The sequence below is a fragment of the Megalops cyprinoides genome, chromosome 25 (genome assembly GCF_013368585.1).
Source record: "Megalops cyprinoides isolate fMegCyp1 chromosome 25, fMegCyp1.pri, whole genome shotgun sequence".
In the NCBI taxonomy this organism is placed as follows: Eukaryota; Metazoa; Chordata; class Actinopteri; order Elopiformes; family Megalopidae; genus Megalops; species Megalops cyprinoides.
In genome coordinates this window covers 8772851-8902070 of record NC_050607.1, presented here as the reverse complement: position 1 = coordinate 8902070, position 129220 = coordinate 8772851, and the positions used below count along the sequence as shown (strand labels likewise).

General features: G+C 45.6%; 2 protein-coding genes across 2 annotated transcripts; both read right to left on the bottom strand.

The window, feature by feature from the left end:
* Positions 1-8598: 8598 nt before the first annotated feature.
* On the bottom strand, positions 8599-18473 carry LOC118771994 (zinc finger protein AEBP2-like). The gene is made up of 8 exons (XM_036520209.1): positions 17784-18473; positions 15913-16123; positions 14732-14839; positions 14094-14280; positions 12411-12535; positions 10994-11061; positions 10716-10829; positions 8599-8776 (listed from the first exon to the last, which is right to left on the bottom strand). The coding sequence occupies exons 1-8, from the start codon at positions 18293-18295 to the stop codon at positions 8764-8766; spliced, it is 1338 nt and encodes a 445-aa protein (XP_036376102.1). The 5' UTR covers positions 18296-18473; the 3' UTR covers positions 8599-8763.
* Positions 18474-20534: 2061 nt separating this feature from the next.
* On the bottom strand, positions 20535-87286 carry LOC118771680 (pleckstrin homology domain-containing family A member 5-like). Its single transcript, XM_036519687.1, has 30 exons — positions 87195-87286; positions 87006-87082; positions 85933-85990; positions 51112-51195; positions 44561-44681; positions 44225-44329; positions 42299-42371; positions 40454-40554; positions 38736-38851; positions 37344-38462; positions 36221-36707; positions 34492-34575; positions 34246-34365; positions 32536-32589; positions 30888-30968; positions 29509-29571; positions 28058-28138; positions 27621-27770; positions 27367-27468; positions 27069-27180; positions 26699-26724; positions 26134-26283; positions 25244-25364; positions 24504-24619; positions 24238-24378; positions 23195-24076; positions 22991-23076; positions 22712-22824; positions 22070-22189; positions 20535-21039 (listed from the first exon to the last, which is right to left on the bottom strand). Exons 1-29 carry the CDS (start codon positions 87284-87286, stop codon positions 22080-22082), a joined length of 5025 nt encoding a protein of 1674 aa, XP_036375580.1. The 3' UTR covers positions 20535-21039; positions 22070-22079.
* Between the last annotated feature and the right edge of the window lie 41934 nt (positions 87287-129220).

Below are 129220 nucleotides of genomic sequence, written 5' to 3'. Positions count from 1 at the left end.
TTTACACTTTTTTTCAGTTAGCAGATACTCTTACCCAGAGTACATGTACCAGATGTGAGTACATTTAACATTACATTTGCATTGTTGACATCCAGCAGACGCTCTTATCCAGAGCAGCTGCCCAAAACCAGCCACAAAGCACATCCAACAAAATGACACAATGGAACATTACACAAACAGGGACACCACCAGCTCACACAGGACCAAGTGCCAGTGCCGAACACAGGGCCGAGACCACAAGTGTGCGGCTGGCCTAAGGTACAAGTGCAAAACAACACACCTGACCAAGCTGGCCACCTTAATTCTGCTGGAATAGAGGTAAACCGTAGTCATGGAGGTCACAACCCTGGTTTTTTATGGAAATGCAATCACAAGTGCATTTGATCCTGCGTGGCAGTGTTGATGCATTGTTGTTGTTAATAAATAATAATAATAAAAAAAAATTATAATAATAATAATAATAATAATAATAATAATAATAATAATATACAGTAGTAGCATTCCGCTCTGTGTGGGATTTGGAATTTTGTCCTCCCCTGAGCTCCTTGTGACTGATCTGCCCTCTCAAGTGTCCCAGCAGCCTCCTGCCCCCACAAGACGCAGCAACCATCTATGGGGACACTGGTGGAGACTCATGGGAGGGGAACACGTGTCCCAGTCAGGACTAGATAAATGATATTCCAGAATGTCAGCATATGGTCACTGTGTTATCACATGAGCTTGTCTTACTACAGACCTGCATCAGGCTCTCCCGCTGCAAACACATACCACACGCTAATACTTGGTCCTGTAGTGTACACTCATCCTCTATACAATTTGTCTATGTATAAGGTCCTATGGGAACCAAGCATAAGCGATACACCATACATGTCCTGATGTTCTATCTTCCCACCTTTAGCACAAATTACTGCCCGTTTTCTTTGCAAAGCCGTAGGATCCCGTTAAAGACGCAGCCAGCGCCTGCTGCGAAACAGCAGGACATGCAGACACACGTAGTTACAGTACAGCGGTTACAGGAGGAGGGGTGCGCTGACATGATGAGCGGATGTGTCGGTTATTTCAAACGTAGTGATTCACCAGCGCTGACAGGCACGCTGCGCAGTGCAGTCGACAGCTCCACAGAGAAAAGCAAAACAAAATTTAAAAAAAAAAAAGGTTCTGTGTCTGTACAGACCCAGCGGATCTCACCAAGGATTTACAAAACTGGTGTGGGGCTGTTTCCCACTGTACTCCCATGTTTTTTCTGGATACGCTCTGCTAGCAAAACTGTTTTAGTTCACCTTTATTATAATTCATCCAGCATGCAGAAACTTATCGTCAAAGGGATATTATACCTGAGGCCTAAATGCCATGCTCAGACAAAAAAAAGCATCCTTATCCTTAGTCATTCCAATATATTTAGACTTTTGCTCATTTACTGTTTAATATGTGTATGGCTGTTTCAGATTTGTTTGAAATTGCAGTGATATACAAATGAAATGTTTATGCCACACTTCTCCTGGATCACTCGTCTGCCTGTCGAGGCTGAGCTTTGATAGGTCGTGAAAGGCAGGATGCGATCCAGGTGCGAAGAGCCAGCTGGATCTCATACCGGTGACACCGCTGCCTGTTCGGAATCCCCAAATATCTGCCGAAAGCCGCTCTCAGAGCTGACATTAACGTCTGTTTAAAAAAATGTGCGCTTTAACTCCAATTACCCGAGTTATCAGGCAAAAGCCAGCCAGAGGATACGCCATCAGCGACTCATATCAATACAGCCAGCCCAGATCAAATGTCCAGCCTGGCTTAGTCTGCTGAAGGCCATTTGCAAGTTAGAGGGGCTGCTTGGAAGGTTTGCCTTCCTTTAGCATAAATGTAAGGGGAACTAAGCCCGTTTTGTAAAGATGTGGAAAATAACACAAAGCTGACAGGAAGTGAATGCAGTCCAAATTCCTCCAGGCTCGTGGCTACTTCATTAGCTGTCAAAAAAGGAGGTCGGGCCTCTCTTTTTTTTCTCTCTAAATGTAATGCTTCACAAGTCAACTTGTCTGCCCGGCACCATGCAAGCGTACAACATAAATAAAGGTCCAAAAAGAAGTTTTCACCAGAGTTTCCTCGAGTCAGAGGGAAGCAATTTAGGGGGAAAAGGTCCTCCCAGGAAACCCTCACTTGGCTCAGAACAAAACAGAAGGCTTATCCCCAAAGCGTTCCTCATACTCTCACTCACACCCATCTTACAAAGAAACATAATAAAGTAATGGGTTTTTGCTGCAAGCTGAGCTTTATATATTAGATTAGAAGGATACATATGAAATGAGGTACATGTGAGCTATATTTACATGCATATATACATACATACATGCAGGCCAATTTGTCCATTGTAATAATGGCGAGCTGGCAGACATCCCATTTTATTGTTTGGAAAATTGAAAACATATTTACCTGATTACTAGAAATAATGTTGAGATTATGATTTGTTTGATTATTATAAATAAATGATCAGATATTTATCTGATTATTCAGAATGATGAGTTGTTGGCATGAGTTTCAAAGATGTCTTTTCAGATGCTTTCTCTGGTGCCACCATCTAGGCCTGTATGGTTGACGGTCATGCTATGCAAAGTTATGCATAGACTGACTGATCTGTATGCCACGTGGATGAGCTGGCAGAGCGGGCACGGTGAATGAGATGAGCTCTCCGGATGAGTTACAGATTTGACGCCCTCTCCCTGGGGCGATCACACCGCTCCTGTGTGGCACGGCATAGGGCAGATAGCTGCAGCACGTGATTAACAAGAGCGGAGCTCAAATGTGCACGCAGCCCTTGATGTAAGGAGCACAAAGTCATCCTCTTGCACTTCAAAGCCAGGAGGAGGACGTCAGGGAGCACTGAGTGAGGCAGGCAAACGTCCAAATAAGGAACTGGTGGGTGGAGGTGACCTGGAGCTCTGTTCAGACAACATAGACTGGGGAGAGGGTGGGAGTGGGGGTGGGGGTGGGGGGTTTGGCTAGCATGAGGAACACAAAGTGCAGTTATCGGCAGATTACTGATGAAAAATGAAAAATGAAAGATTTTTTTTTTTTTGTGAACTATCTGGTGAGTCCGTGAAGACCACATCTGAGGCAGATTTAAATGCCGCTGCTGCCAGCAAAGGAGTCGGAATGTTTTGGAAACATCGGCATGGAACACCGCGACAAGCTTCCAAAGAACCGCCGCAATCCACCAAGCGAGAGCACAGCGATTCCAAAGCCGCAGCCAATGCAAATTCATGCTTACATCACAACGGTGACAACGGAGAAGGCTCAGCCGAAGACACGAAAAACAAAACTGACGGGAGCCTGCAACTCATTAGTCAGCTTTGTTTTGGTACCCAGCGCTAGAGTTCAGAAAACAGCGAAAGGAGAGAGGCATGAGTTATTTGGTTGCTGCTGCTCAAAGGAGTCTACAAAGAGGGGCACAGAGAAGCCCTGTCTCTTTGGAGTGTGCTAAAATATTCAGCTCTCCCTCGGTGTGCGCCGCTCCAGGCTCCGGCCCTCTCTGTGGGCTTCCCTCCTGGTTCATCTCCCTTCTGCTGCCTTTCTGGAGATCTGTACGCTGAAGGTCAGACAGAATATCTGAGTCTGGAGGTTTATGAATGCTGCATCAGATGATAAAAGGTCTTTTTCATGTCCCCCCCCTCCTCAACGAAACCCTCTTTTGGAATCTCTGATTGCTCATTGCGCTCGTCTCACCGTGACAACCTCTGCAGTTGCTCGGGAGCACTGAAGCAACACGAATGCAATCCTCTGATACACCCATACATCACCAATGGCTATTTATTACACTACAAGCCCCATAATGCAGCAGAGTGAAGCAGGCACCAACTGGAGGATAGATGGGGCTTCACTGATGTCATCTGAGTGGTTCATAGGCAGCTGGTGAGTCACGGTGAGCCTTAGATGAGGAAAACCTGCTGATAAACCCACTTTGACATGTTCTACCACTTTGGGCTCAAGGTGATTGATTGTAAAGACTTATGACAAGATTTATGAAACAGAAGCTTCTTACTCTTCTCCTGTCTGTATTGATATGGAAAGCCCGTGTAATGAAAGCAATATTCAGATCCAAAAGAGATCTCCTCATTTTGAAATGGGAACACCCAGTTTACACTGGAGAAACTCAGTCTCGGATGAAACTGGTTTCTGTCAAACTCAGGAAAACAGCCTCTGGTCTTTCACTTTTACTTAAAGCCTCTTAGCAGAAGACTACCTATTTCACCCCCCCGCCCAAAGATTTACTTGAGGTTCAAATTAAATGTTTGAATTTCTGGCCATTAACTATGCAATACCTGTGCATCAGGTGAATATGTGATGCCTGAACACATTTGTTTAAAATAAATAATTCTTACTTCCCATTGTTCTCGCCTGAGTTGGAAATCCACGTCAACAGATGAGTGTGACACACCTTCTCTTCAGGACTTAAATGCATTTTTTATTCATTCAGAATCATAATCAGAATCACACTGTAAGTCCCACTATTTCAGTGTGGTATAAAATGTTTCTTACGGTTCTGCCCATGATCCTAATCTAAACCAGGTCAGAGGTGCTTTTTCAATCCCGTAATGCTTATGCTTATCACCAAGTTTCTCTGAATCTGTATGACACCAGCTGCCAAGCCAGTCTTGCAGAACGCAGACTGCAGTGGCTTCAGACTGGACTGAGGTCACATCAAACTGGACAGTAACTGCTTCAGAATCTGATTCCGACTGTAATTCCACTCTCAGTGCATCACACTGGGACCTGCAGGTGGTCATCTGGAAGTTGGAGGTGGGTTCAGCCCTGCAGACTAGTCATGAAATAGCATCTTTTCATACGGAACCTTAGTAAAAACTAATTGAATGCTCCTGAAAGCAACTACAACATTGTGGTTCAAAACTTATGTTATCAGTGAATGCAAGAGTGTGGAGAGCAGCTGTAGGTGAAGCCTTCATTCTGAGTTCCGTGTTTTTCCGTTGTTGCACAGCTTGCAAAAATATGTTACATTAGTAAAATTCCATAAACAAGCACACGGATTTTTAAAGTCAATTAGATTGAGAACAATAACTTGAACTTAAACGACTCTTGAGTGGGGAAAAACTGCACCAGTTGGCCCAAACGTGATGTTAATAGACAAATGCTTCGCTCTGACAGCAGTGATTAATCAACAAACCAAAAGACACTAAAAACTAAGTGCAGTAGCTCACGTCACCCTGCCTAGCACCGTCTGGGACGTAGTCATCATTTAGAATCAACATAATACAACACCATAAACAGCTTTGATAAGTAAATATCACAAACAATCGTAAAAGGGAAGATGCGGCGTGCTTCAATGCTCATCACCCTCAAACAAAGGAGAAATAGGCAGAAAGCACAAACACTTATCAACTTCCCCCGACCAGCATTATATTGACATGAATTCCGCAATCAGGCGAAGTGGCATGGTAAAAATGAACTTATATGTACACTCACGTCTTCATCGTTGTGTAGAGCAGCAGAGATAATTACTGCGCAAGTTCATCTACGTAAGGCGCACCTGTCTCGTGCAAACAGCACAGGTGAAGGAATCACCGCTGGGGTCTGACAATTCAATCAATTTTTATGTATTTGCGTTTGCTACCAAGTGGGGAAATACCGAAAATTACACATGCACATAAATACACGTTAATACGGATACATACAGTGTATTTGTAAATATTAATTGTATTGTAACAATGGTTGGATTGTATAAATGTATATGCTAAATTAATTAGATTAAGTAGATGACTGAGGTTAATGACTGACTAATTAATTAAATGACTGAGGTTTCCTCGACCTCAGTCATCTAACATTTAGGTAATTTTATTGCCATTACAGATCTTTAATTGCCAGCGAGTAAGATCACCATAATTTATGTAGTTATTGGTACCACTTGTGTACAATATCCAAACGTTCATAACTGGCATCATCGATGACTAGGCTACTCCTAAGATTTGGCACGCATGACGCCACAGTCATTGACTTAACATAAAGATTTAGGTACACCGCGGTACACCGCGTAATTTCTCCATTTCTTGACCACATCTTGCGACATTACATTACATTATTGGCATTTAGCAGACGCTCCAGAGCGACTTACATTGGTTAGAGTTTTTTTTTTTTGCCGCATGCCGCAGAGTGAGGAAGTTGCTGGGAATATGGACGTCTGGCAACTGGGTTTTGGGAAAAAACAAACACAAAAAAAATTACCGGAAGGTCATGTGTTTGGTAACTGGTGCTGTTGATCATTCCCGGTTGTAATCCCCAGCAATGCTGTTGTAGTTTGAGCAGGGGATTTAACCTGGCCAGCTTCCTTAAAACACCCAGTTGTGTACACTGTCAACGTATGAAACATAAATTATGTAAATTAATCTCGGCTGTCTGCTGAGGGCAGTCTGCCAAGCAAATAAATAATTTAATGTAACAGCTGCTATATAGTACAGCAGTGTGCAGAAGCTACTGTTTTCTCTATCAACATAAAGCTGTTTGACACATTGGGTTAAAACTGGTCAGCTTGCAATCAGTTTTATTTTCATATTTTGTTAAAATGTTCCCAGTGCATTGTTAGTTATGGAACATACGTGGGTGTGGAATATAAAAATAAATGCAGGCCTCAATAAGAGTCGTAAAAATATCAGCAATATGTGAATTTAATAAAACAGCCTGGTTTGAGAGCACAGACAGTTTGACATTAACTCCAGTGCAAACTCCATCCAGTTTAGACTGAAAAGAGGTCGAATCTCCCTTTCTTTCTCTCCTTTTCCAAGAAAGGGTGCTTGTGACGTTAATGTGATGCCATGTTATCTCCATTACAAAATGGCCCATTTGGGTCAATGTTTTCCGTTTAAAGGAAGTAACTGCATCCCTCCGGCATGTGTTAAGATACATGGTCAGTCCCTGCATGCGCATGCTCTGATGAAGCATGGTCGTTAACAGTGACCAGGTGCTGTGTAGATTAGATAATATTAGTTGTGCGTTTGTGATAATGAAGGAATATACAAGACCAGTCAAAAGTCTGGACACAACTTTTATTCTTTTACTATTTTCAACATTTTATACTAATAGTAAAAAATTAAAAGCAAAACTATGAAATAACAAAAATGGAATCATGCAGCGACCAGAAAACCAAAACTATCAAAAAATCAAAACTAGATTGTTCAAAGCAGCCAAAAATATTTTTTAAAAGTACTTTTAGAAAGAAATTCATACATAGACAAATATAAAGTGAAGCTGATGCCTAAGAAACAAATTTCAAGAACTTAAGCACAAGTCTTTAGATCAAAACATCTTTGATTAGGAAAACCATTATCTTAATCAGACGTGTGCAAACTTTTGAATGGTACTGTACAGTGAGTGACTGGCAGTACCCAAGAAGCAGGTGAAAATGAACCCAGAGGCAGAGGCAGATACAGGGAGACGTGTCCCACCTCTTACTACCTGGTCTAGATGAACTCACTCAGTGTCTCTCCAGAGATGCAAACTGCCAAGACACTGCAAAGCCACACACGATGTTTTATCTGTTTGTTTTAAAGAGAGACATGCTAAATTCAGCCACATCCAAGCGTGCCCTTGAAAAGAGGGGTGCAGACCAGGCCCGGTCAAACTCAGTTAGACGGAGCCAGCGTGGGCCCGCTTCTGCTCGTTCAAAAAAAAAATCGAAACGTTTCCGTCACAATTAGCACTGGAAAACGAGGGGGAGCTACTGACCTTAATTAAACTCTTTGACAGAGAGACAAGCTGGAACCTGCGGAGCAGCGCACCCACGTTTTAAACTCCAATGACGTCTGAAGTGCATTTCATTAGCATTTTTACTGCTATAATGAACTCTGCCTTAAAATAGCAGGTGGAAATTGTGAGGGAGATTTGTTCAAAATAAGCATTTTAAACTCACACACACACACGCACACACACGCACACACACTCCACCCCTGAAATCTAAAAGGTACATCACAGAGACACATACACAGGAAGACACGTTCATATGGAGTACACTGTTTATTAATATTATTAATATTGTTATTGATATTACTATGCTTTAACACGGTAAGCACTGCTAGGGGTCCAGGGTTGAGAAGGAAATACTGTCCTTCACTGTGTCACCTCTGCACAGTGAGAGAGGATACGTAATCCCAGCACCATCACGACCAGCGCTACACGCCACACACCAGCAATGGTCAAGTAAACAACTACTGGAGCTTAACGGTATCTGCCTTTGTGTCTAGCCTATCGACCACTATGCAGATAGGAATAAAAAGGCATTAACGACCGTCCTCCAGAACCTTCCCTCGCACCTTATTTACAATTACATTTCATATTTCTATAAAAAGGGAAGAAAAAAATCTACAGTACAGTTACAGGATATAAAAATATATTACAAATCTGCAGAAATATTTACAAGCAACTATACCTCTATAAATGCTTCAAGGCTTCTACAAAGATCAGTGTTACACAGTTGTGTAAAGGGTATACTATTAACAAGTCCATCTAGGAGTAGTTACGTAGTAATGTAAAAAAAAAAAAAACAAAAACAATAATTCAATCTTCAACGCGTCTTCTTCAAGTTCAGCACTTGATTGTATGCGTTTTAGGAGCCATTGAGAAAAAAAGATGTCAGCTGCATACTTTGGTGCAATCAAGATTTTTTTAAAAGACAGAAAGAACATCTCTCTGGTCCGGAAAGTTCCAGCCGGGTGCTCGTCTCTCCGCGCGTGGAACCACAGCAGTCCTCCACGTGGGCGCTTCAGGGGGGGCCTAAAAAAACATCCTAAAAGCAGAGGGTGGCGTCAGCGCCTTGACTCAGACGAGCACGGCTTTCAAACGCAAGCACACGTGACCGGCTGTGCCTGCAGCTGAACTGAGACCGCAGGGAGAACACGGAGGTCACGTCGGGGAGAACTGAAGATGCCGCTTCTCCTTTTGTGAACTCGTCCCGGGACAGCAACGTCGGGACAGCTCTTCCCGCACTAAGGCGCTGAGCTCAGTTCAGTTGCAGACACAGGAACACAAACAGCACATGTGGACTTTACTGTACCTAAAACTCTGGGGATAGTCACACAGCACAATGTAGTTTCCATACAGACAGGTGCCATTACCTAGAGATTCGCAGCTCACATTTTAAATATGCTCCATTTATACTTTCATATAAATATAAATATATATTATATTTACAGAGTAAAGTGTACTTCAGTTCTGACACTAAACCAGGGCCCCACCTGCAGTTGAACCATGTCTTTGGGCTGTCAGTCTCACTGCACTCCCCATCTCCTGCATCCACATCAACAACCATCGCCTGAACACAGCCGTCAATAGGAGGGCAAACCAAAAAAGGCCGCTGGGTCCTTTCAACCATGGACAGGAGTGGATTGCATTGGGTGGCCTGAACTGCTGCCTTTGCCACAGACATAACCAGCACAGATCGAAACTCAACCAGGGAGAACACACTGTCCTTGATTTGGACTTTATGGACCTGGCTGTGGGGGCGGGCCCAACACTGTGCAGCTCTGGGTGGAGGCGGGGTTATGGTTTTGAGGAGAATTCTGGGGTGTCGCTCCTCTCACAGGGACAGGACACCACCCAGCAAAATCCAGTGGGCTTGAGTTTTCCTTGACATTTATTGGCTGGGTGTTGAAATGAAACCACGTTGTGACTCAGAAACACAACAAAGACCATGGAGGTGAAGTGACATGGGGAAGCAGTATGATTAGGACAATGTCCCCTGTCTTGCCCTATTTTGGGGGATGTGGGAGAGGGTGACGCCAGCCTCGGTGGGAGGCAGCTTGAATTGGGGGGTTTCTGGGAACATAAACTCATCCCAGCCAGGTGGTAAAGGAACTGACCAGAAGGTTGCAGGTTCTAACCCAGAGCAAGGCCTTTGAGTTCCCTTTCAGTACTGTTTCAGTAACACCCAGCTGTATCAACAGCTTGTAAAAATGTAAACTATGCAAGTTGCTCCTGGAAAAGGCAGTCGGTTAAACAAATAATGTACAGCTATGTAATGTATGGAATTTTCCCTCATACACACAGTCACATGTGAAGAGTTCACAAAAGGACAAGGGCATGGGTAAATGCACACTCGAACTTCATTACATGCTCCAATCAGCTTTCAAAACTAACTACAAATGAAAGGAAAAAAATAGACAAAAAATATAGTATATATTGTTTTTCACCAAAATACTCAACACAACATTACAACCCCAACATGAGAGATTATTTTCTGGTAATGTTTCAGACTTCTGTCGCCACCTGGTGGGGGAAAAGGGCTACTACCCATCAAAAACACACAAAGTGAAGGACTTCAAATTATGTGACATGTTAGCTACATCCTGCATGGGTACCAGGACTTAAAGCCTGACTTTCATGTCGAGTACAAGAAAGGAAACCTTGGCTTCTCTTCCTGTCTCAATTCACTCTGTTCCCACCAGCCCAACCAAACAGGTTCTTACAGCTGAAACCAAGCAGCCATATGTGTATATGTGCCACTGACCCTCACTCACACAGTGCACTTGCTTTACCAATAGATGGTGACAAGGGGCTGCACCAAAGAAGTCGCTGAACAGTGCCTGTTCTTGCAGTGACCCCTCCGTCCATCTGACTGGCAACTCCATTGCACAAGTGTGTCACTCACGTAGGTGTGTCACTCAGTCACGTGGTATTGGGGTGTTGGGGTCAGTGTGTGTGTGTGTGTGTGTGTGTGTGTCACTCACCGGTAGATGTTGGGGTTGAGAAGCACAGCAGTGTCCTGTGGTAGCTGGGACAGGTGCACCACCTTTGTCTTCAGCTGCGGCCGGTCTGTCTCGTTCACCCACACATCTGGCAATCTGGAGATCAACACAGACACACAATGCCAGTGGTCAGAGAACCACATCTTAGCCTATCAGTTCAGGGGGAATTTTTTTTGATTAACAAGAAGCAAACACTCAACACTCCTGACATCTGGGAGTGGGCGGAGGTGGATGTTTCATCAGTAAGAGGAATGACTCACATGTCCTCTGGAGTCCAGTGCAGGAGGACTTTCACTTTCCCAGAATCCTCCTTTCGCCTTGCTATTACCTAGATGGAAAAACAACAAGGATTCTGTTTAGACCAAGGTGGTGTGTCAATTTGTCAATTTGTAAAACATACACACACAAAACACACATGCTGATTAGGCTGTCAGTGTTTCAGGTAGAAGAGCTGATCCTAACTCTTTGAGTGGTGCATCAGGTGAAGGAGCTGATCGTAAGTGAGTGGTGTTTTGGGTGGAGGACCTGATTGTAAGTAGGGGCAGCAGTGTGGTGCAGTAGTATGAAGCAGGGCATGTAACCGAAAGGCTGCAAGTCTGATTCCCCGCTGGGACGTGGTGTTGTACCCTTGAGCAAGATACTTGACCCGCAGCTGCCTCAGTAAATATCCAGCTGTATTAATGGATAACATAGAAAAATTGTAACCTACGAAACCTATGCAAGTCCCCTAAATGACAGTGATTCAAATGAGCGGTGAATGGTGTTTGGTGTGGAGGAGCTGATGGTAAGTGGGCTGCGTTTCAGGTGGAGGAGCTGATTGTAAGTGAGCTGTGTTTCAGGTGGAGGAGCTGATTGTAAGTGAGCTGTGTTTGGGGATGGAGGTGTTTTGGGTCTGCCTGTAGAGCTACAGCTGTGTTCATTCACAGCTGAGTGTGGGGAGTGACGGCAGGTACAGCACACCTGAAGGCTGCTCTTTAAACTTCTGTGATTAAAGGACCGTGTTGGGGGTTCTAAGTAAGTACTAAGAAAATAAAATGAGTCATTTCATAAACGAATTCAGTGTCAATACAGACTGCGGCACCGATGGGCCTGTTAGAGATGCAGCGAGGGAGCTGCACAGGCACAGATAATTACTGATGTGGGAAAAGGGGAGCGTTAAAATAAGCCAGTGTGGCCTACATCAGCTAGAGTCATTTTCCACGCTATTTCCCAGTCTTAAGGTCCCTCCAGGCCTGGGCTAATGCAGCACTCATTCAGAAAAAAAGCCATTTCCCAGAATGCTCTGCTCCAGCTGCACCCCTGTGGAAGGGGTTTTCTGGGCCATGTGTGGATCTGGGGAGGGGATCTAAATGCTGCGGAGTCTAAATCTGTTACTGCACTAAGTGAGGAGAAGTTAGAAAAATCAAACGTTTGCATGACCTAATTTATTACACAAATTACCAAATGCTAATGTTAATTTAAGACCTTGACATCCGACTATCCAAAATTCAGATTCAATTTATGAATGAAACCACAGTCTGTTTACTTGAATGGAGCTGCACTAAATATATTCACAAAGACACCCAGCTCCCTGGCTGCAAACTTCTACTGCCATCTGCTGACTGAACACAATACCATCAGAACAGCAACATTTAAAAGTGAAAACGGGCACTTCGGTGTCCCCCAGGTCAAACTTACGGTGCTGTGGAAGACCACGCTGTGACCGTTGCCCTGGCTGTCGATGTGTGTGGCCAGGTTCAGGCAGATGGCTCTGTGGCGGATAGCATCCATGGTCTGAGCATCGAAGAAGTCGTGTGGACGAGCTAGAGAAACAGAGAGAGAAAGTGAGCGAGAGCAAGTACGAGAATGAAGAACAGAGAGGTCTGTCCTCAATAATTATATCAGAGCTTAGGTCATTTTGAAGACTCTATTTAGTCAATAAGAGTGTGAAATGAACTGAGAGCAAGGTGTTTTGTTGGATGCCCCTTTGATGGTGGATTATAAACATTTTTCCTCATTTTTAAGAGAATATTTACAGCACACAGCTGATGCTGCTGGTGTGGATTTCATTGTAGTACAATCTAGCCGTGACCAACCTGCTATAAAGCTTTCTGTCTGCAATTATTTCAAATGTTTCAGTTGTGCTGCCACTTTAACTAAACATTTATCATGTGCTGAAAACCTTTATATAGCTTTCATCCAAATCTTTCAAGAAAAAGATCTATTTTCCCCCCCTCACTGAATCTGGGAGACCCACACAACAAAAACATAATAAATCATTTCAATCTGAGGAGAGAAGGGCCTTTGTAGCTGTCCCCCCCAGCTTTTACAAAGCAACGTCAGGTAACCAGCTGTCTGTCTTCTGCCCCAGCATCCCCTGCAGCCACAATTCATCACACACCAAAATACTGCCCCCTCCCTGAGTACACTCCCTGATTGTACCAAACCCTCCTGTCTGAGGATGCTGGAAACCTTTTTCAGGACAAATGGCCCTGACACCAGGCCTCATTAGAGCTCCAGGCTTATAGGTGGGATGGTCCACTACGCGTTCACTGAACACACTGATGAGCTTCCTCTGAAAACGAGAGTGTGGCCCCATATAACAAACGCTGCTTTCAATTCCAGGCGCATGAGCCCGGGTGCATCATCCATTCAGCTTTAAAATGGGCCTGAGAGGCAGGCCATTAAATCACTGCCGTCACTGCGCTGAAAGCCTGAACGCTGCCTGCAGGGAGCAACCTGAGAGGCATTCATACAAAATACACACACACAAACACACGCGGGCACGCGAACGCATTCACACATGCATGCACACAAACGCACGCAAACGCTTTCACACATGCACATACACACTCACTCACACAAACACACGTGAGCGCATTCACACACGCACATACACATGCACACACACAAACGCACCCACAGACTCGCGCACGCACACAAACCACCCATGCTCACTCACACACACATGCATACGTACAAACTACACACAGACACACACGCACTCACATACCTTACAGATACACACAGACACACACAAAGGCATACATACACACATGCACGCACACACACGCAGCCACACTGATAGCATGGAATAATCTGTGATGCACAGACAGATACACATGTAGAGTGTATGGGATAATTATGTCCAGTCATTTGATGTACAGATGATGTGTACAGTACAGTGGATATTTGAGGCATCCACAGTACAGTGGATATTTGTGGCCTGCAGAGTACTGAAGTGGATAGTTGGGGTGTGCAGCATGCAGTGGATATTTGGGGCCTGCAGAGTACTGAAGTGGATAGTTGGGGTGTGCAGCATGCAGTGGATATTTGGGGCATGCCCAGTAGTAAAGTGAACATTTGGGGTGAAGTACATACGTAAAGACCTCCTGCGTTTGTTCTTGAGCTTCCTCCTCTTGTTGAGGCCAGCCTTAGAGGGAGACTCCTCCTTCACTTTGGGCTGATTGGACGGCTTGGAGGAGTTCTGCTGGCTGAAGTGGGTGGGCACGTGGCGCGCTAGCCCCCCCTGGGACGCAAAGGTGGCATTGCAGCCACCCACAACACACTGCCACAAAGACAGACAGTTCAAGGTTCTAACTTCTTACATACAGCTTCAACAAAAAAAGTCAACAAACTCAAGAAAAAACTGACATATTCACATTCTAGGAACACAGACAAGCCCAGACAACTTCACAGTCCTGGAAGCATGTTGTGAAGTCAGAATCATGGTACAAATACAGACCTTCTTTGTAAAAAAAGTAATAAATAAATAAATAAATAAAAATTACTTGTGTTTGTCATGAGATTATTCCTACACATAAGACGGAACACATCTGAATAGACAGCTGTGGTTTTGAGCTTTGGTCACATTCTTTGGGCTCCCGACTGAATCTCACTAACAGGGTCCACTTGACCGCCTGTTGCGGTCACACTGCTCTAACACCGTCTGGTTCTGTAGCATGAGGTTAACCACAGGCGTGGCCGCACATAAACTCGGCAGCCGTGCTGTGTCCCACCTTAAAGGGTTTGTCCCCGCTGTGTGACAGCATGTGTCTCTGCAGCCAGCTCTGACTGGTGGAGGGAGTGTTGTACACCTTACAGCCCTTCCAGAGGCACACAAACACCTGCAACACACATAAACAACACATCTGCCGCTGTTACACGCTGCAACCATGACAGCACTTTAACATCAGAGCGGCTCTGACGCTACAGCAAAAGTGCAAGAATCCACCCCTTGGTTCGCAAGAGCATTATTACATCATTAAAATATTAATGTACAGCCTGAAGAACCTTTCCAGTGTGGTCATATCACCTCCCCTGGTCAAAGGAATTATAGTACAAATAATAATTATTATTATATTACCACCCCTGGGTTAATGTGGAACACTTACATTATATTATAGTGTTCAATGGGAAGACACAGCTGCCCCTTCTTAACATAAGTTAACAGCAATAACAAAGTCTATTGCCTTGAAAACCAAACCACTAAAAGCCCCCTCTCCACACACACACACACACACACACACACACACACACACACACAGGGAGAGAACATTAATTTTAGGAAATAATGATATGAATTCAAGCTGTTTCTAATCTGCTCTGAGGTCGTTATTATAGAGTGGCTGACTCCCAGCTGCTGTGAATTTAGAACAGGAAGTCTGGATTATGGTCCACACGTCCGCCTGCAGCCAGGACCCGTGTCAGGGGACCCGGCGCTCTCTCCGCAGAGAGGAAATAAAACGCAGGATTGATTTCATTAGGAGAGCAATCTTACAAATGAGTCATTTGTACAACATGTGATTTAATGTGACAAATAACAAATAGCAGCTGATTACTACTGTTCACAGTCTGTTCGGAGGGAATGGTGTATACACAAATGCTAAACACAATTACGTAAATGGACACAGGCACAAACACATGTGCACGCACGTAATCAGGACTGGATTTGCGTGATACAGCTACATGCAGGGAAGCTGCAGTCAGTGGTAATTAGTGTGCTGTACCAACATCTGTACCGCTGGTCCTTTCACTGTTCCAGATTTACACAGGGTCCCTAAGAGATGCGCACCAGAGCAGGACACAAAGGAAATGAAATGAAAGATAAAAATGAGAAAGCTGGAGTGAAGGGACAAGCTGAAGACAAAGGGGATGGAGTACAGGGGATAGAGAAATGGGGCGAAAAGCAGGCACTGACCCCTCCGCGCTGGCCGTCCACGTGCAGGCCCCGGATGTGCTCGGCCAGGTCGGGGCTGGAGTCAAAGTGGGCGTGGCACTGGTCCCAGCAGCAGGTGTAGCCCAGGCTCTTGGTGGAGGAGGGCGTGGTGCTGCCCTGGCCGTTCATCATGGCGGGGGTGGAGCGGCCGCTCGACGCTGTGCTCTCCATGTCCATCAGGGTGCTGCTGATGCTGCAGAGAATCAAAAGGGAGTCAGAGCAGAGTCACAGAGGAGCACCGCAGGGATGCAGAGGAGTTGGTGCAGAGTCACATCAGGGTGCAGCAAGATGGAGGAGGAATCGCAGGAGTCAATGCAGAGTCACAGCCGCAGGGTTCGACACAAACAATGGTGTAGTGCCCCCATATCCCTTGTCTAGCACCACTATGTGGTCATCTACAACAGTCTTAAAGGAATCTAGCAGAACAACCTAATACAATACTGTCTGGTATTGGCTAAATGATTTCATTACACAATCACTCAAGGCCAAAATGCATTTCAGTGGTTGATGTTGACCGTCCACAATCTACAATCTAGTTCTAGTTCAGTTCTAACTAGTCATCATAACTAGTCATTTTGAATAGATATCAGAACACCTCTTATGAAGTGCACCTGGCTTCCACAAAGATGAAGAAACAGAGTGATAAAACTGTTTATTACCAAGATCCAGATCCAGATAAATTCACAACATCTGGCAGAACAACTGCAGAACAGATCTCCCCTCTAAAATTAGATCTGCTCTTGAGAATGTGAACTGTTTCAGATGGACATCTGAATTGTGTAACTTCTATCCGACGCAACGCATGTCCTTACATGGAGAATGATGAAAGTGCAGACACACCTCACCAAACCCTCTTCCTAAACCTCAGCTCTGACCACTGCCTTCCTCAAAAACACCCTTCACTTATGCCTTCCCTAGTGTGGACAAACTAAATAAATGCGATTGACAAATGGGCCCTCGGTCCTGTACCCACAAACTCCACCTTATTTTCTTTTCAGCCAAACAATATGGTGACTGTTACTGTAATGGCATATCAATGCAATCTCCCGACCCTGTGCCCTGCACCACAAAACTGTAGCACAAATCCACTCTTCCTACTAAAACGAGTTTTCCGTCTACGACTTTGAACACGTCGTAAACGGTTGACATCAGGCTGAAGCCTTGTAATGACGGACGGGAAATTACATAGTAAAACAGCTCAATTTGAATAGCTCGGTCGGTTGAGTTTTATTACCATAGCTACATTCTGAAGTCCACTGATGGTGCACATCGGTCTTGCCACCATAAAGGTGCAGGGTTGCTTCCACGGTGAGACTGCTGTTACCCACAAGATATAAGGCTAGGTAGCCTAATTTGATTCTGTAAATACCCAGGTGTATGAATGGATACCATCCAAAAAGTAAGATACGGGTGGACACGTAATCAAGAACAGTAGGAACTAACGAAATGGTAGCTGGCTCTGAACTTCTGCGGTTAACAGTTGATGAAGTTGGTTCGTTTAAATCATCAATGATGTTAAGAGTTGCGGAGGACTGCTAAATTAGTGGTTTATGTGTCGATGCCAAAAGAGCCCCCCCACCGCCCCCGTCGGGAGCTCTCACGGGGTCAGGTGATGTTGGAACTCGCATTTGTTATGCTAAACCGCTGCTGCCGAAACCCATACAAACAAAGCGCCCGAGCCCCCAGCTGTGATTTGGATGGTAGGGGCCGAGTTGTTTGAGGGACGGGGTTCCCCACAATGTCTATCGATCGTAACTATAAGCTTACGCATAGGAAGGTTTATAAATAGCAAGCGACAACTTAGTGCTTTCGCCCCGAGCTAGCCAGCTGCCATGTTTGCGATCGCCTCTGACCTGTCCTCCGAGTCCATGCGGCTGAGCGGCTCCCCGTCCGAGGATGACATCTCCACACTGACTCGTCCCATGACCGCGTCGCTTCTCCCACCGCAGTTCTTCTCCGTGGCATGATTGCCTTTGTCCGGCTTTATGCACTCGCCGGACGAGGTCTCCATTTCTTCGCGCTTCGGCTCTTTGTCCGTCCCGTCTCCGGCGTCGCTGCAGCTCGCAGGGCTCCGCTGCTCCGGGCTCTCCTCGATCCCGCAGCACATCTCATCTTCCTCATCATCGTCCCCTGTTGCTGCTGCCGCTTCGGCGACCGGGGCTACAACGGGAGGCTTTGAGTCCCCTTCCTCTCCGTCTTCTTCGCCCTTCACTTCCATTTTCATCGCCTCGCTGTCAACCGGGTCCCGATCCGGCGTTTGCGGGTCCGGCGTTTTCTCACCGGCCTCTCCTGATAACAATGCCTCGCTTTGAGCGCTTCGTGATGGGCTATCTTGGTCGGCACTCTCGGTTGTAGCAGCAGCCATTTTTTTATTAAGCGTCTCGTCCCCCACGAAGTTCTGCCGAAGCGATTCTTTCACGCAGAGTGGATTGTTTTTTTCTTCGAACGCAATGTGCACTGCTCTCCGATTGGACAGGCTAGCCCACGTGATAATGATAAACCAATCATTGACCAGTGCACGTTTTCCTACGAAGAGAAATGAAACACGCCTACACAGACACCACGATGAGACTCCTCGAGGTTGCACAGGGACGTCAGGGGAGGGAGGGGGGAAAACTATGACGTCGTTTTTCCTCGTCGTGAAAGGTTACACACGTGTGAAACAGTTCACGCGTGGGAGATACCGTACATTGTAGTGCTCATGCTGTTTCTTGAAATCAGTTATGCGTAAAAATAGATAAATGAAAGTATAATCTCTTCTACTAATATAAAGGTTATTAAAGATCTATTCCCAGTACGGTTTGTTTGTGGGAGCTAGTGTGATTCCCCTTCAGCAACAGCCAACTGGGTATTTATTTTCACTCATACGGCACTTTTTCACTTAGTTTTCATTAGTTTCAGTGACCACCAGACCTGTATTGTTATGCACATCATGAGGAAAGTAGCACAAACCTCAGTTTGTTGTCCAAGGTGAAAGAAAGCACTCTGAGATCAGGGTCTGCATTCTACCCAAATAAAACATGACCTTGGTTTGTTCCAAGCTCTTAGCAAACACCAGAAGGAAGGTCAGGCAGACAGAAATTCGTACCCAACTGACCCAATATGTAGCAGCTTGCAACACTGTTGTGTGGAAGTAACGCTGGCAACAGACCATCAAATGTCCATACATGAATTCAATAAGGCAATATGCTAAATGATAATCATTATTTACCAACCCTTTAGAATTCTGACCTACATCCTTGTTATTATTGCTAAGATTTGTATTAATATTAATTGTCATTTTGTAATCACTTTATTTTCAAGGGAATTCTTCATTGCTTGTAGAACTACTAATTGTAGGACTACAACTTCCAGGCTATTAAAGCTCACTTCATTCGAATTTGACTCGACCACTAGGGGGTGGCATAACTCCTTCTGGAAGGGAGATTGATTGATGAGCTTGATAAACTTACCATTTTCACTTGCTTGAAGACAGCCTGTGCTGTAACTGTTTGCTGACTACAGCCTACTCAATAAAATATTCCATACTGTTACTGCATTTGGAACAAACAGAAGGTTTTCAGTATTTTGTTTGTATTCAATGGGAATCATCACCTCTTTTCACCTCTTTCTCATCACATCAGTCACAGAAGGCTTTGAACCTGCCATCCACAAGCTATAATATGGTAAAAACATATTTTTATAATGATGGTGGTGGTGGTGGTGGTGGGGTGGGGGGGGGCAAGGAGGAAGATAAGTCACTAGAGTTGCCGGAATACAAGAGTCTGCTAGGTGAATAAACAGTGTAATGTTTGTGGAAATCTTTGACCAATACCTGTGTGTGAGTGACAGTCAAAAAACACCTAATTTCGTCCTAATTTCTTTCTCTCTGTGTGACTCTGGTGCCTCTGGGTAAAAAAAAACTAGCATCACAGAGTAATACAAACACAGAATAAAAACATCCACGTTTATTTAACATGTTATAAAACATGAGATAAGAGCATTTGCATGTTAGCAATAGAGAGCATCTTACACATCTATCAGCTCTGCTCATTGAATGCTGTACAGTATGTACACCTTTACACTTTGTACACAAAAACTAAGTCCTGGATTAAGGACACCTGCTTATTGCTTTATTATTTTACATGTGCTGTTTTATTTTTTTCCAGGTTCAAGACTCCAAAGCAACCAGGAACAGAGCCTACCCTCTCAAAACTCTTCTACTTTTAAAACACCCCAGCAATAGAAAACAAACCAAAGAAGCAGATTCAAAGGCAGGAATAGTCACGTTTCAACAGTGAAGATAAATACACCCCAAAATTTTACAAATCTGTCCATCTCCACCAATGAAGCAGCACCTTATTGAATTAGAAATCAATTCTACACACACATACACATTCACACACAGCAATATATACATTTCCAGTCACACCGACACACTATAACTCTTAATTCAGTTTGTACACTGAATTACTTATATAAGAGCAGGGTAACATAAAATATATAATAAACCAAATTAATTTTAAAAACCTACACTAGATTAAATTAAAATGAGTATCGAGAGTAATAAAATCACACAGAATGGTTATATTCTCAAATAATTAAACTAAAATTGGTATCGCTTATGTTTCTGTGTGTGTGAGAGAGAGTGAGAGAGAGAGATAGAGAGAGAGACAGAGAGAGAATATGTGAATGTGGGTGCCTAAGTGACTGGTGTGAGGAAGACTCTCCACAGGGGTCAAAGGTCACTGTGGTTGATGCGCACCTGCATGTTTTTAATGAAAACTCTTCTTTAAGCTATAATCTAACTCAGAGATTATTACATTAACAATATAACAATATAATCATACTAATACTAGCATGAAGAATAGATCATGTCCTCTTGTGTTTTTTTTTTCTCAGAGGGTGAGTTCACAGTTTTTGTCACAAGCATGGACCAGGTCATGTGACCACATGACCATCTGCGCAGTTCCATGTGCACAAACTGTGGCAGAGCTTTCTGTTCTCCATCCTGCTGATCTGCGCAGCGAGCCATCCTTTCGCATCATGTCTCCAGCCTGGCCTCTCTCAGCTGTCAGTCTGCACTGCCACCTGCTGGCAGGGTGGGGAGGGGCTGAGTGAGCTGCAGTTCTGGGACAAAGCAGACAGCAGGTTTGACCTTAGAGCTGGACCCCTGCAATGAGACTATCCGAAGCTCAGAGCGGGTGAAGAAAATGCACCGCGCAATGGGAACCAATGAAAGCTCCTCGCTCTCGCTCTAGCAAAACACACTGATTCAAATAGAAGTCAAGTACCAAAATGTCTGATATACCATGTCTGAGCCAAAAACAGTCCACAGTTTGTATAAAAATCCATTCCACAATGATTTGCAAAGTAAATACTATATATGTGTAAAATAAGATCTCCAGATGAATTATATGCAATTACTGTCAATCAGGTTTGGGTCTGAATCCAATTATTTTCAGCATATGACATCTTTCTCTCCTTCCATACAGAAAACCCGTATGCATCTTGAATGCCAGTGTTACCAAATGAACAGCCATGTTTGTGTATGTGTGTGTTATGTGTGAGTGCTTCACCACTTTAATTTCCGGTGTCTGTCTGAGATGAGCCACAGCTCAGGGTAGCATGTGACGCAGCAAAGAAGCCACTAACTGTCCTGAAGTTTTCCGCCGACTGATATGCTAATGGAGTGTTTTTAATGGAAACCGCCGGTCAGAGTTGGCAGCGAACTCCTGCTGGGAAGGTAATTGGTTGCGTTTTGGTGTCTCCGGGGGTTTTAAACTCTCCCTCTTAAAACGCAGGCCGCCACTGACTGCTTTGCTCTAGCGTGCCATTTCCACCACAGAGCTGCCACCCCACTCTGTGAGCCGCAGTCCCTCTGTGCATAAGTGAACTAAGTGCCTGCTTAGGGCCCCCGTGGCCACCAGAGGGCCCACAAGGGTAAAACATGCCAGGCTGACATTGGTATGATGTAAGCAGCACAGCTACAATTAATAAAATTGATAATGGGTGTGTTAAGATTTACAGTAGGTGTGCGAATGATCAAGCATTGACAATAGTCAATAGTATTGGCAGCGCCGAGTCGGTGGGGGGCCCCCAAATCAAATTCTGCTTAGGGCCCCATAAAGGCTTGGGCCGGCCCTGGGACAGCTCTTACCCTATGTCCTCTACACACACATGAAGTGGGAGCCTTCCACCAGCTGGGGGGGTGAGGGCGCAGAAGGGGGGGTCGGGGGCAGAGGTGGAGATGGTAGGCTTGTCACTGTAGACGAAAGAACTAACAAACAGAAACAGACACAGAACAAATATCAAACAATGACCGTGACACATAAGTCTGGCGGCGGGGCTTCAGGACCAAAGCTGAACCGCATTGGCCAAGCAGGTAAGAAGGTGAGGTCAGTCATCACAATTACAAGCATTTTCTGTGTTTGGGGATCTTTTGAAGAAACTGGGAGGTGCAGGTTTGAAAAAGAGATCACTGTGTCACAGAGATTACACAGGGTTTAAACAGGAATTGCCCACAGTACACATAGATGATGAGATTTTGTTGGATAAAAAAGAGCGGATGTGAAAACCCATGCAGCTAAAGCAATTTCTACCTCTTCCATAATGCATTCACAGAATGAGGTTTTACAGGGTTGAGGATGACTGGATTACACCCGCTAATATTTAAACTACTGGAGCATTTTTCAGAACTAATAAACACTAAAACATACAAATTCCTGAAAACAGGACACTAAAATGCTGTAAATTGCAACTGATTGTACATTTCTCCATCCCTCCCCTGTCTCTCTCTCACCCATCTCAGGCTCCAGCTCATAGGAGATGCTGATCATCTTCTGCTCTTTTTCTGTGACCTCCTCCTCTTCCTCACCCCTGGCGGTAAAGTCCACTGCCGGTACCACATTCTGTCTGCTGGGACACATCACAGGGAAGTTACACACACACACACACACACACACACACACACACACACACACACACAAACAGACACGTATACACAAACAGACACGTTTACACGGAAACACACACCTTGTACATACATGGAAACACATGCTCACACTAAAAGAGAGGGTACCTGTTTTTGGTCATGAGACCTTTGATTCCATCAGCCTCCTCCTGTCTGTCCCACTCATCCTGAGGCTTTGACTCTCCACATGGCTCCTGAGACAGAGGAGGAGGGAGGGAGGGGGATGGGTAAAAAAGCTTTTAGAAGTGTTGCACTAAACACCTGTCAAACACACTATAAATAAACAGGCTGAAAAATACAGTGAGGTCATACATTTCCTTTGGTGCTGAGGCATTCTCGGTTCAGCTGCACCATCTCCTTCATCGGGGCGATTTCCTCCACCTGTGCCTTCTCCAACTCTTCTTCCTTCAGCTCCTTCTCCGTCACCGGTGCAATCTCCTCTGCCTGGGTCTCCTCCTCCTCTACCTCCTTCTCCTTCACCAGCTCCAACTTCTGCTCCTCCTCCTTCTTCTGCCCCTCTTCTTTTTCCTTCACCAGCTCCATGTCCTGCTCCCCTTCTTTCTCCTTCAAGAGCTCCCCATCCTTCTCCTCCTCCTTCTTCTTCAACAACTCTACCTCCTGCTCCTCTTCCTTCTCCAGTTGCACCCCCTGTTCCTCCTCCTTCTCTTTCACCAGCTCCACCTTCTGCTCCTCTTCCGCTTTCTCCAGCTGTACTCCCTGTTCTTCCTCCTTCTCCTTCACTAGTCCCACCTCTTGTTTCTCCTTCTCCTCCTTCTCCAGATGCACTCCCTGTTCTTTCTCCTTCTCCTTCTCCTTTGCCAGCTCCACCTCTTTCTCCTCTTCCACCTCCTGCTCCTCGTCCTCCTTCACCAGCTGTACCTCTTGATCCTCCTTCTGATCCTTCTCCCCTACCTCATCCTGCTCATTTCCCTTCTGATCCTCCTTGTTGTCCTTCACCTTCTCCTGCTCCTTCACCTCTAGCTCCTGCTCCTCCTTGCTGACCTTCACCTTCTCCTGCTCCACCTCCTGGTCCTGCTTCTCCTTTAACTCCACCAGCTCCCCCTCCTTCTCCCTCACTTCATGCCCCTTTACTTCCTCCTCCTTCACCTTTGGCTTCTCCTTCACCTCCTGGTCATGTAGTGATGTCTCCAGCTCCTGAATGTTGATGGAGATTCCCTCACTCCTCTTTCGGCTCTGCAATAAACCCCCACATCGTCCACAGTGAAACCAGAGAGACATCACAGACCCACGCAGGCTTAACTAGTGACAGTTTCATTTTCTTTCATTTCATGTCAGTTACACAACATGCAGGTCCAAAGAGGCCTGCTACTCCACACTGCCCCCTGGTGGCGTACCTGCAGAGTGCGGTAGGGGCAGCGCGAGGGCGGAGTCTTCCTCTCTCTCAGAGGGCCCTGCCTGTGTCTGCGGATCCTCTCCAGCTGCTCCTCCACAGTCATCCTGCGCCGTGCCACATCTGCGACACACAGCTGCTCCACCTGCAGGGGGCGCACAGGAGCATGAGAACACACACATACACATACACCAAGAGACATGAACAAACGATCATTAACAAGAAAGATGTCAAGCAGCGATGACATCACGGTCGTGAGACAAACCTTACCATTTGTGGGTCGGGCTTCTTGCTCTTCCTAAGTGTAACGTAGGAGGCGATGGTCGAGGACTCGGGAACAGGTGACCTGGTTCTCGGGGACACAACCCCGACAGGATAGGACCCACCTGAGCACAAACAAGGCAGTGGCATGGAGCTACAGTTATGGAACTGTGCTAAGAACCAGAAAGCTGCAGACAATAACAGCCATACAGAGTCACAGTTCAGATGATAGGAGTTACACAGGTATTGTAACCCAGAGCAAGGTGTTCAGCCTGACTTCCGCTAGTGTGTTTATAAAAATATTGAGAATCTTGTTTCAGCAGCTTATTCCATTTTATGCCCCACATTGAAACATTTATTTATTTGTTGTTTCAGTGCTGCACTCCCTGAGACTACAAATGCAACAGAAATAAATATGCTTGGCCCAGGAACTGATGTTCTAAGGGATGCCACTATAAAATAATTGGGAGGAGGCATACAAGTTTTTACTTAAATCACACCGCCGAGGTAGGACACCTTCCTACAAGAAATGGAGGGCGTGTCCCAGCCTAAATTACCCCCTAGTCTGAGGCAGAAAGTATGTTGATGTACATGTGTGTTACAGGACAATAAACAATCCACCTCCTTAGGTGCTGAGTGCCATCGGGGAGGCAGTGGGTACCATTTTAGTCTCTGAAGCTCAGATTCTGGAGTCTGCGCAGACAGTATCGCATTGAATAACAGACCATGGTGCCTCTGTGTGGACGCACCTTTGGTGCTGGACGCCTCTTTCTCTGTCATGGTCTCGGCCTTGTCCTCCCCACCGCTCTCCTCCACCTCCCTCACTGTGGTCAGCTCTGGCTCACTCTTACACAGCCGGTAGTCTGCGCCCTGTGGAAGGAGAGCAGAGCTCAGCAGATATACACAGACAGACACACACAAAAACACACACACACACACACACACACACAGACACACACACACACAGATACACATACACACACACACACACACACACACACACACACACACACACACAAACAAACACAAACACAAACACAAACACACACACACACAGATACACACACACACACACACAGATACACATACACACACACACACACAGATACACATACACACACACACACTTGCAGATATACACACACTATGATGACATAAATAGTGGTGCAATTGTACATTTTAATTCAAGTTCATTCAACAATGGTAAATGAGAATAGAGTGAAATTAGTTGTAGCAAATGGAGAATGCATGTGCACAACTGAAATACTGTGTCATGAAAAATGACTAGAATCAAAATATGTCCTGCAACAGAACCAAGTCAAGATGAAGATGACAACAGGTCCAAATTTTGAGGGGGGGGGGGGGGGTGCAGGCAGAAAGGGGGAAAAAACTGATCTTCACAGTGATGATGAGTAACGCAAGGTGAAAGAAAATTAATCAGGAGTTATCACTGATCCTCACAGTGATGGTTTTTAATGCAAGCTGAAAGAAAAAAAATGATGACCAAACACTGATCCCCACAGTGACAATGAGGAAAGCAGGCAGAAAGAAAAATAAACGATGACTGATCACTGAGCCCCACAGTGACAATGAGACACTGTATCCACAACGGGTCAGGGGTCAAGGGTCAGCAGCTTACGCTGTGCGCTGCGTTCCTCTGGCCGGGCTTCCGATCCTCCGGCCGGTGGGGGGGAACGCGGCCCGTGGGCAGGGGGGGCACCACAGGCGGAAACTCCATGATGTCATAATGCTGCGGGAGGGGGGGCCGAGGGGGCGCTACCAAGTCCTCCTACAGATCACAGCGGGGAAGGGTAACGCCCCTGCAGGGCGGCACTATGCACAAACCCCCGACCCACGCTGGCACTCAGGCACAGATTATTACAGCACCCAAAACGGAAACATTCCCCAAACAAGGGTCGAACCTATCAGCAATCGGCGCAGAGAGCCACATCCTGAATGACTTTCAAAAAAAGGTTTTGGACAGCACTGTCTTCCATGCAGGGGGCAGCAGGGGGAAGACATAGGCTGTCAGAGCGTAGAGTCAGAGCTACTTCTGTTACACACATGTTCCCGTGTGTGTGTGTGTGTGTGTGTATGTGTATGTGTGTGTGTGTGTGTGTGTAAGCATGTGTAAGAATGTTCATGACCTCCATTAAACAAAAAACACTTAAATACTTGTATCAGTCCCAGCTGGGCTCACCTACCTCGCTCTTGTATTTAGTGGATAAACCTGCAGATGAGAAAGATAAAGAAACAGAGAAATATGAAACCAGCAGGGACTGTAAGCACTCAAGCAGACAGTTTAACGTATTCCATCTCCACTCCACACAGTTACAGCTTCTTATCTTGCTTACTAGAGAACAGCAATTAAACATCAGTCATACCTGAAAGAAGGTTTCGAACAGTATCAATTATGCATATCATTTCGTCATATACAAATAATCAACGGCATCAAAAGACAACTTGCCCGTGCTCAATGCTTTTCTGGTGTGTGTGTGTGTGTGTGTGTATTTACTAATGTGTAAGAGACTGCCTCTCACATTCCTCCCGCCAGCAGGAGGCGCTGTGACTCACCAGCATTGTCAGTGCTTCTCTGGGGTCTGTTCTTGCTCAGGGCCTCTGTCACATCCTGTATCCTCCACAGCTCCTTCTGGATGCGCACATGCAGCTGGCTGGGTGGCTCCGTCTGCGCAGTGATGCGCATATACACATGCAACATTAGCTGTGTAGCCGCTAATTAGGCAGCCTTTTCCAGGGACACATTACACGGTTAAATTGTACAGCCTAGAATGTGTATACATGCACATGTGGCACTACAAATTTATTATAAACGAAGGGGAAGGCCCTTTGTGGGCTCCCAGACAGAGCTTACCTGAGGCGCCCCCAGGGCTTCCAGCTGCTCCAGCAGATTATTCCTGACCTGAGTGACATCACTCTCCAGCCGGTCATATTCCCTCCACGACCTCTCTAAGGCCTGCAAAGAGAGGGAAGGACATCTGTGCTGGTGCAACTGGAAAGATATTTGGGTGAGAGCTGTGTCTATCTTTGTATGTATGTGTGCGTTAATGCATGTGTGTGTGTGTGTGTGTGTCTATGTGTGTGTGCGTGCGTGTGTGATGTACTCACGGCGGTGACGCGGGTCAGCTCTCTGCACGTGCTCAGTAGGCCGCTCTGGAGCAGGTCTCTCTGCTGCACCACGCTCTGCATGGCTGCGGGGTCGCTGGCGCTCGACTCGATCTCCTGACTGGCAGACAGCAGGGCCGTCTCCAGGGTGTGCTGTGGAGGGGCCCAATAAGACAGTCAAACAGACAGTACAGCAACTATAACAACACTACCAACTGAACTGCACAGCTCAGCACAGCTCAGCTTTTACACCAACATTACCGCTCCCACGCCAACACAATAAAACTAGCAGCATGGCTCCAACACCAATAGCAAAGGCTCTACACCTAGAGCACACCTTCTCTACCAAGACAACCACATCTGAAGCATAATTATAAATGAAAGCTACTGCTAAAGCTGGATTAGACACACTGATAATCTTCTGAGGCTGGATTGGATACCTTCTCTCTGTGGAGTTGCTGCAGCTTTTCCTCCTGTGTCCGCACGACTTTGTCCTGCTCACACAATCTGCTCAGCTTTGCCTAAAAACAACACAGTCACAGGTCAGAGGTTAGGTGACTGTATGGTGATGATGTCACAGTGCTCATTTTTTCAAACGTCAAGAATGTCCTTCTATCTTGTCCTTGAGAAAACCAAGATTTAGGCAGTGAGTGCCTGATGCATTTCTTTTCAGGGCAGTTTGCTATGGATATGAAGACAAAAACTTGCACATACATGTTATAAGCCCCACTATCTTTCCAGCAGCCATTAGGAGTGACTGAAGAATAGAATAAAATAGAATAAAATAAAATAGAATAGAATACAATAGAATAGAATGATCTTTATTGTCATTATAAACAACAGGTTATTATATCCCCAATGATGTGGAGAGGTAAGCAGGGTTTTCTTTAGTAAGTAAGCACTTTTCTTTAGCACTACATTTCCATGCAAATCTTTTCAGGTCTTTGAACATGCTGATCAAAGATTGGAAATTCACCTGCGGAAGGACGAGAGGGCGTGGGTTATACCCTTTAACACCTATGGCTGCTTTCTGACATTGACCTCTACCCTACAACTATCTTTTAATATGTAGTTTACTGGAGTTTGTACATTGGAATGCACTTTTCTAGAAAGAAAGAATTAGTAGCTGAAAATGGGCTCTGAAATGGTTTAAGAGAAACCATTTAAATGAATGAGACATTCATACGACCAAGTCATCAGGCCTTCCAATGCTAATTTGTAAACGCTCACAAAATTCCAACGAGTCTAAGTGTAATGTTCTCACAGAATGACCCGGGGTGACTTTTAAAAGATCTATCTTCTTTTCCTCTTAGGGTTGGATTTAAAACTTAAACCGATATGGTGACCGTGTCTCATATATTGTTTTTTTCTTGAACTTCTCCAATTATTCTAAACAGTCCTACCGCTGCTCAATTTAGAAGCAATTTGGCAGTAAGCGATGACTGGAGCCGCTTTAATCCTGGGGTGCTTTAGCAAAGCTTTATCTAGTTTGTTCCACTCAGTTTGGCGAAACTCTTCATCAAGGATCTGACAGGTTTTCTGCTGAGCCTGTCAAGGTCAATCCAGCACCTAAATTACATCTATGTCAAAGACCTGAACTCTGCTGAGGCTGAGGATGATACAGATTCTTCATTTAAAATCAGACATCAGGGAAATATACACATATATGCCCTTTGATTCTGTTGTACACTGTTTATTCATAAAAGACACGTGCATGGTTGTTGAACCAGGTAGGATAAATGGTCCACTGAAGTCAGATAAAATAAAATACGAGAGTTAAGGTGAGTTAATTTCAGAATTAAACTACAAAGTTTGTACGGCGAACCTAAATGCTGTCAACCTTTAACAGAAAAAGAAATGGTGCTATTTGCTTCCACTTGAGCATACTTACGTCAATGTCGAGCTCATCTGGCCGGTAGATGTAGGAATTGTCCCTGTAGTCCTCCGGGGGCGTCTACAAAAACGAGCAGCAGTTAGAAGGACACGGAAACCATGAACACACCCTGAAACTTCAGTAAATACAGTCATGAGATCTAATGCAGCTCCACAGTTACTTTCAGGTGCTTCTACCCATCACTGTAGACAAGGTCCAGTGTTTCCCAGCAAAGGATCATGGGTGTTTTGTCCGTTTGGGTACAGGACTTTAAGCCAGCTGTCTTTGCTCTGTTCACACATACTTAATGCCCATGTCGCCTCATCCCTTAGGACACAGCAGAAAAGCTGCTTCACATTATCTCTTTGCTTGGTAGATGCCCATATAGCAGGGAATAAATTTTCCATGTTGTCCATTTACACAGCTGAATATTCGGGATAAATACAACAGCAGCAGGCTTCCGGATACAAGTAATTCATTTGCCCCTCTGTCCCACTGCTGCTCACTTCTCCCCACTGCTGGGCAAGTTGAGAAGCTAAAGCTGTTACTACCCACTACCTTGCCCCTTCTGAAATATGGCTCTGTGTTAATCATTAAACTCCTCCTCTTAAAGCATTTCTCAGCCTCATAAAGGACTCGTAACTCACATGGTCAGTGTAATGTTTAGATGTCCCGAGTATAACACCCCCCTTGAGTTGAATCAGTTTTAAACTGCATTTGATTCCACGCTCAGAGAAGATTTATGTGCATGCATACTGGTTGATCCCAATATGCAGACACAGGCATGCACTGCATTTTACTTTACACAGCCCGGCTGGAGGAGCATGTTTAAAGCATTCAACAGTGAGCATGCAGCCCAAGTCCAGGGGGCAGGTGTGCCATGAGAAGCACAGAACACAAAGATGGCCGACATTCAGACACACTTCTGTTGGCTCCCTGGGAGTAGCTGGTGAGGGACCTGGGGGGGTGGGGGGGTGGGGGTTAGGGTAGCAACACTTTTACACCCATGGTGACAAAAGTGGCGAACAGGACGGAATTTGGATGACAGCAGTGTATAACACACCCCTCCTCGTTTAGACTGTAGATGTTCGCCATCTCACTTCCTGCGTAAGGAGGTCTCAGAAAGCAAAAAAAGCAGACCAGTACAAGTGACTCAGGCCTAGCAGCGTAGCAAACACCACAAGCCATGCCCACATCACTTCAAACCAAATACCGGCTACACCAAAAATTAAGCTATAGATGAGATGTATTCCAAAAGAAACACTGATAAAATATAAAGAGGACATTGGATTGAACTCAAGGTTGTCAAAAGGGTGTGGGGTGGTTGGGGGGGGGGGGGGGTGGCAGCTTTTACACTTGATGACATATAGGAAGCCGTTGATTGGCCAGGACCTTACTTGCTGGTACAGTTGAGGCCTTGGAGCCAAGTTCTCAATCAATGTGTGACTCATGATGATTATAGGGTCATTCTCTTTCATCTATTTCAGATAGGAAGGAGCACACACACACAAACACACACACACACACACACACACACACACACACACGCACACGCAATCATCAGAGAACAGCTAGTGAAGAGTGTCTTCATTAATCTGTGAATCACTCTCTCCATTTCACTCTCTCTGTAATAATTTAAATGTGATTTACTGCCCTGGAAAATTGTACTGTTTCACCAGACACTGATAAATCATGAAAAACACACATTCAAAAGCAGAAAAGAGAATAACAATGAACAATTGAGTGACAATAACCATAAAAAACAATAATATTCATAATACCAATAATAATTCAAAGAGGAAAAGCTTTCTCAGACTCATGGTAAAAGAGAGAGCACTTTACAGCAACACATGCCTCAAAGAATCAGGATCCGCTTTGCAATAACATATAGCGACAAACTCACTTCATCCAATTAGCACTAACACATATAGTGACAAACTTGCACATAAAACAGAGAAAAAAATCCAGCCTGTGTGTAATCATTTTCTCTAAACCAAAGAGATGCCAGATATTATTCTGCACCCAAAAGACAGATTTTTCACTCCTAAAATAAGGACATTCACAACTAAGGGCAAGTGTGTACCAAGTGCTTTCTGACAACACAATTACTGACAACTCGATCACTCAATGCAAACATAAGAAAAACTAAACATTTTTTGATGCTTAGACAAATTTCATTGAATAGAAAGAGCTACATATTTATGTAAGTTTATTGGTAAAAACCAATACATAAATCAACACAGTGCTGCCATGTTATAACTCATTATAAAAAGCTATAATGTGGTTGTTCAGATGCATTCCTGGCCTATTCTGTGACATATGTAAATAGGCTGTACTTTTAAGCTCACTTATAAAGGAGAATGAGGCGCATTACTTATTGTGATATACTTCTGTTGTGGTAGAACAGGGAAGCACTGTAGTAAGAGTTTCAGATATTAGAGGGAAGACCATAACGACTGTGGTGAGGAGGGGGTTTAATGTCACAGGGAAAATTCTGTTTGCACAGTCCAGTTCAGTCCAGTTTTAGAGGGCTCTCTCCAAGACATGAAAAACTGTAACTTTAAAAAAGCCTATACAAACTATGGGTCATACAAACATGGCCTGAAGCAGAGCCCGTTTACGGCTCTGACACAAGCACAGACAGGGCAAACAGAGAGGACACAGACACATAGAAAAGATACAGGGCACAGACGCAGGACAAAGATACAGGGCACAGACGCAGGACAAAGATACAGGGCACAGACGCAGGACAAAGATACAGGGCACAGTCACAGGACAAAGATACAGGGCACAGACGCAGGACAAAGATACAGGGCACAGTCACAGGACAAAGATACAGGGCACAGTCACAAGCACAGACAGAGGGCAAACATATAGGGCAAAGATACAGTCCAAAGAGATAAGACACAGGCACAGGGCAAAGAGACAGGACACAGACTGAAAGCACAGATATGGGGCAAAGATACAGTGAAAAGAGACAGCAGAAAGACACAGGCACAGAGAGAAGGCAAAGACAGAGGACAGAAAGACAGCGGTTTGGCCTACCTGGCTGTCCAGGTACATGAGGTTCCTTTGGAGGTGATGCAAAAGAATCTCATTCTAGTGTTTGCAGCAGAGGCAGTGAGAAAGAAAGTCAGAGAGACACACACACACAGACAAATTTTGGAAAAAGCAGTGTTTCACCTGGACACCCTATTATCCTGAGATCAGTTTGATACATACAGTGCACAACTCCAGAGTGATGGCATATCACTGTCACATGTGTTGAATTATGTGACAGATGTATCTCATGAAATGTATAATCCAACACATGACATGTGACAAAATATTTCATAAATGACATGAAGCCACCCAAGCAACACTCCCCGGTCTAGAGGAATCACACAGAATGACTCAGTGATGTGACTACCATGGGAAGTGTATTTGTCAGACACCACTACAAGTTAGGGATCATTGTGAAAAAAAAAAACAAAACATTAACCACTCCCAAAAAGGCAAAAAAAAGATTTCAAGTAAAATCCAAAGTAAAAGTCTTTCATAAGCAGAGTAAGGACACACTTGCATTTCTGAGTGATCATGACAGAATGCCATGTCCTTGAAGAAGCCCTCTTTTTGCACACAGACATGACCTATGTAAATCTAAGCAGCTGTTTCCTTGACGACGTAACCAGCATGCTGTGAGTTGTAACCATTAACCCTTCATCATGTGGATATCAGCCTGAAGACTAACAGTCCGTTTCATTTCAAATATGATGTCAACATCTGCCCTTCACATACGATTCACATCAATCCACTCACAAACTATCCTGTCTATTTATTTAACCCTTAGCCAGAAACATCAACAGAAAACATATTTTTCTTTTATGGTCACAAGCTGGGGAAACAAGGCTGGTAGGGAACTGCAGGGGAAATTTTGACAGCCTGTTGTTGACCAACAGTTTGACCAGGACAGCAGTAACACCCTCAATAACTGCCATATCTTTCGTGATCGAGATCAAGAAATATTGAAAGATAGCAGCTTTTCACTTTTGTTTCTGTGCTTGAGATTCTGCCAACAGTTAGCGATGTCTTTATAATACAGGGCATATTCAGAGGCTGGCCACTGCTTTTCCCAAGCTGAAAGAACGCAGCACAACAAAACCACACCATCTCAGGCTTGCTGGCTACATTTCATAATTCAGATTATACTACTAACTTCAAACGTAGGATGCTGTCCGAGTTCACATGCGATAAATTTCACCGTAATGGCCACAGTAATTAACCTACTACCTAAGGGTTTATAACAAGTATTTATAGCAAGTACTAGTACTGTGTAATTGGAATGCTAATATTTTCTGTGTATCTGCTTAGAAAATAAAACTGGAATGAGCTACAAGGAAAGGAAAAGCACACCACAGAACAAGTACAGTGACAAACCAAGGCCAGGATGGCTGTCGCAAGGCTACATCACTAACGGGCTTCACTGATTTCCGGTCCATGCCCACATTACACACACACACGCACGCATACACGCACGCACACACACACACACACACACACACACACGCACACACACACACACACACACACACACACACACACACGCAAATCTCTTTTAATGTGGAGATGCTTAATGGATGACTTTAATATAAAGATGCTTAGCAAGTGACTGATGAACACAGAGATGCTTGACGGGTGGAAGGGGTGAATGCGGAGATGCTTAATGAGAAGGCTGTTGTGCAGATGGTGCAGGGCACAGGATGACCTGCGGCTGACCTTTGGGTTGGAGGCATCGAGATTAAGCTGCAGGAGCTGTGCTAGCGTGTGTTCCCGCACGCTGTTGAGCTCGGCCTGCTGCCGGCGCAGTTTGATCAGCAGCAGGGTCAGCTCCTCTGGCTGCGGGCGTGCAAACAGCATGATTAGGCTAGGCCACGCCTCCCGAACCCTACCACTCCACCCACGGGTCTCCGTGTTCAGGCGTCTGGCTTTATTTCCACTGCGGGTCTCAGCTCTGACACTCACCGTCTTGCCCTGCAGGTACTGCGGAGTGATGGTCTGAACAGCCATCCCAGCGGTCAAGGTCCTGCGGTCAGGCGGGTAGGCATACTGCAGGGCAGACAGGGGAGAGAGTGCGGTCACGGTCAAGGGCAGAGTCAAATAAAGGAGAGTGGACCAAACACACATCAGCCATCTACCACGATCTGTAATTAATCCAATGCTGCACAGCACTCCAAACAAAACACTACATTCTGCCTACAGCCCAACAACAGACTGTAACCCACCACTACCCCAACACCACCAGCCAAAACACAATACTCTATCTTTAACCCAACAACAGAGCAAAAGAATCCACAACCCCAACACCACCAGCCAAAATGCGATTCTCTGCCTTTAACACAACAACAGAGCAAAACCCACTGCTACCCCAATATTAAAAGCCAAAACTTCACATCTTGCCTGTAGCCAAGAGCCACATACTGGAGCCACACACTTCCTATCACAGGAAAGCATGTCTTCAGCCAAAACTGTGCATTGCTCAAAAATTCAAACTGCTACTGCACTGTGGAAAAAAACTACACTGTATTCTAGCTCCATGTAGACACTCACACACCAGGGGTTGAGGTTAATTGCATTTCAATTCAGTTAATAGACTAAGTTAATTGAAAATTGGCCATCGTTTTCTGTGATGATACATCAATTAACAAGACTGAATTTCAACTAATTTCCTGAAGTGTCTGAACTGAAATGGAACTGACCCTAACTGTGTATCCAATCATTGCATTCTGCAGCCAGGAAATTCCACATTTTGCTGTATATGAACGACCACATTCTGCCACATCATATATAATTGGCTACACTTCCCTAAACAGTTTTGGGAAATCAAGTGTTCTGACTGACCGATTGGTTAATTTGAACGTCGTTCACAGCAGAGGAGAGCCGAGCTAATTAAACACGGAGCCCTCGTGGCGAAAACCAGCTGTAAAGCCTTTCGTTCCAGGACTGCTTCCAAAAGCGCGAAGTCGGAGCACCCACGCCTGCCTCTGCCAAACACAACATTCTTCCGCAGTAGCCTTACGCAGCCGGCCCCAGGTTTGCTTTTCATTTCCTGTCTCTGAGAATGTGTGAGCTTTCAGCCCTGGCAGCAGCGCGGGCAACACAAAGGCACCAGTGTGATTGAAACGGACAGCACATTCACACAGTCCTGAAACAGAGGAAAACCCCAGGCTGCTGGTACAACGCAGACACTAAAGAGGTCCAGTTCATATACAGTGCCAGTCAAAAGACTGGACATGCCTACTTGTAGAAGGGTTTTTCTTCATGTTTACTATTTTCCACATTTTAGAATAATAGTACATAGACATCAAAATGAACCCATTGTGATAAAACACTAAAGGAATTATGCAGTGATCAAAAAAGTGTTAAACAAATGAAAACTTATAAAATGTTCTATTTTATATTTTACATTCTTCAAAACAGACAAAAATATTCTTTTTTAAATTAAAATGTTTTTTTTTTTGGAAAGAAATTCATACAGAGGCAAATACATATAGTGAATTTGATGCCTAATAAACACATGTCAAGCATTTAAGAATAAGTTTTTAGATCAAAATGTCTTTGAATGGATATTTCCCATCTTCTTAATCAGGTGTGTCCAAACTTTTGACTGGTACTGCATGTGAGTCTTTTGGAGCTGCACTTCCAGGCAGGTGTGGACTGTTTAATAGGTATTTAAGGGAAACTAGGGTCTCACCTTGGTCAGGTGCATTCTGTGGCGGCGGTCCAGGGTCATGCCCCCCTGGAAGTGGTGTGAGGTGAGCGTGGGGGGGAAGTCCGTGGAGTAGGGCCGCAGGGTGGAGTAGCCCTGGTAGTGGGCCAGGGAGCCGTGGGAGGGCGAGGGGGGTATGGAGGGGGTGGCGTAGTCAGAGAGGTTGCTCATGGTTTTGGCGGTGGGGAGGGTGCTGTAGGCACCCCTGGGGAGCCCCTGCTTGGTGTAGGCCTGTCTCTGCTGCCACTCGTACAGCTGCCACATGGTTTCGTCTCGCATGGAGCGCCGCTTCTCCGCCGCCGACGGGGGCGGCCCCAGCACCCGGTCGTACAGTGACGGGGCGAGGCTGCAGATGCTGTCCGGGCGCATCACCCTGTTCCGGGGCAGCGTGCGGTAACCCTCGGGGTAGCGGGGTACCACCTGCGCCCGCTGACTGGGCATCTTCCTGGGCAGAGTAAGGTAGGAGGCAATACTGGAAACAGAGAGGAGCACAACAGCCAATGGGAACCGAGCTTACAGCAGGGCACGTCCAATTACAAACGAAAAAGTCATGGTAATCATTCCCAGCTTTCAGCTGGGGGGAAAACAGCACTTTTCACTTTTTTTTTTGAAAAACTCATTTTTGAAAAGACATGAGGCTTTCCCTTGTGTTACTTCAGTGAATGAAAAGCAAAATAAGGGGAGGAAAAACTACTTCATCCAAAATGGCTGCCTGCTTCTCCCACAGATTTACATGGCAGGAGGCCTTAGCCACCCTGCGGAGCTGTGCAGGAGCCGGAGCAGGGGGATGAATAACTCTCGCAGCACGCCGGCACTTGGCGAGGTGCCGCTTTCCTCCTGACGTTTTCCAGACCGGTTCTGTCAGCGAGAGATGCCTGTAATAGAACCCCACGCAATTCCCTGGAGCGATCTAACAGGCCAGCCAAGCTCTCACCCCGATCTCTTACGCACTCTACACACAGCAAGGGCTTATTAACGTGTGTTGGTGTGTTTCTGATAATGAGCAAGAACTGCACAAAAAAAGCCTCAATCTGTCATATCTGTAATTGCTGCCAGAACATCCCCCCCACCCCCCCCCACCATCACCACCAGGAAATGCTCTTCTCACCTCCTGGTGTCGTCCTCTTGGCTTTTTCCTCTCTGGATTCTCACCCACTGCTCCAGCTGCTGCATAGAGCTGGTTCTCTGAAGGGTCCTTTCGGCCTCTTTGGGAGGGGCCTGGGCCTGGGCTGGGTCTCTCTGGGGTTGGGTGTAGGTGGAGTCTCTCTGGGGTTGGGCATGGGTGGGGTCTCTCTGGGGTTGGGTGTAGGCGGAGTCTCTCTGGGGTTGGACATATGTAGGGTCTCTCTGGGGTTGGGTGTGGGCAGAGTCTATCTGAGTGTGGGCGGAGTCTCTCTGGGGTTGGGTATAAATAGGGGCAGGGTGGGGCGGGGCACACCCCACCTCCACCAGGCTGCAGTTCCCTGACCCATTCACTTGTTCGGCCTTGCACTGGATGTCCTGCAGGGGGGCGGAGTTGTTGGACTGGCACGACGATGATGTCACAGCTTCTACAATGGCTGCCGCCTGGTCCGGCTGCAGCTTGGCACTGTGCATCTTGGTCAGGGCCATCTCCACGCTGTCCTTCCCAAAGCTATACCTCTCTCCCTCCCTCTGCTTCCTCTCCTGAATGCAGCGGATCCCTGCTTCACAGTTCCGCTCATTATTCTGCACTTCGGGCCGAGTCAAAGTCTGCTGGCTCACCACATTATTCACTTCCTGTGGGACGACAGGCTTCACTTCCTTTGGGATGTGATGCTTCACTTCCTGTGGGACATGGTGCTTCATTTCCTGTGGGACATGGTGCTTCACTTCCTGTGGGACATGGAGCTTCACTTCCTGTGGGATGTGATGCTTCACTTCCTGTGGGACATGGAGCTTCACTTCCTGTGGGATGTGATGCTTCACTTCCTGTGGGATGAGGTGCTTTACTTCCTGTGGGGAGAGGTGTTTCACTTCCTGTGGGATGAGATGCTTCACTTCCTGTGAGACATGGAGCTTCACTTCCTGTGAGATGTGATGCTTCACTTCCTGTGGGATGAGATGCTTCACTTCCTGTGGGGAAAGGTGCTTCACTTCCTGTGGGATGAGGTGCTTCACTTCCTGTGGGGAGAGGTGCTTCACTTCCTGTGGGATGAGATGCTTCACTTCCTGTGGGGAGAGGTGCTCAACATTCAGCCTCTCGTGTCTGTAAAAAGAAAGAGGAAAAGTGAGAATAAGGGGGGTGGTCCATGGGAAAGAAGAGGAGGCAAATAAATGTCAAATACAAGGCATGACTGCTTAACAAATAAATAACTGTAATGACCAGTGCTAAAACGGTAAGGTTTTACAAAAGACTGAAATTTTTTCCTTCATTAGTAAAGTCTCACAAAAGAAGCAAAGACTGGGACTACCACTATATTAAGTATGTTTACTGTATTCCAAAGAGCTGTGTCCTTCTAACATCATATACTGTGTCTACCTCCTGATTGGCTCCATGTGCACCAGGGCCGCATCCGTCATCACCTTCATCCAGGACTCCATGTCTTTGACCGAGTCAGTACAGAAGTAGTAGGTGCGCATGTTCGGGTGCGTCGCCTGCTTAGAGAAGGACAGGACCAGTGGAAGTGGAGCGAGCTGAAACACAGAGAGAGAAAGAGATGGGGGTGTCAGGCATCATCTGTAACTAATAACACTTCTACACTCATAACATATTGGTTAAAGACAGCCGGGTGATTTACTGACTTCTGTGGGTATAATGCATTCAAGAGACATACCCAGTCTGGACTGGATGCAGATTCGGAGCAGGTGTTGAATAATGTGACAAATATCTCTGTGCTGTTTCTCAAAGTGCTGTGAAGCATTTAATGCACTGCATGCAAAGCTTAGGGCAAATCAAACACATTTCTGGTGCACTCTACCATGAATATAACACTGACAGATGGGGGTAGTAGTGAACTGGGCTCTGATCAGAGCAGTAGAGGTTTTAGTTCTGGGAGTGTCCTGCCACTACACCTGAGAGAACTGTACTAACTTACATTTAGAGAGAGGTAGTTACGTGATTGCGTAAACATTCAGAAGAACAACCAGACAATATGGAAAAGGGAAGTTATGTAAGTGACCCTGTAGGATCAAGGGAATTTGTTACATAAATGAATAATTTAACTACTGTCACAAGCGAGCAAAAGGCTTTTGAGCTGAACGGCTGGTGACTTTGAGCTGCGGTCAAGAACGCTTTTTGGAGGCAGTGTGTGAGAAATGAGACCAACATTTGCTCACTGAGGGAATGTCAAAAAAAAAAAAAAAAATTAGCAATCAGGAAAAAAAATATCCGGAGACAACAGTGAACACACCATTCTGGGCTTGGATGGGCGTGGCCAGGGAGGTACAGGCATGACTAACGGTTTGCACACATGCACAGCCCACGCCTGGTAATGCGAGATGAATGCATGAACGCTGTGAAATGTCACTTGATGTGTGAAGAACACAGCTGGTGCACACGCCGGGCCCGGCCTTGGACCCGGGGCAACGCTACGCTGTACGCTGTTCATGCACATCTGCAGACGCGACTCATGAGCGTGCTAAATCTGAGCGCAATCAGGCGACACCAAAGAGACTCAAACGCGAAAAAAGCAAGAAAAACAAGACAGGACAGACAAATCCGGGAAACAACAGAAGTAAGCCATTTCAGTTTGAAAGTCTGAAGGCACAAGTGTGCATGTGTGTGTGTCTGTGTGAGTGCACAAGTGTGTGTATGTGCATGTGCGTGAGCATGCGTGTGTGCATGTGCGCACTTGTTTGCCTGTGTGTGTGTGTGTGCATGCATGCACATGATGGCGTTACAAAACGATTATGAAACAAATACTGTGGATAAATCCATGCAGTGTTGCTGGACTTACCATGAGGTGGCAGCGCTGATCCCTGTTTACATGGTGATTATTCAGCCTCGCAACATAAATCAGGACATGCCGGAGAGAGAGGAATGAGTTTAGACTGTATCCTTTTTCCCTGAGTCCGTAAACAAATGTGAGACAGAACTTTGTCTCATTGTCTGGTTTAGATTAGTTTTAACACTAATTGAAGGCACAAGACCGACTTGAGTGAGGACCTTAAACAGGTCCAACTGCTCAAGTCTGCACATAAAAAATGAACAAAAAGACTGCATAGTGGTGAGACTATTACAAAGGGGTAAGCACTGACCTTAAATGCATACTTTTTGCTGATATGGTCATCCACTGAAAGCATGGAAATATGAAAGCTGGGTAGGAGAATACTTCCCAGAATTCCTTCTTCTTTTTCATCTGCAGAGATAAGTAATTAGCCAATCAGCACACACCTATCTATGTGCTAACTGACAGGAAGCAGTCAAGAATGGAGACTCTTTTTTTCTTTCCCTCCACCTTCAAGATGCTCTTATCCAGAGTAATATACACAGTTTTTTTTTACATGTTATCCATTTATACAGCTGAATATTTACTGAGTTATTCCACTCAAGCACCTTGCCAGAGGATACAACAGCAGTGCCCCACCTGAGAATCAAATTGGCAAATGTTTTCTGGATTAAAACTAATTTGTGAACAGTCTGAATTTTGGTCCGTGCAATGTTATTACGCTGTACCATTTTCAGTTTGAATTTTTAAGCAGACAAAGTAGCAGATATGTTCATTTTTCCTTTTACAGCATGTTTTGTGCCTGTTTAGACAGGAATATATATATATATATATATATATATATGTATGTACATAATATTGTATTATATATGCACATAAAAATAAAGATGGAAGGCACTACATATATTCAGATTAATTCAGTTGTGCTTTATCGGCAGGGCAAACCAAAGCAGTGTTGGCCAAAGCAGTACAATATGAAGTTTAAAGCTAAGTAAAAGCTAAGTTTAGAGCTAAGTAACTGACCAGGTAATACAAATTAAAACATAAATAGATGAATCCACACATATGTATGGATAAGATAAGAAATGCTTATATCTTCCCCTTTTCCCCAATGGTCACATTTCACCAGTCTTCCAACAATGGACCCCACACGGTGGACAGCAAGGCAAGGACTGAAGGCAACATCAAGAAGACCACATCAAATGCGACATCAACCACACAGCGCTAGCGTGACTCCGCGCCAGGTTCCCCAAGGCCTCGTATGGAAGTACAGCAGGAATCCTGCTCTATCTGACAGTGTGCTACACACAGTGATCTAACAGGGCCTGGGAGACAGGGCAGAAACAGACGCTGTCCTCTGCCGTGTTCAGATTTACACAGGAAATACTTTAATCTCCGCATTTGATACAAGCCATCTGTGCCCTCTCTGTTCACTCGGTGCGAAAACAAACACCCCCAAAAATCGGCTCCCCGTCTGCCCTCTCTCTGGGGAAGCACACGGCTGGCAAATCTCTCTCTTTCTCTCTTCTTCAGCGTTGAATCAGTCTTAAATAAGTACCAGCAGAAACCACAGCCCTGGAGATGCCCATACTGTTGTTCTCACTGCATGCTGAGTGCAGAGGGAGACTCCTCCTAACCCCAGGTCTCACACACATTCTTTTGGCTTCCAACAGAATGCAGAGACACCAAAATGGAGGACGAAGCTGCATGCACGTCCCCTAAATAACTTTTATTTCAGCCCATAGTTCCAGCTAATGAGTACAGCAGTAGTAAAAGTAAAATAGTGATTGAGATGGAGGTAGAGAACTACAGTCATGGGTATAGCAGTAACTGACATATAGCTACAGTAGTAGAAGTATAGGTTCAGTGATAACTGAGATGGAGGTACAGTAGCAAAGTACAGCACCAGTAGAAGTATAGCTACAGTAGAAGAGATGTAGGTATAGTAGTAACTAAGATGGAGGTGCAGTACTTCAGTCATGGGTATAGTAGTAACAGAGGTGTAGCTGCAGTAGTAGAGATGTAGCTACAGTTGTAATTGAGATGGAGGTACACTAGCTATAGCAGTAATGAATGCATAGTAGAAAGGGCAGAGTTAGAGGGGATAAAAGCTCTCCCCGGGTTTATATTTAGACACAGGGGAAGATGGACTTACCTCTGTAGTAGAACAGGCACATATCAGACAGCACAAACCACCTCTTCTTCCAGAGCTTCATCCCTGTGCTGTCCTGAGAGAGGAGAGACAGCATCACTCAACAGCCACAGACTCACAAGCTCAAGCCCAACCAATCGTGATGTCTAATCTAATTCATTTAACATTTCAGAGAAAAGGCCCTCTATCTTTTGACGGACACAAATGAGCGTGCTTCATCTGTGAATGACAGAGAAACTCTTTTGTTTCATGATAGTTTGAACAATTTTATCCAGCCTCCTCTCTTCTCTTTCCACTGTCACGTGCCCATCTTTTAATGTCCTCTTCACTCAAAATCAGCCAATTTGCCTTCACTCTGGAGCTGGTGAATAGCAGGATATCTCACAGGAGAGTAATCCACACATGATTACAAGAAGCAGATCTGGGTAAGCACGCTTGAGCACAGTTTTCCCTTTCAGTGCAGGCTTCTCCTGCTCGGCTGAGACAGAAACTGCCCTCTCATGTCTGTCTGCCGTGTCAAACGATGTTGCTGTCGGCATGACAGCACAAACAGAGGTGAGGGAGAGGCCTGGCACTGCCGGCTTTCAGTTCCTCTCGGGGGAAAAGATAAGCGCTTCTCCCGGGTGGCTTCATCCTGAAGACAGACTTTGCGAGGAGGTCTCTTTGACTGAAAGGGACGACCGCAGCCGTAATCAAGGGCAAAGCATGGAACACATGGCCTTCGGGCTGCAAGACCCTGAAGGCCCCACCCGTGCCTCAAAGTCACACTGTACTGAACTCCTCCCACTTCCAAGAAAGGGGGCGTGTCCCCCAACCTCACTGTCACTGCTAGAAGGGATGACATTATTCACTATCCATTTATCTACATTAATACACAGTGCCTTACAAGGTCATCACACACAGCACAGTCAACACAACAAGAAAGGATCAGTGCTGAACAGCCAGTAAGGAAGTATCGCCCTGGAAAACAGTGCTAAATGACCTTCAGATATTAATGATTGATTGAGCACAGACACAGCATCTAGCATGTATCCTTAACTGGCAGCATAGGACACATAGGCAACATAGCTGCATCACCTTGACGTGCACGTGGAGACTAACTGATCCATAAGATGCACGTGACATGCGCATGTGTCGCCTGTCCTTTCCTGTACGGTACATCGAGCTCCCACCTCCATTCACTGTAACAGAATCTGTCTCTCCCATCAAATATCTGCCTGTGCCCTTTAAAATGAACCGAGAGTTGTTCTATGCCAAAAAAAAAAAAAAAAAAAAAACAACTCTACGAGAAAATGCTGGGCTGGAAATACACTACCGCGCATTTAATGGTGAGCTTTGCAGGGGCTGATGACGTGGTGTGTGCTTGGTGCATCTGACTTTGCCTTAAATGAAGAAAATGAAGATGTAGCCTTCACATTATCTCAGCAAGCAGAGCTGGCCTACGCTGCGATTAGGTGTATAAACATGCCTTGCTAGCTGATGTGGATTTATACCCTTCTTTTAAGGTGATTTGAACGAAGCCACATTTTGACTGATTTTTAAAACCGTGCAGAATTTATCTCTAAACAGCACAGCTGTCAGCTGCCATAGAGAAGAGTTACAGCTGGCCATGTTGACTGGTCTAATTAAAACTGCAGGAAAGATGTTCTCTCGGTACATTTAAAGGCAAATCACACAGAATTCATGGTCCTTAAAAAAAAAGTTAATACATATTATTAAAGCATGCAGAATCCATTCATAAATCCTGTGACTCAGAATTTTGTCCCTGGTATCGTAAAGAAAACCGATCCCATTTATGGAAATGCAGTTATTACTCAAAGTGAACTGCACCAGACGAAATGAGAAATGAATATTTCAGGAGTCTGCCACTGGTAGCCACACCTTCAAACCTCTCCCCGTTAACCTCTTTTGTGCCTCTGTTGCATTTACCTGCTTGTACAGCCAGCCGCTCCTGACAACCGGGGCGGTGGGGCATCTCTTTATAGAGTTGGACCTCTTTCCAAAGTTGTGGACTTTTCTGGAGGGTCTCGAGGGCTGTAAATTAAAAATGAATGAGCTGAGAATAAAACAACAAATAAAACTGAAACTCACATCATTACTAGAGACTTGGTTGGTGGGGTACTACTCAGCATCATCCTTCACGCATAGCCAGCTATATCACACTCTGAATAACAAGTTGAAGCTAGCGTATGTGACAAACAGCACTATAAAAGAATCTAAAAAACTGTCCCGCTTGCTTTTGACTGGCGCCTGGGCGATACTCACCCTGCCCGCAGAGCTGCTTGTGTGGGCGGAGTAGTCAGAGCCACCGGTGTAGGTTGAGGCCTCGGTCATCATGCTCAGAGGCCGCTCCTTTTTCTCACTGGCTGGAGCTTTGGGAACTGACCTGGGGAGGAGACGTGATGAGGGATAAACACCTATGGCAATGGAAAAGACTAAAACTGGCACTACACATACAAATGCATCTCTAACTGTAAGGTGTTTTATTTCAACTATATCATTATTGCGCTGCACCGTGATGAAATTTACTTATATGCCTTATTTCTACTTATACTACTGTCTTACTTATTTTATTTATTATATAAAGTTGAGTTGGCTCTGAGGCTAAGAATTTCATTACTGGTAATGATGTTGCATTGTTATCAAGTATATGACAATAAACTTGAAACATGAACTTGAAAACTTGTAACCGTAAGGTATTCCGTGGCAACTGTAGAATATTCCACAGTAACTGACTAAGTGTTCCGTCTCAACTGTGTGATGTTCCATTAGAACATCCCTCATTCCTCTGAGTTACATTCTTGTTTGAATTGTTAATAAGAAATGCGATCTGAGAAGCACTCTGTGGCAGTTACGAGTTTGTTACGAGCACTGTACTAAATAAAATTGGATTTATTCTAAATCTGAAGCTGGCCCTCACTTCAATTAAGCAAATCAATGAGCGACAGAGAGGCACATGCATTTGAGGAATGACTACTTTCTGAGGCAATTACTGGCTCTGCACCCTTGCTGATATACTTCACCACATCTAACTGCTTTCAATCCTCTGCCAAGGATTTAATTTGGCTGATAAATTGAACTGCGTGCAAGTTTATGCCCAAAGTCAAGAGGCAGGATGAAAAAGGTCTCAAACAATAAAACAAAGTTTTTTTTTTCTATGTGAAGTATTTTAAAACCCTCTTTTCTTTTCCTATGACAAAAACAGCAATAAAAAGTCTGATGTGGTTTTCTTCTTCTTGCCTCCAAATGATGACAACTAAGATATAATTCTTCACTTTCTGTATCCCAAGTGACACTATGGCCAAGAATCTCACTCTTCACAGGTGTAGAGGTTTGGACCCCTGCTACCATCCCAGTCCCCCTTCCTCCTCTGCCCCTCGCCCCACCCACCCCTCCCCTACACCCAGATAGATCTTACAGCTCCTGCTTCACTGATGTCATAGGACTGGTATGACAAAGGGGTTAACATTAAAACCACAGGTGTCAAGTGACAGTGCAAGGCTCAGGTCAGAGGTTACCCACAGCTAATATTAATTAGCTGTGGGTAATATAGTTAATATAGTCCGCCATTATCACGCAGGAAACCCACAAACGGAAATGCAGTAGAGAGGAACGCAGTAGACCGGCCCAATCCTCATTTTTTGGGAGCAAGATAAGGACAAACAAAGCAAATGAACTTTCTTTAAGCACCTGCTGCGGCTTTAGTTTCCTTTACCGCCTGGGTGAGGCCATTAGTGGTGGTGTGGCTTAACGAGCTGCCGTGTGACTTTCCAAGTCCTACAGCACTGTTCAAATCAAGTGTTTATGAGGGCTTACAACGTCCATTCATCACAGTGAATTCAGCTGGATTTGGAGAACCTCCCACCACCTGTCTCTGGCATAAAGGAAACACATTGAGGCTTTCAGACCGCACACAGCACCACTTCAAGTGCAATAACAGAGCGCTCCATGAAGCTGGTCTAATTTCCAAACTAATTTCCTCATCACGGGCTTTTGAGAGTGCAGGCTAATTCTGCCCTCTTGTACATATCCACCAGCAAAGTCACTGCCATGAAGAGGATGACTCACACCTTCTTCCTCTTCTGAAAAAATGACTCTCTTTTCACCCTGCAATTAAACCTCTCCACAGACACAGAGTTCCCGATGTAGCGTCGTTCTGTCTGTTTCCGATGCAGGGTCCTTCTGTCTTGCCTTCAGGCATCACAGCGTAAGCAGCCTGATCCATGTCCATATCTGTATGTTGTATTCTTTCTGTACGCTAGCAATAGCAGGTAAGGAAAGTGCAAAATGAGTTGCCATGGACAAATGGAAACCACAGGTACCCTGCACAGGAAGCAGACTGTGGTCATGTGATCACAGATAGGCCTTTTACCAAAGAAGAAGCTCTCAAGAAATTCTGAGAGATCACTGGTGGTTCACTGGTGAGAGGCACACTCAGAGGTCGCACCCTATCTCAAACAGTCACACAAAACACTCGGAGAAGCCTCAGCGAAACCGCTTTAAAGAGAGCCATGGGTGTAGTTACTGGTGACAGCGGTGGTTAATTTTTATCAGTTGCTCCCACACAAGATGAACATTAGGAGATGGAAACATTACATGTCAAACGAAAATCTAACTGAGACAACTACCAGACAAAGACGAGACGTGCATAAATCTCATGAGCAACAAGAGGAAGGACATCAGGCCTGGGGTCAGGGTCAAAGCTGAGTGAATGAAATGAAGCAGCAGACCAACCAGGAAAATGAAGGAACACTACTGTAAAAAAGAAAAAAAAAATGCTGCTGAGTAACAGAATGCAGCCACTCCATCCAGGTGATAAATTACCTGTTTAACACAGGGTGAAAGTGTTTTCCACAATTCAAGCTAAAAACAGAGGGGAAATGTAGCATGAGCTGACTGCACATTCAAATAAAGCTGGCTGCAAATCATTCACGAAGAAATAAAATAAAACCGGAATGTAACAGCATCAAAAATGATCACAATACCAAACATAATAATGACAATTTCAATGACGCATGTTTTCCACTGAGCAGTTTATATGACCATAAAAATTATGTTCCCAGCGAAACACTGTTCCTCCTGCCAGTTTCAGCTCACTCAGTCATGTAGTTAACCAAGAGCCATTTTAGCGTGCCAGTCAGGCAGGCAGCAAGTCAGTCAGTCAGCCGGTCAGGCAGTGAGTCAGTCAGTCAGCCGGTCAGGCAGTGAGTCAAGCAGTTAATCTGCTTAAAGAGCTTACAGTCACTGAATGTCTGCTTTTCCAGGTTTTCGTTTTTAGCATCATTCATGGAAACAGAGTTCTGGCTTACTGAGGGACATTCCTGTTGGATTTCCCGTGTGAGTATTCCTGTGAAGTCACATGATGAACACCCCCCCTCCAACCTTCACCTCATTTTATGGGTTTCCTCAGGAGAGGCTTTGGATGTGCAGTAGTGAGATAGTGTTCTCTCTGAACAAACCCAGACACAGGCAGCTGTGCTTAAAAGAGCTGCTGACCAGTCACCTTCCAGCCCCTTCCTTTCTCCAGTCATGAATGGACAGCTCATCTAAGGCTGATATATACCTATATACCCATATACCTAAGTACTGCGTGACTCAGACGTACACAGAGGCAGTTACAGCACGTAGGCTACTCCCCTGAGAGAAATCTCACTCACTGCAAGAGCAGACTATACCGGGTTCTCGAAACTAATCACTTCATCTTCAGTCACCTCCAAGCCTGATTGTAGTGAAACTGTACTCTTCAGGCAACCCGTTACCACGCACTAACAGGACACTGTCACAGCTGCAATGTTGAAAGTGTCTGTAACAAATGGGCAATAAGATGAAAACACATGAAAATACAGAGAGGGACCCTTTTCATCTCAGAGTTTGGGCTGCTGCAGAGAGAGGCCTGAAAACCACAGTCAAAGGAAAAAAAAAGCCACAGGATAAATTACTATGAGCTCAGAGGGGAACGCTGACAAACATCTGCTCTTCGGTCTCCATGTTCCCGACACATCCATGAAAGCAATTTTCTTCCCCATAAAATGAGTGAGATCGCTAAGCTGTGTGAACTGGCCTGTGAGTGGAGAGAACTGAGTAAGGCTTTAGGGGTGTCATTTTTTTTTTGGAGGGGAGGGGGGGGGGGTTCAGGGGGAGAGACGGCACGGAGAACAGGGGCATTAGCCCCACAGAAAGGACAGCAAGCAGGGAACGAGCCAACACCACGGGCGGAGTAACCTCGTTACGGAGAGAGGGTGCACAGACACTGCCCCATAAATCCAAATCACCCTGCCCCCCCCCCCCTCCAGCCCTCCAGAGTATGAGCTGAGCCACTTCTCTCATTCCCCTCTCCCCCCGCTCCTCCCCAGAGTTTACCCACGTTAGAACAAGAACAGCGGGACACGGCCCCGTTTTACGGCCTCCATTTGTTTATGTTCTACACACGGCGGCAATCAACAAATCTTTTCTCCTCTAATCTCCTGCTCTCGAGCAGCGGGTCAGGATTCTGCCCAGAACGTGACAGAACCGGCACGTCTGTTGCCAGGAAAGGAGGGAGTCGAGCGGAGGGGGCGCTTTTCAAAGGCTGTAATTGAAGACATAAAATTGCTTTTGTGCTCCACAAAGAAAGTCATAGGGGATAAAAATGTCTCCTACACGTATCTGCAGTGAAATGAGGGGCCGCGCTTTATTGCAGACGGCGAAAGGAATGAAAATTTGTGCGCAGACTTCTCCGACGGAAGCCAGGAAAATTGCTTTACAGTCAACTGTGCGGGTCACTTGTGAAATTCAATTCCTTCAAATTGTGTTTCTTAAATGTAATTATCTGAGAAAACCTTTCCGAATGTCTAGATGGAACAGTGCAGCACAGCTTCCCACACAAACGGAGAAAGAATGAGAGACTTCTGATGGAAGGCAAATAAAAGACGCAGCATGCATCTGTTAAGTTTAGTTTTAAGTGTTTTTTTAAGTTTATTTTTGTTTCCAAGGTTACAGGGCAGTATTTAAGAACATTCCACATGACATCTAAATAAATTCTATATCCAAATGACCTGCTTTTATAGATGAAAGGTGAGCCCTGGTCCTTTTCCACTTTTTGATTAGTAACACAGAGGCAACCCCATCCACCTCCACATGAGTGACAGGTCATGTAATTCTCATTCTGTGCTACAGGTGCAACCTTCTCAGACAGGAAGACGACCGGCTCACAGGCAATATTGGATTCTGATGGAGAGAGAATGGATTTCACTAGATAGAGGACGGGTTTTTATTGGCTCCAAACTGCTTATGAGCTGCAACGCGTAAGGACACATATCTAATGCGCGATCAAATCAGATATTAGTTATTCCGCTTGCCATATGAACACGGCAGGACTGTCCATGCATCCGCTCTTGTGTTGAGTCCTGACCTCCGCTCACCTTACAGACAGCTGGGCGAGGAAGTGGCATGAGGAGCGTTTGAGGACACGTGAGTGTGTGGCGGTCAGAACATAGCATGAAGATCTCCGACAAATACACAAATCCCCCCAGCTTTACTGAGACTTAGCGTTCTCTTCCCTCTCCCCATTTACTCCCACATAGCCCCCAGACCCAGGAGCCAGGGAGGATAGCAGAACATTTCAATGCTCAAAAACAAAAGCCGCGACCCTCAGTTTGCAGTGGATTGCGCAACATTCGTGGAAAACGCCTGAGAAGTTGTCACACATCAGTGTTTATTAAACCGCCCGTGTGTTCCTTCCATCTCAATTCCCATGCCCTCCGAGCAGCTTTAAGGGCTTAATGGTGCTGCCGTATTTACTGATCCACAGCGCTTATCCAGAGGCTGCAGAAAAACACACCTGGAAGCACTGGGAACAGTGATGACGCAATGTACACAGCAAAACCACCACAGCTGCTGCAACAGTAGCACGTAGCATATTGAGTTTGTTGGAGTGAAGCAAGAACAGGAACTATTCAGGGACACAAGTGATTGTGATAACTCTATTGGATCCATATAGTGGTAAAACAAAGGCACTGTCATTACTCCAGGGGAGCCGCCCAGTCACTGAGTGAGAGAATATACAATTTCCCTGTTTTTTTTGAGAACAGTTGGGATTAGCATTCCCAGCTCGGATATCTTCTGAAGAAGGATCATTTAAATCGTTTCTCTGGTTGCTCTCTCTATGTCCCAAAGTGCTTTACATAATATGTGGTGCCAGGATAATCTTCCCCCAACATAAAAACCACATAAAAAAATCCTCTAACACAATTCCTTGTAACACCATTTTGTGGCTATGGATCTCTGGGTTCCTCCAGACTTATCGTATACTCTTGTGTCAGTATGCTAGGCAGGCTGGACAATGCCAAACCTGTACAGCCTGAAAGGCTGTGGGTGTTAGAATTACCTTTCAGTCAGGCACTAATTTACAGCTGTAACATCTTGTGAAGTCACTTCCTGTCCAAATAAAGATGTGACCTCAACAACTAAGAGCCAAGGAAAGGAACCGCCCCTCAGGACTGGAGCGACACAACCCTGTTTTACCACACAGAAGGAATCTTAAAAAGCACATCATGCACTAGGTGATGCAACATGGTATAACACATTCACAGCATTTCAAACAGTCAGTAAACAAGGGTGCTTGTCTGAAATACACTCCATTGCTGGAACTGCTGTGATCACCTGTAACCATCACAATACATCTTTTCCATTCTAAACACGGATTTATGCCCTTAGCCGAGCTGTTAGTCAAAGACGTTCCACATTACGGCTGAACAGCAACACCACAGCCCACCACGCTCTGCATGCAGAATGAAGTGACCTGCTGTTTGATAAGGATGAAGAACAAAGTGCCTTACTGTTCGCTGAGGATGAAGATGCAGTTGTCCTGTGACGGTGAACCTGAGACAGGGTGCTTACAGGTCACCTTTCTCTCATTGTGACTGGAGAGAGAGAGAGAGACAGAGAGAGAGAGGGAGAGAGAGAGAGAGAGAGGGAGAGAGAGGGAGAGAGAGAGAAAGAGAGAGAGAGAGGGAGAGAGGGAGAGAGAGAGGGAGAGAGGGAGAGAAAGAGGGGGGGGAGAGAAACATCAATTTCTTAAACCAGTGCAATTTCACACCATTGCATAGCATTGTTTCTACGCTTAATAGATGTCCCGATCCAAAGACAGCTTTCAGAGCTTAAATTTGACGTCTTATTTATACAGCAGACTATTTATTTGAAGTACATCATGATAAGCTGATCCCAATGGCATTGCTCCGCTTGGGATTCAAACCAACAACCGTCATGTTACAACTCCAGTTCCCACTGCTCCAGCCACTGCCCCACCCTACCGTCCCACTACAGCGATTAAGACACACCACATGCAAGAACACAAGACAGGAAAAGTGAAAGCCAAGCTTCGTGGTACTGACGCACGACACCGCTCCAGGGTACTGCCGCTGTTCGGGGGCTTTGTTCGGTCTTCCGAGGATCCCGACCTCTGCGGGAAGTAAATGTCTAGGGGCTCAAATACAGGACTGCCCAAGTCTCCTTTACTGTTCAGCTCCCGCAGGAGCAAAACTGACAAGACCAGACCCAGCGCTGGCAAAGCAGAAGAGTTAGAGGACAGGCAGTGAGAGCTCAAGAAGCACAGCGTACTGTAAGAGAGAGAGAAACTGCGACTACAACAGAGCTGCCACAGACAGAAGCAAAGCCCGCCTTGACAAAGAGCAGAGACTCTTCAGCCTCACTGCCACACACCTTGGGTAGAGGCTGGTGCTGAACCTCAGCATGGCTATCTTCTAGCTCTGCGTCTGCACAAAGCAAAGTAAATCCAAACGAAGGCTTTATCCTGCTCCTTTCATCTTCTGCCTGTGCTGTGCTCGAGTTCAGCAACCGAAGCCCCCTCAGCTGCAAGCCACGGTCACGCCCCGATCAATGCAGGGGCAAACGCCCCACCCCGCCCCTCCCGAGACCACCCAATTAGGGCCATCTTCATGCAACTCCGCGGTCTATAAATACAGTTACAGTCCCAGCGCACACGCCCCACTCAGGGTGTGGACAGCTTTCTCTTTAGAGGAGCTCTGTCACCACCTTAACTTCTACATCTCAGTATCAGATTGCCACAATAAGCTGCATTATACCCTCCTTGTTTATTACATCAAGGGATATTAGATTAATAATCACATGATTATCATCATAATATGATTCTCCATGCTCAGGAAGAAAAAATGCACACTCAGTTTTCACGAGTAACTGTTATTTACTCAACTACACTCAAACACTGAGATTGACATTTAAATTCAAGTAAGCTGTTCTTCTGCCAAAAACTAAAATGGAAAGTGTGAGGCTGTCTCATGCGCACACGCACACACACACACACACACACACACACACACACACACACGCGCACACACACACACACACACACACACACACACACACACACACACATTCACACACACATTCACACACACACACACACACGCACACACGCACACACACACACACACACACACACACACGCACACACGCACACACACACACACACACACACACACACACACACATTCACACACACACACACACACACACACACACACACACACACGCACACACACACACACACACACACACACACGCACACACGCACACACACACACACACACACACACACACACACACATTCACACACACACACACACACACACACACACACACACACACACACACACACACACACTCCCTGAACGCTCCTTGGAGTAGTAGATCTTAGATAAGCTTATGACAATCACAGACTGTAGTACTGCAACCCAGACTGCAGGGGTCCCTGGTGAGTACAGAGGGCATTAATGTGCTAAGCACTCTCATTTCCACCCAGTGAACACAATGCTATGACAACAGTATATTATCCCCCCGTTTAAAGCAACAGCTAATACTTATATTAAGCTCCTGACCTTTCCCCAATCCATCAGGCATGCAAGCATCCCTTGCAATAAATCAATGCTAACCGTTTCACTGCTCTCAGGAGCCTCCCAGAACGCATCTGAAAATAACATGCGCGAAGGAGGGGAAAACGGCATTCCTGCGCAGCTGGTGAAAACACAGACGCTCCCTGTGAAAGCGGGGCTCTGTCGTCTGCCGGGAGAGGAGCAATGGATCACTTCATTAATGTGGGACGTGCATAGTCATGTGGTATCAGGGGCGCGTGCACCATATAGGCGCGCAGAAACATGAAGGCATTTCCGCCGGACTGCACAATAGAACCGTGAATAAACATATGCAAAGGAGGGCTGATGTGACAAAGAGCCATCCGCAGCAAGTAGCTGTGATGTGCATGAGATGTCTGTGAGCAGCAAGTCTTGAAAGAGACCAAAATGCGTGTCACTCCGGCTGAGTGTTATACGCTGTGCGGACACATAGCATGCACAGCTTGTGGCCAGCCCGAGGCACGCATGCACTGCTCGTGATAGCCCATGAAAATGTAAACCTCTAAACGCTAACACTTAGCAGATGTGCTGATGGGCACAGACGCACAGAAGCTGTTTCTGTGGAGAGGCTTTCTAAAGGGGCTCCTTTAAAGAGCAGCAGGGGATTGATGCACTGGAACACGAACAACTGGATCCATGTGTGACGTGACAGATCAGGTGATCCCGCTCTATAACATCACAAATCAGACAATCTGTCTGTGACATCACTAATAAGCCGAACCATTTGTGATGTCATAAACAATGGTACCCGTTCCTCAGAGCCCTGAATGAAGGGAGATGTAGGCAGGGGGTGTGTCACATGCAGAGGGCTGTAACATTACTTCGCTCACTGTTAAAACTCACCACAGCTGCAGGGCTTACACCGAGTGGATGCACCATACCGTAAACACACTCCTGAACAGAGCAATGCTTTTGCTTTTTCAAGCAGAGCGGACCAAGCCACGTGAGATCGTCCAAGTTCACAGCAGACCCTCTTGAGCTCTTTTCTGGAGAATGACAAGCACTTCACAGTTATCCAACTTGAACTCCAGCTTGAAATCAAGATGTGAAAACAACCCCCCATGGAAAGTGTCGAGTTGCACATACCAAGCAACTAATAAGTCAATGACCCTTAAACGGCTGGGTTGGACACATCCAACAAAGCACTTTCCCTGGATTTTATTAGCTGCCCTGCAAATGAGCCCCCCTGGGGCCCTCCTCCGTAAGAAGACAAGGGGATGAACGCACGAAGCTGTCACAGGTGATTAGTGTGGCGAGTGCAGTAGTAATTAAAATTTCTTGGCACAGGAAATCAGAGCAGCAGTCAGTGAATCCATGAGTGTTCCAGTTCTGGGTGCCCCCCCCCCCCCCCCACACCCACACCACACTGATGTGATAAAAAAAATTAATTTGGGAAAAACAGCCCACACTCCATCAGTTTCACCCTCAACACGTGTACCTCACAGTCACCACCGTTGGCAACACTGGCTCCGTCTCTCTTGGTAACGGTCAGGTTTCACTCCTACAGCATTCCTTTTTTCATTTATTTCCTTTACCGCTGAGGAAATGCTTCGCATATCTGACACCGGGAACGCAACAATCACAGAGACGCCCACTGTTCCTGCGCGTCCGTACCCGTCAGCACCTTCATCGTCTTTAGCTGGGTTATGAGTTTGTCGCTACAGCTACATTTATGATCATCCCTACATACAAGATTGAGACAGAGCTGCCATTACATTAAGAACTGGGCCACACACACACACAGCAGATTTATGATCCTGAGCTACTTGCCGTCTCTGGATTTGTTTATGAATTCTGCTTGGCCATGGATTTACTTGTTTATGATTAAGACAGCGAAGACAAAAAGAAGTAAAACTCTGTGGCAGGTGGTGAAGGAGAACAGTGGCGTTGACCTGGTTTTTCGTGAAAAGCGCTGAACACAGAACGCCCACAAGGCCTGTTCTCCCCTCTCTGATTGGAGCACACGCTGACAGCGGACCAAAGGACATAGCCAACCACCCTAATTAGCAGTAAACACAATTCATCCAGGGGGTTACTGCAGGGAGAGAGAGAGAGGGGGGGGGAGTGCTGACCAGACCTAGGGAAAAGAAAAATAAAGAGGGGAAAGGACAGAGGAAGAGAGAAGAGAGAGAAGGAGAGGAGGAGAGGAGGGAGGCAAGAGGAGTGAGGAGTACGAAAGAGGGCAGGAGGGAAAGAAGAGGTGAGAAGACGATATGGAGCCTTTGCGTCCTCTCTCACATGCCAGAAGATTTTGATTTCAAAGAGGCGCTGCATTCCCCCTTAGCATCTCCCTAAATAAACACCTCCCTTAATGCTTAAATTCAATTGCCAATCATTTTCACTTATTTCCTTTCAATGGCTTTTATTTGTAATAATACAGCCTTCCCTCAGAGATGCAGGGTGACTCATAATCTAATGAATGAATCAAGCCTCTTTTCACACTGAAACACCCACAAGAGAATCAAATAACACACTGCTGAGTGTGTATATTCACTCATTCACACACACAGGCCTGTCAAGCTCCCTTGGATAAAACATTGCTCATCCTACAAACTAATACATGCTGTTATTATTAATTGAAATCTGGCAGTCAAAAAAACTATGGGTGTGCTGCTCTACATGGTACAGATTCAGGAATTTAACGAGCACTTGATTGGGATATGAGGGCTCCTTTACATATGTTCAGTTTGGAAAGCAAAGCTGCTGTGCTGGCTACTGGAATGTGGTGTTAACAAAATTACAACTAGGATGCGAAGCAAAGATGGAATCTTAGAGGTGAGACACACAGGTTACAAAGCAGCTGTGAGAAATGTAGCTGTACACCTTGTGAAATGCGCGCGTGTCTGTGTCTCTGTGCAGTGCTTCAAGGTCACACACAACAAGTGATGGAGTGCTGCTGAGCGGAGCCAATATGAGCACTGCCTCACAGAACCGAGGGAGCGCGGAAACGGCATTGTCTCCTGGGCGTCCGGGCCAGACGGGCCGGCTCAGGTCATTTTTAACCTCACGGCACACGCTGTCCTTTCTGACCACAGATGCTGCTCTGTGCACTGCTGCTGCTGAGCCCGCTCTCTCCACAGTCAGAGATACAAGAGCAGGGGGAGAGGTTACTGCAGGCATCAGAGCATCCAGCTGTCCACAGAGCGAGTCGCAGTGGAAAAGCACTCCACGCACTGGATTCTGTCCCGGGAAGAAATCCCTGCTGCGCTCCTGCCTTCACAGGGGGATCGCAGCTGCAGCAAATCACATGGTCTGTGTGACATCCAATCATCTGAGTCCCATCGCCCTGGAAATGTATTTCCACGACAATAGAAGAGCAGTGGAATGCAGTGCCTATCCTCACCCAGCACTGTCCATTCCCGCTCAGCGTCTCAGGAGTCGGGCCAAAGGTCCCGCAGTCTCTCTGCTTTCTTCGACAGGTCCAGCTCAGTTGACGTGGCCTAACTCAGACCTACACGTGCCTTTCCAGAATGTTTTCTGTACAGGCTGCCCCAGAACACCACTAAATGCTCTGGAACACTTGTGAACATTCCAGAATGCTACTGAACATTCCAGAATGCTACTGAACACAGTATTCTGTCTTTGTCCAACCTATACTGCCCTCATACCCTCGCAGTTAAAAAAAAAAAAAAAAAACACGGAGCAATTATTTCTCTGCACTACTGGGCTTGAGGAAAGCTGAAGTACATTGTTAAGGAGGTTCTGTGCTGGTTAGTGGACCTCATCTACAGGAGGGGAAAAAACTCTTCAAAAAACAGAGAGAAAAACAGAAATGTCATTCAGACCACCCTCTTAAAAGGCATCAGAGCTGGAGAAAAAAAATGTTTCTGCACATAAAGAGCTAACTGTAGTTTAAGGAACACACACACACACACACACACACACACACACTACCCGTGCTCATAGTCCAAGCTCCAGTCTGAAAACAAGAAATCATTTGAACATTAAAAGATGTCCAACTAAACACAGCCACAGCACTTCCCATTACCGTCACTCACATCCAACGGTCTGCCTGTCAACATGACATAAGAGTCTGTGGAATGGAAACCATATGGCCGCGTTTTAAAATCTCAATTAAAACTGTAGTTTCCGAACAGGAGATGTGCAAACACAAAAAGAGGGCCAACACATAAAACCTTCATTTGCCTTGTCACTCTCCACCAAATCACTGAGCAGCATGGCTTGTGTTAAAGCATGGACTTTGTGATGTGACATAACTGGACAGTTCCATATGTGAAACGAGCTATGTCTTCAGTGTGACAGGAATGAGGACTGTCGTATGTAACATGAGGAAACACTGAGAGCGATATTAACAGACAGTTCTGTATGCTAGGCTATATGAGGGCATCGGCATGGCCACGCAGAACATGACGTAAAGACTCATCTACCCAGCAGGGTGACCCCGCTCAGGCAAACCTAAAATATGACCCCTGTCTGTCCCACACCAGTAAAAACTGGCTTACTGCACAGTCATCCGCTCCAGGGGTAGATCCAATTACAGATGCTAAATTTCCCTCCTCTTCGAAAACCAACCAAGCAAAATAAATCATGATAAAAAACAGGCGCCACGCAGCTCCGGGGCCACAATATCCAGAAAGTTCCGTAATAATCAAAAAAGTACCTCAGACGCGCGGTCAGGGCTGGCCTGAGTCCTGCAGAGATGACCTCACAGTGCCGTTCGGCTGCGGACAGAGGCGGCGAGCGTTGAGCACTGCTGAGGCGCTCAGACTCTCCCCCCTCCTTAGCAGCAGAAGGAGCCCAGACCTCCACTCTGAGGGAGGGATGCCAGCCCCCCAAATCCCCGGCGCTCAATCCGCCCGCAGGAATGAGCGGGTCTGGTTCCTGTTGCTCTCAGATTCTGTGGGTCCAGCCCAGACCACAGAGCTCCAGTACCGAGCCAAGCCCACAGTCTCCTCACAGCAGAACCCTGTCTCATTTACAGACTCAGTATTTAGTCTTTCACATATTATTCACATGCAGCATTCAACCAGGTGACCACCAATCAATTACAGGCAACAGAATTCAAATGCTTGTTAATTAATGAAATATGTTCTCTCTCACATCTATATTCATGAGGGGAAACCTAAGAACACAGCGCAAATCTGCAAAGCAGATCTCATTGCAGTGAGTCATTATTCACACAGAACTGGATATTCAATCAGTGCTTTTGGTGAAAAAAAATGAAAAATGAAAAATGATACAATAATACCATATCTTCCCAAATCCAACAAAACCTGCACTGCTAATACTTCATTACTAAGCATATGTTGCTAACTCAGCTGCACAAACTATTGGATTCAGGATCACCTGTATACACCACAAATGGCTTGATTGAGATAAACCAACATCTAATTTTTAATCTGCATCCAAATTTGCAGAACAAATCAGACTGAATCTGAAACTTCCAGAGAAGCACACAGTAAACACATACTGTCTCCTAATGAAAAGCTACTGAAAATCTCAAGCACTTTGTGCTAGCCAGGCCAGATTTGACATTTTAGGCTAAGAATATATGGAGCATTGCACTGAGCCAGGTACTGGTACTGGAACAGCAACACCAGGTCAATCATACTCTGAATTATATGGCACAGACTGCCCTGATGTTCTCCAGGTAATACAGAAACACATTCACATAGAAACCCTTAGGCCAGATTTAGAATTATCAAAATAAAACAAAATAATAAAGAACAGATATGGAAATGATTAAATCACATCATGCCAACTCACTAGGCTATACTATTACCCGGAGTGAATTACACTCCTTATATTTTTACATTACACCCACTTGTACGGTTACACATTCACTAAAGTCAAGCTCAGGGGCACAGTCCCAGTGCCACACACAGGATTCAAACCAGCAACTGCCCAAGTGCATGGCCCGTTTCCCAAACTATTACAGCATGCACTCCTGCAAAGACCTAATAGGTAAATGTGTTTAAATAACTGCAAGGAGGAAGAGGAGGGCATGTATCCCCTGCAGCTGAGACGAAGCCTGCAGTCGGTCCGGCAGTATTTTGGTGGGGTGAGGATGAGAGTCCAGCACTGCTCTAAAAGCATCTAACATCTTCCCAAAGATAGCAGGGGAAACAACAGGTTTTCAATGAAAAACATCTCACACTGAAGAGCTTTGTTTTGAAAAGACACGATGGCAAGGAAGGATAAGTGCACGTCAGAGAGAAGCCAGCAGTACAACTTTATGTGTGGTTGCAAAGCAGCAGCTCTCTAGGGAGATGGCTGTATGACCAAACAGCGATGTGGACGCCAGACTGCTCGCTTTATGTTAAAAAAAAAAAACGTGCACGTTCCTACAACAAAAATAAACTTTGTATTTCATTTTCAATTTTGCGGAGTTAATAGAAGAGCTCGGCAAATACACAGATATTGCGATGTTAAATGCTTGCTATAACAAGCAGTAGCCACAACCATCTCCACGGACACTGAATAGGGAATGTACTACCCATACGCAACTATACGCAGTAAGTCTTAACATATCTGCTTTTCTCTGACACGCCCACCCGCGCGCCTATAGAGTATGAGATGGAATTTCGATAAAACATTCTAATAGCAACCACGAGCAAGACAATCGCTTAAAACGATTTTTAAAAAATATATAGGCTTTCAGAGAGAATAATGTAGGATGAGTCATACGAAGCAAGGACCAGAAGACCATCCCTCCATTGCGAAGAACCAAAGATGCAAAATATACCAATCCATAGCTTGTCACGTCACAATATAAGTGCTTGGAATGTGAAAGCCAAACCAAATTTTAAGTTTCTACTATATTTTCATGAGATCACTCACAGAAGATTATAACAAATATTTATACTAAGTAAATAACAATCAGTAAAGACAAGCGAAAAAACTGCACATTTACTTACGATGGAAAGCTTCCACGATCAAGGAGGGTAAAATGCCCTACAGAAAACAAGTAGCTAACGGGAAAATTTTAACTCGTTATCCAGATGCAAAACATCAGTCGCGAACAGCGCTCTGCAGAGTTCACGGATGGTCGCTCGCTCCTTTGAAGCCGTTCCGCCACAGAGCGCGCTCCGATGGAAGAGCTGGAGACAGGAAATAAAAAAATTCCAGCTGCCAGTCTCCCTCCGTGTGCGTGAAAACGCACGAGGGAAAAAAACACCCGAAACGTGAGCCCCACAGCGTGATGTCACGCTCCGGCTCCGTGGACAGGTTTCTCCACTCTCTGCTCGCCAGCAAAGACACTACGAGGGAGAGAAAATGGAAATATGAGACAATAACTGTTAGGACAAAGATCCGAGCGCATTCGCACGCGTTTTTCCACCGAAGTCTGTGAAAACAGCGCAAACACCGTAATCGGTGCGCTCGCCTGTCAAACTGCTGTAGCTGACGGTCAAGACAGGCGGCCAACCGAAACGCAGGTGAACGGTGACCTTCACTCAAAAAGGTTTGGGGGAAAGAATAATAACGCAATGCCCGGACAGCCACAAACTGCTGTAAAAAATTTGGTCTTTTTTTCTTTCTTTCCCTGTTTTTTGTTCTCCTTTTGGGCCAAGAGTATGACATGTAAACCAGCACTGGTGATTCACACTACACAAATTCTGCCTTGATGAAAAAAAGAAAGGTCAGCACAATGCACTGAAAATACAACAAGAAAAGGTTTACTCCACACATTGTAATCTAACAGAACATTTTCTGTTGCCCCCAAAACAAAAAAAAAACATGTTTTTCATCTTATTATCAGTATTTGCAAAGTATTATGGGATAACCAAGGTCAAAAGTCCAAAGACAAACCACCTCAGTGCTGAACATACAAACATGGCTATTTAGAGAAGGTTAAGTCTCTCAAAGTTTGTCCTGGCTCTCAGGCACCACAGTATATTGGTTTTAGTTACACTTCAGGTCATCACACTTACACTGAACTTTTAATCCAATACCAATCCAGATTCGACAACTATGTGTCACAAGTATACCGTGAACTTACAACAAATATGTGGTATGGTGAATGAAATATGAAGAACCATTGGAAACAATAAAAACAGTACTGCAAATTATGCCAGAATGAGAACTGGGACTTCCCCTTTCAAACCCCAAGTGACAGAAGCTTCCTATAGGCAGGATGCAAATGAGGTCCTTGAATTTTGAAGCCACAGATAGCAGAGGAATAAAGGTTTCTCACAGCTCAAAGTCCACACTCCACACTGACCCTGCTGCCTGGAGTCAATGCCAAAGGATGGCTTCTCAAACTGCCATGCTTCAGAAGCCATTATCCCAACTATATCAACGAATAGGTCCTTATGATACACATTAGTTTATGATACACATGAACAGTCAGTTTATGAAATGATCAATGCATAAACCATCAAAAATGTAAAGAATGAAAAGTTTTGTGCTGTGATCTGAAAGCTGTTCTAACATAAGACAGAACTCATTGCAATGGGCTGTCAGACATAATGCAGTCTCTAGCTACAAAATATCACCATATATCACCTCTATGATGTGGTTTACCTTCATAGCTGTATATTTACACCACTAATTCCACAAGAAAATGGAACAATATTTCTTTTATATTAGAAAACAGTACTCAAATCTATAAAAACAACAGAAGCACATGTTGCACAAAACCTTCCATGCGCTTCTCAGTTACACAATATAGATCAATTTTGTGAAGAATGCATTAAGACAACCCTACAGACATTACTGCCTTTCAGTGCCTGAAGTTTAGAGCAGACAGCTATTCAGATCCGCTGGGGGAAATAATCGCAGACACATTACTGCAGATTTATGGAGATTTAAAAACTCATAAAACCAAGGAGGTAAACATGATACTTAAGGGCTGTAACTGTGAAATGCTGGTGGAATCCATGACGAAGGGGGTGTGGTCAGTCTGATGTTTCGTGCCTGGAAACCTTTCCAGGGTAGGATAGAGTAACCCTGCAGACACTGCTGCCCTCCAGGGACAGGGTAGAGTAGCCCTGCAGACACTGTGGTGCAACAGATAACAGAATTGAGGCTTGATTTATGGAGAGCAAGTGGAAGTCTGGATACCAGAAATGCTGATATGCTTTCCGGCCAAGAATTCCGGGGACATGCACACGACACATACAGGACCCCGTGTTGTCAGGGTAACAGGTGAGCATGCCTCCCTGTGTCACCACGACAACAGCAGGGCAGGACAGTGTTGTCAAGAGAGCAACATGCCAGGAACAGGAATGCGCCGCCATCTTTCAGCTCAGTCGACGATCAGAGATAAAGCCCCACGGAGGCAGGCACGACTTCACACGTTCATCTCACCCTGAAACTGCAAATGAAGGGCAGGTTCGCGTCTTCGGCGCACACCGCAGGTGAGAGCGAGAACGAGAGCCGAGAGGGGTGGAGCTCAGCTGTCGGTGTTTCTGCACACTTTCACACGTCTGCCTGCTGCTCCGATCCCTTTGCCATCAGCACATATTCTAGCTGCCCAATCTCAGGGCAAATCAAAGAAAAAACACTGCATACTCTTGGAAGCCCAAGAGCTGACTTTTCACCAAGAATAAATATTCACTTATGTGCTTTCAGTGCCAGTACACTTTGTACTTAAATCTGATATCTGTCACTCTTCTCTGATTGCCTGGGCTTGGTGGTAGGTGGGTGTGGTTGAGGGCATGGCTTTGTAAAAAAAAGTGACCTGTAATGGGAACAGGAAAGGGAATAGGAACTCTGATTGGTTGATGGTTCATGGTTTGTGTTCATGTTTCTGACAGTGGAAGGATGGAGAAGATGTATAAAGAGTCCTCTGTAGCACTGAAGATTGCACTAATGAGAGTGGATGGGTGGATACCAAACATCTCACTTTACTCGGGTCAGTATTACCTGATAAAGAAGTCAGGTAAGCGGGTTGGGAGAGGGTTAAGTTTTGCATTAATCAGTGCAAGAGGCTGGCAGGGAAACCAAGCAGCTAATTCAAACTGTGATTAATCTACTGACCCACAGATAAAAACCAGACCAATATTAATAACACTGAAAATTACACAGGAGGTGAGTCATCTCCTGTGCTGTTGGACTGTGGTGCTTTTATTCTGACAGATTCAGCTTCGTCTAGCACTGTTTCTGTGCTGTCTGCCCTATTCTGCTGAAGCCCTTCACCGATGCAGGTAATTCACCACCGTCAGTCACATACACACACAGTGGAAAATAAAACACAAAGGACCTATACGTGTTCATTTTTGCTGAGATTGTGAAATTGTTTTGCTGCAGTTTTTACTTGTTTAATCAGGCAGGCTTTTTTTCCTGATTCAGGAATATGCCAAGATAAGCAAGATTTCCAGTAATTCCAGCGCACCTCAGCGCTAGTGACCTGCTCTGCGAGGTTACTCTGACATCTGTAATAGAGGCATGGATGGGATTAATTTGTGATGCAAACTGTCATTTAGCTACATGGTAGAAATGTTTGCAACCCCAATTAGGGACAACATGAGAAACCAACTACAGACAGGTCAAATTCACCCTAAAGGAATGCAATAAAAAAACAGTGTCAGTGAAAGCAACTGCAAGTAAGGGGGGTCAAAATGCCAGAAAATACACTCAAGGATTACTGTACTTTGAGTGTATTTTCAAAAGCACAGTCTGTACACAGAGTGCGTGCAAGAGAAGAAATGTTCCCAGACGGCTACAGAGTGGCTATAACAAGCCAGTGAGTGCTGAGTGCATGTTAGCATCCTCCCCTAGAGGCTCGCTGTGCTCCTGAGGATCCTTGGCCTACCTGGGAGAGTAAATACAGCCGCTAAAATCTGCTCCTCACAGCACCGGGTCACCATCTGCTCCGGGATTTGCCAGAATTAGCCTGTACTTGAACGCTTCAAAAAAATCAACACAAAAAAAAGGATCCAAAATGTGCAAGCTGGGAAAAGATTCCTGACGCTCGTATTTCTCTCTAAAAAGCAGAATTTGATCCATCCACCACGTGCTTTATGATTCAGTAACAGAGATCCCAGGTTCTAAAGTTTACAAGGTGGCTATTACAAATTAGTTGGGATGGCAATAAAATCTGCAACACATAGTGCCTGACTTTTTTTGCCTTCTGTTTATGGGTACGCAATGAACACTGAGAGCACTGTAACTCACAGCAGTATGGGAAAACTAAAATATTGGCCTGCACAAATGAAGGCTGGCAGTACTGCTGTTCTGTATGTTTCCGACTCACTGATAGGCGAAAGGACACAGAATTCCCTGCACAACTCAGCGGAATTCCAGAATGAACTTTCAACTGAATTCCAACGGACATCACAACAGACACAGCAGCGAAGATGGGGGGCCCTGTTCACCCTTCTTTTGTTAGCTGAGAAAGCATCAGTGACACAGAGGGGGTGTAGGAAAAGGGGGCTTCCCTTCAAAACCACAGGATCTATATCAATCTCCATGGACAACCACTGTGCCCACCGGATCGACCCACTTCAGCCTAAGGGTGTTTCGTCCATCCGCCCACTCAGGTTCCTAACCAATGAGAGACTCCGGTGCTACAGGCCGTCAGGAAAGCCAGTAGTATATGGGTAAGTATCATGAAGCCCTGTTGAGCATAATTACACACAAGGCCTGATTATGCGTGTCTGTGCTAATTAGCAACTGCAAATCAATAGTCTATGTCTGGAATGTGTTTATTGCTCCAGTAGACACACTCTCTGGTAGTTCCAGGGTGGGGCAGGGTTAATTTAACAAACTGTATGTTTGAGTCAGACTCCAGGTAAAGACTCCAACCAGCCGTGCTAAAGTCACAACAAACGTCAAAGAACTGAGAGCAAAACTGACTCCAGATCAGTGATTCTCACTTCAGCTCAGCTCTTTTCACCAAACAACAGGGATTAGAGTTGAATAGCATTAGAAGAAAAGCTGTGTGAGAACAAAAGCTTTCCACAGACATGCTCTGAGTGTTTGATATGGATGGTCAAGCTTGTGACAGTGTAAATTCCAGCGTTTGCAAGTCAAAGCATCAGATACCAATGGCAGAGCATTCTTGCATAAGTCAGAGCTCTCCCACCACCCCTCAGATCTCATTCACACTACTGGGGAGAGATCTGCATTGTGACATCATGTTTAATCCCCTCCAATCAAATCATCCAAGCTCTGTCAGCTCTGTCTATGGCAGGGCTTCCAGTCTGGTGGGCAATTTAAAAAAAAAAACAGTTGCATTCCATTTTGGTCAATGGCATTTTCCACTCCCACTTCAACAAGTGATCACTGTTATGTGATTGTCCATATTGGTTTGATTTCTGTCACTTCAACTGGCAATTGCAACCCAACAACTCATTCACCTGACTTACAATGGACCTGTTCCAAAATTGCCTGTAGCTATATAATTAGAACATCGGAACATAAAATTATTGCAACAATAAGAACAGGTCGATCAAATGAAATTGCTAAACTCTGGTTTTGTAGTACCTGCCATGCATTAAAATCAATAACATGAGTCAGCGCAATAAATACAGCAACCAAACTCTGCAAAAACTTTGGAAGAGACATGATGTGACAATCACAGCTGGCATAAATGCACTGCCACGGGCAAAACTTGGGAGTGTGTGAGACACAAGGGAATAACCGTGAAAACAGGATGACATAGCTCTGCTGTCGAGCTGAAGTAGTCTAGCAATCTAACCCTGGAATCCAGTCGTAAGTCCAGTTGTAAGTCGCTTTGGATAAAAGCGTCTGCTAAATAAATAAATGTAAATCCAGAGCTGTGCTCAATATCCTCTTGATGTTGAATTGGCCCAGACTACATTTCCCAGAGTGCATCAAGCAGCCAGTCACCTTATTGGCTCCTTTGCCTTTTGTGCTTCTGGTGTGTTAACCTGTCTGTGCTTCTGCTTTCTTCTGAGGTGAGCCTGCTGATGGGGATGCTGAAGTCCCGTAGGTTCTGACAGCTGCTGAACCTCCTCCTGCTCATGAATATGGAACCAGGCCCCTCAGCATACATTAGACTAATAAACCAATTACAGTGGAATTAAAACCGGGAGTCCACCTCATTACTGCAAAATAGGCTTTCTGATGCGGCACAGCAAACAGCAATAAAGGAAACCCCAACAGCACCTAACACAAAACTTCCCCATATTCTCTGCAATCCAGGCTCCATTGGAAAAGACTGACAGATTTTACCAAGCTCTGCAGGAGCTTCAATACCAATTCAACACCAAAACTCCAAATCTGTATGATGAACCGTTAATATCCATCATCAACATTCCTCATTCAGTGGGGAGAACCGCCATTATCAGACCCAGAACGGACAGAAACAGAATAATGCAGGTTTTTCTTCAGCAGCATTTCTTCAGCAACGTGCTTAGCCTGGATTCCTTTATTAAGCGTATGTATATGGATAGGAGGTAAACCAATATGTAAGCAGCTCAAAATGAAGCCATAAGCCAAGGAGACACATTATGTAAGTGATGTCACTCGTAAAGCCGTGATCCTGAAGACACTCGTGTAAACGCTCTTCTCTGCCTCCGTGCAAATCAAGACAGTGATGCGGCACCTCAATTAACACTCACAGTTTCAGCTGTCATCGCCGTGACAACGCATCAGACAGCTCTGCAGGTGCCGAAACCTCGGCGCGACGCCTGCAAGCAGCCACGCCTCAGCCTGCGATCCAAAACGCACTACCTACACATCGCGCTATCGCACTAACAACCTGCGTTTATTCTGCCAATGTCACAGCTGACATGGCCAAAAGAGCCCAAACTGTGCACGTCACTGCTAAGGATGACAAAGGCCACTGACTGTTTCCTCCACACTTCCCACCACTAGGGGGCGCTCTCTGCAGAATGCAGCAGCTCCTCCTGTCCTGTCTGTGCGGAAGCCGACAGAGCTGCCGTGGAATCTCCTCGCAGACCAATCAACCTACACCACTTGCTTCGGGCAGAGACTTCAGACAGGATACAGATTAGATTCAATTTCTCTTTCGTCCTCACATACAGAAATTATTTTCACAGCTCATACAGTAAACGAAATTTAAAAAATAGTACCGGTTATAACACAGAAGACATGCATTTCAATTTAAAATGCTTTATTGGCGTCATGTATAGAGTATATGTGCCAACCAGGAAAACCCAGAACATGAAATCAATCAGTAAAAAAACAAACATTAAAATAATTATTTTAATGAATAATAATGAGGCAGAGACACACTGTGCTGACACTGTCTCTAAGGCCATGACAGGCAGAGATCTGTTGCCCTTCCAGGCAGCTCCCCTATTCTCTGCTGGGAGTTTCAGCACGGAGGTGTTGAAATTCTGGGCAAACCTCTGCAATTTTGCTGAAAATTTCTCTTTCTCTTTGATATTTTTTGCAGTTGAAAATAAGTGCTGCTCTGTCTAGACCACTTCAGGTTGGCTTTGTCTGCCTGTGATGCCCTGTCTCTATGGCCAGGCTGTACTCACTGAGTCTGCAGCCTGTCATTGTGCTTCTGCACTTAAATTTTTTAACATGGTCATTTAGTGCATTCTCTTTTTAGGACCAGATAGCACACCATTTGGCTTTGGACTTTTATTTGTGTGTCCCAATGAGTAAGTTTTATTTGTGTCTCTTTTATCATTTGTATTAATTGCACTAATGTTTGTATTGGTAAATTGTACTAATTGCTTTTGTTCTGCCTTGAGGCAGTTTGGTGTTAGCAGCCTGGTATTAGTGCTGTAAGCCTCAGGACCAGCTGGGCCTTATTATGGTAAAATGGGGTTTGTTAAATCGTAAAGTCTCTCTGTCTCTCCCCCACCCACTCTGCTACCATTCCTGTCTTGCTGAATCTAATCTGAAGTCTCTGCCCGAAGCAAGTGGTGTAGGTTGATTGGTCTGTGAAGAGATTTCACGGCAACTTAGTCCATAAGAACAGAGAATCCAACTTCATGTGTTTACCTACAAACCCACTGTGGGCTCAGACCTGAGCAGCGGGGTGCAGCCACATTATGGGGGTGAGCGAGCTTTCTCCGACAGTCTTCTGCATGCAGTACTGATGTGTCTAGCGCTCTTCACTCGGGTCGGCTCACACAGCTCACACCTGCACACCTGGCACCCGCTGTAAGCCCTGCAGGATCTCCCAGAGCCGGTCTGACTGCTAACAGATGACAGCGCCCTGCTGATCGCTCATCAATAGTAATCAAAGCAGACAAACCCACATTAACACATTGAGAGTACTGAATGCTGGAGACGTTCATGTGGTCCCAATCCTGTACTCTGGTCGGCCCCGGCACTCGTCTTCTCCAAGGATCAATGTGGAAATCGATCAATCCAAAGTGCCTCTTTAAAAGGGGCATTAGAGAAGCAAGCTGGAACCGGATGGCCTATTCTCTCACTTGGGCTCAGAGGCAAAATAGCATCATGGCATGAATGTCTTCAAAAGACAGCTAAAAAAAAACTGCATGACATATGGAAGACATATTTCCCATGTCCTTTTCAAACCTCTCTAATCCTCATTCCTAAGGGAGAAGAGACAGGCACACAAACACACACAGATTATCATGCATGCCACTCAGAGTGTTATATGCTAACAGAGATGTACAGGGAATACAGTGTACAGGGAACACTCTGGCCACTGAACACACCCATAGCTTAGCCATAGCCAAGTCCACAGGCATGCTGCGAACTCCTATCTGCAAGAGAAAAGTGGGTGTGGCGATATAATGTGAGCAGAACTCCTGATTGGTCGTACACCACAGGTGGGAGGGAGGTCTCAGCAAGATCAATGGGAGAGAGAGCTGTCAGTCACAGGGGTCAGACAGCGGTAACATATCCATTCTTCAAAGAAAACAAAGCACCACCAACCCAAAGCACACAGAAAGACAACTCTTCAAACCGAATAAACAACAGAAACCATCTTAGTACTGCTAGTTTGCAATGGTAACAAACTACACAGTTTAGCTGGTTAGCTGCAACATCACCATCATTTCTGACCAGTTCTCTGCACTTATATATAGTACTTGTTATTGTAAATATCTTTACAGAAATTATTCTTCAACTAATTCATTCACTTAAGACTGCCACTGTTGTTACATCCTCTCAAACCCTTGTTGTAATAGGCTGTGATAGCTCTTGGGATGGGCATTAAAAATACTATATTAAATACATATACTGATCTTCACTTTAAAACCTTCTTCTTTGGGTCAAACCTATAATGCTGTCAGCCAAACCTGTCTCATAAACTAATATGAGAATAACATGTTTAATATATATTTCACTATTCACGCAGACTGGTAGCGACCAATTTGACTCGGACTGTGATCTGAGAATTTGCTCATTTGAACATGCACCAGCCTTTAAATTCCCTGTAAAAAGAATGGGGTATTAGAGGGGCTAAAACAGACAGTGGATAGGTGATGGGGTAAAGAAAAATGTTTCTAACATCGCAGAAAACAATATTACAGCACTGCCCTCTGCTGGATATATAAATATCGCAATTACAGTCAGTACAAAGCCAAGAGGGCCAGCTCAGAGCTGCCTTCCAGATTCAGTTCAAAAGCTTTTTCGATTACAGCTCATTAACAGGCTATTTTAATAACTTAGACTGAAATGTGCACTCCATGACTCAGTTCTGATGGTTGGGGAAGAAAAGCAAATATACAAAGGACTGAAAGATGACAGCCTGTTTCCTGGATAAGGGCTTGAATGAGTGATCACTGTACAGATATTTGTTTGTAGATATGGAGTCGCAGCAGAATAATCCTTCTTTGAAAGCACGGGCACATCTGACAGTGGGCTGCACTTCAAAAAGAACACTCGGATCAAGAATACATCTGTGGCCAGTATCTGAAACAACACTCTGGCACACGTACACTGCACACAAAGCCAGATGAAAGAGACCATCGTCACTCTTACAAGCCCATTGCATTATGGGATTGTAATAACAGTACAGGTCTTTCATGCAGATTAATCTTGCAGATTTAAAAAGAAAACAAGGATGCAGCTAGTGTGGGTCTGTGAGAAAATTAGGCTCAAGGAGGATGTTTGGTTGAATGGAAAGTACCTCATGAGGGCTGCATGTCTTGTGTTTGCTTTATATGTCCAACTAAGTACTGTGCCTGAGATTAATTTTGGAAAAACACATTGACTTTACCCATTAAAAAAAAAAAAGGTAATTTCAAATGCCTAGTAGATCTATGTGTTGAATAGAAGTGCCAGATTGTCCTTGCAGATAATTTATTATCAGGAAAGTCCTGGGTACCCTGTAAATCTGACGGTGACTGTGAGGAACACTGACCAGCCCTCAACATTAAAATTCTGTCCACAGTCTCTATAATTACCATCTTCTGTACAGTGCATACATGATTGAATATTGATTATCTTGAACTTTAACCCCTCTAAACACCCCCTCCAGTGTGCAAAAAGGGAAAGCCAAAGTGCTTTAATGTTAAGCATGATCAGGTACTTCTATTACCATGTTGTAGAAACCATAAATATTGCTTACTTGGAACAAAAGAAATAGCACTGTGCAGTACACTGTCTCCCTCTACTGGCTGAATTCTGTCACCACGCTCAGCAGTGCCGCTGACCTGTGAAAAGCTCACACTATGTTGGACGACCAGCCACAGGGCTGGAGCAGGCCCTTTAACCTAAAAGCCTGCCAGTTTGATTCCCAGGCGGAGTATTGCTGTTGTACTCAAGCTGCTTAACCCAATTATTCCCCCCTAAATTGCCTCAGTAAATGCAGTGTAACCTGAGCGCTTCCATTCGCAGAGCTGTTCTGAGCAGACCAGTGAAATGTGCAGGGCTGCGTTCGGGAACAGAGCTGTGTGTAGGAGCTGCGCTGTCTGTGGGAGCAGGGCTGTCTCCAGGGCTCCAGTCTTTCAGTAAGTCTCAGTTAAGCTTCAGAGGACACAATGACAGCGGGAGACCCTTTCCTGTCAGTTTCCTTGCCAAACCATCAGTAAGAAGACACGTTTCCACTGATCTCAGGTCAGCTGTGGGTGAGCCGCACCTGAGGTGAGTCAGAGGTGTCTCCACAGCAAACTGAAGTTCACAGTATGTTGGCGTATAGTATGTTGGCTTGGAGCCCAGGACAGTCAAGCTGAAATCAGTGTACTTACCAATGAAAAGACATGTGAGGCACCTTATTGGGTCCCTATTGGAGCGTAGCCAAAGGGACTGTGCCCCCCCCCCCCCCCCAACCTGCAACTCTACCTAGGACTCCCTGTACTCCTTGTAGGAGAGTCACACTCTGTTCCTGTCAAGCCTTGTTCTAACATTACTATGTGTTAATCAGTTTAATCGGTTAAGTAGCTGTATGCATGTACATCGGTGCATCTCCTACAATACAATGCTTAAAAAAAAACTCTTAATGTGGCATTTACAAGGGTATAACAGCAATGCCCCATTTTGGCATTAAACCCAAAGCACTCAGATTACCAGCACTGCTCCTCAGAACTAGAACACACTGCTATCATTTCACACCTGTGATACCACACATTTAGCGGTGATGTCCTCCCTTATCAAAAAAAACATATCTAACCTGGTAAATGATGGGGTTAATACATTAAGAACAGAGATAATAGCAATAAATAAACACCAACACACAGAGGCCCTACAGGACGAGTTTCACACTTCTGGCTGAACAGCGCTCTCTTTTCCCTCTCCCCCTCTCTCTTCCGCCGGTGAGTCAATGTCCGCACATGGATGTGATCTGAAACAGCCACAACTTGCAGAGAAAGCAAGAGTGCAACTGGAACCCAGTAAAGCACAGGGATATGTTTACAGCACTGTGCAGAAGGTGCACAATGTTTAAAGAACTGAAGGTCAGCCTGGAGGACTTACGAAAGAAACAAAACAGGGTTCCAGCACTCTGCAGACTCAGACAAAAGTAGCAGATTGAGGACTGACATGAGCTCACAGCACCAGCAGAGGGCACTATGTGAAAACACCAGCAGAAAACAAGAGAGACATTTCATTCATTTAACCAGTTGGTGTTTTGAAGAAACTGACCATTTAGTCGTACGTGAATGGTTTCATTGACCTGTAATTTTCATCTCCACAAGTCAGAGCAAAACATTAAATAACATAAACATCAAAAACTCCTCAAAGTTCTCAACACTGGTGGATCCTTGTGTTGGTCTCAAAGGAGAAATAAATAATTCACACTCAGTCTTTTATTTCAGTTTGCACTCACATCTGCAATACTTTTTTAGGGTTGAGGTTATTAAAGTAAAAAGAACAGTCAATATTATCTGAAAGGAAAAAGTTTTGCTTTCAATTTCTTCTGGCACAAAAACCTTTGCTATGAACATGCAATAAAACAAATACCATATTTCACTCTAAAGTTAATAAACACAAAAAGCAGTAATATATTCACAATCACAAACCTCAGAGATGAAGATCCATGAAAGATTTATGCTGCTCTCTGAAAGTGCTGAACATTACAGACTAAGCCCCGTGAGTGCTCTCAATAAAACCTCTTCCTGTGCAGAAATCTCAGCCGAAGCTGATCTGTGAAAGACTGTCCAAACGTTTTCCTCCCCCTTTCAACACCTTAACTTAGCTGTAACGTGAAACTTTCCCCAGTTCGTCCTGTTCTCTCCGCAGCAGAATTGGTGTGTCGCTGTTGTTAGCAGCTCGCTGGTATTAGATTGCTGGGGGGATATTTGCAACCAGTGCTGAGCAGTGAGCTTCTTTCTTTGATCCGCTGTGTGCTGTGCCTGTGTTTGGCCCCACATCTCATATTTCTGTGACATTCCTCTTGCCTTGGGAGAAAGGTGAGGGCGCACATTCTTTCCCGAGAGAGACGCAGGTCTCCGACCAGAGCGATCAATCACTGTGGGGTTCAGAGACAGTCTCTCCCTCTGGCATACATGAGAGACAGGGTCAAAGGTCAGGGGGACAAAGTGATGACCACTACGACTCCAGCCAATGCTGGCCTCCCGTGGTTTTCACCCAGAGCCGGAGTTTCCATGGCACACGCATCAGTCTATCTTTCCAAACAGTGGAGGGTTCCAAAAATATCCATCAGAAGCCCCTCTGAAATGTGACAGGGGCCTGCAAAGTGCCTCTTGTTCAAAATGTGACGGTTCCGGCATTGCCCACACGGCGCACAGCGTGCTCTCACCAGGCTGGGGGTCACACGGAGAGAGAGACACGCCTTCGTCACGGCACCTGAAAACAAACTGTTCTCTGTCTGCGCTCTGCAGATATGCTACAGGGTCCGCCTGTTCGTACAGGTCATGTTCCAGGACACTTCACTGTGCAGATACTGTGCTTAACAGTCATGGCACGGCAAGGACAGAAGTTCACACAAAAGTGCTAAATACGCACATGCGCACACACTTTTTCTGAGCTGTCAGCTTCGGTGACCTGCAACTGTTAGTTTACTGAAAGGACACGAGGCTACAAGCAGACTTCCGAGAGAGGGTGTCCCACTCTCTTTACAAAGGGTACGTTGGGTGTTGTCCCCCTCGCTCCATAAAGAGCGACTCGGGCAGATCTCTGGAAAATAATGACTCAAGTCCAAGTTTAGTGAATCCCAAGGACAGCATTTAGTCAGACGCAGAAAGCAAGGTCAAAGTCCAGGGCCTGGAATGGTTGTTAAAGTGAATCAGAGGGAAGTGTGTCAGACTGCCTGTTGTGGGGCCTGGGTGAGGTTGATTGCTTTGGTATGAACTCATTATAGCTTCTCTAACCAGTGAGAGAGGCTTTCGTGTAAACCTGAAATCTCCGTACAAACAAGACCCATCCCTGCAACACGTGTGTGTGCCTGTTTAAGTATGTGTGCACGCGCCACCTGTCATGAGTGACTGAGCTCACATCCTCTTACACACTCTGTAGCCTTGGACAGGAGCGATATCCAGCCCAATTAAAACCCCCATCTCTCTCTCTCCCTCTAAAAGATGCATCTCTGTCCCGTTACAGGTGTGTGTCACCCTCTTTCGCTTGCCTCCATATTGGCTCTGTGCCACTCCTCTCTCGGTCCTGCTGTTTCCTAATTAAACCTGCAGAGCACAGAAACTCCCAGAGAAGGCAGAGCACAGAGCGTCCGCAGTGCCAGCCACCAGCATTATCCTGTGGCTTCTGTCCTGGGCCTTACTGTCACTATTCATTACTACTTTTAATGAAACCGGCCCCCGTAAAACCTGCCCTGCTTTCCTGTGCACCTTGGGAGAGCAAAGCTGCCTGTTTCAGCCCCAGCAGCGGTGGCTCTTAAACTTTCTGACCCAGCAAGGCTTATCACCTTCTCACTGCCCATCACACTCTGCATGTGCCTGGAAAAAGACGATTTACTTTCACTTAAATACCTAATATCCAAACTAGAACACACTTTAGATGCAGAGAGGCCAATGTAAGTACCACTCTTCAGCGTAATGGTACTGTCCTAGAAAAGTACACACAACACACCCACAGGAAACCCACAGACAACCTAAAGACAAGCCACAGTGAACCCACACAGAACCCACACCCAACACACAGCAAACCTACAACCAGTCCACAGCAAACCCAGAGGCAACCCACAGACAACCCACAGACAACCCACAGAGACAGGGGAACAACAGCTGACCCCAAGGTCCATAGAATTACCTCTTTATATAAATAACGCATAGATGATACCTCACACAAATATTGTGAGAAAGGGGGTCAAAACAATTTGAGATTAGCTGAGAGAGACAGAGAAAGAGACACAGAGAGAGCAAGGGGGTGAGAGAGAGAGGGAGAGATAGAGGGAAGGAGAGAGAGCAAGAGGGTGAGTGAGAGAGAGGGGGGGTGAGGGAGATAGGGAGAGAGAGAGGAAAAGAGGGAGGGTGAGGCAGAGAGAAGGAGGTGGGGAAACAGGGAGAGGGAGGGCAAAGGAGAGAGAGGTATAGAGACAGAGAGAGAGGGAGGGTGAGGAAAAGAGGGAGGTGGGGAGACAGAGTGAGAGAGAGGGAGGGAGGGTGAGGGAGAGGGGGAGAGACAGAGAGATGGAGGGACCGCTCAACGCAGCCTGGCTGCTGTTCTATTCATTTCAGTGATAAGGAGGAAAACCTCATCAATTTAATGGAAGCCCCCTCCCCCCAGCGGGTGTAAATGAGAGCTCCCTGAATTGCGGGCTCTTAGGCTGAGTCACCTTCATTACCCAACAGAGTAAAATAACACACCGATTCAATCGCTGCTACTCAACAATGAATGACAAATACTCAATTTAATCCCCCAGCAGGGCAGATGCATTAGGGTGCTATGAACGCATCGATCACATAATCTACCAGTTTATGGATCTTTTTGGCTCTGACTAGAGCAAGCAGCCTTACAAACGACAGCACCACTCGCTTGCTCTGTGAATGACTGACTCACTGACAGACGGACTCCCACAGAGATGACGTTTCACTATTCGAGGGTCAAAGTGGCACCTGTTCAGCTCTGTCCGTAGGTGAAAAACGCACCAGTGGAGTCATAGTGGCATTACCAGTAAAGCTAACTGAATGACAATGACACCTGGCTGTCAAGCAGCAAAAGTATTTTCCTTCTTCACTGTCTGCAGTATGTGATAGTTAAACCCAGGGAAAGTTTCTGGCTACACACAAATTCGGTTTTTTTTTGAGGACCACCAATATGCAAGTAAACACTCCCTGGAGTTCATTTTCAAATATTTATGATTTTTTCCCCAGAAAACTGTATTTCAAAAACCAATTACATTACTTAAATTAATACTGCTGCTTTCTACCACAGTCTTACAGCAAGAGGACTTCGTGTGAGTATATCAGCAGTTCAGTACAGCTTGGCTGTACCACTGCAGTTATGCATCCAATACATCCAAGAATCACTGTTACAATGTAGATGGAATTTCTGAAAGATGAGCTGTTTTTGGATGAGACAGAGAGCGTTATTGGCCCCTAGGGGAGTAGAAGTAAGATATCAGCGCGGATATATTTACATTTTCATAGCCTCAGAGGAGGGGACTCCAGCATTGTGAGGAATTACTCAGGCGACTTTTTCCCTTAATTACCATCCGGACAGCTTGCCAAGAGTACAGCAGACAAACAACCGAGTGAAACTAACGCCCCTCTCAGCACAGCAGGGCTAAACCCGTGCCCTACGAGGACCAGAACATCCAGGGCCGCCAGGCCTCAGTTTGGCCTGCTGTGTTTAAACTGCTCAAACACACACACACATATATACAAACAAGCACACACACACATACACATATACAAACAAGCACACACACACACACACAGACATACACAAAAACACACAAACCAACACACACACAAAATTTTGGAAAAGGGGCCTCCAAAGCCCCGCTGCTGCCAGTGTGTTGCACAGATATTCTCTTCCTGAGAGAGCGAGGGGTTTGGGTTGGGGGGGGGATGGGGGGGTGAGGAGAGATTAGCACTTCCTCAGGCCCTCTGGTGAGGTCAGTGTGAGAAAGTTTCTTCTGAAGGACTTCTCCTCCTACCCTCCTGTCACAGCATCACAGGAGTCCCAACCCAGTGTCTGCACTAAGCCCTGTGTCACACCCACACACTGTCTGCGGGGCAAGAGGAGCACGCCCACCCAAAAACTTTCACTGAGTTTTATCTCCTACCCAGAAGCACCCAGTGGGCCGCAGCGGAATTCCAGCACAGCGGAGCCAATCAGCGTAAAGGCCCAGGGAGAGGGGGATGATGGGAGAGGTCACAGACAAGTCGCGTCCAGCGGAATCCACAGAGAGTGAGTTAGAGTGAGATAGAAAGAGAGAGAGAGAGAGAGGGAGGACCGTCCAGCCACAAGGGAGAAGAGGAGAAATCAAAGACACAGACAGAGGGACTGAGTCCTTCCCCTTGCCCCATCCTGCTGATGAAGGGAGCGTTGGCAGCTGCTGCACCAGCGCATCGATTCTGTGCTATTTTTAAAGGGAAGATTGAACCCTCTCTGCTAAGCTCTACTGCTGCTGCTGCCGCCTTTTGTCTGAGTCTCTCCTGCCTCACCGCTCACCCTGGGCCACTTTCATCCCGTCATTACCAGACAATAAACTTAACATCACCAGCGCGTAGTAATACAAGTCATATGCAAGGAATTTACAACAGCTCAAATTAGAAGACAAACAGGCTGACAACTCGGTAATGACGATGCCAATAGGCACTGCATGACAAGCACAGAGGCACTAATGTGTGATTCACACTTTTACTAGCTCACAGAGTAATTTACCACTGCACACTGAACGACTGGGGCTGCTAAGGGAGTGTGGAGTCATCCTTGTGGAAGTAACTCAGCACCCAGAGTGTGGCTGTTCTCGCTGAGTACGCTCAATACTCTGTCTACAGCGCAAAGGCTGAAAAGAAGGAAAACAGCCTGAGCACCTGAGCGCTCTTCAGGTCTTTAACTTCACTGTGCTGTAGGTTCCATGGGGGCAGCCCGCCGTGAGCCAGCTCAAAGGTCTTACAAAAAGTCTGACAACCAGCAGAAAGGGAAGTAGGTCTGGATTCCAGCACCAGAGTAGAAGTAGGCTCAGAAGCTGAGGTGCATCATGGGAACTCCCAACGCCTGCCTGAAAGACAGGCTGGTCTGATCCAGTGCCCGTCCAGGGGGCCAGGGTGTGGTCAGAGGTTCCTCAAAGCCACACCTCCCTCCCACCTCCCACTCACTCACTCACTCACTCACTCATTCATTCGCACACATGTATACTACCCAGAGAGTGGCTGGTGATGATCATGCAAAACTCCAGGGCAGGGGCCATGGGCAGAAGCAGCACATAGCAATACTCCTACAGTATTGTCAGAGCAGATTTAATTACCCATCTAACAGGCAGAGAGGAAACACACGTTTACTCATAATCGCTTCTAAACCTCATTTAGAAAGCCTTGAGACGACGCGAACCAAACTCTGCTTTGTTGCGCTGTGAACCAACAGCACGAACATTCACGCCTGCCTAATGGCCCATAAATATTGGCTTGGACATTTTAATCAAGGTGCATTTCCCTCAGTGTGAATCATTGGACGCAGATATGAATCCGGCGTAATGAGACTGGAGACACGCAGCTGCCCGATACTTCGGGACTTTTTATCTGCTGCATTTTCCTAAGTGCACCTGAGCCTCCTAGTATTCCGGTTGCTCTAGAATGCCAGGAAGATGTGACTTGCTACACTCCTGGGAAAGTGTGCAGAGCTTTCTCCCTCTGTACCGATCAGCTCAACAGCATGTGTGTTTGTGTCAGCTCTCACTGGAAGAATGCAGGGAGATCCACCCTCTCCAGGGCTGCAGTTTAGGCAATAACTTTGTTTACCTTACTTTATTAATTGCTAAGCAGACACCCTTGATATTCCTAGAACAGCTCAGACAGTGCATTTCAGTGGGTATTTGCTGAGGCAGTTCACGTTTAATTCGCTGCTTAAGGTTACAACAGCAGTGACCCCACAGAGGCTTCAAACCTGCAATCTTCCAATTACAATGTCCGGGTCTCGCACTGCGCCACTTTTCTGCCAGCTCCAGGAGAGAACGAGAGACAAAAAGAGAGAGAGGGATGGAGAAAGAGAGTGCAAGAATGTGCAAGAGGGACAGAACATGAGATAGGGAGGGACAGAAGGAGTGAGAGAGTGAAAATGGAACAGAACATCTTAGTTTGTCATGGAGCATTTCCAGCCTTGAGCAGCAAAGCTATATATTATGTTCATAATTTAATAAACCTCATTATGACCTTTAAAGGCCTATTGATAACACTCACAGTGGTGCACGCCTCATTAAACACACTTAAGCTTCCAGGTTAAACAGGTTCTCCCAGCCTTCTGTTCACACTCCTTTATCCTCAGATTTGCCTTTTTTTAATTATAATTTAATTTAATTTTTTTTTGCTTTTTCCCTGCTTTTATGCATGCACCCTAACTTTGAAATCACCAGTTGACATACTGAGCTCACCTTTAGCATAGCAACTCCCGCAGGAGCGCTGAAGCACTATGACACTCGTGTGCACTACTGTGCAGCCAATGGCTGTCTTCCACACTTCCACACCAATTCAATGGCACTTTACTGGCCAAAGCAATAATGTGAACAATATTAAATGTAATGTACATATGCATGTGTGTATGCATGTATACATACACACACAGGGATGCAGGGATATATTAACACACACAGACACTATAACTGTGACTGAGCGAGTCAGTCAGTGAGCATGTTCTGGTTGCAGCCAAAAATGTAATATGCATTATACCCTGGCGGTCTCCACATGTGTTCATGACATGTTACATCTACGTTAAATCTATTATGTAAAAATGATATGGCGGTCCCTGTGACACTTAGGCATGAGCATGTACAAAGTAATTAAATCTCTGACACAGCGAGAGTGTGTAGACTGTGGCCTCACTGCTCTGCTGAAGTCACCCTCCAACAGGGAGCATAACTGAACCCCCAGACAAAAGAGCCGGTCGGTCACGCACTGCAGCCTTGGTGCTTCTCACCCCTGCATATTAAAGGCCAGGTTTCTTGCTGTGGAGATTAACAGGGGGCAGCCACTGGGGGCACACACTTCCAGAGGAATCCAGCTTCGGGGTGCTGCTGCTCTCTGGAGCCACGTGGATCGCTGCCAGACTCCCGCTGAAATCTCCACAGTGACCACAGCGCTGAGCTCACAGCACTTAGCATGGCCGGCATCCACTACAGCGCGTTTAAAACAAGCACTGATTAAATGCACCCTCAAAACAAGAGATCGCTATCATTATTGCCATTATCAGCATTACACGTTACGCTATCATCCACAGTGAAGTTAAAGGGCATTACATGAAGGACAATTTGAATGGACCAGACTGACTTTCCTGACACCACGCAAATGAGCAAGAAGAAGAATCTTCCTGACATGATCATCAAGATCTCTACATGTTACCCTTCCACCCTCCAAGGCCAATGACAATTATCTTTCAGATCATGTAGCCAGAACAATATCACCCCTTTAATGTCTTTGAACAAGGAGATATCATCCAGTGTCCATCACCAATTAACTTTTTTTGGATAACAATTCATTTTCAAAAACTGAATCTTCAAGGGCCCTCTCCATAGAGAGGAGAGCAGACAGATTCCAGGGGAGATGAATGATCTAATCATAATCATAATCATAATAATCATGGCAATCATCATAACATCAATGACAATCCAAAGCAGATGCCAGCTCAGTTAATGACATAAATTGTTCTTATCATTCAGTTTAATAAGATAAACCGAGGATCAAATGTGTATCAAGCAAATGCCCTTGAAGTTGTCATGTTAATTACATGATCCACAGGTCTGGGGGAAAAGAGAATGCTTTTGCAGGGAGGGGAGCGTGAATCCAATCAGACCAGGAAAAAGCAGCCGAGGTGCACAGCAGGAAAGAAGCAAGCTCCACATTTACCAACAAACCAGATGGGGTCATGCAGGCACAAACACACAGCGGTGAATTGGGGAAAGGTTGATTGCCTGTATAAATCCCAAACAAGTAAGCAGGTTTTTTTTTAATCATTTTAATTTCTTACAGCTGACTTGTGTCAGTGCTTTTTTTTCCTCACAACTTGCCCTTAGCTGGAGGTTCAGGAGAACTGGGAGCATTCTGGACAGTACTGATGTTCCAGTGCCTTTCAGTGCTGGCAATTAAAAAAAACAACTTTTCAAGCTCGGCAGAATGTTTACACTGCTGCGTCACTGAGGCCCCCAAAACCTTAGCACTCCGGGTGAATCTCTCACGCAGAAGGTATTCAAAAGATTAACAGCAACATTCCAAAATAATATTTTGACACTTTCAACAGTCCGTGTCCATTACGAGAACAATAATTACCGCCGCGACCGTAATTGAGGCCGCTCAGAAAATCGCGGCCCACACTTACTTCCACAGTAACAATGAAAAAGGACTGTGAAGCGAAGCAGAGCGGAGATGAAGGACTGCGGTGACAGAGCAGAGGCAGGGCTCACGGCAGCACACGCTGTCCTGGAGGAAATGGGAAAGCTCGCTCCCACCGGCACGTGACTCCACTTCCGCTGGGGTGGGCAGCGGAGGAAGCACATGTTTGGGCGGGGCGATAATCCGCCACCCAAAGGCGACCCGCAGACCCCTGTGCACCGCCGGTGCCTCAGGTGGCATCTGCTTCCCAGCAACAGCCAAACCCTCTTGCGTTGTGGGATGTGAACAGGACAATTGGAGTTGGGGAGCAGATAAACACCTTCCCTTCACAGTGTCACTCTCCTGGACTCCGATGAGGATCCAGTCAGGGTCAGAGCAGTTTACTTTAGGAGGAGCTGGAGCCAAAACTCAGCGTCCTCTCTAGTTCTCACACCTCCCACCCTCTCTCTTTCCCTGCAGCACTTCCACAGACAGTAACGTTGTGCCGGTGCCATACAGCTTTAGAAGCCACTGCAGCTCCGACACCAGACAAAGTCAGGAGTGCAGCTGAGGGTTGCACATAGGATACACTACCCAACCCGACACACACACACAGAATTAATATAAGAGTGTTCATTAGAACACATTAAGCTCACACCAGGTTAACAACCCTTCGAGTCAGATTCGGAGATGTGCGTCCATCCATGCACTTTCCCTGGGTTTTCTCACAGAGCGGGCCCAGAGGCCTTTATGCAGGAGGAGCGTGTACCCATTCCCGCGGCTGCTGCCCTTTTCTCACGGGAGGCGTGTCTGAGCTCCCTGCCCCTCCACGGCCGCCCGGCAGGCAGGAAGGAGCGGGCACGTCTCTCCAGGATCACATGACAGCCCTGACAGCCGGCTGCCACAGCCAGCTCACACGTCAACGGACTGACAGACCACAGCACTGCGCCTCGCTCACACATCCCTCCCCCTCCCCTCTCCGTCCCGCTCTTCCAAAGACCCAAATGCTGTTAATCTCAGTTTCATTTATCTTCACCGTTCCCTTCTGTTCTTTGTAATGTGGGGTGTGGGGGGTGCGTGGGGGGGGGTACTTCCGAGGTGGAGCAACTGAACGAATCAGTGAATCAGAGAACAAGATCCTCACACTGAACTGAACCAAATCATTTGGTTCAGCAAACAGAGCCAAATCCCCATCACTAATGATGAGGCCAGTTTCAGGAGAGCTTCTCCAGTCAGCTGACAAGCTCACAAAAAATAAACCGCAGTCACTTTTAACAAGTGACACGTTCAGCTCATTTGCTCAATGTGTCAGCCATGTGTTTACTGCCACCGCCAGTAGGTGGCGCCCCGTGCTGCGCTGCATTGATTGCTATGCAGTTCATGGGGACGGTTAGCAGAGACACTTCTCTTTAGTCTCCTGGCTAATGCATTCATTAGCAGGTAAGCCTCAATCACAGGGGGTGGGGTGGTGGTGGGGGGGCACAGGAGGAGGGGAAAAAGATCCATTTCTCAGCACTCTGAAGGCAGCGCAGGCCTTGCAGCAGGAGGCGGCCAGGGGCTGCTGGGTAATGCCTCAGCTGTTTATTTTGCAGCAGCTGCAGGCGGTGGAAGGGCAGAGCGAGTGCCTGCTCCCTGTGCTCCTCCTTGTGTCTGTTCCAGGCGGCTCACGTCCTCGCTGCCCTCCCTCCTTAACTCCCACCCCTCATCCATCCCCTCCCTCCCCGGCCCCCCGCGACGCCGTCCGGCGTGCAGCGCACGTCAGGCCTCCCGGCCGCTTCATCACGGCTCGTCTCCTCCCCTCTCAGCCAGGGCTTATTTCTTTCCAGGAGCGGGCTGGACCGATTCTTCCGGAAGCTTCCTCTGCTTGCGCTGTGCCGCGGCTATTTGGTGGGAGAGAGGAGCCGAGCAGGTGAGGCAGACAAGATGTCAGAGACAACGAGCCACCTGATAAACCCAAAATGCTGTCGCTTATCCTGTTTAGCGTGTCCCTCTCTGATTCTGCACAAGCACCTACTGAAAGAATACATGGCTCCTCTATGACTCTCTATTGGAATAATACATGACTATTCTGGGGCTCTGTACTGGAATAACACATGACTCCACTGTGACTCTGTACTGGGATGATATATGACTCTTCTGTGACTCTGTACTGGGATGATATATGACTCTTCTGTGACTCTGTACTGGAACATACACAACTGCTCTGTAATCCCCCCCCCCTTTATTGCTGCTGACCTCTAGCAGCCAACCATGAGTTCTCGAAGTAACATGAGATGTACAGTACATAAACAAAACAAAGAGCAATGAAAATGACACATAACTGACTTCAGTTTATCAGAAAGCTTCACATCCTCACAGCCTCAAAATATTATTCACTGGAGATGGAGTGATGCCTTTCAGGTGTCTTCTGAATGGAAGCCAGAACCTTCCAGATACAGTGAAGTCACAGGCACCCATGTGGAAAGGAAGGAGGAGAGAGTCAATGGAACCCAGTGGGAGTCAGGGTTCTAGTACCCAGGATCTACATATGTTACCCCTCCAAGCCCCCCGCACCAACGACAGTTGATTTTGTTCTGGCTACATGATTTGAAAGATACTCGGTTTCCAGGGTTACACTTTTGGGAGGGAGGTGCAGTCAGCAGGGAAGAGAGGGACACATCCTGGAGCATCCAGGATGTGTCCCTCTCCTCTGTGGAGGAGATCCTGCTGACAGAGAGATCAGCGGTTTTCTCACCACAGCCCTCTATAGGCTTTGCCAGACCGTCACACAGAGGAGGAGGAGGACAAGAGACTTCAGCCTCTGCACAGGCTGTCAGAGAGAGAGAGAAGGAGGTGGAGGATCAGAAATGCAGGACAGAGGAGAAAGAGAACAAGGGATGCAGGTGTAGGAGGAAGAGGAGCAGTAATAAAGAGACATACTAAAATTAAACTCCCAATTCAAATATAGATACAAACATCTGAATCATTAATTAAAGCAGCTGCACTGCGTGGCATTTAAGGTGTTTTCTGAGAGGTCTGCCCAGAGAGGGAGAGGTTCTTACTAAATGGGACAAAATGTCCAAAAAGAACCCAGCAAGCAAGAGTTCAGGAAAAAAAATCCACCAAGCACAGAGGAAATCGCTTAAGCAAGCAGGGGAGAATTAGGCCAGTAAACATCACTGATTAACACTAAAGACCCCACTGTTATCAATATAAGGCCCTGCCATGCAAAAACCTGAGCCCAGGACAGAGACAGAGTCCTCTCAGCCAACAGGCACTGCACTAACTCCTCTACCTTTAAATATCTCAGAGGAGCACCACTTACACCAGCACAGCCTTAATCAAACAGAGCGTTACTAAAGAAACACACAGAAACACAATGCTGACTTCAGAATGCTATCAGGCCCTCAAAACACTCTTCACCTTCGCAGAGACCGTATCAAAAAGACAGCAACAGAGGAGATAGAGGGAGTGAAAAGAGAGAGGGGGAGACGTCTGACAGGACAAAAAGGACTGTGTTTCTCAAAGAAGTCGGCGCTGATCAAAAAATGATTTTTCTGCAGACATGCGCTCATACACACTCAGAGCCACACACAGAAAATGCAAACGCACACACCCACATACATACACAGATACGCACACAGCGAAACATTCACCAAGCGTAATTTAAAATCCTGTGCCGCCGACTAACTCATTCCTTGATGGATACTGTATGTCAGAGCCATTTCAGACACAATCACTAGACACAAAGGAGAGCTTTTACTGTCATGAGAAAAATACAATAAAAGTCACACAACACACGGCGTACATGTGGATATTGCTGTCTGTGAGACAAGCGCTAATCACAGGGGAACACTTAACCATTCACACACTCCATCCGTGTGTTTCACACTGCGTGCAACAGGTTGCCTTTCCAATTCAATATTCAAGCCTGCAAAATCTTTATTGTCCCTGACGGGCAATTCCTTGTGCAGTTAAGTTATAAATAACATTAGGAACAGGCAAAAAAACTGTACGCGGCACAGAAGCCTCCAGGCAAGCTGACTCACCTCTCTAAATCAGGGCTCTACACTCACTGAATGGCAGTGCGGCGAGCACCCTGTATCTGAATGAGCCGTTCCTCTGGGCTCTCCAACAGTCAGTAGTGGGGTCACGGCTCTGTCTTGCAATGCTGAGAGGTACTGCACGCTGTTGCTTTTGGACGTCTGTAAGATGCGCCCCCAAGTCACAGGGTGGCACAGAGGCGAAGCGTACAGCAGTTCCACTGGCTGGCGCTGGAGAATTTCCACTGGAATAAATGCTACATACATTGCACTGTGTTGCCTTCCAACTTCCACAAACATTCAGAAAGAGATCACAGAACCTAACACCTCACTAACAGGGGGAATGCTCCTAGATTACGGGCTGCTCCACTTAAGGAGTGCTTCTCTGTATTTTGAAAGGAGGAGGAAGAATTAGAAAAATCCACCAAAATTACACCAGTATATACCAATAACTGTCACAAATTTGTTGTTCTTAGCCTTGCTGTCAAAAATAATATCTAAAGTAAAACAACAATCAGAGGAAATGAGAAAGAGAAATTACATTACATGCATTTAGCAGACGCTCTTATCCAGAGCGACTTCCAGCACAAAAGAAATATATTTGGATATGTTTAATATAATAATAGCAACAGATGACCATGAGTATTGTCACAGGGGATTGTATAAATTTGTCTCAGAACAAAGCAATATGTATAAACTACACTCAAACAGAGGTGTAACAACATAGTGTCCCCAGGAATAAATGCACCCACTCCAACGTGTCAAATGCCAGACTCCTCTGACATCAATGACTCGCTCTGAAAGCTTTTCTTTTCACTATTTGTGAAGGCAGACACGGAATTGTATTGTAGACATATTCCGGAGGGCGTTAATCTGAAATCTCTAGTGTTGTCAGCCTAAACAAAGACGGGGGGGGGGGAGAGAGGAATAAAAGTCCAACTGAAAGGGGTTGACAGCGTTGCGGCTTTGTGATTTCAACTCACTTTATGAAGCATCGCGCTCCCTCGAACGTGAAGCCTTCCTCCCATCCTGTTGGTAAATCTATGTAGGGGGGCAAACACAAAATGACCAAGTAAATAAATAAATAAATATATGAAACATCCAGGCGAACGGCAACACAGCGTGGGGCACAGATTGGGACACAGCCGTAAATAATATGTTAATGAAGGCGTCTGAGAGCACGCGTGCAGCTCTGCGGAACTCTGGTCATTTCGTGCTAGTGTATCCTATGATCTGCAGTGGCATAACGTTACAGTCACCGACCGCGCCGTCTCCGCGAGAGCCTTGCAACATTGTCGCACCTTTGCTGAATTTCTGTGACAGTCAATATTACAATCTCTTACGCTACACGAACGTCTGTTCGCGTTAATGCCAAAATATCATACTGCAATATTCCTTTCAATCTCGAATGGCCAACGAGATTGCCCGCCTCCTCGCTCCGCTGATCGTGCTAAAGGCTGTTTTAATTGTCCCAATCTGCGCGTTTTGGGATGAACCAGCGGTTTGCTTGCCTGTCAATGACTTGACAGGGCACGTGCTAGTTTGACGAGGCAAAGCAGCATCACTACCTTGCCGCAGTTTTGACATCGGACTATCGTAGGTGATTATCCATGTAACCTGTGGTGCGATCCAGCCAAAAGCATGTATCGGAAAAGGTGCCTTATGGCATGAACAACAATTTTACGAGCAAACCTTAGCTAGACAATGATATATGACACGTTAGTCTGACATCCGTATCGAGGAACACTTTTCAATATACTCTGAGATTAAGGAACTTTAAATCAGGCTACTAAAGCGCCATAAATGGAAACTTCTAACGACTCCGCCTCCAATGGATACTCTTTCCCGAGTTTACCTGCGGGGCTGGTGCAGAAATCGTGCCATAACGTGAGGGCTTGTTGCTGCATTTCCCCACTTCGGGTGTCACAGCTCCGCAACTCGCAGCGCGCGGCGCAGTAATAGCATTTAACTCGTCGCAATACGGCGGTGTTGACAGTCTTTACAATAGTCGCGTGCACTCCGACAGAAGAACTTGCAGGGGATTTAAAAACATTACCTGGAGTTTTTCTATGGCCAGTAATAACGGCCTCGCCAGTGACTGGATGCAACCAGGTTGTGCTCTTCGCTTCTTCACTGTTGGTAAGAAATGGAAAAGGTGAAAAAAAACGTATGAAACAGCGCGAGTTGAATATTCGCGTGAAAACATGGTAAATGCATCCAAACACGGCATCCCGTAGATATTTACTTGATGAAAAAGACGCGTCCATCCCGGGTTACCCCATAACTCCAAATAGACGGGAGACAGGAGAGCCACTCCGGGTTCAGATCCGCCGCCATGTCTGGCAATCTACCCGAGATTGGAGTGCGCGTCTCCGCTCGCGTCGCGCGTACACCGAGACCCTTTTGCTATAAACGGGGTCTGAGAGCGAGCGGAGAGAAGCGAGCCCCTGGGGAACGGGAGCGTGCTTGCGGACTTCTCAGAATCGCTGGTTTTCGCTGAAACTGGGCTCAAGTGTTTACTGAGAGTTGTCTTATTTTGAGATAATCCCCAAAATATCATTTTACGATGACCTTGACAAGATACCGTGCAAAAGGTTTTGTTTTGTTTATCTATGCTTCCAAAAATAGAAATACAGAGTATATGTTCAATAATTATCATTCATTATTATAGAGCTAAAAATAAATAATTGAACAACAGTTTGGCTCAGCTGAGACAAAGGCCCCAGGGTATGTCTAAACGGAAGATAATAACTTAACTTGCAGAATCACTGTCCATTTATTATTTTTTTAAATATAAACACAAATACACCTCGTAGTCACATACTGCCTTATAAAAATATTAGCAGCAGATATCCTCTTGATAGAGGTATAACCAGGAAAAGCAGGTTAAAGGTTTTATCAAAGTGAAGATAAAGAGAAGTCTGAAAGAAACCCAGCATGCACTGCGAGTTCCCGGGACTTGGCCTGTGGATGGGCCACAGTAGCCTGGAGTGAGGAATACTCCACTGAGCAAAGGTCTCACAGATGGAAAAGGACGGCCACCGGTGAGCCACCTTTTTTTTTTTTTTTTTACAGGTGGACCATCTGTGACAAGGCGCTTTTGATTGGTCCACTGGCTACACTGCAGCGCCAGTGACTGTCACAGAGGACGAGGGAAATGATCGCATTCCAGAGCCAGGCCTCATCAGATGCTGCAGAGGCCAATTAGCGTCCTCTGTGTACCGGCTGCTTGAGCGGCACACAGACAGGAACATCACAAAGAGTCAGACAATCACATGCATGTGCAGCTCACATCTGACAGGGTCTGCGTAAGCTCCACCAATAACTTCTTTTCCTCTCCCCCTTTCTCTTTCTTTTTCTCCTCTCATTCCTTTCTTCTCTCTGTTGCAGATGCTTCAGGCATTTTTTTCTCCGTAACAATGCCAGCTGTTTCGGGACAGATGAGAGAAATGGTTTGATTGGGTTTTTGTACTAAAACGTATGGCACAAGTGCAATTTCTCTCCTTTAACAGGGTGACACAGCAGTAACTACCTCATTTCATATGCATCACAACACTCCGCCGTGCCACTGTTAAAGATCTCTGTATGAATGGCCTGTTACTGTTGGTGTATTAAGCTCTCACCTGTGCTCCTCAAGGCAAAACCAATAAATGTACATTGAGGAGGATGCTAACAGCATAACAGAGGGTCAAATTTGGGTGGGTTTGGTTTCACCTATAAATGAAACCTGTTCTTCCTGTGAAAAGCCTCACAGCACTGCTGTGTGTGTGTGTGTGTGTTTCTATGAGTGCAGCTCCACAAGGGAAAACAAGGGTAATCTGTTCAGACAAAGACATCAGATCGACAACAATCGCGGAAAAATTGTCCGTCTCAAGTCCTGAAGGTGGAGGTTCTAATTTATATCCCTTCTTTTCATGTGCTTCAGAACCGGAAGACACTATAAATTAAATATTAATCCCTCATCGTAATCATAATGAATTACCAGCATGCAAATTTGTATGTCATGCATAAGTAATGTGAGCCTCTTTAAGATTTATTGAAGCTAACATTTTGAAATACACTTATGCTCCACGGCACCTGTAACAGGAGACTGTAATCATCTTACTGTGCTCTCGGAGAAAAGGAAGGTCATTAAATTGAGTGTTTTCCTCTGTCTACTTTTCAAGAAAGAGTTTTTCTCTGCACTCTCCAGCCAAAATGCTACCCGAGGGATGACCAGGGCAGGGCAGATGAAGGGGTGCTGCAGTATTTTTTTTTTTCTCTGACCTCAGTGTAACTTTTAGTTTGATTAAAATTCCTGGCCTGAATTCTGTCATCAATAGTCATTTAGACTGAATACAGTTCTATACACAAATGAGATATAATGTAATATGTTGGGAAATATGTTGTCCAGCCCAAGAATATACTGCAAATATACTGAAAAAAATATACTGAAGGAGAAATATATTGCAATACACCAAAACTGCAATAATGTACATATTTTCAACACACACATTGAGCTAAAATGCCTTCTATAAAATACATTTTCAACATATTATTTTTGTATAGGGGCATTTAGATGATTTAATAACAGTGAATAACAGTTTGTTATTCACCCTGAAAGCAGTGTGATCTGAAGGTGTCAGTTGGGGTAAAAGAGAAAACTGATCAGTCATCAATAGCTTATGCATTGCATCACTTACTCATCATTAGCTGATTGCTACTTTATCATTGGCTCATTTCTGACTCATTCCCCAGAACTTCAGATTGATTAGCATTTCCATCAGACTCTGAACACAATTCAGAGGTTTTTTTTTCCTACCTGAAGTGAACACATAATGTTCATTAATGAGGCCCTCAGTTCACCCTGTTCCTTACCTGCTGTTTGATGTGGAGTTCAGAATGACCTCTCTGACTTCATCATCAGGGTTATCCCGAGACTGCTGCTGGACAGAGCACTGGGTATCTGCTGGGGGATATCTGCACACACACACACACACACACACACAGGTACAGAAGCCCATACACATACACAGACACACACATGTACACAGACACAAACCCACTCATGTACATACACAAACGCACACACACAAAGAGGTACAGAAGCACATACACCTACACAGACACACACACACAGACACAAACCCACATATGCACACACACACAACCAGATATCAAAAAATATACACGCGCAGACGGAAACAAACTCACACACACACACACACACACACACACACTTCCCTCTCCCCAATTTAAGCACCTCAGCCTGGGTTTCACACCCTGCCCCTGTGTGTATTACAGCTCTGAGTGCATGTTCAGCTGGATCAAGCACAACGCACTCAGTTCTCCTGTCAGTCTCACTCACGGTCTTTCATTCAGTCTGTAAAACCTGTAGAATGTTTCAGCATCACACAGCGTTCTGGAATGCTTTGCCTACACGTTGTTCTGGGAATCTCAGAAGGTACCTGGGCATGCTCTGTGAGAAGACAAAGCCCAGAAGAGAACTTTAGATTGGACACACCGAGCAATTCCACATCTGCCACTTACTCGCTGCCTGCTTCTCACTTCCAGATAAATATCTTCCCTGGGGCATTGATTTTCAAGGTTTTTATTTTGAGGGAAGCTTGAATTTCAAGTTGGAATTTGGTACGCGTGTTCAATGGTGATTGTGTGCTTAACTAACGATATTTTTCAGAGAACAGACCTAAAATAGCAACAGGGTTAAAAATGTTGATTTTCAAAATTGAGATCCAACCCCCCCCCCCGCCCCCACCCACCCACCCACCCAATTAAAAAGCTTCAGTCAGATTCAATCCACATGAATTCCCCCCCGGCCCTGTTGCAGAGATCAGTATCAGCTCTGTACCTTACAACTGAGGTGTGTAGAAAGGCGTCACCTAACACCAGCGTATCTGAACGCACTCTGTTTGTGCCTCTGTCTCACATTGTGCGAGATGTGCGCTCTGTTCCCGCACCGGCTTGTGCTTGTGCTTGTGTGTGTGTGTGTGTGTGTGTGTGTGTGTGTGTGTGTGTGTGTGTGTGTGTGTGTGTGTGTGTGTGTGTGTGTGTGTGTGTGTGTGAGAGAGAGAGAGACAGAGATGTGACGTGTGTGTGTGTGTGTGTGTGTGTGTGTGTGTGTGTGTGTGTGTGTGTGAGAGAGAGACAGAGATGTGACATGTGCATGTGTGCAAGGGCGTAGTTTTGGTCTCAACATTGGTAGGGACACAACAACCGAGGGGACATTGGAATTATGTAATAAGACTTCACTCCAAAGATAATGCAAATGAGTTCGCTCAAATATTTTTAGGGACATGTCCCCATCGTCCATATGCAAAATTACGCCCTTGCGTGTGTGTGTGAGATGTGTGAATATGTGAAAGGTGCCAGCAGTCAGACGCACTCCCAGAGAGTGTGAGAGGGTATGTTTCTCCAGCCCTCTTATTGGAGCCCTGAGTACCGCCATGTTTGCATCACCCCAGCTCTCTGTTGCTTTGATTTGATTGAGATGGTAATTGAACACTGATCACTGCCTGACACCTCCTGAGAAATATCTGCTTCAAGTCCTTGAAGAACATTTAATTAACCGAACAGCTAATTTATTTTAAACTCAATACAGACATGTTGAAGTAATAACTTTACTTTTATCTTTTTTTTTTTATTAACACAAACACACCTTCAACGACATTTCTGTGTAGAGGGGCCCTCGCAGAGATGCAGGCTGTAATTCATTTAGCATCAAAATCAAACCTGATTAAGACCTGAGTTGGGACCAGAGCCAGCACACACAGGTGTGGTTCAGGACCATGGTTGAGACACCCCAGTACAGCACAGTGTCACATATTGGGAGAAAGAAGGCATTGCTGTCTGTTTTTCGTTCTTTTTGTTATATTAAACAAGAACTTAGTTTGTACAAAGTCTGCATCTTGGAGCTAGCTGCAAAGCCAAAACTGACACTATCACCACACGCAACCTCTAAACAGGGTTTGGCTGCATCTTCAGGTTCAAGGAGATCCTTAAACGTGAGAAAATCACAGGCGACTGCCTGTGTTACAGCAGAGGGTATGCAGAGATAGCAATTTGGCTTTTAGAAATGCCTTCACATGTATAATGGCACAGATACGTGACAAACGCATGGCAAAGGTGTCTGACTGGTCTGGAATATTCAAAAACCCAAAAGTCAACGATGCTCCAGTGTGCTGTCTGTCTGTGAAGCAGTCCCTGCAACACCGCTGCACACGCTCAGATCTTCGTGCCGGCTTCCTCTCAGAACATGCCCTGCCCTATGCTGCTCAGCACTTACTCTGTACGGAGAGCAAAAGAACCCTGTTTCCAGTTCTAGCACCGCACACACAGACACACACACAACACACACAGCACACGCGTGCACATACACGGACGCAGACAGGGAGCGAGAGGAGTAACTACAGCAACGTCTTACAGGGGTCTCACTGGTGGACAAAGAATAGAATGAGGTTACATAACAGACCCAGGAATCTAGTGAGGCCAGACTAGGGGTGTCAGTGTGAAGTTATTCTGTGTATCAGTGTGTAATTAATGTGTGTGTGTCAGTGTGTAACCAATGTGTGTCAGTGCGTAATTTGTGTGTAAGTAAGATGTGTCATTGTACAGATAATGCTGATCAATGTATAACTTGTGTATGTGTAATTTAGACGTGTTATTGTGTCATTAATCTCAGGGTTTTATTACTGTGTGTACATCATCTTGTAATCACTGTGTGTGTATCAGTGTGTAATTAATGTGTGTGAGTCGGTGTGTAGTTACTGTTTGTGTCAGTGTGTAAATAATGTGTGTACTAATATGCATGTTCCATAAGGGTGTCAGTTCAGCACATGAATTATAATAATAGGAGGTGATTGCTCTTCAGTGTGTAATCCTGTGAGTACGTACTCACAATACAAACCAGCGCTGTTTAATGCAGCGCTACACTAATACAGGGACAGCGCTGAACTAGAGGCAGGGCTGCAATGTCACAATCTTATAGATTTTTTTAATGCTTTTAACCTTTACACGGCCCTTCCTGGAATCAGCAGTTGGACATTAGGGCCATCTCACAGCGATAACCTCTGCAGTCATGCAGAAGAGCCGAAGCAAAACGAAGCGGGAGCTTACTGGAGGATAGGCACCACTCCACTGACATCATCAGGACAGCTCATGGGGGCTCGGCAAATCGCAGGGTGCCTGAGAGCCATGAAACGAGGAATCCCTGGCCGACCTACGTACCCCAGTGACACTAAGCCAATTTATTAGGCTCCCAGGCGTTGCCCCCTCATCACCTGCCCTCCCTTCCCCATGAAGAAATTTAAAGAGGACCAAGGGCTGTTCATGATCAGTACCTCACTTTACCAGCAACATGCATATCTTACTGGAGCTTGACAGTGACCTTAATGTTCCCTGAAATAAAATAACCCCCCCAGGGAAAGTGTTTGGCTGCAAGCGCACACCAAGTCACGGCCGATTCGAGGAGCGCTCGACACGTCCACACGAAACCCTTCCCTGGGGTTTTTTTTAATTGTTTATAGAAGCTGAGTAAAATAGAGAGTGAGACTTTGAATAAGAACAAAAAAATCCCTTTCCGCCTGTCAGTTTCCACCATCTGCAGCCATGCTTAGTAAGTGGGAGCATTACGGCTCATTATAGCTTGTGTATACATTCACTGCATGATGCTGTTTTCCTTCCTCCTGGGATGTGAGGCTGAGTCTTGAGCAGGTGGCCTTGAAGCGTGCAGCCTGTGCAAGGCATTGGGCTTTTAGGAGAGCAATCCATTCAGATTAGCCAGCTTTCCATCACAGCAAATCAACTGTATTTCACATGGCGCTCTCACCTCACTGACTGACAGGGGCCCCCGGAGAGTATCGGAAGCACGTAAAACACCCAAAACATCTAAAACGCCCGAAACACACGAAACATCTTTGCTCTTCCTTTGGCTGCTGTGTGCTCCTGACCTCTCTAACCTGGAGGGCTGAGTCCGCTTCTCGGCACTGCAGATCTGCAGGAAATCAAAACACACCTCTCTCTGTCAGAAACCTACCGCTGACTCTCAGTACCTCTGCCGCAGACAATCACATCCAGGTCAAGCCAGCGCTGACCCCCGAGAGGAAACTGAAGCTCCACAGCATAGACATGGAGATCTTCACGCTGATACACCCACTGCAGCCTTTGTGCCAGTCTTTCTACTGTTCCTTTGTTCCCTTTATTTTTGTACAGGGGATCTGCAGTGTGGAGCAGGTCAAGGGTCAGAGGTCAGGGGTCAGGAACCCCAGGCTGTAGTTGGTTGAGATGGCAAGTGACACACTGCTGTCGTCCCCCTGAACATGGTGCTTTAACCTGACCTGCTCCTGCATTCAACCAATAATAGTCCCTTGTTATAGGCTCAGTTGTGATCAGATCTGATCTGGGAATAAAAATCATAAATGCTGCAACAAAACTTCATACCGTGCAGAACTAAGGAGTGGAGCAGATCAAATGCTGACCCACCTGTTAATTAAACCCAAGAATATCATTCTGTCTAGAGCTGAACCAGTCCAGTTAAACACATAATGTCACACTTATGCTGAAGGCTTGACAGCAATCATACAACTTTGTGACAAGGTTGTGGGAACATTAGTGTGTCTGTTCACTTTGAGGCGTGTTCTGACTGGAAAAGAGCCCTGTTTGTAATCTGTGGCTGTACAAGGGTGTAAGGGAGATTCAATTTCAGCCAATTTCTGCCAAACACAAGCTGCAGACTGCTGAGACAAGGAAAGGTTTCACTGAACCTGCTCATAATGCTTTATTTTGGCGTGCACTTTTCAGTAGTCATTATAATAACATGGATTTCTCCTTCAATAATTCATAATTATACAGCACATTCTGGGTCTGCAGCTGGAACGACGCCAGGGGTAATTTACGATTTCAAAGAAACCACAGCAGAAAGTAGGCTTCACAGACTGCAGGACGGGGCGCTGGCTGGAGCACAGGACGGCAAAGTGTGAGCTGCACCGTAATGAGAGGAGTGGTCCGCCCTGTCGCTGTGTTTGATAGGATGGTGGCTCTTTTATTCAGCTTCATTAAAGCTGGCGTGAAATGAGCACATCCTCTCTGAATGAGAAACAAATCCCTCACATACCCAAACACCCCTCCTGTTGTGGTAAGGTCTGTGCTCTTAACCGAAAGGTTCTGGGCTTATATACCAGGTGGGGACTGTGTCATGTGTATATGGATGATGTTTATGAATGTAGACTGAGTATCGTGTGTGGGGATAATATGTATATGTATTACCTGCATGAATGTGGGCTGTGTGAGTCTCCCAGGAGAAGACCATCTGCTAAAAGTCATGTAATAAACTACATTTGTTATTCATGTAATAAGTAACTTAATGTGGCGTGGTGTGACTCGGTGGAGCGGACACTTTCGGAACGCTGACAGAGTTCCCCTGCGGGGCTAGTCACGCTCGTCACGCCGTGTCTGTTTAGCGAGGCCTGTCTGTAATGACACGGCTGAGCAATGCAGTCTGGGAACGTGAAGAATGGAATGCTGGGATGTTTTCACAGTCAGCCACGGGGCGCATTTCCACGGAATGCCCGTTTCAGTCTCACCGGGGTCAGCCTGAGGCACGCACACCTCACCCTCACACCCTGACTGAAAGCCCACCGGGGCTGCTCCAGCAAAGTCAACATGACTCTCCCAGCCTCCCTCCTCTCCAGGTTGCCTCTGCTACGCTAACAGCAGTCTCTGGATCTGCCACAAAGAGGGAAGGTTTCATTTCATCAGAGAAGAGAATTCTGACTGGCTCAGCATTCGGAGCAGGGCTTGCAGCCCTGACATGAAACATGTGCGTGTTTGTGTGCGTGTGTACGTGTGTGCGTATATGTTTGCGTCTATGTGTGTATGCACGAGTGCTTATTCAGGTGAATAATCCTTCCCACTTCAGGGTCTGCCCCACCCCCCCCACCCCCACCCACACCCCCACCTCCACCCACACCCCCACCTCCGCTCACTTTGACAGTGACAAATGCAAAACAAACAAACAGCCCGTCGGGCATGACAGTTGGCGTGTTCCTGTCCCTGACTGAGCCATTTGTCACGCTGGATTATCAGACTGCACCTCTGCTCAGGGCTAAATCTAACCCCCCCTCCACCAAAAAAAGGAGCTAAATAACCAGTGACAGTCAGCAGAGATACTACTTGAAAGTGGGCAATGCTGGGCGGTACAGGGCAGGGCATGACAGATTAAAGAGAGGGCTGGGCCTAAAAAAGGGAAAATATTTCTAACTTTCTGATCCTTCTACGGTTTACCTGCTTTATAGGCTATTACACAGTATATCCTTCTGCACTCTGATTGGCTAGTAGACTGGGCAAAAGTTGGTTGGGCTTCAGTCAGGCTTTGATGTTTTTGTTGGGCTGCCATGTTCATGCTGTTCTGTAACCTTATGCAACACTTGCTGGCAGTAATATTTATGCTTCTGTAATGCGTTACATTCATTTCAAACATCCCAGTGATGTTTATGTTTCTGTAATGCATGCTCACAGTAATGTTTATGCTCCTATAATGAATACTCGCAATAATGTTTAGGCTTCTGTAATGGACACTTGCAGTAATGTTTAGGCTTCTCTAATGGATGCTTGCAGTAATATGTACGCTTCTGTAATGCACACCCTTCAGTAATCTTTCATCTTCCACAAGGCATGCTTACAGTAACATTTAGGTTATTGTGATACACACTTACAGTAATGTTTAGGCTTCTGTACTCTCAGCTTCTTTAATGCATGCTTGCAGCAATGCTCATGCCTATGTAATGCAAGCTCTCCAGCAATATGGAGACAGGTCCTGACTTTGTGACACTGCTTAGGACATGGCTACAGGGCAAATGGAGTTACAGCAGGACAGTTTGTTGAACAGTTTGATGGCGTGTGGTTGCACCGTCAGAATTAAACAGCACTTTCTCCTTGAGGACCTGTGGTCTGTTAAGAGGATTTTAAAGCTTTAATGGACTCCACTTACACAGTCTGGTGATGCTGCGACTATGTCTCGCATCACTAAAACGCTCAAAAGCGGGTCTGACTACCGATCTGGTCTGATGAGATATGATACCCACAAAAAGAAGGAAAAAAGTAGATGACAAATTCAATAAAAGGGGAGAAGTTGTGATTGGTGTGCTCGCAGCCGAAGCGATTTGGTATTCTTGTGCGATACGCGGTCCTGTGCAGTTTAATTGCCTCGGCAGTCGCGTGCGTGCCTGCACTCCTGATTCTCCCCCTCTCCCCCCGTCGCTCCTGTGCAGCTGAAACGCGGCTCCCACAGACGTGCGGCCCGAGGCCATTCGGCTTACTCATTCTCTGCCTTCACCTGCGGGCGGCACAGTAATGCACGCTCACCCTTACCTGCGGCAGCGTGTTACCATTGCTGGCCAGTGTGTTACTGTTGATGGCCATGATGTCTTCCACTCACGCAATGGCAAATGCGCTCTGTTCAACAGGCTAGATTCGGCCAGGCTTTTGAAAATGTGTGGACATGTGACACACTTTCTCTTTTAAATTTTTCCTTTTTCTTCACCCTGACGTTTTTGAGTCTGAAACTGTGCAGTAGTCTTGCCTCACCACCACAGCCTCTACCCTCACGCAGGCACTCTGAAAAGAGGTGGGTGCTCTCCTCCCAGACACTCACCTTTTCACACTACAAATCCCACAGTGCACTGCACATGAGTGAAGACCAGCAGGACTGGCACAACTCTCGCTGACAGCTACCTAGTAGCTCACAGACACCTCTCAAGACCCTAGAGGGTGTTGATGAGCTGTGTGGTGAGATATCCTGGCTAACATAAGTCATCTCTCCCCAGAGGAACAAAACTGCTCCTGTAAGATGATGACACACTGACACAGCCCAGACTCCCGTGTGTGATGTCTGAGCTGGAAGGGTCAGCCTGTGCTCTGCACCAACGCCTACACTGACTGAGCCTCTCACAAACTTGTGGGAATACTTTTTGGAATTATTTTAGATTTCTTTTCTTCTTTTCTAGTTATTCATGCCATATCAGTAATAAAACTCTTGAATTCTCTTTGCCTTCTAAATGCCTTTCATTAATTGAATCTGTCCTCAATTATAGATTGCTAAAATCAAATTCCAAATTGAACTCTGTGTGAACTGCCATGTTGTAATAAAAAAAAAACAGGGTGAACTGCATTTGAAGGCAACTATTTTAAAGATATTGAAGCCATTTCCACATTTCATACATTTTAGTAGGTTTCTGAAATCGGGGTACACAATGTACCTGAGTGAAACACAAAACAATCAGAATATTTGTGTCCAAATATTTTTTAGGACTCTATTAAATAGAAATGCCACTTGCTGTTTATCTGCCCCAATGGACTTCACTCTCTTCCTTTCTCCTGTCTCTCTCTCCCTCCCTCGTTCCCTGTCTCTCAAATTGAAATTCTCCCTCTCTCCATCCCTCTGGCACTGCCGGAGTCCTGAGTTGTAGTCCCGTGTTCTCCTGCAGGAGAAGGTGTTTTATGAAGTGGAATAAATGGCAGGAATATTCATTTGTCTTTTGATTTCCCACTGGAGACACTTTTATAGATGTACACACTGTGTGCTTATGCTGACTCCAGCCTCCATCACCCCCCCCCCCCCCCCCTTCTCTCTAACTGTGGAAAGTGCAAACTTTGGGAGTTTTGATTAAGACATTGTGCTGAAATCCAGCCCTGATCCTGCAGCGACACAACACAAGTCTACACCTGCCGGGACTCACGCACAAACCCCAGCAGAGCAGGAGGTGATCCTGGAGCAGAATTCTCCAATCTAACACAGACGGGGCGCGTGGGAGGCTGACAGTCGGAGCCACCGGGACGTCTGTGAGAAGTGCTCCCACCTCAATCAGCGCATGAGGCTGAACTCCCCTCCAAGGTGCTGTGAATCACGGCAGCGGTCCGCCAGGTAACCTCTGCGCTGTCGCACCTGTGTTCCACCATTCCTCAGACAGCTTTTACGCCTGTAAGCCCCTGGGACGCTCTGCTGTGGCCAGACAAACAACCTCAGGATTCAATGGTTCCAATACCTCGGCGCAATAACCAACGATCAAAGACACATATTAGTCTCAGCACATGCAATATTTATGATTTTTTGCATCCATTTGGACACTTTTTATGAGTTTTATAGCTCAAGGAAAATGAAGCAGGAGACATTTTGATTAAATAGTGCGGATGGTCAGGTTGTATTAAATTCTGCATTTTTCCCCAGCGGATTTATGTTTACAGTTCATTAACTTGGTGCACATTCGACTTCCTAGCCAGACAAAAGCCAATGCCTTGCAGATGCCTCATTCACCTCTCCTACCCCACGGTAACAGTAACCAGGTAATGTTTCTGCATTCATTCCACGGCTCTCACTCATAATTGTTTTTCTATTTTTAATTCCAGTGGAAAGATGGGATCTGGACGCTAAAAGTCCACTGTTCCCTTGCGATAATCAAACTTGCCATCTGTTCCAGCAACTCGGGTATTCATACAGAGTGTGTTTCCAAACTCGACTGTGCATTAGTCCTTGCTCTGGGTCCAATGTGCACCACTTCAATGGTACTGTGTCCCTCTCCACTCTGCCTCAGGGTGTGTTACTCCTTGATTGGACTGATCAGAACAGGGTAGCACCCAAAACCTTGCAGAAATTTTGTCCTGAGGAGGGGACAGGCTGGAATTGTCATGTCAGAATGATATGATATATGGCAGTGTTTGCCTCTTTGAGCATTGCTCCTAATCACTTAGATTGAGCTGGGAACGCGATGCTTATCTACATTCTAGTCTACTTCTGGCTTAAGTCTTTTCATAAAAAAAGTTGGAGGCGTGTGTGTGTGCTCATTTAAATTTAACGAATATTTGAGGAAATTAGTTTCTTCAATTTGTCTCTGTTCTCTTTCCTCATCACCTTACGGGCATTGGGCTTAATTAATTGGTCAAACTTCAATTTAAGATTTCATTTAAGAAACTGTTGGAAGTACCTGTGCATGTTCTCCTTCCACACCCCTACTGAACTGAGCTCACCCCTGCTAACAGGGCTAGCAAATAACTGAGAAAGATGCTGGATACAAACCTCACCGGAGCTCCGTCTGAGGGAGGTAAAACCCCACGGGCCCAGGCGAGAGAAGCAGTGATACAGGAGATCAGACAGAATGTGCCAGTCATGACACCATGGCTACCGAATCAATCAATCAATCAATCAATCAATCAATGAGACTCGCCCCAGTGGTGTCAGACCTTTGGCGTTTTGCCCAGAACATCATTCCAGGGAGACATGCTGCAGAAGGGTGTGGGCTGTGCATTTAGCGTCTGGCAGCATCCGGTTCCCCCCTATATCACTGACACCACCATAAAAATACAACATAAAATTGATTAAAAATGCATTAGTTTTATATTCAAACCGGGACCCCTTATTCTCCCACTGAAAAAAAAAAAAGTCTGACGGAATGAATTGAGCTCATTATTATCGGCTGGGCTGCCGTCCAGATCGTTTTCATCCGGTGTGGGTTTTTATGAGTACATGGGTGGAGTGTGGGCTGTTGAAGAGCTGAGAGGTGAACGGCCTGTTCTGCAGCTGAGGGACACTACAGTTGCCCGTAAGGGAGAGCTAATGGAAACCCAGCAATGAGAGGAGATGGGGACACTCTTCCCACTTGGACTTACTCTTCCCCAGGCCCCTTTGTATGGGCCGAGGGCTAATGGCTCCAGCGTGTTCTGGGAACATCCGAATCTGACGACCCTCTAAAGTGCTGTTGAAAATTTCATACCAGCTTCAACCATTGAAAAACCCCACCCATTTAACCAGCAACCCTCACATCTGTACTGTGTGTCCAGTTAAACACTTTCCCTGGGGTTTACTTTCAGATAATATAACCCTGGATCATGATTTTGGTGCTTTCTCTTCATTGATTGATACCCTTGGTTTCCTAAAAATATTAGGCCTGCAGCAAGCATAGTAGCTTTTCAGTGATGAGGACTGTGATTTATCAAGGAGAGGGGGCGTGTGGCACAGTGTGGAGCGGACTACGATTTATTATGGTGAGGGCATGTGGTACAGACTGGAGCAGACTATGACTTACCAAGGGGAGGGGTTGTTTGGTACAGACTGAGGCAGACTATGCTATATGAAAAGGAGGGGATGTTTGGTATAGACTGGAGCAGACTATGATTTATTAAGGGGAGGGGGTGTTTGTTACTGACTGGAGCAGAACAACCTCTCTGTGTAGCCACTTTCTGCAGATGAAGCTCGTCGAGTTTCTATTCTGATTGGTTGTTTGTCCAACATCTCTGATTCATCAGGATAGAGTCTGGGACTTATCACCCAGTGATGCCTCTTCCCAGTGATTTTTCAGTTCATTTATTCATGTTTATTCACTTACGCATGTTCACTTGCATTAGGGGTGGAACTATTGATCGCTACATTGCTGAAAGTATGGACAAATCTTACCACAAATGGTGGTATCAGTGCACCGTAGCTAATGAGAGGATTATCAGCTTGACTGGAGGTGGATTAAAAGGTATTAAATGGGCGGAGATAACGAAGAAACCAGTTTGTAACGTAATTAAATCCCAATCACTCAGACTCCAGTCAGACGGGGGTCTCTGGACTCTGGAACAGAGAGGCAGAAAGTTTAAATCACCAGTGTAGTTCAGAACTGCTGTTCCTCCAGAGTTCCAAAGCCCAGTAAGAATTCAGCCAATCAGGAAACAAGGCACAAAATGTCACACCCCAGGTGTGGAAGAGTATGTCTCACAATACAGAGCTATCAAAAGCCTGGAGTCCTAAGCAATGTTGGGGAAATGTTCTCGAACGACTGCAACATCATTGCAACATTGGGGAAACATTATGAACCAGTCAGGAAAGTTTCTCCTGTGCATCTCAGTGAGCTGCTTTTCCCGCCACAGTGTAAGAGCATGTGCTTAACCACACTATGAATACTGTAGCGACAATGAAGCCTTTACACATGTCTGTCTGAGCGCAGGCATTCACACCCTGCTATTACAGCCTTAAGTAACCTCGGGGATACTGACACGGGGACGGATTTAATGAGGCAGTAGGTAGGGAAGCTGTGGAGCGTCAGGTCTGCAGGGCCGTGAGAATCCCCAGCCTAGAGTGAGCTCAAGGGGGATTAGAGCCCCTCGGCGTGGGAGGAATCAATGGCATTACCCCCTGCTCTGATCCTTACCGCCACAGATTGGCTTCTTCGGTCTCCCATGGCGACAGGGATAGACCAGAACTTAGGATGAGGGTAAACAGCACCTCTGAAGCCCAGAACCATCAAGTGATAATCATCTCTGACCCACAGCTGCCAGCAATCATCTGGGGGCAACCGAGCATGAGGAGAGATATACGATTTATTTTTAAATTTAAAAAATACATTAATTCTCCTTTTCAAACTGTCTCTGAGCATACTATTAAAGCCATCCAGATCCATACCAGCATTTTCCCCAAACGCGATCAAAATGGCTGTAAAGCACTTAGCCAAGATTCGCCACCCTGTCCACATTCTGTGGAGGGAGGTCATTGGCCTTCCACGGTGGAACAAAGCGTACTGGGACCTATCCCATCCTCTCTCAGCAATGATGATGTGACGCAGCCATCAGTGGTTCCCAATTCACAGGGTCCTAAGAAATCAGGCACCTCGCTGGACAACCCCTCCAGAGACCGTTTCATTAGGCTAATACTTATTGCTGCTCCGTCATGGACATGGAGGGTGGGGATTCAATCTTGCTTCCATAGCACAATTCCCTTATATCCAGCATTTAAACTGAACATTAAATTAGCATTATAAAACTACAAAACCAATGCACTTGGTCCTTAGGGGAGAACACAGGGCACTCCCATTTCCTTCAGTCAGACTGTTTACATTTACATTTACATTTTCATGTACTCATTTAGCGGACACTTTTATCCAAAGCAACGTACAAATGTGCATACGTTTACAGCAACAGCGACAACGCTCCAACTGCATCACAGGTTTCAGCTTTCCAAGCAGCAGTACCTGCAATACAAAGGTGGAACAGGGGGCATTGCAGAGCAGAGGTGATGGAACAGGCTTCATGGCAGGCAGTCTGAATACCAGAGAGGCCTCTGGGAGTCGGCTGGAACAGAGCAGCGCTCCGAGGCACAGACTCATTCTGGATGCATGTTTTTTTGCACTGTCTGTCACAGAGCACCGGGCCAGCTTCTTACAGAGGAAGGACAGGGTCTCCAGGGGCGGAGTCTCGTTTGCATATATTGATTTCCTGTCAGCCAGATGGATGGATGGTATTAAACCAAGAGCAGAGGCACAGTGTTATCATGATGGAGTTCCTGAACCACAGACATATGCGCACACACCTGAACCACGGATTTCTCTGCACACCTGACACATAGACCTTTCTGCACGCTCTCTCACAGATATTTATCTGGGTTTCTAATATTTCTATCAAAAAGCTGAGGTTTACATGCATATGACTCAAAGTTATTGAGGGTCTGGAAGTCTGCAGGCTCTTTAAAGAAAAGGCTGAGGCTGAACACCCACGTCAGACACAGGCCTTCTCAACAGGGGGCAGGTTATGTCTGCCACCCCTCCCACCCTGACTCCCTGGGGTATCTACTCAAGGCTACTAGCTGGACTCAGCACATGTGTCCACTGTAACACTTGTATGATTGGGTCCTTACACTGGACCTGGGTCTTTAGTACAGCTGATCATTGCGGGGTGGGGTGCTGTTGCCAGGGCAAATAAGTGCAGAGAAAAAGGTTTGTCTATGTCACAAATCCATTGATTAATGGAATCAAACTGTGTGTTCCAACAAGTCCACGCTTGAAAATCAGCTTCCCCAAGACCCTTGAGTGTTGGAAAGCTGTGTGAGTGAGTGGTGTTCCCTTTACTGAAAATAACCCACTTCAGTCAACATTAGAGCTACTAAACAATCTCACTGAGAACCAACAACAGGATCAGTGCTCATTTTGATTTTTTTTTTTCATTTAAGCGTTTTGTTCACCACTCTTATTTGCACTGACGTGTTTTAATAGGTTTCATGATTTCAATTTTTTCAAAGTGCCTTTTATTTGACGTATTAATGTTTTATTATCATGTGATTTCGCACACAATTACCAGTTATGACTGTTACAGTAGGTTTGGAATGGTTGCACCCAGTGCTGATATTGGTCCTGCTTGCAGGGCTGTGCTTGCTATTCTGAACTGATTGCTGCAGAGACACAGTCAGAGACAATGGCAAAGCTCCCTGCGCCAGAGCCCAGAACCTAAGCAGCTTACTCAAGCGCACAGTGCGCAGGGGCTCAGCCAGGGTTTGAACTTGCAACCCCCTGGGTACAAACCCAGCCACGCCCCTTTCTCTAGGCTGAGCGTGAGCCTGAGCAGACGTCCCAGGAGCAGTTCCCCACAGGCCCCTGTTCAGTTCTCAGCTCACTCTCCTCCCGCATCGCAGCAAGAGAGGTTTGACACCAGAGAGGCAGCGGCTCCATTCGTTGTCTTGTCACACAAGCGAATCTAATCAGCGGCTCCCACTGGGATGTCATGACCGCTGCGGGATGAACAGAGGAAAGAGACAAAGCCTCCGGCTCATCGCGGCCCTTGGCTGATCCTGAGTCTGATGATGAAAGGAGAGGTTACCTCCTCCAGCCTTTTTACGTGGCAGAGAAAATCCAGAGCTCACGCTGTGACGTGGGCATCCACACTCCTCACACAGTCTCCCGGCAGCTGTCACACAGAAGAGCCTGACACTGTAAAACCACTGAGAGCGGCGGTATCAGAAATGCCAGCGGACTGATGGATGAATCACTGTGTTCCTCCGGGGCTGCAGAGGGCACCAGAGTTCACCCACCACACCTTCACCAAGGGAGGATCTCCAAGGCAACCAGTCTGATCATAATAAATGAGCCATACCATCGCATCAGGAATGTTAATCAAAGAGAAGAAGGACTCTCTCGCCGGCCTTCGTAGCGCAGTCAGGCATGGGCCTCAAACCCCACTCCCAGAGGGGCACATGTGTGCGCCGGATTTTGCTCCAATAAATTTGCATGTCTTCACCAAGAAAGCAATTATTTAAGAAGTAACATTGTTTATGACTGTGCATTTCCCAAAAAGCAATGCAGTAAAGTATGTCTGGGGTGTTCTGCAAAACTACAAAATCCACTGTGTTTTGTCATTTGCAGAAATGTAAAAAAGGTGAGACTGAGTAAATTATTGGGGTAATTAGGTAATTAAGAGCAGATCTGAATGAAATCCCCCATACACACCAGCCCTCCGGTTTGAAACAGCTGGCAGAGGATTTCTGGATGCTTTTGAAGTTGCTCAGGAGTTTGCCAGGTACTCTGTGGGCATTCAAATTACAGTTCACATTCTTCCTGTTTAATAATTCCTCAGTATAAATGAATAATTTCAGGAAATTAAGGTGTGAACACATAGGCTTTACACCCTGTACCATAATGTGCATCCATTCAGGAATTTGCAAATGTAGATTTTTTGTAATGTTTTTTTTTTTTATTTTAATGAGGTGTCATTCAAAACTAGGTTAGAGTGAGCCTTATTTTAGGATTAATCTTGCCCTCATAAAAATTTCTGTGTCTTAAGTTCAGTATTGTACCACGGACAGAATATGACGGAAAGAATATAGATTTATTTCTTGAAACTATAAATCATCTTTGATCAAGTCCATGGAGAGACAGATATCCTTACTCATCATGTCCTTTATGAAATTGTAATGAGAGAATTTTGTTGGAAGTATAGAGGGACACAGTAAGGCACAATGAAAAATTGTATGTCCAATAGCCATAATGACAAAAGAGCAAGAAATTGTACTCTGTAATCATTGAAGGTCTGTGTCATACTTTATATTACTTTTACATTACATTTACCATGGTCACTTGGCAGATGCTCTCATCCAGAGAGGTTTACAAAGCAAGGGAACAAAAGTACATCTAATAAGGTCACAAGAACAATGGCAAACACAGAAAACTACAGACCACATCTGATCATATATCATTCTGTCACGCCTTGCTGTAGTAACCAGTGCCAAACAGAATATGTACTACACTAATTACATCAGCAACAAGTTCAATAGTAGTAAAATAAAAGGATAGGAATGATTCTGGTGTTTATTAAGAATTCAGTGAGGGCCATCATAAAGAATATTTTCACAGCCATGGTGTTACCACATTATGAAGGAGCTATACACAAATAATGGTGGTTTCATTTTTGACTACAACATGCATTAGATCGTTTTACATTATCCCTACAATGTTGCGGCAGTCTGGCATAGTGGTGAAGGAATAGGACTCAAAACTGAAAGGTTGCCATTTTGATTCCCTGCTGGGGCACTGTTGCTGTACTCTTGGGCAAGGTACTTAACCCACAATTACCTCATTAAATATCCAGCTGTATAACATGTTAAAAAAAAAGCTGTAACCAACGTAAGTCACTCTGCATGAGAGCGTCTGCTACATGCCAATAATGTAATGTAATGTATAATGTACAGCAATTGTCTGAATGTGTTATATGTCTAATCATCATGGACATGGAGGTCTTATGTATGCTTCATGAAGGCCTGAGGAATTTACTCTTACTATAAAGTTTGCCCAGGATCTGCATGCTGCATGATGTTCACAGTGATAAGTAAGGCTGTGTCACATCCTTCTACTACATTAACTTGAACCCCGATGGATCAATCAACAGAGAGTAATACGGGTCAGAACTGCAATGAGGCACACCAGGGCCATTTAGAACGGAAAACACAGCGGATATGATCTGCTCAGGAGGGGAATGAATCACGATTCCGCTCCCTCTCACAAGGTGAGAGAGAAAATCACCAGGTCATTTATTAGTTTTACAACAGGGCCAGTTTATCCTCTTTAATGCTGGCAGAGGAAGGAGCGCGTGTGTGAGTGTGTTTGTGTGGAGCCCCATCTGATCCGCCTTCCTTATCTCCTCACAGCAGACCGGACCCCTGCACCCTGCCTGGTTCTGGTCGGGTCCGAGAACAAACAGTACCGGGGGGGGCTCCTTTTTCACACTTCCAGCTCTCATGCTCCCCAGAGTTGGGACCTTTCAGGTGAGCCCTCTGATGTGGGTAAACACACCTCAGCGTGCCAGATTTTTATGTCTGGGAGGGGTCTAGGGGAGGACAGACACGGGTGCAAGGTGCACCGTTTCAAAGGAAGACAAAGAGCACCAGAACCAATCATGCTTCAGCACCACAGCGTTCCGTTTTAACATTACCACAGTGTGCCGATGGTATTAAATCAGTCTACCAAACATGGACTCTCAGTACACCACACTAAAACATGGACTCTGTACTGTGTAACATACAGTATACCACACTAAAACATGGACTCTGTACGGTGTAACATACAGTGTACCACACTTAAACATGGACTCTCTACTGTGTAACATACAGTATACCACGCTAAATCATGACCTCTCTACTGTATAACCTAGAGTATACCACACTAAAACATGGCCACCCTGCTGGTTAATATACAGTATACCGTACTAAAACATGGCCACCCTGCTGGTTAATATACAGTACACCGTACTAAAACATGACTACCCTGCTGTATACAGTGTGGCCATTCCACTGTTTAACATACCAATTACATTAGGCTAAAATGCAAAAGGCATGCTGAGAGAGAGAAATTTGTTGATTTGTGATTTGTTATTGTGTTATTCAGCGTAGCACATCCTGATTAAAGTGTACTCAGCTGGTGAGGACGTGCGCTAAAGCCGAGCCCCACAGAGGAACAAAAGCAGACCATTATTGCTCTCTACAAGAGTGAGAAGAGAACTTACAGCCCTCACTCTAATGGAGTGAAAACAGAATGTATGGTCTTCCCATCTCGCCACAGTGGGTCCTGACTGATGAAAGGAATAATTGAATGCAGAGAGTCTGACAGGTCTGCAGCCAGAGGCCACTAGGCAAGGCAGAAATAAAGGCAGGGCAGTTTGTACCTGCTGGAGCCGTGACGGAGGACAGAGGACAGCACTCAGACAGTGACTGAAACTGAGGGGAAGGCTAAAAAAATACATAATGTTTAAACATCTGGGGGAGTGGGGGTGGGGGTGTATTTCTGATTTTGGCCTGGAGTGCTTCTACAGTGTTGTATGAATGCAGCTGCTCCCTTTATGTGGAAACCCCCCGTAGACCATACAGTGAGTCAGAGTGGTGTCTGTCCCAGTCAGAGCCCTTTGACCAAATCTTCAGTAGATCTCTCTCAGGTTGTGAGATACTGAAAGTACCACTACTCTATAACATGGCGAATCCACTGTTTACCATTCAGCATACCAAACTAAAACATCCTGAAAGATGCTGAAAGTACCCAACAGCTGCTTGTGGAGTCGGACATCATCTCAGCGAATTTGTGGTTGGGGTTATCACACTGGCCCAGAAGAGCCCCAGCTGAATCACACCAAAATACTCCAAAAAAAAACCTCCAGCTGAGCAGGAGGCAGAAGCACAGCTTTGAGACTGTAATGTTACCCTTGCGGTTTGTGGGCTTCGAGTGGGGCGATGTAAGAGATCACAGGGATAAATGCGTCCCATCCACAGCGGCCCCCGCTTGAATCATGAGGGGGCTCACGCCGGGGTGCATCTAAATGCCTGATTTTACGAGATAGCAACACTACAGTACTGCTCAGCAAATAACCCTCATCAGGGCTTTTAAGGGGGTTATTGATCGCGGGACAGAGAGCTCTCAGCGACGGTCCTCCCAGTAACACAGCTCACTTTACACTGGCAGATAAATATCACCTTATCATCCTATCTCCGCTGGCCTGTTGATGTGTATAAACTACCTTCAGTGGGTTAAAGCCTATTTCAGCGCTTTCTCCCTGTCGACGGTAGGAAAGATCGCCAATTATTTGGATGCCTATTAGAACATCCTGGTCGTCCAGCAGCTCTTCTCAATGACCCAAAGCTCTTATCAAGTTGTCTTTTAAAAAAGCCACTTAAAAGGACATTGGGTGTGGCAAAAACATTCCCAGCATGATTCAGGGTCTGAGACTGTGGGGTTCTGGGAAATGGAGTTGGGGTCTAAAAAGGGACTTCCTTCATAAAAATGAAATCCAAGGGACATGATTGTTTGGATGCACATTACCAGAAATCTTAAATTAGTTTTGTCAGGGCTACCGGCTGTGCAGCATAGTACATATTGACAATTAAACTTTTTCATACGTATCAATAAGTGTATTATTATAATATTTTATATAACAATTAATACATATTATAATAATATGTATTAATTGTGATTACACCTCCACATCACAATTCTGTGTTAAACTACACTAGCTAGTTTGCTTATCAGGCCAAGTCCATGCTACATCAGCCTGGTGAGCAACTGGCTACATATATTGGTATTTCACTCATAAAAAATACTACAACTGCGAAGTTAACTTGCATGACGGTGTACCAATTGATCTATGTTAGGTTCATACTTAAAATGGTTGTTAGCTACCTAACTGCTTATATTTGCATGCAGTCTCCTCTAAAATCCTCCACCATTTTTTTTTCCATTGGGAATTCCACCAATAAACTTTCATCCGGCAATGAAACATGAAACACTTTATGGATAGTGCGCAGCCAATGCATACAGCAGTATCCACACTACAATGTGTGACCATAATTACCGGTCATGCATACTTACTAATTGAACTATAAAGCATGCCTATGCATGATTTGGAACGTGGCCATTCACTCTGTTTACAATCAATATAGCCAACAAAACATTTGCCCATGGGGTAGGGAGAGCTAGTGCCGCTTCATTTTCACAGATGAGTCCTGCAGGAGGTGTCTTTTTGATCAGGGCTGTTTTCCCTCACCTGCCAGGACAGAATGAGAGCTGTCTGCAGCTCTGCAGATGGGCTGCGCATACGCGCACGTCTCCAGAGGCGTCTGCAGTTTCCATCCACAGACAGACTCGGGCTTCCTGACAGCAAGCTCACTCCTCTCGATCCCTGTGCTGGGGTCTGCCAGCCTCGGTGCTTTGAGGATACAAAACAGCGGGCATTGCGGAGAGCGACTGACCGGAGATCAGGCAGCAAAATCAGCCTGATCTGTTCAGCAGTGCTTCTTCATACCTATTATCTTTCACTCCCCCCTGCCCCCCCCCCCAAAAAAAAAATAAAATCAAAAAACAACATGGAGGCTCTAATGGAGGCAGAGGTCTGAGTGAGAAGGCTCAGACTCACCATCCTGTGTTTCACTTTATGCAAACACCAAGCATTTGCTTTGCTATTACTACACTAAACAAACCTAACAACTGTGGAAATGAAATGTGTTTTCATGTGTTCCCTTGCCACACCATGTTTGCAGCCTCTCGAAGGGACACAGGTTAAAATGCCTGGTAGTCACTCCTCTGCCATCACAGAGTGATGTGTTACTGATTACTCTGCTGCAGCCATACATAACACTGCTGTATTAACAGAATGGCTGCTTCAGAAAGGTGTAACAGTTTCAGCGTCCGAGCCGCCCGCCAAATTAAGTCGATGCCATGAGAGAAAAATGCCGGAGCTCAGACTTGAGAGAGCAAGCCCAGAGCGCACACCTGCAGATGGATGATTCATCTGACTCCGCTCGTGCCTGGTGCTTCTTACATTCTCTGCCTGTCTATGTAAAAATAGGAGGTAAAATTCAAATGAGGTGAAGTAAAATGGTTCCAGAAGGCTTCCCTGATTCTTAGCTCTTCCTTATGACTCTCTGGAGCTTCTGTGTGCGACCCTGTGTGACAGCGTACATGATGTCACAGACTCCAGAAACTGGAGCATCCCAAAGCAGAGGGGCCACACCCTCCTCACTGCAGCGAAGACAAAAGGAAATAGTGGGCACGATTACCAGATGTGTGTGTGTATGAGTGCACGTGTATGCGTGTGTGTGTGTATGTGTATATATGTGCATGTATATGTGTGTGTGTATGTATGTATGTCTGTCGATGTGTATGTGCGTGTGTGTGTGTGTGTGTGTGTGTGTGTGTGTGTGTTCATATGCGTGTGTATCTATGTGTGTGTGCATGTGTGAGCATGTGTGTGTTCACTCTTGTTCTTTACAGAGAGGAGGGGGTGTCTTGAGAGAAAACACTAAATTAGGCACCGAGCGTGAGCAGAGTTTTCATGAAGGCCCCTGCTCCTACGTGTGTATTTTAAAACCTGACCCAGATCTCTCAGCACTGACTGAACCAGTCCTCCCTCTCCCCTTGAAGAGAGAGACACAGTCCAAGTTTTCCCTTTAGAGAGAGAGAGTCCTATCTCCCCCTTTATAGAGAGAGAAAGAGTCTAATCATTCCCTTTATAGAGAAAGTCATATCTTTCCCTTTATACAGAGAGAAAGATACCTATCTTTCACTTTAAAGAGAAAGATTCCTATCTTTCCCTTTAAAGAGAGAGAGTCCTACCTTTCCCTTTACAGATTGGGGAAGAGTCATATTTTCCCTTTAAATAAAGAGAAAGAGGAACACCATGCTGACCTCCACCTCAGTTCACCTGACTGCACTGCATTTCCAACCCAACAAAAAACCTCACACATACTGTAAAAAGTACTTCACACACAGAGATATTCACCAAAAGCCACTTCACACACTGGTATTCACCATTAAAAGCGAGTACACACTGATACCAGCCATTAAAAGCATGTACACATTGTTATTCACTATAAAAAGCACACACACACACAGATATTCACCATGAAAAGGGATTGACGCACTGATATTTTCCCTAAATGCACCACCAACACAGACTGTAACAACAGCAAGACCAAATGATGTGAGACGTAGCTGCGCAAAGCTCACCTGTGTTCAGTCAGTTTAACACTATTGGTTAAATAATTAATTTGAATGAAAATAAAATTGACTGAGGGAACTCCTTGGCAGGGCAACGTTTCGGCACATTATCTATTGGCAGGCGAGGCCTGGCCTCCTGTCTGAATCAGTGAATAGACCCCTGGGCAGTGTGCTTAAACGGATCATGTTTAGTTGCTTGTAAAACTAAACACTTAGCAGCAAGGTGAACAGCCAATGAGTGATGGAGGCATTTGAGGGCAGAAAGGAGGCAGCATTTCATTTTAACTGGAGCACGTGCAGCATGACTGTTTGTCTACACGGAGAACACAGGAGAGCAAAAACACACATGTGAACGCATACACACATGTATCAGACACACACACACACACACACACACTTACACCTACATGCTCCCATGCTCTCTCTCTCTCTCACAAACACACACACACACACATATATAGGTCTAAATCAAATAAATGAATTGCTTTCAAAGGAGAAGATGAATACATTATAATCAATAACTAGCTGAGGCTGAAATCGTTTTCACATCCCTCATCCCCAGAGTCATGTTCCTGTAATTGCTGTGGTACAAGGTGCAGGTGCCTTGGTCACCACACAGGCTGAATACAGATCAAAGCTGGAGACGCACCTGTGGTTACATCAGCCTTATCAAGCACAACTTTTATATCTTCCCTTCCCCATCCGTACATACAGCTGGATACTCACTAAAGTAATTAAGGGTAAGTACTTTGCTCAAGGCTACAACAGCTGAAAATCACCTGAGATTTGGGTGACCTTCAGGTCTGACTGTGCCATTCTGCTGTCTCATATGCCAGCTGTTCTCTGCACCAGAAACACACAAACAATCAAATGTGTACAAGATACAAGGCAAATGGCAAACTGAGTGAAATGATGAGCGATTCATAATGTCTGACAAAGACTGGAACGGTCTGTTTATGGACAAGTAACAATGTGTTCCGAAGATATGAGCGGTCTGCTTATGAGTGATTAATAATGTCTTAGGAAGTCCAGAATGGCCTGTTGGTAGTTCTGCACAATAGATATCCTCCAACATGTGGGAGCAAATTCATTTTTTACTCACCTACAAAAGGTGAGGGCTGCTTGAGGGCAGTGAAATGAGAATTTCAATTTTGAGTGAAAAATGTTTCCATTTATCTCGGGACGGGTGTGCCTGGTCTCTGCTCCCCAAACCCGGGGAATGGTCGCCTGCAGGAGCCTCTGCTCTTTAAAATCTTCATTTACCCAAATGATGTCATTATGTGGTAAAGACTAATCACCTGCTTTATCCCGCTTTAATCCACCGCTAATTAAAAATTACCTGAACCCGCTGGGGAGATGTGGCCCTGAAGAACTGGATGTATTTTATATCGCTCTGCCAGACACCAAAGGAAACACACAGCCATGCAACGGAGAAAGGCTTTAGCTCCAATTTTACTGTCAGTGCTGCCCGTTAGACCTGAGAGTACCAAGGACAAAACTGGCATTCGTAATATAAAGAACTATGTGTAATGCTTTGCTGTAGACAAGCTGAGTGATTGTGCGTGGATTGAAATGGCCAACACTGGCTGCACAGTGTTAATGAGTCTCTACCTGTGATCAGATGGCAGTCAGCAGAAACACAGGTGCATGCTGGGTAGTGGTGTGATAACACTTCCTGTCCCGCCCCATGAACTCAATCGGTATGAAGACGCAGACTGTACCCCCATTTCAACAGCTTGATTTTTACAGGTGCCTATGAAGAGATGGTGCTCGCTCAAGGGTGAAATGGAAACATTCCAGTCAAGACTCAAGCTCACGTACTACTGGTCCTGTGTTTAACCATTAAACCACAATGTTGCCTGTCTGACAGCTCTCCCTGTATCCAAGGCAACCTTCTTTTTTTACCCATTTATGTATGACCCATTTTTACAGCTTCACTTTACACTGAAGCAATGCAGCAGCTGCGGTCGCCTCCTCCCTGCTTCTCAAACGCACCTCTCTTTAGCTGTGCTGAGATCAGTGGCCTGTCCCTCCTCTCCTCAGCTGTACTGAGATCAGTGACCTTCCCCTCTTCTACTTGGCTGTACTGATTTCAGTGACCTGTCCCTCCTCTCCTCAAGTGTACTGAGATCAGTCACCTGCCCCTCTCCTACTCAGCTATACTGAAGTCAGTGACCTTTGCCTCTACTCCTTGGCTTTACTGATACCACTGGCCTGTCCCTATTCCCCTCAGCTATACTGAGATCAGCTGTCCCTACTCTCCTCACCTGCGCTGAGTTCAGTCTTAAGAACATATAGAAATTTTTGTGCAGGTTGGAGCTCTCCTAAGTGATGCATTTTGTATTCTCTCATCCCTACTCCCCCCCCCCTTTTTCTCTCTCTCTATCTCTCTCCCACCTATCTCCTTTCCTCTCATCCCCACCCCCTCTCTCTGTCTCTCTGTCTTCCATCTCATTCTCTCTCTGTCTTCCTCTCTCCCACCCATCTCCTTCCCTCTCCCTCCAACCCACTCTCTCTATCCCTCGCTTTCTCTCTCTCCATGCAGGCAGATAATTCAGTGCCCTGTCAGCGTGATGGCATGTGTTCATTGTGGTTGCTGATCTCAGTGAAAAGGTCAAGTAAATAAAACAATCCAAGCCTGACAGAAAGGGGAGATGGACACCGCTGTTATGTGAAGTTTGCCTGTCTACCTCAGATCAGATACTCCAGAGCTGCTGTTGGTTTCGGTGCAATGGTACAGGCAGGTGGGTAAACATGCTAAATGCTAATGTGGTGTTTATTTTCAGAGAGGAGCCGTCAGTGCCCTTTAAGAGGAAGCAGAGTGATGATGTTGGGGGGGGGGGGGGGCGGCAAAAGTGGTGATCAGGTCAGGGGAAGTGCAGGAACTTCAAATCAGTCAAAAATGGCCAACCTCAAAGCTCAGGATGCAGTCCTCAAAAGAACAGTGCAATGCTCTTTTCCTTTAACAAAAATGCCAAAGATTAGAGGCTAGACAGATGCATTGTGGGTGAAGAAAAAAACATCAATGAGATAAGCGATTACCTCAATGCACACAGTGTAGGGACACTGCATTTACAGTGTAAATCTAGCAGGAGATGCAACAAAGAATCAATCCTTTCTTTTCCTGACATTTATTGATTTTTTTTTCTGACCTCACTAACATGGCATTGATATGAGTGGAGGCAGGTGCACACAGGTTCTATCAGAGCGGGAAAAATGGGAAGAATTGAATCATTTAACCACAGTTCAGGAAATACTCGATTTTCTTAGTGTTTTTGTAGTTCACCACAATTTTTTTTCAAATGCTGTTTTTTTAAAAAATTCATGGTTTTAAAGGTAGAGATGAAATTGCTTTCATAAAACGTAACCCCCCCACCCTCCACCTTCTATTCATGCACACCTGGGAGCCCTCAATAGACCCGGTGTGCGGGAATAATTCTGCGGCACAGTGCACACAGAGGGGAGATGTGTTAATTTAAACGCCAGAGGCGGAAAAGGTGAAGCCCTCCAGGAGCAGAGGGCATGGGCATTTGAAAGCCCTCTCATGCTAAAGGGGAGCTCACTAAGCAAGCAGCACACGAGGGTATTAACACAGACTTACATTCACCCAACGCTCAGATTGATGAGCCAAGAGGGGCTAAATGACCTGTTCTCATCGCTGAACGTCATTATGTTTCTCATAGTCAAATAAATTGCCTGGGGGGGGGGGGGGGCGTAATGTTCCAGCATAATCTGTCACACCGGTAATCATTTTTGCGGTTGAAAATTTAATTTATATACGGAGACCAAAGGTAAATTTCACACAGACAGCAGGAAGTATTGTTTCATGCACAATTACTGTTGCATGATATGGTTTGCCAGGATTCTCAGTGGCAGCAGAGTGTTGAAGCCCAGGCTTGACACAGCGCTAGGTACACACTGCATGCTAATCCCTAGCTGGACTGAATGGCCGGCTCGTTAAGTGGGTTCTGTTCTTATTTCTTGATTAAATCAGAGAGGGAGCATGGCACTATGATTGATGACCTAACTTACGTCGTAAAAAACATTTGCTTCATGTCCACTTAAAAGCCCATTTTAATTAGAAATGTTTAAAATACTCAACCTGATTGACAAAAATGCAACATAATAATATAATACATATAATGGCTTTTTCATTACCAGAATAGATGATGGTGATATTGGCATTCGTGTATATATATATATATATATATAATGTAGGCATTGACAGTAATGTAGGCGTCAGTACAATGTAGGCATTTGTTCAAATACACCCTTTTCTCTCTGCAGCGTGGGATCCCCCAGCAAGTGCATGTCTGAGAGCGTTTTATAAATCGTGTGCCTAAGAGTGATTAACAAATGCACAGGGTTTAAATGCCAGCATCTGCACTGCCCTCGTTCCCCGCACACTCCAACAGACTTCTTTTTTTCATTATTCATGGCCTTGGAAGATGACCAAAATAAACTGTGAATGAAACAAAGCAGTAAATAAACAAATAAAATCAATTATTTATATGGCAGCATAATGTGTTCTTGTCGCAAGAGACCTCCCAGATAGGGCTACCGCAGTATCATATTTTTGTCCCTGTAATATGCTATTAATGATTTATTTATGACGTGCATCCTGAGGTTTTTGCGGTTCAGACGGGTCAAAGTGGTTTTCCTGCCACGGCCTCACTGAAGCTGTGACAGTGATGTAGGTCCACATAATGAGCCACTTCTTCCAGGGCCTTGTCCCACACTCATAAGGGCTCTACGTAAACTCTATTCTTAAGACTTAAGAAAGGAGTGCCTAGAATTTACTCTAATGAGCATGTTCATAACAGTGCTTACAGACATAACAGAGTAAAGTCAAGAGAGCTACTCTCAGACTCCAGACTGAGAGTGCTTTACATGGCTGCTCAGAAAGCCATCCAATCTTTTATGCGCATGAAAAAGTGCGCTATAAATACAGAGATCTACCAATCAGAGATATTGTGGTGAGGAGTACTGAGAAATGCATGCGACTTTCAGCCTTCTATGGCTTCTGATTTGTGTGTTATCACTCTGATAATGATCACCGCATGGCAAGCACCACTCTGATTACAATCAGACAATGGTCTAGTAGCGATTGCGGGGCAAAAGACAGCGCTCTGATAGCAATCATAGGGCGACAGGAGAGGACCCTAAACACCTGAGCAGAGGGCTGTGGGGCGATGAGGGAGTTGAATATTTAACACTCAGCCAGTGTTCTTGTCATGCTGTGTGGAGTGGCTCCCGGCTGTGACAACATACTGTGACCTGGCACCAGCCGCCACGTTGGTCAGATTCGGCCCGGGCTTCGCAGTAGCAACAGCGACACGCGCACTCTCTGTACCCTGCAGATGAAACACTACATTAAAGGCAGAAAAGAAGGTTTCCATGGAGAGCTTGCAGTTTGTAGCTCTGGATGTAAATTGCTTGCAAGTCATGAATTTAAAGTATCCAAGAGGCTGAATCTGTCCCCTTTCCCCATCTGCTCTGGTATTTGCATACAGATCTTTGAGTCACATAAAAGGAGAATTTCTCCCAGGAAGGGCAGTATTTGATCTTGATGGCGATGCCATGATTGCGGCATGCGGAACAGAATGGCAGCAGCGGTTCTGTGCCACACGGGAGGAGAAAGGCGAATATTTGCACAGGACTGAGCAAGAGAGATGCTGACACATACTAATTATTATCAAACGCTAAAATGTGCAATTAATGTGCCCCGCTGAAGTGAACATTATAAATGATATAATTACGTATATGCAAATTAATCACAGCAAAGCAACAAGGCACACGTTGCTTCTGCAGCTCTTAATGAACTTTCCTTTCCTGCAGCAAAAAGTACAAATAGGCTTGTAAAATGAGGGGTAAAACTGTGGCGTAATTATTCCACAGCTCCTCCCCTCCTTGATGATGTCACTAGAATAACATCATCAGAGGATGAAAGCAAAAGGTGATCCGCTGAAAACATTTCTGAGCAACAAACTGCACAGAGGCACACGCAGCAAGTCCGTCTACCACCTGTTTGTTGTCTTAACCAATCAGAGATGTTACAGGTGGAGAAAACAGATTTCTCATGTACTTTACCTGAAGCGTTTTGGTAAATATACCCAGCTGTGAAGACGGATTAATTACTCACCAGGCGTGAGGGCGTGGACTGCATGCATTCAGAGGGATATTAAACAAACATGCAGACATGACTCCACAGCCAATTCATTTGTAGTTGAGAAAGGCCTAAGCTGACAAGTGGACAGGAGACAGTGGGGACATCAGACAGAGTCTGTGCTCTCTCGTCCATTTTTCATCTTGCTGAACAAAGCCTACACTCTGGGGTATATGACTGAACACTAGGCCCTTTTTCAGGTTGTTTCACTCAGGGAGTTTTTTTTTCTTTCTCCTTTTTTGGGTACATAAGCCAAGGAGGAAAGAAGTCATGACTGTGATTGTTTTATTCAAGCAGCATTGTTTTTCCTCGGGCAAGAAGACTCTTCATATTTGAAGAGGATGATTCCTGGCTTTGCTTGTGTTAAATAATGAAACACTGGCTCGACGGAAAAAACCTCAGAGCTCGGCGGAGGAAAAAAAAAAAAAAGCTCTGACCTCCAGGAGCGTAGACGCGGGAGCGGCGGGTTTGCTGGCGCAGAGCGGTGGCACAGGCGCACGCACAGAGACAGTGGGTCCCGCAGCGGGGGGGGGGGGGGGGGGGGGGCGCGCATTTCCTGCGCGCGGAACACGGCGTGCTGGAGGTGCCTCCACCATCCCCTCCCCACGGATTCTCCCGGTGCAGCGGACGCTAACGCTAAGCTCGTGGCAAAAACATGTCGAGCAGTGAAAGCTTGTCCCAAAGGGCCCGCGAAGTGCTGGAGCCGTCCGTTAAGCATCGTATACCTGTCCGGATCGATGTGTCAGGGTTCTGCGTGTTTACCACAGGAAGGACAGGTAGCTGCACACTGCTACATTATATCACCTCTAATAGGGTGCAAGGTGGACCCAAATAACCACTTTTCCACGTTCGTTAGTGCAGAAAAAGCCAGAGAGCTATGTAAGCACATTTTTCACCCTGTTTAGGAGCGTATAACAGCACATACACTATATCTCCTATTCAAATTCATATGACCACCTTGGAAACAGCCAAGCCTTATCAGCCCGGCCCAGCTCTGTCCCAGCACGGCTTGGCTCAGCATAGTTCATTCAGCAGGAAAGGGGAATCAGTTTCTCTCAGTAATGAGATGGAAAATGAACTCAGTTCTACTTGGCCTCATCCATTCATTCATATTCCAGCCAGCCAAAACCGCAAAGACAGCGGAGCTCCATATGTGTGCAAATTTTTCCTTTCACATTCTTATTCTCTCATGTGTTTTTCTCAGCTGAAGCCTAATCTGTTGGCTTATGGTGTTGAGTTAATATGTGCCATTGTCTCCTGTGATTGGACAGCATTGCATAAAATTAAGTGCCTCAGACCAATGAAAGAGCACAGGGGAGTTGCATTTCCAGAGTCATGCTAGGAGAACAGTCCTCAGTGTACTTGTTCTTCAGGAAGTCCAGCAGAAACCACAGACCAGTGGGTCTGGGTTAGGCCTGAGGAGAAGAAGTGTTGGCTTTGATGTGCCTGACAGATTCAAAATAGATTCAAAAATCAGTGGTCCTAACAAGGTGAGGCAGGGTATTCTGTATATTTATCTGAATATACAGACACCTTCATGTCTGCTGTAGAATTCTTCCCAGAATTCCTCTGCATGGCATGCTTGATAGAAACATAAAGATGTTGCTAAGGAGAAAAGTAAACAGACTAATTGAACTTAATGAACATCGCCTCGTTATCTCCCGTAATTGGGTAATAAATTCCACCTACACTCGGGGGGGGGTGGGGCGGGGTGGCAGATCCGCTCTGTCACCCGGCTCACTGATCTCACTGATAAAGCTTGCCAGCCTGTCTGCTCCACACCAGCCTCTTCCCCACTGGAGACAAGACACCATCACCGGAGTCATCCACTGGCACGATGCTCTCATGAGCTGTGGGGGTCAGGCTGAACGTGGGTCCTTCTCTCCAGCAGGTAAACTGCTAACACAGGGCACTGAGGCAGCAGCGGGGTGAGCTGTGGGCTCATGAAGTGGGCTGTCGATTAGAGAACTGCAGGTTTGAAGCGCAGGTGGGTCGCTGTGGATGCATCCCTCCGGCGCAGTACATAACCTGACCTGCCCCAATAAATATCAGCTGTACGAACCAAGGGTGTATATAAATATATGTGATTTAGGTCACCCTGGATAATGGCCGGTTGATAAGCAGACTCTGAATCACTGAAAGCTAAATGCTTCCCCCCCCCCAAGTATTGTAGATCAGTGCAAGGCTGATATTTTGACAAGAGTGGGAGATGGCACTGTGGCGTTGTGAATTCCTTTATATACTTATATTCTTCCCCGGAGAGTTCAGCACTGAGGCGTGCGGATAAAAGCCGCTCCGCTCTACACTCTCATCTCTCACAGAGAGCCTCCGTCTCCCTCAGTGCAAGGGGAAGCGCTCTGCGCAGCCCCGCATTATACAGGCTCCTGTGAAGATCGCATCTTTTAACTGGCACCTCAGACCCTTCCGGCAGGAAAATGATACCCAGGCAAAGGGTTTCTTGTACGTTCATAAATTAACCTTGTCAGGATCCTTGACTTGACGTGTGCTTAGAATGCTCAACAAAACACTTTCCTCAAGGATTTTTTTTTTCCCAGATATAGACTTTTTTTTCTTCAGGAAAATATAATCAGTTTCAAGCTTGTATTTAATATGTATGTTTAATGATAGCTGGGGGGTAAGGTGCTACACCGCCTCAGAGGAGGTCTGTTTATCACCCCGAGCATGCTCAGATATGGCTGTGTGTGTGTGTGTGTGTGTGTGTGTGTGTGTGTGTGTGTGTGTTCACTGAACATACGCAGGAATTTACAGTTCCTCTCTCCACTCTATCACCCACCAGGCAACACCATGTGGCCTCACGGATCTGTCGTCACTGTAGATCCGATTTGCTCTATCGCGTGCTGCTAAAACAGGTCTTGTTTATACTCTGTGTATCAGACACAAACACACATAAGCTGGTACACACACACACACACACACTCTGTCTCACACACACATACACACACACTCTCACACTCTCTCTCACATACACTCTCTCACACACATACACACTCACACACACGCACGCACGCACACACACACACACACACACACACACACACAGACGTAAGAATGTCATTGGTTTCTCATTAAATTTCTTGATCGAACTTGGTGCAAGAACAAGCCTGTGAATTTTTGGAAGCTCTTGTCCATCAGTTAGGTTTTTACCAGACTAACCTTAACATTTCCATCACTTCCAAAAATAACCAGCTGGGTTTAAAATAACCAAATTGTTTTGAGCCATATTTCACAGAGAGGTGACAGTGGGTGCTGTTAATGCATGAGTCTATCTCAGGATGTGGAGTCTACAGCATGGCCTAAATTTTACCCACAGTGGGATTTCACAGCTGTATGCTACATGTAAGGCCTGCTGAGAGCTGAATGACAAAGTTCACAGAAAAGGAAAAGAAGCTAAAAGCCCCTTTAAACTGCCTCCCATGTCACTTTAAGCCATTTAACCTGTCTGATTACACTGCGAGGCTGTCAGTCATCCTCTCTGTCCCGGGGGGAAGTTGGCATTTAAAACACTGAGATCATACAGGTAAACAGAACAGCACCCCCTGCAGGCACAGACCGGTCTCACCCCAAAAATGTCTCTGCCGGCCCTCTCTCTGTCCCTAAGGCAGTGCTGCCCTCTAGAGGAAAGGCTTCACCGGGTAAACACTGTGGAACGCATTTCGGCGGATCTCTCAGTGCCTTCCCCCATTGTGGGTCTTGTTTTTATGTCCTGTCAGATTTTACATCCTCCCCTGCGGCTGAGGATTTTAAAGTTTCCCCTCAGAGTCACAAAGTTGTATTGAGGAAGTCACAACCTATCTGACATTGACACTGACATTTTTTGTATGATATTCGAATTCTCATCATTTATCATATTGCGAGCTGCACTATAAATTGCACTGCAAAACTGTTTAGACAGGATCCCCCAAACTGTAGAGTTAAAGGGGAACGAGACACAGCTGTAAAATGGAGCTGGAAAGGAGAGTCAGACACATTTTTCTGCATTCTGATAACTAACTGCAGCAAACTGTGATTGAGAAAGAGAGAGTGAATGAATAAAACTGGGAGGAGAGCTGGTTATCTCACCCATAGAAAGGAAATTCTGCAGCACAAAAAAGATTCTTTCTTTCTTTCCATCCATCCCTCTCTCTTTCCCCTCCGCCATCCCTCTCCCTCTCTATCCCCTCTATCCCTCTCTCATCCTCTTTCTCGCCATTACTCTCTCTCTCTGGGGCTATTAGTGCTCAGGGACTCTCTTCCAACACGAAATGTTATGTGCATGCACATGTGTGCGTGCATACATGTGTGCATACTTGTGCGTGATGATGGGAATACTGTTTTATAATTTAAAATATTTCATTAACCTCAGAATCAGTTACTTACCAAAACAGTTTTAGCGTACACTTTTTTCCAGCATAGAAGAGAAACATCATGCAATGAACTTTAGAGGAAGAAACTTAATCAACAAATGTGCAAAACCTCAATTCCTCAGACGCTTTAGAATAATGGTGGTGAGGTGGTAAAGACGCTGATCTTGAAGAAAGAGAGAGGAGGGACCGGATCCAGAGGATGGATGGAGGTCAAGGGAGGGGGCATCAACTGTCTGAAGGGAGACTCTGAGAGCCATGCTCCTCTGAGCCACACTGAAAACAGCCGAGTGCGGGCAGGTATCAGAGACAACTGAGCACATTTCCCACAGCCTGCTGGGAATATACAGCCATCGGCCATCGCTAAGGGATAGTTCTACATTTGAGAATGTCCAGAAAAATACGGTATCACCTGCTCTGATGGGATTAAAGCCATTTTAAGCAACAGGAGTACCATGATCAATAAGTCCTGCACAGTAAGAAAAACTGATTTCTGTACTGTTGCAGTATCATAGTTTTGTATTAATGAAGACATCACTTTTAACAATCATCCAACTATCCATTAATGTTGCAAGGAGGCTGTGAGAGTGATAAAAGTGAGCTGGGAATGCACAATGCACAAACAAAGCAGAGGACCCGCCCCATTCAGCTCCTCAGTGGCCAATGAACAGACAAGATAGGGAGTGAGTGACAGTCTTGAAATTAATGAGACAGCTGAGATTTGAGGGTTCCTCTATCAGCTGTCAACTGTTCGAACCAATCAGGGCTCTGTTTAACGTGGCTGCTGTCCCTGTCATGTCGACATGTTTCTAATCTCCCAGGCATTGTCACCTCCTATTGTTGTTTAGTTGATGCTTAGTCACGAGTGAAGAAATCAGCTTTGGAACAATGGTAGAGACATGAGTCTGAGAATGATGTTCTGTTTTTTTTTTTAATATGCCTTCAGAAATCACACTTAAAGATTTCCGAGACCCAAAAATACTGCTGCAGGTGGCATTAGAACAACAACACATCAACGGATGCAGGACACTTCCTTGAAAACCGAGCTGTGTGCCTCTAGAAGGCCACTGGACTGATTGATACTCCAGGGTGCATTTTCCCATCACCTTGTACTGAGCTGGGTATATTACTGTGTTGCTTTAGTTACCATGCCATGCCCATAGGTGCTACAGCGGTGCTCTGCCTGGGAACTAAACCTCTAGCCCTCTGGCAACACTTTGAGTTCTGCTGTGTGTGCAAAGTACCCGAATTTATCCGAATTTACTGTGCGCATGGTAAAGTCACTGGGCCTGTAGCGTTACTGAGTGCAGGAATGGCATTACTATGCAGCCTGAGCGTAGCCCATTTCACCTGACTCTGCGGAGAGGCAGCCAGATGAGGGTGGCCCCACGGAGCGCCGAGCATTGAGGAGGGAATCACAGCATGCTCTCTGCATCTGAAGCAAACCTGGAGCACCGGCTACACCTGGAATGTTGTCCTACCTGCAATGCCACCTAACCTGGAACACTGGCTTACCTCGAAGGCTGTCTTGCCTGAAGCTCACGGCTAACCTGCAGTGCCAGCTAACCCGGAGCGTGCGCTTACTCGGAGCGCTGGCTAACCCGCATTGCCACCTAAGCTGTCATGAGTTCTTATTTGTGCCGCTAAATTAAAAACAGAGGTTCACAGATCTAAAGAACATCAAAGACCACATTCACAAGACAGCAACATGCAGCGTAACCTGCTATTGTTTGGATGCGTTCCCATCAGACAGCAGTGTTATTGGCCAGCTCATGAAAACAGAATGCTGTGCAGAGGGATATTGTGCATGCTGGAATCCCACTGCAATCTTGTACATAAAGGGCTCTATTACTGCATCAAACACAATGAAGCACCACTTAACTGATTTTTTAATTATGTTAACATTGGTGAACATGAGGTATTACGCTCACCTTTGAAGGTCAAAAGATAACACTCTTAATGTAAAGAGTGCCTAAATATGTAAATAAGTATTAAATGTGTATCAGTGTTCAAAATCAGTCTTATACACTGCCACCCCAGACAGTCAAATGATGTGACTACCATGGCAACAGGAGCCTACATTTGCAATACACGCACAGATTATATACAAACCACACCACAAACATAGTGTAATTCAGTCTTGTGTAAAATACTGTATGTCAAGCCATTTCAGCAAGTGACCTGTCCTTCCTTTTCCTGAATTCCTGAACTGAGAGCAGTGTGTTATTGACAAGCGGCTGGATCTAATCCCCGGCTCGTGTCACCAGTGTGGCTACCGACCGAATCGATACAAATGTATTAATTCTGTAGCGAAAAATACAGATCTGTGCGATAAGGGAGGCGAAACTTTCGCTCCCAACCTGAAGCGGTAATCAGTTTCCATGGAAACGGAGAGGTAGGGGGGAGAGAGAGAAAGAGAGAGAGAGAGGGAGGGAAGAGAGAGAGAAGTGAAGGAGGGAGAGGGAGTGAAGGAGAAAGAGGGGGGAAAGAGAGAGAGAGGGGGAAGAGAGAGAGGGAGGGGGGAAGAGAGAGAGAAAGAGAGAGAGAGAGAGAGAGAGAAAGCGCAGTGTTAGCAGCTGCGGGACGCCGGCTCACTGCTCACGTGCTCGGCGTGGATGTTTAAGAACAGGGGAGCGCCTCGGCGTCCGGCCTTGTTTAATAAATAAGAGCCCTCAGGAACAGTTCGGCCGCATCCCGCCCTGTGCCCTGCCAGCTGATAGCCAGCACGCCGGCGTCTATGAACACAGAGTCAAGCACAGCTAAAGCGTGGACACCGCTGCCCGCTGCAGCATGTGCGTAAGAGCCTGCACACTTCTGACAGGCCACAAGGGACCGGGGCATAAGTGTGTTACTGTTAAATATATCATACTCATATTCCCTGGTTTATTCCCCTACTCCAGATCTGATTCAGCGTGCGCCACCAGGCCGTCATATCCTCCCAATTAACACCAGCCGGTTTTTCCCAAAATGATGCGGTTATGACTCAATACTTAAAGCCACAGGGAAAGGCTCTGTGTGAAGAGAAAAAAAAAAACACCCAGAGAACGTGTTGGACGTGCCAAGCATCAGTGAGTCAGCCCTTGAAAGGCTGGCTGATGTGGTGCGTGCCTTGAACGGCCGACCGAACGCTTTCCCCGGGGTCCGTCCTTGTGCGGTCGTTGACCTTTTCCCACGCAGCATGAGTGTCATATTAATCATATCAGTCTATTTCTGTCTCCAATCCGACGCGCCTGTTAGGTGGCAGCTGAGAAGGCAAAGTGATCGGTTGCTATGACACATGAGATGGTGGACTGAGACGTCTCCCCAGGCTGCTGCCTGGTATTCACGCTGATGCTGAACCGCCTGTGATTCAGAGGCACTGACCCAGCAAGGGCTTCGTCGCCTCTAACCATCATTAAGGCTCTGATGGCTTGAGCTTCTGAGCTCAGCTGGGCTGCATTCGATCAATAGCAATTCCAGCACTGCCCCCCCTGCTGTCCACAGCAGGTAATGGCAGCAGTGTTTACCGAGCCGCCTTGCTCCGCAGGTGAGGGTCTCAGTGTGATGGGGTGTCTAGATGGGGTTCCTAGATTTTCTATGCATTATTTCCCCACATACCCCAGCTACCATCCTGTTACTCCGAAGCTACCCACACACACATACACACGCGTACAAATACACACACACACACACACACTCAAACACTCACACACACACACACACGCGCGCGCGCGCGCGCACAATCACGTACACATACACACAAACAACCAGACGTGCATGCACACACTCTCATACACAAACATTACTCTGTTCAGGACAACATAAGTCTCAGGTAAACAGAGAAAAAGAACCGTTCTGGGCCAAATAAAATGACTCCAGATTAAATTTCTTTCAGCAAACCTGTTCTCACAGTCTTGCAAAAAAATGTTTGCTCTCTGCACATGCGCACCCAGCCTTAACTGCAGCTAGGATGGAAAACTCCAGCTGGTCAAAGCGCTTGTTTGGACACTCAGCACAGAGCATTTAAACGCCAGTGCTGTTAGGCCCACAGACCTGGACAGCGAGCACCATAAATTCATTTGTAAGGACTGATTCTCAGCATATCAGGGTGGAAAAGCCTGCTGTCGAATTTGAGGTTTCAGACGGTTGAACATAAATGAAGCCTTTTCCCTGAGGATCGGCGCGGCAGGAGAGAGAGGAACAAGCCTGATTTAGAGGTAATCTGCTTCTCTAGATGAGGAGACGGCTGCCTGTCTGTGCCCTAAAACCACAGATTCAGGAATAAAGCATCTCTGTGTCTGCACGCTCAAACCACAAACACTCACTCAAACCATAAAGATTCATTCAAACCATAAAGACTCACTCAAACTGCAAAGACTCAGGAATAAAGCATCTCTGTGTCTGAGGGCTCAAACCACAAAGAGTCACTCAAACCATAAAGACTCGATTAAGCTAAAAGGACTCACTCAGACTGCAAAAACTCAGAAAGAAAGCGTCTCTGTGTGTGAGCGTTCAATGCGTAAAGAGTCACTCAAACTTTGAAGACTCCCTCCCTAAGGTGATCATTGTAAAAAAAGAACTGGATTTCAGTTGATTCTCCCTTGTAAAATAAAGGTTGAAAACACAACTACTTGTTCACATTTTTGATCGTTGAATCTTTTTTACCATTTATGACATTAACATACCATTACAATAACATTAACTCAGGGAGGTCCTGGGTCTGTGTTGGTATTGTATTGGAATGGTACACTCCTGTTGGGTATACTGCACATTGGGTCAGGTGCACATTTATGGACTCAGCCCTGCGTGTTTGACACCAGCACTTATGCATGTGTGGATGGCGGTTTCCTTGTTTGTATAATGTTTTGTGTCATTTTGCTGGATGCCCTTTGTGCTTGACTTCTGGAGTCATTCTGGATAAGAGCGTCTACTGAATATTAACAAGGTAAATGTATTATTATTATGTAGCTACTCATCTCGTGTGTCGCTCTGGATATGAGTGTCTACTTGATGTCAACTATGTAAATGTTTTGTTAAGTGTACTCATTTTGTTCGTCGCTCTGGATAAGAGTGTCTGCTAAACGAAAAAATGTAAATGTAATGTAAACTGAAAGACTCATATAAACCATAAAGACTTGCTCTAACTGAAAGATAGAGCATCTCTCCACATGTCTCAGACTCCTCTGTAAGGCCTGAGGTGAAGGAAAGGAGGGCAACATGAATATGCACCCTATACCTGGCGCACATTCACAACAATCTTCACAGTGAAGTACATCCTCACTTCGCTTATGAAAACATCTATTGTCAAAGAGAGTGCTGTGTTAAAGCATACAGTGACAGTTTGGACACACCTGATTAAGGTAACGGGAAACATGCGTTCAAAGACATTTTGATCTAAAGATTTATGCTTACAAGCTTGTAATTTACTTCTTAGACAAAGATAAACAGTAAAGTTGATGCCGATGTATGAATTTCTTTCCAAAAAAAAAAAAACATTTTAGTTTTAAAACTTTAAAGAATGTAAAATATAAGTTTTGATTTGTTTAATGCTTTTTTGGTCACTGAATAATTCCATTTCTGTTATTTCATAGTTTTGACGTCTTTACTGTTATTCTGAAATGTGGAAAATAGTAAAAATGTATAAAACCCCTTTTCTGAGTAGGTGTGTCCAAACTTTTGACTGGTACTATAGATCATTCATCATCTTTAAGATGGTCCTTGCCTCACACTGACATACTGAAATTAGTCATGGAGTCTCCTTTGTGCCCTCCTGCTATGTCTTAACTTCATCAGAGAGACAAAGCAGGAAAAGCAGCCAATTACATCCCTCCACCTATTAAAATGGTTTAGTAGTCAGGACATTGCGGTGAGGTGAAGACCACCCCATGCTGAATTCTTGTGTGGATGCACCACAAGGACTGGCTGTACCAGCCTCTTTAGACTTTCCAGAAAAAGCCTGCAGTTACCCATTACAGCTATCCTGCCCACATCCTAACACCTGGTAGCCAAGCAAAGTAAAGATGTCAGAAAGACAGAGCTGCAGTAATTTCATTTACTTACCTTATCATGGAGCTGAAGAAAAGTGTAGGCTTGTGCTTTCAGGGTGATTGACATCTGAAGAGACACACCCTCTCTTTTCCAGCACTTATGTGTGAGTGTTATTGTCCTTGCCGTTAATCCCCCTGGGGGTTTCATTGGACACTCGAATGAATGGACAGCAAGTAAATCCATGATGAATTGGCCCTGCCTAGCTTACGGCAAGCACATCATTAGGTAGATAACAGTGGATCACCGGTGTGAGGGGGTGTCTCTCATTTTTAGCTCCAGATACAGCAGTGACACTTAGGTATTACAATCTCGTGTTCAGATTTATATGCCACGGCTTTAGAAATGATTCAGTTTTGTGTTGGTTCTGAAGATTAGGACAGGCTTTTATGAATTAGTCAATACAATGACTGTTCTAAGCAGATGACTGTTTCATATGCTCAGAACAGGGGTTTGATGAATGATCTGATATGATGTGACTGATTCACAGACTTAGAACAGGGTTTTGTGAATGATCTGATATGATGTGCTTGATTCATAACCTTAGAACATGTTTTTTGTGAATGATCCGCTATGGTGTGTTTGCCCTATATCCACTGAACAAGGTTTGCATGAATGAGTCAACACGTTGTACTTTTTTTTTTTTTTTTCCTGTCGTGTCTGTGAGTAGGAGTGAGCATACTTATTTTTGACTTCCATCTTCTGCTCCAATTCCCAGAACAAATCAAAAGCAATATCGTCCTCCTTTGCAAGGCCGGCTAACTGTGGCTGGCACCTGCTCTCTTTCAGCCTCCTCTCTGCTCTACCAGACTACTGGGAAACTGATTAGGGTTTTTATTACAGCTCTACTCAGCCATTGTGCGCACCAAGCTGGAGAATGAGCAGAAAATGGAAATCATAAGGAAATCATTCTAACGATATCATTGCGGCTTTGTTCATTTGATTTCATTCTGTAATA

Excerpts from the sequence above, each read along its gene's own strand:
- LOC118771994 (XM_036520209.1), bottom strand. The coding sequence starts at position 18,295 with ATGGCTGCTGCTACAACCGAGAGTGCCGACCAAGATAGCCCATCACGA. Across the intron at positions 12,536-14,093 it reads CAAACGCAGGAGGTCTTTAC|CTCGTCCACACGACTTCTTC; the intron begins GTATGTACTTCA and ends CTGTTTCTCTAG. Across the intron at positions 10,830-10,993 it reads CACTGGACTCCAGAGGACAT|ATTGCCAGATGTGTGGGTGA; the intron begins GTGAGTCATTCC and ends GTTGATCTCCAG.
- LOC118771680 (XM_036519687.1), bottom strand. The coding sequence starts at position 87,286 with ATGGCGGCGGATCTGAACCCGGAGTGGCTCTCCTGTCTCCCGTCTATT. Across the intron at positions 38,852-40,453 it reads GCAAAAAGTATGCATTTAAG|GCGACGCACCCGAACATGCG; the intron begins GTCAGTGCTTAC and ends TTCTCTAAGCAG. Across the intron at positions 26,725-27,068 it reads GAGAAGCACTGACAATGCTG|GTTTATCCACTAAATACAAG; the intron begins GTGAGTCACAGC and ends TCTCATCTGCAG.